Source organism: Danio rerio, chromosome 15 (assembly GCF_052040795.2).
Source record: "Danio rerio strain M-AB ecotype USA chromosome 15, GRCz13ab, whole genome shotgun sequence".
In the NCBI taxonomy this organism is placed as follows: Eukaryota; Metazoa; Chordata; class Actinopteri; order Cypriniformes; family Danionidae; genus Danio; species Danio rerio.
In genome coordinates, this window is record NC_141035.1 from 1,535,493 (window position 1) to 1,654,600 (window position 119,108).

At 38.3% G+C, this 119,108-nt stretch overlaps 6 protein-coding genes, 1 long non-coding RNA gene and 1 other non-coding gene across 22 annotated transcripts in view; 3 read left to right on the forward strand and 5 right to left on the reverse strand.

Annotated features, from left to right (window-relative positions):
* trim59 (tripartite motif containing 59) overlaps window positions 1-9,555 on the reverse strand; it is a 10,740-nt gene extending 1,185 nt beyond the window's left edge. Inside the window, exons 1-5 of one of the 4 annotated variants that reach the window (XR_015508927.1) lie at window positions 9,505-9,555; window positions 9,386-9,417; window positions 5,900-6,536; window positions 1,069-3,525; window positions 122-1,014 (exon numbers count right to left, since the gene is read on the reverse strand). Coding sequence is in view for 2 of the 4 variants with exons in the window: in XM_087283618.1 (XP_087139744.1) it covers window positions 2,899-3,525; window positions 5,900-6,536; window positions 9,505-9,539 (1,299 nt within the window). In the remaining 2 variants the exon portion in view is untranslated. Of the gene's footprint in view, window positions 3,526-5,899; window positions 6,537-9,385; window positions 9,418-9,504 lie in introns of all 4 variants that reach the window. The other 3 variants (XR_015508926.1, XM_087283619.1, XM_087283618.1) reach the window with 3 other exon arrangements.
* A 5,719-nt stretch (window positions 9,556-15,274) lies between these two features.
* nnr (nanor) lies at window positions 15,275-16,258 on the reverse strand. Its single transcript, NM_001029947.1, is given in 4 exon segments — window positions 15,275-15,505; window positions 15,665-15,810; window positions 15,908-15,971; window positions 16,088-16,258. Coding segments are annotated over 4 exon segments (528 nt in total). The 5' UTR covers window positions 16,243-16,258; the 3' UTR covers window positions 15,275-15,342.
* A 4,054-nt stretch (window positions 16,259-20,312) lies between these two features.
* Window positions 20,313-20,385, forward strand: trnak-uuu (transfer RNA lysine (anticodon UUU)). Its single transcript has one exon. It is a non-coding gene; the product is annotated as a tRNA-Lys (tRNA).
* Window positions 20,386-21,969: 1,584 nt separating this feature from the next.
* Window positions 21,970-47,923, reverse strand: kpna4 (karyopherin alpha 4 (importin alpha 3)). Of its 6 annotated transcripts, none has more exons than XR_015508367.1 (17): window positions 47,746-47,923; window positions 42,782-42,826; window positions 42,552-42,641; window positions 42,426-42,455; window positions 39,576-39,628; window positions 38,388-38,483; window positions 38,225-38,310; window positions 36,772-36,858; window positions 35,611-35,780; window positions 33,265-33,309; window positions 33,055-33,186; window positions 32,231-32,359; window positions 30,102-30,206; window positions 28,351-28,422; window positions 27,457-27,619; window positions 24,139-25,389; window positions 21,970-23,980 (listed from the first exon to the last, which is right to left on the reverse strand). XR_015508367.1 is itself a non-coding variant. In XM_087282460.1 (17 exons), the coding sequence occupies exons 9-17, from the start codon at window positions 35,665-35,667 to the stop codon at window positions 23,770-23,772; spliced, it is 897 nt and encodes a 298-aa protein (XP_087138586.1). In that variant the 5' UTR covers window positions 35,668-35,780; window positions 36,772-37,098; window positions 37,646-38,310; window positions 38,388-38,483; window positions 39,576-39,628; window positions 42,426-42,455; window positions 42,552-42,641; window positions 42,782-42,826; window positions 47,746-47,923; the 3' UTR covers window positions 21,970-23,769.
* Window positions 47,924-55,123: 7,200 nt separating this feature from the next.
* Window positions 55,124-77,269, reverse strand: ppm1lb (protein phosphatase, Mg2+/Mn2+ dependent, 1Lb). Its single transcript, NM_001320183.1, has 4 exons — window positions 76,648-77,269; window positions 60,556-60,730; window positions 58,785-58,946; window positions 55,124-57,076 (listed from the first exon to the last, which is right to left on the reverse strand). Exons 1-4 carry the CDS (start codon window positions 77,011-77,013, stop codon window positions 56,733-56,735), a joined length of 1,047 nt encoding a protein of 348 aa, NP_001307112.1. The 5' UTR covers window positions 77,014-77,269; the 3' UTR covers window positions 55,124-56,732.
* A 2,018-nt stretch (window positions 77,270-79,287) lies between these two features.
* nmd3 (NMD3 ribosome export adaptor) lies at window positions 79,288-98,334 on the forward strand. Of its 5 annotated transcripts, XR_015508590.1 has the most exons (18): window positions 79,299-79,393; window positions 79,974-80,019; window positions 81,016-81,150; window positions 82,957-83,053; window positions 83,405-83,485; window positions 84,989-85,117; window positions 86,589-86,679; window positions 87,166-87,244; window positions 89,171-89,267; window positions 91,238-91,355; window positions 93,262-93,407; window positions 93,499-93,611; window positions 93,702-93,774; window positions 95,170-95,276; window positions 97,413-97,483; window positions 97,568-97,820; window positions 97,903-98,068; window positions 98,208-98,334. XR_015508590.1 is itself a non-coding variant. In NM_001013569.2 (16 exon segments), coding segments are annotated over 15 exon segments (1,518 nt in total). In that variant the 5' UTR covers window positions 79,288-79,393; window positions 79,974-79,975; the 3' UTR covers window positions 97,705-97,996.
* A 714-nt stretch (window positions 98,335-99,048) lies between these two features.
* LOC147833546 (uncharacterized) lies at window positions 99,049-104,840 on the forward strand. Of its 2 annotated transcripts, none has more exons than XR_015509003.1 (3): window positions 99,049-100,748; window positions 102,561-104,063; window positions 104,164-104,840. It is a non-coding gene; the product is annotated as an uncharacterized LOC147833546 (long non-coding RNA). The 2 variants fall into 2 exon arrangements; XR_015509002.1 differs by having other exon boundaries at window positions 102,577-104,063.
* Window positions 104,841-105,496: 656 nt separating this feature from the next.
* sptssb (serine palmitoyltransferase, small subunit B) lies at window positions 105,497-112,988 on the reverse strand. Of its 2 annotated transcripts, none has more exon segments than NM_001159833.1 (2): window positions 105,497-108,339; window positions 112,884-112,988. In NM_001159833.1, a coding segment is annotated over 1 exon segment (243 nt). In that variant the 5' UTR covers window positions 108,317-108,339; window positions 112,884-112,988; the 3' UTR covers window positions 105,497-108,073.
* Window positions 112,989-119,108: the final 6,120 nt, after the last annotated feature.

The window sequence follows — 119,108 nt, forward strand, 5'->3', positions numbered from 1 at the left end:
AATCTTACATGTACCTTAGGAACGGTGTAAGAGAAAATTTTGGCAGTTTTAAAACCTTAACTTTTCCACACCGTGGTATACCTTGAAAATGGTTATCATCCCATGCCTAATGCAAACTCCACACAGAAATGCCAACTGACCCAGCCGGAACTCAAAGCACCGACCTTCTCGCTGTGAGGTGATTGTGCTACTAACCGCACCACTGTGCAGCTCATACTTATTTATTAATAAACTTCACAAAGTTGTATTCAAGCCTTTAAAGTCTTGCTAATATAATTCTTTGTGTGCTCGCTTTAAATGTATACCTAGAAAATTGTGTAGTGTTTAACTTATTTCTACACTTGGTCTTAAAATCTTAAGTTGACCATTCTAAAACCTGCAGAACCCTATTAAAATCCATCAGTGTGACCATCTGTGCGAGCACCCAATAATGATGGAAATGAAGCAAGATTAGCATATCAGAGAAGATTGGACACAACCTGAGCTACTCCCGAAGACTTTCACCGTCGTCATGCTCTTATATAACTGTTCTGTAGTCTGTGCACCGATGTAATGCAGTCGCACAAAGAAGCTTTTGTTGAACGATGAAGCACTGCCAGCTATACTGGATCTGGCTGCAAATACAAATCAGTGCTTCATTTCGTAATACTTTCTCTGTAACAGTTTTATAATAAATATATTTTCCAAAATTAGTTTCCTATTCATTTCTATGATTTCCTGTGCAAAAGAACATGGTGAGAGAGCTTTAAGACACATTAATTACAATATTATAAAAAGACGTCATGACATCTTTAAAAACGAGCATTCTGCGGGTTAGATCTGTATCAGTACTTATAGCTGTGGCGAAACATCGCTCCAGAAATCAATTCTGAGATTTTCAAAATTCATCATTATTCTCTCTTAAATTATTAGCAAGCTTAGATATTACCAGCAGATGTTTAAAACTCTAATGGCGTCTGCTGTTGAAAACTAGAGTGCGGCACTCTAAAATAATTTTAAACAGCAGACTGTGATCTAGGCTAGTTTTTAAATACTAGCCTAGATTACAGTCTGCTGTTAAACACTAGCCTAGAGCGGCATCTGCTGTTAAACACTAGCCTAGAGCGGCATCTGCTGTTAAACACTAGCCTAGAGCGGCATCTGCTGTTAAACACTAGCCTAGAGCGCCGTCTGCTGTTAAACGCTAGCCTAGAGCGCCATCTGCTGTCAAACGCTAGCCTAGAGCGCCGTCTGCTGTCAAACACTTGCCTAGAGCGGCATCTGCTGTCAAACGCTAGCCTAGAGCGCCGTCTGCTGTTAAACACTAGCCTAGAGCGCTCACTGCTGTTAAACACTAGCCTAGCGCGCCATCTGCTGTTAAACACTAGCCTAGAGCGCCGTCTGCTGTTAAACACTAGCCTAAAGCGCCATCTGCTGTTAAACACTAGCCTAGAGCGCCCACTGCTGTTAAACACTAGCCTAGAGCGCCGTCTGCTGTTAAACACTAGCCTAGCGCGCCATCTGCTGTTAAACACTAGCCTAGAGCGCCGTCTGCTGTTAAACACTAGCCTAAAGTGCCATCTGCTGTTAAACACTAGCCTAGAGCGCCCACTGCTGTTAAACACTAGCCTAGAGCGCCCACTGCTGTTAAACACTAGCCTAGAGCGCCCACTGCTGTTAAACACTAGCCTAGAGCGCCCACTGCTGTTAAACACTAGCCTAGAGCGCCATCTGCTGTTAAACACAGCCTAGAGCGCCATCTGCTGTTAAATACTAGCCTAGAGCGCCCACTGCTGTTAAACACTAGCCCAGAGCGCCATCTGCTGTTAAACACTAGCCTAGAGCGCCATCTGCTGTTAAACACTAGCCTAGAGCGCCATCTGCTGTTAAACACAGCCTAGAGCGCCATCTGCTGTTAAACACTAGCCTAGAGCGCCCACTGCTGTTAAACACTAGCCTAGAGCGCCATCTGCTGTTAAACACTAGCCTAGAGCGCCATCTGCTGTTAAACACAGCCTAGAGCGCCATCTGCTGTTAAACACTAGCCTAGAGCGCCCACTGCTGTTAAACACTAGCCTAGAGCGCCATCTGCTGTTAAACACTAGCCTAGAGCGCCATCTGCTGTTAAACACTAGCCTAAAGCGCCATCTGCTGTTAAACACTAGCCTAGAGCGCCATCTGCTGTTAAACACTAGCCTAGAGTGCCGACTGTCGCTCAAAACTAAGTTCAGATTTAATTCAAGTGAGATTAAGCTTTGCACTTTAAACATCTCAGAAACAGATTCCTCCACAGCTCTAAATTGTACGACAGCATTAGTAGAAAACTGGTCTTGTTCATATGGCTTGGAAAAAAAGAAAAAAGAAATTTAATGTGGTCACGATGGTCGTCAGGTACCACAGGAGTCTAAACTCAGTACTGGAGGGCCAGGGTCCTCCAACTTTTTCCAATTTAGGGTGGGGCTATCAGTAATTTAGGGTGTGTCTTGTTTGTGCCCTACTTTTGTCTATTCGTCTTCCTTCATTTTGTTAGCAACGCTTCCAACGATCCAACTGATTTTCAAAATGATGAAATCATCCACTGCGCTACATTTTTTTCTCATTTCAAAGCAGTTTCAAGTGCATGTACGTCACAATTAAAGAAGAAAAAAAAACAATCTTAACTTCGGTTTCATGGGCTGCATCTGAAATCGCCTGCTAGAGTATGCACTGCATTTGAATTTACTACACGACCTTTAGAATAGTGCGATTCATTTAGTATGACTTGAAGTAGTATAAATGAAATTGGGACGACCTATCGCATTAGTTGTAGGTCAATCTGTTATTAGTGTACTATATAGTATGCGATTTCAAACACAGCCATTGTGCTTTTGACATCTGCGCAATGACATCTGCATGTGATTCAGACGCAGTCATGGTGCTTTAACACCAGTGTAATTCTTTTAAGAAGCGGAGCAGCCGCTGATGTGTGTGTTCTCCTACAGTAGAGATGAATGCCTGTAATTTACTGCCAGTGTTCTGCAGCACACAACAGAAGAGCGCGCCTAGATCACGCAGTGGCTGACTCAGTCCACTCAGAGCGTTTTCTCCAGCCTGACGGAGAGCAGAAAGCCAGTGTGTTCCTCTATTGAGACAGAACAGCAGCAGCAGCATGATCACACATAAACACACACAGATCCTCCAGCAGCGAGTCTGATCTGAGACCTGTGCTCTGCTGGTTGAGCAGCTCTCTGAGTGCCAGGAGATCTCTGGAAGTGGCCCGTCTCTCAGATCTCTGAGGGTCACATCGGTCCAGTGTTTTTCAATGAATCTCTCGGCTCGTGGGCTCATCTGAAGGCTGGGTACAGTAGGCATCGGTGTGCAGTTCAGAGTGTTTATTCGCTCCCTCAGCTGATGCACCTTCTCCAGGTACTCCAGCGGACTCTCCTGGTCCTCCTCCATGCTGGAGATCAGGATCTGCAGCTGGCTGTGCTCCTCCTGCAGACCTTTCAGCTGCTCCATCAGCGGCTCGTAGGCCTGATTGAGAAGCACATTCGCCCGCTCCAGCGCCTGCATAAACGCGGTCAATAATTGTTATAATGTACTCGTTCTAGTTACTGTAGCTTAGTTTTGTAGTAAGTGCAACTTTTTTTCAGGTTAACGCTACTTAATTTTTTTAGTTCCTACAACTTAATTCTTAAAGCAAACCAATTAAAACATGCAAAACTACAACAATGGAAGTGGAAAACAGATGCCACCTCAGTCTTCGTAAATGAAGTTCTTATAACCTAATTTGAGTTTTTGAATCTGAATTTTCCTCGTTGCCGCCACTTAACTATAAGCTAGTGAAACTCTAATTGTCAAATCTAATTTTTACTAGTTATTTCAAGTTAATCTGACGAGTTGGTGCAACTTAATTTTTTGAATTGTTATAACTTATTTTTTTTTAATTATCATAACTATTTTTTTCTAGTTACTGGCACTACATTTTTAAAGTTAGTGCAACTTATTTTTTAAATTGTCATTTAATTTTCTTCTTACTCAAACTTAATTTTCCTGGATAATGCAACTTTTTTATGTTAGTGCATTTCATTTTCAAACTTTCTAGTTCTCATACCTTTATTTTTCCCAGTTACTGAAACTTCATTTTATTGTCATAATTGTTCTAGTTGCTGCAACTTAATTTTTCTAGTTCTCATAACTTAATTTCTCCTAGTTTCTCCAACTTAATTTTTTCTAGTTTGCGCTAATTTTTCTAGTTCCTACAACTTAATTCTAAAAGCAAACCAATTAAAACATGCAAAACTACAATAATAAAAGGAGGAAAACAGATGCCACCTCACAGTCTTAGTAAATTGTTCTATAACCTAATTTTTTAAGTTCTCCAATTTTTTGGAGTTCTCATAACAATTTTCCTCATTACTGACACTTAATTATTTAAGCTAGGGAAACTCTAATTGTCTAATCAAAATTTTTACTAGTTTTTGCAAGTTAATATGACGAATTAATTTTTTAATTGTTATAACTTTTTCTAATTCTCATAACTTTTTTCTAGTTACTGGCACTAAATTTTTAGATGTTAGTGCAACTTATTTTTTTAATTGTCATTTAATTTTCGTCTTACTCAAACTTAATTTTCCTAGATAATGCAACTTTTTTATGTTAGTGCATTTCATTTTCAAACTTTCTAGTTCTCAACTTTATTTTTCCTAGTTATTGAAACTTAATTATATTGTCATAATTGTTCTTAATTGTAATAATTGTAACTTAAATTTTTTTAGTTAGCGCCGTCTAATTTTACTAGGTCCTACAAATTCATTCTAAAAGCAAACCAATAAAAAAATGCAAAACTACAATAATGGAAGATGAGGAAAACAGATGCCACCTCTCAGTCTTGGATAATAAAGTTCTCATAACCTAATTTTTTGAGTTCTCCAAATTTGAGTTCTCATAACAATTTTCCTTTTTACTGCTAGTGAAACTCTAGCTTAATGTTATACTAGTTATTGCAAGTGAATCTGACGAGTTGGTACAACTTAATTTTTCAAATTGCTATAACTGATTTTTTTCTAATTCTCATAACTTTTTTCTAGTTACTGGCACTAAATTTTTTTAAGTTAGTGCAACTTATTTTTTGTCAATTTTTCTTCTAAAACTAAAATTTTCTAGATAATGCAAGTTTTTCATGTTAGTGCATTTCATTTTCAAACTTTCTAGTTTGCACTTTTTTCTCCTAGTTTCTCCAACTTAATTTTTTCTAGTTTGCGCCGCCTAAATTTTCTAGTTCCTACAACTCAATTCTAAAATCAAACCAATTAAAAAATGCAAAACTACAATAATGAAAGATGAGGAAAACAGATGCCACCTCACAGTATCAGTAAAGAGTTCTATAACCTAATTTTTTTGAGTTCTCATAATTTTTGTTGCTGCCACTTAATTTTTTAAACTAGTGAAACTCTATATGTCTAACTTAATTTTTACTAGTTATTGCAAGTTAATATGACGAGTTGGTGCAACTTCATTTTTCTAATTGTTGTTATTCTTTTCTAATTCTCTTTTTCTAATTATTGTTCCTAGTTAATAGCACTTAATTCTTAAAGTTAGTGCAACTTATTTTTTTTTAATTGTCATTCATTTTTCTTCTTATGCTGTGTTCACACCAGACGCGGAACGTGTGGATAAATCACGCTATTCGCGAGTAAATTGCCGCGTGAACATTTGAGGTTACTCGCTTCATTCGCGCGTCAAATCCACTTCATTCGCAATAATGCAACTTTTTCGTGTTAGTGCATTTCATTTTCAAATTTCTAGTTCTCTTAACTTAATTTCTCCTAGTTTCTGCAAATGAATTTCTCCTTGGTAGCGCTGCCTAATTTTCCTAGTTCCTACAACTGAAATCTTCTAAAATTAAACAAATTTATAAATGCTCAAGCACAATAATAACCTGCATGAACTGCTCCTTCTTCTGGGCCAAGGTGAGCTCGAGCCCCTGGAAGAAAACCAGCGCCACCTCTCGATCTTTCTGCACCAGCGCTTCACTGCGGGTTTTCTCCATCTGAAGCTGTTCGGCCAGACGGTTCATCTCCTCCCAGCGCTCGCCTCTTAGGCTCTGGATGAATGTGGGCTGGTCGGTGCGCTCCTTTACATACGCCGTCTGCAGATCATCGATTTTATGTCCCTGGTGCTGCCCGATGGTCAGACAGAAGCCGCAGATCAGCTTGCGGTCCTGCACGCAGTACACATTGAGAGGCTGGCCAGGATGCTCAGGGCAGGATGGAGAACGGGGGCGACTCTCACGTTGGTATTTTTCTACGATTGCACGCAGACACACGTTAACCGGAAGCGCGTCCAGGCCGTTTGTGGGCAGCTCTACTACGCTGCGGCAGTTGGGGCATTTGAGGGGCAGCCGGAGGGGTCGCCAGATTGAGAAATTAACCGAGACCTGCAGCACGCTTTCCAGACAGCTCTTGCAGAAGGTGTGTGAGCAGGGCAACACTCGCGGATCCGTGAAGAGCGCGTAGCAAACAGAACACGTCAGATCCTCCTCCAGACTGTCCATCACCAACTTCAAGCAGTTCTTCCTGTAAACATAATAAATTAATAGATTTATTTAAGTTTAACAATATTCATTCATTCATTTTCTTGTCAGTTTAGTCCCTTTTTTAATTTAAGGTCTCCACAGCGCAATGAACCACCAACTTATCCAGCATGTTTTTACGCAGCGGATGCCCTTCCAGCCACAACCCATCTCTGGGAAACATCCACACACTCATACACTACGGACAGTTTAGCCTACCCAATTCACCTGTACCACATGTCTTTGGACTGTGGAGGAAACCCACGCGAACACAGGGAGAACATGCAAACTCCACACAGAAACTAAACCGAGGTTCAAACCAGCGACTTTCTTGCTGTGAGGCGACAGCACTACCTACTGCGCCACTGCCTCGCCAAATTTAACAATAATAAATGTATACTGGAGTGCATGTTATGTCTGCGGACAGCTTTCCCTGTCAATGCCTATGAATGGTACTTAAATTAGGGATGCAACGATTAACAGATTTCACCATGGTAAATTAATCGTAAGGCTTCTCAACATCACATTTCTGCACGTAACAAAACTGCTGCAACAACTTTTACGCCAACTGTGCATTTGTATAAAGTTTCAAACTTGTACACCATACGCACACTGGATTAAAGGCTGACTTAATCTATGGCGAAGGCTATTAATTTAGGGCCGTTCACAATATCATGAATTTTGCGTTCTGAGAGTCACATGACAAGAACTGCACTGATAAGCTGTATACTTTGTATGAAAAATAAATGAAAATACCAAACATGTTTGTAAAATAGTTGATCAAAAGTGCCGTTCAGACAGGATCAGCAGCCTTTGACTAGATTTTTTTTGTCTTTAAAAGGGAAATACTTGGATGATATGATGCTTAGATTTACGTTAGACAAAAACTTTTGTTTAAAATGACTCTTTTTATGTATTTATGCATTGTTCTGTCATTTGTTTTCAGTGTAAAATTATTTGTTTAAATGTTTAAATAAACACTTTTCACTTATTTTTACTTCAAAATAAAAACAAACAGTTTATTTCTTTCTTTGGGTTTCTGAGCAGCAATAAACAACACTTTTTAACAACATTCCCATCCGTATGCAAAACTTAAAGGAAACCAAGTCTTAGCAGCTTTTTTAATTACAAGTGTCTAGTAAATGTCATTAAATTACAATTTAATTAAACTGCATTCACCTAAAACGGTGCTTTTAAAAAATAATTCAAATCTTTTTGGCAATTTTTTGAAGAAAACCAATAGATTTCAGAATTATTTGGAGAAGTGATGAAAAATGCATAATGCTAATAAAACTAAGGCTATAGTGATTGTGGAGACAGAACTGAAGACTCATTTGCATGACATTTATATATAAACAATAAATTGTTCAACTGTGGGAGAATTAAAATGTCTTCATATAAAATCGACTACCTAAAATAAACCCGCCATGATAATGTACTTAAGGAAAGTGTTCACGATCCCCACTCTCTACTCACACAGGGCTTATTTTTCCATTATAATGCATATGAATATTAATAAAGACAATCTTGATGCATAAATGAAGTAAAGCATGTTGACAGTTTTTACAGACGCTAGGACACATTTCTCAATACTTGGGTCACTTCTGCAAAACTCTTCACACAATTCTCCAGACCGACTTTCAGCTTGGCAAAGCAGTTCATTTCACATTCAAAACGCTCCACGACTACCAAAACACTGTATTCAGCTCTCAAATAAACTCATTCCTCCAGAACACCAGCAAAGGAGGACAGCCCACAAACACACTCTGTCACCCACAAAACAATAAGCTAAACACACTAACAACAATGTGTAGCATTACACTGAGTGTTCTGGTGTAAAACAAGGACACATCTCAGTTCATAACTGCAATATATGTTGCTGGAATGAATCAGACATGATGCAGAATATTTTAAGTTGTTTATTTATTTGTATTTTATTTTAAGCAATTCCCCTGCTAAAAAATCCAGCTTAAACCAGCATAGGATGGTTGGCTGGTTTTAGAGGGGCTTTGGCCACATCCAGGCTGGTTTCTAGCCTGGTCTTAGCTGGTCAGGTTGGAAAATGACCAGCTAAAACCAACTTGACCATCCTGGTTTAAGCTGGACATAGCTGGTTTTGGCTAAGCTGGTCAAGCTGGTTTTATCTGGTCATTTCCCAGCCTGACCAGCTAAAACTAGACTGGAAATGGCTGGAAACCAGCCTGGAAATGATCAAAACCCCTCTAAAACCAGGCTCAACTAGCTAAAACCAGCCAACCATCCTAGGCTGGTTTAAGCTGGATTTTTCAGCAGGGTCCAAAATACAAGTATTTGTGTACACACCATCCACTGATATAGAGACAATAGTATAATATAATATGATAATATATATATATATATATATATATATATATATATATATATATATATATATATATATATATATATATATATATATATATATATAATATACAATAGTTATGCTAATCTGGCTGGTTAAACTGCATTTCTAGATGTGAAATGTGTCTCGATAAAATGTTTCTGTTGAATTTTGTTGTCTTATTCAGTTTTGCATGATGTTATTGTTTTGAACATCAGTTCTGAAAACAGTATAAGCATGTGCAAAATGTCCTGTAAGTACACAGAGTTTTGTCAGTTGTGTCTGTGTGAGATATGGGCATTGAATGCAGTTTGTGCCAAAACTATGAGGATAGATCCTCAGTTTAGCCCACTGAGACTTCTGTTGTGCTTCACTCTGTCAAGAGTTTAGCAAAAGTGTCCCAACTATTGAGAAATGTGTCCTAGCGCCTGTAAAAGTGCATTTACACACGTAATAACAAGTATGAAAAGTTCAGACGACATCACTAAAACTACCTCCAGCAACAGTTGTTGAGCCGCTTCACTGCCTGTAAAATATGATAATCAGAGGACATGAAACAGATGTTAACTCTAGCGTGTTAATGTTTATTAAACACAAACAAGCGCAAACTTACCGAGTCAAACCGAAATACAAACACTTCCCACGCATGCGCACAAACTCAACTTCCCACCAATCACATCTCTTGATTTTACGTCTTGAATGCAACACGCTGCGTCTTGAGACGGAAAATGTGATTGGTGGGAAGTTGTGGTTGAAATTCGCCCTGAAAACTCAGATGAACAGTGATCAGTCCGCTGTATTTGAGTTTATAATCTCGAAAAAGTTTCCGAGGTAAGTGACTCAACCGAAATGGTAGGAAAGGGAAGAGTTTAAAGCTTCATAAAATGATTAATTGACTGGAATCGGTTGAATCACGGCACACGGGCGACACCTGCAGTTCACAACAGTTAAAACAGGGCTGCCAGAACACGCGCCAAACAGGTGTCGAGAAACGCACCCCTGCCGTGAAAATGCACCGCTTTCATTAGGTTTCTCAACAGTAAATAAAATCAAAGGCCACGATTGATTAAATTGCAGATATCCAACACTGGCCACACCCGTTCATGACACCCGTTGACGCCAGAATTGAACATTTTGCCGGGCTCTGCAACGTGCACTCGTCTCACCTATATATATATATATAATTTTAATTAATTATTAACAGTTGATTTGTTTGTAATTGTAAATTTGTTGCAACTATAAGTACAACAAATGACCAGTAATTAATGGTTTAAAAATAATATGTTGCTTACAATGAATTACTATAGTATTTAATGTGGGAAATCATTAATAAAAACGATATTAGACAAAATAAAATACTATTAAATGGCTTGAGTGAAATATTAATAGTGTTATGCATTTGTTACACGTAGAAAGATTTTTATTACATATAAAATGTTTCATGTATTATTTTTATTACATATTTAATGTATTATTTTTATTACATATTGAATTTATTATTAACAATAGCATATTAACTTGCTATTATTTCCCTTATTATAAATGAATCCATTATATAAATCAAACCTGTCCAATTTAAATCAAGACATACAGCAATCGAGTATCTGCTATAGACTCCGACAGTTCATAATTAATGACGGATCATCTATGATGACTGATAGAAAGCTGATCAGTCTGTTATATTGAATGGCAATAAACAACACTCCCCATTCGCCCTTCTCGATTGCAGTATTTGTGAAATTGTAAACACTTTTGCTTATTGTTAATAGTATTTATTAACACTATATACAAATATAAATTGATGAGGAGGTCTGAGAAGACGTTAATAACATTAACATCTGTCGTAACCATATATGGTTTGACTAGATAGAGTGTGTGCTGGATAGTGTGTGCCTGGTTCTGCAGGCCTGCAGCTGGATATCCAGGGGTGTCCAAACTCAGTCCTGGAGTGCCGGTGTCTGCTGAGTTTAACTAGCTTCAGCACACCTTTTATTTTGATTAAATGTGCAACAATTTCAAAAACTCTTTTTCCACTTTGTCATTATGGGGGATTGTGTGTAGAATGTTCAGGAAATCAATGACTTTAATCCATTGTGGAATAAGGCTGTAACATAAACAAATGTGGGAAAAGAGAAGCACTATCAGTACTCTCCAAATGCACTGTACATCAACACATACAGTTGAAGTCAGAATTATTCGCCCCCCTTTGATTTTAATTTTCTTTTTTAAATGTTTCCCAAATTATGTTTAACAGCGCAAAGAAATGTTCACAGTATGTCTGATAATATTTTTTCTTCTGGAGAAAGTCTTATTTGTTTTATTTCGGCTAGAATAAAAGCAGTTATTAATTCTTTAAAAGCCATTTTAAGGACAAAATTATTAGCCCCTTTAAGCTAATTTTTTCCTGATAGTCTGCAGAACAAAAACATCTTTATACAATAACTTGCCTAATTACCCTAACCTGTATAGTAACCCTAATTAATGTAGTGAAGCCTTTAAATGTCATTTTAATCTGTATAGAAGTGTCCTGAAAATTGTCTAGTAAAATATTATTTACAGTCATCATGACAAAGATAAAATAAATCAGTTATTAGAGATGAGTTAATAAAACTATTATGTTTAGAAATGTGTTGAAATAATCTGCTCTCCGTTAAACAGAAATTGGGGAAAAAATAAACAGGGGTGCTAATAATTCAGGGGGGTGAATAATTCAGGGGGGCGAATAATTCTGACTTCAACACAGATATACTTCCTGACCATTAAAATCTAATTTTGATTCTCGTCAAATCTTTTAACCGCAGACTGTTGCTGTTATTGTTTGTACATTCAGCAGATTCCTCCTCCTCTTGATGGTCACCTGTGACTCGAACAGTCCTGTAAAGTGTCCTGTGACACTCTCAATAGTTACACCACTGAATTGAATGCTAACATGTCGATGGTTTTGTGTCACCCAAGGTACCATTTTAATGTGTGAAGAGTCTGATAGTTTGCTAATCACCACATTTACTCTTGAATTGCCTCATTTAAATGTGCATGCTATACAGATAATACACCCCAAACAATAAGTTTACTCTAAATATAGTGAAGCTTCATTATAATGTCATTGTTGTTGGTTTGGAGTATATTATTTTGACTGCAAAGTCTTATGACAAACTGGCACATCGTGTTTTAATGGTACCACATTATACACACACATATATATATATGGGTCAATGACGTGACGCTCATTTGTGTCCATGTCTTTTAAATAAATTCAAGTAGGTTACAGTTTCAAAATAAATAAGCAAATTACTTGCATACATTCTCTATTATGAGGACCAAGTCAAATTTTTTTGGTTTTAATCCATTTTAAGATAATTTTAAAGGGATTATTGCAAGAATGTCAATGTGGTGTAACCAAAAAAAAATTGGTACCAAATAGTTTACCTTGTTTAAAAAATGTGAAAGCCTCAATGAAACATTGTATCGGCTAGTCTGGCATAATTTTACATTAGACATATTTAATAGTAAATAAGGTTAATATAGCACAATTGTTTTAAATATTATTATTCATTTGGGTAATTTTGTCGGTCACCTCAAATTTCTGAAATGTCAAGATGGTGTAACCACCATTCATTGAGCCATTTTGTTAATATTGTGCACAAGAGAGTTAGACAGGAAATTGTCCATCACAGAATAACAGACGCACTACTATTATAACTGGTAATCTGGCAAACATGTATTCATTCTGTGTTTAAACGGTGCTGCAGCCTAAGAACTGTCCTCCACAGAATAAAAGATGCACTACTTTCATCACTCACTGGTAATCTGGTCAGCTTATTTTCAAAACTGTTTTAATGAAACTGCACAAGTGTTATTAATGGGGCGAAGCAGTGGCCCAGTAGGTTGTGCTGTCGCCTTACAGCAAGAAGGCCTCTGGGTGGCTGGTTCAAGCCTCGGCTCAGTTGGTGTTTCTGTGTGGAGTTTGCATGTTCTCCCTGCGTTCGAGTGGGTTTCCTCCGGGTGCTCTGGTTTCCCCCCACAGTCCAAAGACATGCGGGACAGGTGAATTGGGTAGGCTAAATTGTACATAGTGTATGAGTGTGTGTGGATGTATCCCAGAGATGGCTTGCGCTGTAAAAAAAGTAAAAAAAAAAGTAAAAACTTGCTGGATAAGTTGGCGGTTCATTCCGCTGTGGCGACCCTGGATTAATAAAGGGACTAAGCCGACAAGAAAATGAATGAATGAATGAATGATCTATTACATTGATTGATATAATTATAGTAACCTATGTTAAGGATGTTTAATCAAACAGTATTTTGATGTTAATAAAACCAGTAAACATAGTTTGCAGATTTTCTAAATTGACCCTAGTAGCAAAGACTTCTGGCCCAGATTTGGCATGAATCTGGCACAGCAGGCGTTCATCCGGCACTGGCATACAGCATGTGGGCCAAACATGGCCCGGGTTTGGCAGAGGTGGCACCGTCTTTAAGGCGGCACACAAGATTTGGGCCAGATGTAAAATGTAGTATTTGGCCCAGATTTAAAAATTTGATAAGTGGGCCATGTGAGTTTGGCCAGTCTTGACCCACATTTAAAATACACTAAAATCATTTTTGAGTAAAGAAAAAAAATTCTACCAATCAGGTCACTTTGAGAAAAAGCGTGCCCATAGTGTGCCTAAAGCGCATCACTCCATGGGTTTATCAATGTCATTGCAATCGTGACACACCAACCTATCTGGCCCAGTTCAGGCCCAGTTATGAGTTATTAACTTGGCTGAGACTTGGCCCAGATATGGTCTGTGTTTGACCCTTGTCTGGAAGCCAGATTTGGTCCAGTCATGTACCGTAATTCACTGCGGCATGTGGGCCAAGCAAAACCTGATTGTGTGGGCCAGAGCTGGGCCAGAGAAATTTTGCTATGTGGGGAGTTTTATCTCACTGTTTTTACACTTTCTTTGTGTAGTTTTTATCCGCACCAGAAAGACATGTCCTTTTAGTTATTACTGAGTTTTTTCTTTATTTTTTATTTAAATGTTCTGTGTTTTAGTAGAGATATTATCTCTCTCAAGGTAGGCGTTGCAGATTTGCAACAGTTAAAAATGAACTACCTTAATACTCCAGATACATATTTTATGAGTTTTTATACTCAGAAGTACCACTGCAGGACTCGGTTGTCCATTTGCAATAAGTTTCCCCACTTGCTCACCAGATGACACACACAAAAAAGTTTCTTGGAGTACCACATGACAAAGTGATTTGGAAACATGACCTACTCAATGAGGATTTGAGATTTTGGATTTGGATCTCATGTTGCTTTAGTTGTTTTGCCACTGAAAAGCAATTTGTTACATTGTTTGAAAGGTTGTAAACAGAAAGTTATTGTTCATGTCATATTCAGTCGTCAGTGTCTAATTACCACACTGAGCCAATGTTGTAAATCTGAAACATCCCAGAACGCCTTGCATGTGAAGGTCTCTCTAAAAAAAGTCAGGATTACGCCATATGATAATTTTCCCCAAATATCAGAGTTTTCCTGTTTCCAAAAATTCAATTGAGCCTGAGAGGGTTATCTGAGAGACTTTGTTTGTTCACCAAATAAGTGGTTCTAATTGGATTTGCACTGTAAACACTACATAAAACTAAAACATTTGTTTGTTAGTTTGACAAATTAAGCTTTTAGTTATGATACTCCCAAAATTCTGCATAAATTCTTAGATTTTCTACACAATTCTTCAGAAAAAATTGCAAAAAAATATCGGCAGATTCCCACATAGCAAAATTTCTCTGGCCCAGCTCTGGCCCACACAATCAGGTTTTGCTTGGCCCACATGCCGCAGTGAATTACGGTACATGACTGGACCAAATCTGGCTTCCAGACAAGGGCCAAACACAGACCATATCTGTGCCAAGTCTCAGCCAAGTTAATAACTCATAACTGGGCCTGAACTGGGCCAGATAGGTTGGTGTGTCACGATTGGAATGACATTGATAAACCCATGGAGTGATGCGCTTTAGGCACACTATGGGCACGCTTTTTCTCAAAGTGACCTGATTGGTAGAATTTTTTTTCTTTACTCAAAAATGATTTTAGTGTATTTTAAATGTGGGTCAAGACTGGCCAAACTCACATGGCCCACTTATCAAATTTTTAAATCTGGGTCAAATACTACGTTTTACATCTGGCCCAAATCTTGTGTGCCGCCTTAAAGACGGTGCCACCTCTGCCAAACCCGGGCCATGTTTGGCCCACATGCTGTATGCCAGTGCCGGATGAATGCCTGCTGTGCCAGCTTTATGCCAAATCTGGGCCAGAATTCGTTGCTACTAGGGTTCTGTCTGGCCTTAATACCTATTAGTAGTAGAAACACTCAGACTAACACATGGACAAATGGTAATTTGTTGTGTACGCAAGTTTATTTTGAAGCATTTTACAGCACACGTGATTCAGTACAGAAGTCTTCTCCTAAAGTGGACGGGGAAATAAACCATTGTAGTTTTCGTTTCCTTCTGGGAGTTTCTGTCTCATTCTTCCAGCAACACATGAGGGAATCACCGCTCTGGTCTGTTGCCCCACATCGCTCCAGCACAAGAAGATGAAATTTAAACATGCCAGGTGTCTGTTACGGCTGAATGAAACACAGGTCAGGTCAGATGTTGCTCAATTTACATGAGGTTTGATAGGAGAAATGGAGATAATAAACATAAGATGCATTAACGTTCGGTAGCAGACTTCATTATAATGTTACTGAAGCGACAGAGCACAGTGATGGATCTTTAAAACCAACCTGTTGAGATCTGGGAGTGTCTTCCCATAAACATCCTGATATCTGCAATAAGACACCTGCAGGACGTCTGGGTTCAGAGTGACAAGCTCAAACCCCGGGTGGTTTGTTATGCAACATACGTTAACCTGGCCACATTTGTGCTTCACCTATTGGACGAAAAGCAAAGCATATTACTCGGTGTAGACTCTGACATGATGCTGTATGAACTGTTTGCTGTATGAACAGTTTGCTGAAGGTTTTTACCTGTGGTATGTCTCTACAACAAACGTTTTCCTCTGGAGTGAGTCTGCAGTTTCCACAAGAGCACCTGATTTAGGATGACAACAGTCCAGTTTCAGTGCAGTGTTTGTGTCAGGCACAGTGGTGTGTTTATTAGTCGTTTGTTTACTCAAATACAGTTAGTCATGTAGAACAGAATAATACCTTTGTGAGACTTTAATATTGGCCTCGTCTGGAGCATCTTCACCTTCATCCACAGGCATGAAAGCTTTAAACTGATAAAATGGAGGAGAGAGATCCTTCACCTCCACAGAGCTCTGAGATCCGCTGTAAACGCTGCTTGCTGAATCGCTGTCCATCTCTGCGTCTGTGTTCGGGTCGCTGCTGTGCAGATCAGCCTTTTATGCATGTGATGAAGCTCCCCTTTCCATGCAAACCCCTCCCTCATTTGCTGTTGTCACTCCCACCTAAACAATGCTGGACACGCCCACCTTCCTGACTTATTTTCAATCTAGAGGTGTGAAAACTCCCTGCTGAGACTGGGTGTTCGAGGCCCTTTACAGTTTTTTACGATTGTTTACACTCTAAAATAAACATTTCCACACAATTTGCAAGATTCTACTCCAAGGAGCAAAACACCACCACAGATTTGCACAACATTACACACAATGTCTGCTTCACTCTTTTTGCAAAACATGACACGCAGTGATTTGTAAAACTCTACACACATTTAGACACAGATTAGGATTGTGAGGTTACTACCTTGTCATCACCAAGCCCCAGATTGCCAATGACCATGCTAAAGAATGAATTGGATAAACATCTACAAGGTGTCGAAGCATTTAAAAACGCAGCACTCAGGTGTGCTATAAACGGCAGGCGGTGAGTTCACCTGTATTCTTCAAAAATGGAAGGAGCTAGAAAAGATTGAGAATGAGAGGAGGAGCTCAAAGAGAAGAAGGAGGAAGATGGCTAGGTAGAGGAAGAGGTAGAGAAGGACTCGATAGAACCTGAACAAAGAAGACGAGGACCTAATTTGACTGAGGAAATCCGTGCAACACTTATCGACCATGTTATCAACCATGGACTGACACTGATGGAAGCTGGACAAAGAGTTCAACCAAATCTCAGCAGAAATACTGTATTCCTTTAATTTTCAGTGTGCAGCATCAGAGCTTGATCATTTTATAGTGGACCTGTTTGTGTACATTCCCCCTATATCTCAAACTAATCATGAAGAATGTTGTGGGTTTGTCACTATTTTGTTCTGTCATTGAAATGATCCCTTACATAACAACGTCTGGCCAAAAATCTAGCACATGCGTTTTCCTAAAATTAGTTTATTTTACAAATGTGTTTTTTATATTTATCTCAGCAACGTGAAACTGTCTGCAATAGTGTCTGATCATTGAGGACCGTGATGGTAAAATGAAAACTAACAGCATTTTCACGAATATCTGTGTGAATGTTTTGACTGAAGAGTGTCATTTTGCTAACAATCTAGGAATTCTGCAAATTGAGTGTGCTGTTTAAATAATTGAGACTATATTTTGAAAAAAAAAAAAAGAAACTGGTTTTTAAAATTGTGGGTAAACAATTGAAAAAACTATTCTGTGTGCATATATGCCATTGCATGCCCGTAGTCAGGGGTGGTTCGAGTTTGTCCTTTTAATTATTTTATGTGATATAATATTATATAATACATTTATTATATAATTAATACAATATATTTATATTCAATATTGAAATAAAGTGTTATTTTAAATATCTCTGGCCAGTAATTTGAATCCCATAGAGCCTCAAAGCCACAATAATGTGACGCGAGTCACGACATAACACACTGACAGTGGTACAGTTCAATCTTTGATGCGACATCCATACTGAGTAACGCTGTGGGTCGAAAAAAGGCAGAAAAGGCAACCACTATCGCAAAATATTAAACATATGTTCAAAAAGACTGGCAAACATATGTTCTTATAGATGAAAATCTGCCCCTCTCCATGAGGTTCTAGACTAACTGGCTGCATTAGCCGGGACATCATGTATATTTATTGACTTGTCCAGTTCATGACCTCCCTTTCCCTATTTTTGACATTATTTATTTTTAATTACTGTAAATAATTCCTTAAATAATTCTGACAAAGGTTCAGAATTTGTCCCATACATGAGCTCATTTGTCCTATTTTGACTGCCGTGCCATCATAAATAATGAAAATAATCTATTGAAAAAGACCAAACATATTCTCTGTCGGCTGTGGCTTTACTATAATCTGAAGTAAGAGTCTACTGTCACTGCTGTGTTGTTTTTAAACAGAAAACATTTTACAGGGAACTTTATTCTAAATCTTGGACCTTATTTCTGAAATAAAAATGAGCAATAAACGGTGTGAAGCACCAGAAGCGGACCACATTAAATTATTTGAATATATTTTGGCTATTGTTGGCTTTCTTGAATTTTCTAATTTACTTTTTTTTACCAAAGAGGCTATAAAATAATCTTAAGACATCATTATTATTATTATTTATTTATTTATTTATTTATTTATTTATTTTTATTTATTTATTTTTTTAAATGGCCAAATTGTGACTGAGGATAGTTGAATGTGCTGGCCAGTTTGTTTTTTGTCTAATAAATGACAGTAGGTTACAGTTTTTTTTTACTTAAAATCTTTAACAGATTCCTATTTTTCCTAATCATATATTTTTTAATTTAAATTAAATTAAATTACATTTTTTAAATTTTCATAATTTGTATTTTAAAAAATTAGTCGTTTTAATTTTTTTATGGCAAATATTTAGAAAGTATTTTAGCACATCAAAAGTGTGGTTATGATAACATCTGACTAGCTAATCCAGCAAAAGAATCTGACTAAAATGCAGTCATTAAATCTAGTTACAGAGAAACTGAGGTGTAAACTGCAGAAAGAGCCACTTTTTGAGGAAAAAAGAACCAGCCCTTTCACCAGGCTGGCTATGGGCCTGCATTGCTAACCCTGTATGCTTTTATGGCCGTTTCCACTGTCAAAAGGTACTTTTCCACTGACTGGTACAGCACAGTACAGTCACCTTCATCAGCCTTGTGTTTCCACTGCCTAAAGGGTACCAGTGGCAGATCAATGATCAATTAGCCTACTGTAACGTCTGCAATAATATAAAATAAATAAATGAACACATGCAGACCCTTACAGTCTCCGATATGGTGCCAATTACTGAAAAACTACACACAGCAGACATTAAGTCCTTATATGGGCTCAAAAACAACAAGCAACATATAGCCAACAGTCAGAACAAACCTCTCCTCTGTGTCTGTAATCTTCAGCAGCTCATGTAGCCTCTGTTAGAGGGAAATTCTGTCATTCCCAGTTCATGATAGTCCAAAAGACGATGATAAACATGGCAGTTTGTTCACGCTTCACCCTCATGTTTGTCTGAAAAGATGTCAGAAGCACTTTAGAGTTTGGGGGTGAGGTGTCTGAATAACACTGTTGAGAACCGGGTTCTGTGTACTGTGATGTTAGTAACTGTGCTATGGAGCGTGTTTCGGGAGGCTGCTGCTATCCTACATTATCTGAAACATTAAAATATGACAAACATACAAAAAAAAAAGCATATTGGGTAGCCAAACAGAGTAAACACCTTTAAAGCACTACCTTGATTTTGCTAATTGAGTATGAGGAGAGCTGAAAATCACCCCGTTTACTCATTCACTTTAGTCAATGTACTGATTTACAATTGAAACACAGAAACTAAGGCCTTTGTCATGAATATTGATGGCCGTCCTCGCTCTTGACAAAGACCTGCCTCTAATGGGCCGTCAATGTGTAAATGAAGAGACCCAGAACATGAGCTGTCTTTGTTTTTATTTGCATTTTCATTTCAGTCCAGAATATAATTATTAGTCAATATAGCGCACGTGTTTGGACTGTGGGGGAAACCGGCACACAGAGGAAACCCACACCAACACAGGGAGAACATGCAAACTCCACACAGAAACAACAAGTGGCCTTATTGCTGTGAGGCAACAGTGCTAACCACTGAGCCAAGTGGGTATAAGATTGTTCAGTGCCCGTCTCTCCGTCTGACTGTTTCTACTCTAATAGCCACCAAACTAGATCAGGTCATGGAGACCTCGAGTGGAACTGAAGGGCTGGAGGATTGAACACATTACGTGTTGTAATGTGTTAATCCTGTCTAAAGTGATTTTGATAAATTGTTGTTGTGTGTATGTTCAGTTTAAAGGGATTTTCCTTTTTTATTGAAGGTAGACTTTGTGTAGTAAAAATAGAGCAGTCTGAATGCTGTTTATACCAGTTTTGAACTAGTTTGATAAGACGGCTGGGAGTACAAAGAAACAACCTTGGGTTTTTACAACAGGTGGCGTATAATGTGTATATGCATCCAGTGGGTCATGATCCAGCTAAGCCATGGAGCCTGGATAGCTCAGTCGGTAGAGCATCAGACTTTTAATCTGAGGGTCCAGGGTTCAAGTCCCTGTTCGGGCGCATATAACTCTTTTTGTGAATATAAAAAAAGAGTCATATGCGAGTCATATTTTGCTGCTGAGCTATCGCTTGCTCTTGCTAGCACATGTCATTGGGCAGTACGACCAATGCGCAACGCAAGAGCACAACCAAAAGGATGATCGTTGTAGTTTTGGCCGAGTGGTTAAGGCGATGGACTTGAAATCCATTGGGGTCTCCCCGCGCAGGTTCAAATCTACGTGCAATCCATCTGCGTGCAAGATTTCCGTTGTGACCTTCCTTGTTTGTTTGCTACTCCAGTGTTTCTTGGGAAAACGGATGTGCTGGTAGAGAAAAGCAACAAAAATAAAACGGCACAAGTGCTAGCTAACCGTCCAGGGGGGTTAGCTGGCACAAGTGCTAGCTAACCGTCCAGGGGGGTTTCTATTTTTAAAGACATATGACAGGCCGTGGGGGATCAGCAGCTGTCCTGTAGCTCGCCGTGATCGTATAGTGGTTAGTACTCTGCGTTGTGGCCGCAGCAACCCCGGTTCGAATCCGGGGCACGGCAGGTTTTACAAGGTGCTTCTTTGTTAACAAGAGTAACAAGAATTATTTATATTAATTAATAAATCATTCACGTTCCTTCAGTTCAGTCCCTTTATTCATCAGGGGTTGCCACAGCGGAATGAACTGCCAACTTATCTAGCATATGTTTCATAGAAAAGATGCCCTTTCAGCTGCAACCCAGTAAGCTACTGGGAAATATCCATATACTCGTGTGCAAGATTTACTTTACAACCTTCCTTGTTTGTTTGCAACTGCAGTGTTTCTTGGGAAACAGATGTGCTGGTAGGGAAAAGCAACAAAAATAAAACGGCAGAAGTGCTGGCTTACTCACCTGGGGGCCTCGTAGCTCGCCGTGATCGTATAGTGGTTAGTACTCTGCGTTGTGGCCGGTTCGAATCCGGGTCACGGCAGGTTTTTCAAGTTGGCATTGCCATTGATCCCTGTGTTGCTGTCCATAATATCCAGCTTCCTCTAAGGGCAGGCTGTGTTTGCCGTTGAGCTATCGCTTGCTTGACATGTAATTGGGCAGCATGACCAATGCGCCAGGCAAGAGCACAATAGAAAAGCAATCTCTGTAATTGTGGCCGAGTGGTGAAGGCAATAGACTTGAAATTTGCCAATCTGTCATCTAAATTCTTTATTTTCCTCTGTGTTTTTGTTTATTGTACATTTGTTCATCATGTTAGACTAGTCATTAACCCACCTTATAACCTTATTGGCTTGTCTTTGTGTGCCTCACAGAAATGGTCACTGTAACAGTAAAAGATTTTGCTACCAGCTTATTAAGTTTAATAAAACTCCTAAACCAAAAGTAAAATTCCCTTTCTCAATAAATAATCCATGAAAGAGTCTGCTCAGACGAGCGGATGCAGTCATTGTTTTATTTATTTAGTTAAATTAACTATAAGTTGATTCTGAATATTCATAATTAATTATAACTTCTTATTTTTAATCATTAATATTCATAAATTGAGCTAATTTTGCTACATGCTTAACCATGTGCTTAATTGCCATCAACACACACACACACACACACACACACAGCAGAAGCCCCAATGTGACACATTTGAATATTTATTTGAATAGGTACAGAGCCTGTAGTCTATGTCCAACAGGATAGGTATACCATCTATTTTTTTCTTCTTCTGAAACTACATATTTGCAAACAAGGAATGCTGTTGGGGAGGGCGGGATGAGAATAAAACATAATATAGCCATCAAGAGGTTATGCGAAACAAAGACAGCTCTACAGTCAACTAAAATTAAGAAACAAAAGGATGGTAAACCTACAGCGCTTTCAGACCAGTATCTGTACGTGCTTGAGGATGAAGGCACGGCACAGTCTGCCACACACACACACACATACGTACATGTGATGCATGTTGCTCAACACCCAACATGAATATCTACAGGTCAAGACGGACTCAGTATTTGCACTACAAGTAGTTTGAGTAGCGTCCGTCTTTCCAACACATTTTAAATTCTGCAATGTGCCAAACGGTGTTGAATTGCTCGTCTGTTTGGGGCCAAAAAAAGGGTCACAGAAACATTACAGTAGGTTTTTTTTTTTGCTTTAAAAGAAAAGGAGAAAAGCTTACAAAACTAAAACCCACTAAAAGAAATGAACTATACTGCAGTTTAGCACATGCAAAGGATATGTCCGAAACCTCTCATACATAAAACACCTCCCCACATGATCACCGCCGCAGAGTTGGGAGTTTCCCAATAACAGAAATGGGGGCCGGGGGGATGAATCGTCATGAAAGCAAAGCTTTAAGGGTCTCCAAATGTACAATAGCCCAAGTGTGTGCAAAGATACAGTGCACAATGTGTATTAAATGTATTTACACCAGCACTGAGAAATAAAAGCCGAAATGAGGGAAGACGAAAATAAAAAGTGATTGAGCGAACAACAACGACAACAACAACACCGGGACCAAGCACAGAACCCAGCGGCACGCCTCCTCGACGCTCAGTCCAGTGTCATCAACACTAAATAAGGTTAAAACGAAATTAAAGTCATGACATTGTCTTCTTGAGATCACTGATGTCCAGTCTTTCAACTGAAGTGTGTTTACATTTGTTTCCAAATTCGTTTAGCCTCCTCTTTCGGGCTAATCCTCAATTTGCTGCTGAATTTCCCCAGATTAGTCGTCATCTTCCGGTTGATTTCCCCCCCCGTGTCGACTCGCTGCGTTCGTTACATTCAGTCCTGCATTTCAACAGCCAGTCACGTCAGTCAGTCAAGCGCGCATACACACACACCCATCACGTCCACTCGTGCCGTTGGACAGCGGGAGAGGGCTCTGGTCGGCTGGGTCTGTTTTCCAGCACAGCATCATTCACACAGACTTACACACACACACACACACACACACAGGCGACCGCAGGAGTGTGTTCGTGTCTCTTTGTTGGTGAGGATCTCCTTTAGCGTTCTTACCTCAGATTCCTAAATGTTGTCTTCATTATTCCCATTGGTTTGTGTTGAAAAGACACGCTGGGTAGTATTTCGTGAAGTTTTCTTCTCCGAGCGTGTTTGATTCGTATTTATTTATTTCTTTTGAGATGGTCGTGTTTTTAGTTTGTTTTTGAAAAGTAGTAGTAGTCAGCCACTCACTCGCATTCGCTCGCATCCACTCAAAGCCGTCTCAAACGCCGCCGGGACGCTCCCTTCAGAAGGCCAAAGGAACTCCACTCAATTTCTTCTTGGATTAGATGCAGCTGGATCCCATCAGCCAAGCACAACGGATCTAATTTCTCTCACACTCTCTCGCGCTCTCTCTCTCTCTCTCTAATTATTTTTAATGTTGAACAGAGTGCTGCATCACAAACAAAACTCCGGATTTCCCTTCGCGTCTAGAACTGGAACCCTTCTGCTGGCACGTTGGTGGATGAATTGAAGCTGTACGTTCCCCCTTGGATGGCTTCAGGGACCAGGTTGGAGTCCTCATCAATCTGAAACAAAATATTGAATGATTGAATCATAAGACCTTGTTAAAAGTTGCCTTCAATGACTAATCTCCCTAAAGCAGGGGTCACCAATCCTGGTCCTGGAGGGCCGGTGTCCCTGCAGGGTTTAGCTCCAACTTGCCTCAACACACCTGCCTGGATGTTTCAAGTATACCTAGTAAGACCTTGATTAGCTTGTTCAGGTGTGTTTGATTAGGGTTGGAGCTAAAATCTGCAGGACACCGGCCCTCCAGGAACAAGTTTGGTGACCGCTGCCCTAAAGGATCTAAATCACTGAAGAGTAGTACTGGGCGACTACTCAAAATGAATGACTAAACTGTTTATATCCACCTATTTTATGCATATTTTGGAATAAGCAAATAATAAGAACACCAAGATGCAGATAAATGTAGAGAATGCACATAGTAAATCTAATGCGCACAACCGAGTAGGAGAAACGAATCTATAATGAAGAAATTAAGTGCAGATAAACAGTGGAAACACATTTGTCAAACAAACTTTGGCATGAACATTATTAAAAGTGATGTGATTGTTTTAACAGGCGAACATAGGCAGTTTATACAATACAACAGAGAAAACTGTTATTCTGACAGAACTGGTGCACAATGGGAGAGCATTAAATGGACAAACCAGCATTTCGAGCACATTGCAAAACATCTGAAATGTTGTTTTGGTGATTTTAAAATCCCTCAGCCAAAGCTCATCATCAAAGTGGTTCAGTATTATTAAATGCATTATTATTATGCCATGTCTTGAGCATCTGTGCTCCCAAAGAGTACCTCCGAAAGACACTGTGTGTTCATTGTGCTACTCATAGAAAAAAAAAGAAAAAAGGCCCACAGTGGCTTCTCCTATTGCCGAAAGCTACTCCTTGATAATCTTTTGATATTTGGCATCAGTTTAATCAGAAAGTTATGATTATGAGTTATGAATGCAAACACTACAATATTGCATAAAATATTTGCAAATAAATCTGTTTTGCGCACAAATCTACTTTGAATCTTTGAATGGAAACATAGCTATAGACATGCACATCTTGTCAGAAAATCAGTTGTGCGATCAAAAGTAAAATCTCTAAAAGCCAGAGGGCGCTATTGTGCAGAAACTATAAATTCCCATAAAGGCATAGTGCACTGATAAGCCAGAAACAGCCATTAAATGGCAGAACAATAATCTGGGTTTTATTATTGTCTAAATAAATCAACCTCAATTGTGGATGTGACATCGTGCTGCTTGTCAGTGAACGGCTGGATGTTTACTGGAGCCAGCTTGACTGACAAAATGCACATGAAAAATCAGTCAATTTACATCAAACCCTACTGAAGAGGTAGCAAAAAATAAAATGGACATATGCCCAGTCCTGAGAACTTGCGTGTGCTGCAGCATACAAATGGCAAGAAAAAAAACTTACATCGTCAGATGAGAAGAACTGATCGATTATTTCGTAAGCCAGTTTGTAGATGTCCTCGTTCTCATGGTTCTGCAGTTGCTCGATTTTCTCCAAACCTGAAAAGCGAGCAATGGTTAGTCTTCAAAAACAAAGCAAAGGCTTGAGACCTTCAAAATTAAAGCGTTAGTTCACACAAAAATTTCAATTGCGTTTTTAAATGCTCTCCATGTTGTTCCAATCCCCCGAGACAATTTAATATATTTTAGATCAATCCAGAGAGCTCCCTCATCCTCCATAGGGCTGATTTATACTTCTGCGTGGAGTGATCGATGTGACCCACGGCACCTGCCTTGCGCAAATTCATACATTTATTCTTCTGCGCTCGATGTTGATCTGCAATAATACTTCCGAAACGCAATAGGCAGTAGGTTATGTTCCTCTGTCAAGCTTCTTCATGGGTGTTTTGTTTTTTCTGAAAGTTACCTTAAAATGTACAAGTAGCTAAACCTCGGGAACCGGCGGACGTACAACAACTTTAATCATCAAGTCAACACAAAACATCAGGAGCTCCTTGGTTCAATCCTGGAATTTGGTTCATATTCTAGACCAGGGGTCAGCAACCCGCGGCTCTTTAGCGCTGCCCTTGTGGCTCCCTGGAGCTTTTTCGAAAATGTTTGAAAATGGAAATAGATGGGGGAGGCTAATATATTTGTTTTGTTTTAATATGATTTCTCTAAGAGGGAAAACATTGTTAACGTTTTTATATGCTGTAAAAGTGTGTAGAATTAATATTTAATTTCAACATTTCTGTCAACGAAGATTGTCAGCCTGCGACACGTGTTTCTATCAGCATGGCGGGATGCCAGGCAGGTGGCTGTTGTAAACAAACCGGGAGATAATAAAGCATGGAAAACCGTTCACAGATGGTGACTACATAAAGGAGTCATTCATCAACATATTAGAACACCTATTTGCAGATTTCAAAAATAAAACCAAGATAACACAAAAAAATTAAAGATATACCGCTCTCTCCGCTAAGACAGTGAAGGAAAGGGCTATTAAAAAGGCAGGTAACATCACCGATCAGCAAACCAAGGACATTAATTCAGTGCCAGCATACTCAATTGCCTGTGATGTGACCGATATTCAATGTGCTTTTATGCAGGTATGTGAACTCTGATTGGCTGCAAGAAGAAATGATCAAATTAATACCACTGAAAGACCAGAGGCTGTGCTGAAGTGTTTAAATGACAACGGAATAAACACCAACCACCTGATTTCAGTGGCTATTTAATCATGAAGGCTCATTATGTATTTGTAGCCAATTTAGTCATTTTTATAGTAGACTAATATAGTTAATATAGATCCATACAGCATGTGTTTCCTTCATTATAAGGCTTTTATAAGGCTCCAGACGTTTTTTTTTTTGTTTGTTTTTTTGGTCCAATATGGCTCTTTCAACATTTTGGGTTGCCGACCCCTGTTCTAGAGCAGTGGTTCTCAAATGTTTTTCATCAAGTACCACCTCAGAAAAAAATTGTCTCTCCAAGTACCACCAAAATGAGCAGTATTGAAATACAGTAGCATAGTAGGCCTAGTAAAGCAGCTACAACTCTGCACAGTTAAAAAACGTGGCAGATTACCTCAGAAATATAGGCTATATGTCATATATGGCATATTATATACATCATTTTTGATAAATTTTGAAATGTGTATAGCATGTACATTACATATTTCATTCCTCTGCGTACCACTAGAAGGAAGCCTGCGTACCACTAGTGGTACACGTACCACAGTTTGAGAACCACTGTTCTAGACCATTGCTGTCTATGGAGGATATCAGAGCTCCAGGATTTCGTCTAACACATCTTCATTTGCGTTCAGAAAATGAACAAATGTCTTAGGGTTTTCTAATGAACATTATTGATGGCATGTTTGCCCCAAGCCTAAAGTTGAATAGGTTTTCATTTACTCTATTTAAATATTTAATTGTTGTCACACAGATTTTGGTCCAGATTTGTAGGGGTTGGAGTGACTTTAAAGTGAGAAATTAAATAAATGGTTAAAAGTACTCAAACAACACGTGCTATCATCTCCCGAAACATACACACTAGGATTTAGCGTACAAGTAGATACTCGAACACTGATTGCTACTCCACACACAAACACGAGCGTCTGCTCACCTCCACACTCCTCGATGAGGTTGGCCACAGTCTCCGCTTCATCGTCGGCCATCTTGAGAATGTTACTGAGGCCGTCCAGAACCACCTGCACTACCTGAGCATCCTTCACAGTCAGCAGGTTACAGAACGGAGGAATCACCTGCTGCTGGATCAGGTACGCCACCTACAGGATAAGATCACACCGTGTTTAACACTTCAGCTTGTTGGAAATCCTTGAAAATGCCCAAATTGGAACGGAACAAGTTTGAAAAGTGCTTTGATTTTGGATAAAGTGCTTGGAAATGTAATAAAATATGCACACACATATTATTCATCCATTCATTTTCCTTTGACTTGAGTTCCTTTGTTCATCAAGGGTCACCACAGCAGAATGAACCGCCAACTATTCTGACAAATGTTTTACACAGCGAATGCCCTTCGAGCTGCAACCCAGTACTGGGAAACACCCATACCCTACAGCCAATTTAGATCATTCAATTCCCCTATACCACATGTGTTTATGGGGGAAACCGGAGCACCCGGAGGAAACCTACGCCAACACGGGGAGAACATGCAAACTCCACACAGAAATGCACACCGGCTCAGCCAGGACTTGAACCAGCGACCTTGCTTTGAGGCGACAGTACTAACCACTGACCCACCGTGCCACCCACACATATTATGTGAAGAAAAACTTATTTTGGATTCAATTAATTTTTGCCAAGCACTAATTCTAACATAGTAGAATTGAAATAAAACAATAGTAACTAAAATAATGTGATGAAGTATGGATGAATTATAAATATGCAAGTTGACATGTAGGAAGAGTTTGAAAATGCACCCAGAAAGTGCTTATATTCAACATTGGGAAAGGTGCAAGAACCCTGACGCATGCTTGTGCACCTGAACACACACCTGATCCTTTCTGCCACTGATGGTCAGGTTGCTGATGGCCCACGCTGCTTCCTTCTGAGTGCCAAAATCTCCCTGCGAGAGACAACAACATTACATGGAGAGACTCAACAACAGCAGTGCCATGTTCACGGTAACATTAAAATGTGCCAAAAATTCAGCTCAGTTAAAATTCTCATAGTTTAGTGCAGGGGTTCCCAAACGTTTCAGCCCGCGACCCCCAAAAGGACAATGCCAGTGACTCGTGACCCCCAATATTCTCTGAGGTGGTGGTTATAAATACAGAAACCTTGTATGCAATGATGCACACACACACTAATAGACCCAAGTCTATTCTTTGTTTTTTTAATGTATGTCAGTGCTGTAAATGGGCTAGAAAGTTTAACCTGGTGTTATAAAATCAATCTGCTGCATCTGACAGTATTGCTGTGTCTTTAGTATAATGTAATTACCCAAGAAGTCACAATCCAATAGAACTATTAAATATAAGCTACTATAGTAACTATATAGTTTATAGTAACTATAAACGACTATTTTTTTCTCTTCAGTAAGTTATTGATGAAATACAGTAAGTCTTAAGGTTTAATAAAAATTAATTGATTTTTGGAAATCACCAGGCGACCCCCCTTCATTGTCCCGCGACCCCTCGGGGGTTCCCGACCCCCACTTTGAGAACCTCTGGTTTAGTGAAGCAGAAACACCTCAAAGTCTTAACTTTTGCTTCTCTGGGTCCTAAAAATATTAAAGTTTTTATTTTAGGAGTAACAATTACATTCTCTACCCACGTTAAACAGACCGCTCTCCCAAAAATTACATTTCCTCACTAATAACTGATTGATTCCAAATATTTTTCTGTTAAACGCTAAAAAATAGGCTTAAGCTGGAAACCTGCAACCATCGACCTCAGTGATATTTGATTTTTCTACTTTGTGTTCAACTGAGGAAAACCTTGGACGTTTGAATCAAGTAAAGGTAGGGCTGGGCGATTTTTCCCTTTTTTTTTTTTATTCATTCGAATTTACGTTTTAAGACGATTTAATTTTGAATCAAATCGAGAAATCACGATTCTTAAAAAAAATATATATTTAATACATTATAATGGCACCAATGCGCTTTGGTTCACTCTATGAAGCAGGAAGCACACCAGAAGCACTTCTCGGCGATGCACAGCACCACGCAGCGCCATGGATTTTAGAATTCTAAACCGATTTCTATACACACACCGGCGCCACCCAGTCACGATTTACGAAGCAGTTCATATTTCATCCAGCCCACAGAGCGCCATCTGATTAGTTTCATGTTAAATATCATGTCAATGTGCGCGTTTGGTGTGTGATAGTTTAAACTGTCATGTGCGCACCGTGTCGCGGCGCTTCTGGTGTGCGACCTGCTTGACTGCCTGTTAAAGCATGAAGTCATGTAGGATTTTACTTGTTGCATTAGTCTGAGTCACGTCTGTGTGTATTGTCAATATTGTGAACGCTAAAAAAAAATAGGCTTAAGCTGGAAACCTGCAACCATCGACCTCAGTGATATTTGATTTTTCTACTTTGTAATCAAGGGTCACTAAATGATGAGCGAACTTTACACGTATACAAAAGGATCGTTCACCCAAAATGTAAAGCGCTTAGAGTGTCCAGAAAAGCGCTATATATTTAAATATAAGAAATTATTATTAATATTATTAGTTTAGTACTACTAAAGCTGAAGTGTGGGTGGTAAACTTGTTAAAGAGAGCTCGGGTCATCACTCACCTTATCCAGCAGCAGAATGATCATGGGCACCAGATTGGCATCAATGACGGCCTGAACCTGCTGCTGGTTTCCTGCTGTGATGTTGGACAGGAACCACACAGCCTCCTGCAAGAGCACAACATCCAGATTCATTACACATCAGCCTCACATGTCCTAACAACAAGACTGCAGCAACAAGCAAATATTCTGACCTCAGCAAAAGCAGCGCAACACGACAGAAACATTTAAACACCAGCCACTGCACTCCCAATGAAATGCTGAAGGCTTTTGGTCATTTATTAAGGTCTACTTAATAAATATTTAACATTATTAATAGGCTGCTGAGTGACTGATGTTATTGGTTTGAAAATCAAAGCCCGAACCGTGACCCATTGCAAATCGTCTGCAAGTCATTTTAATTTTCAAGACATGAAGTTAACTATCAGCATGGCAATAAATGCCCATAATCAGTAGCTGAGGTGATCTAAGTCATTGAAGTTTATGCTGTTGTTTTAGTGCGACGTTGCAGAATTAAATAATATATATATATATTATTAAATTCTGCAACGTCGCACTAACAACAGCATATTAACATAAATTTTGCACGCTGCTGTTTTAAAAAAAAAAAAATCCGTAATATGGAAAATATACATTTTTGCACGCATCGTATCGTGTGTTGTTACAACACAGTGTCAGAGCTGGTAAAAGCGTGACACTGCACGCAATAGAGCAACTTACACAGGGTTTCGTTTACAACACTTTAATGTAAATTTAGGTTTATTCAATACTTACAGGATTTAGCTTGTAGGGTGGTTTATAAGATATTTATGATCATGCATTTTCACAGCAAAACACAAGAATTAAAGCAAACTAAGCTTTGAAAAAAACAACAACATTACTTACAAAATATACATAAATGTTGTTTAAAAAAGCCCCTGTAAAATCCTGGAGGGACCGGCACAATGTATTAGCATTTAATAATATATTTTTTGGTTTCATATATTGTATAAATATATATGTTTTATTCTGTATAAATTTATTGAAATATATATCTTACACTTACATTAATTCCTGTGCTTTTACCACAAACCGTAATATTAATTATTAGGTAGAGGCTGATATTTTAGAAATTATGGGATGTGTTGAAAAACAATACATTGAGTGTGTTTACTAGCAATTTCTTAGTGGGATGGTTAAAGGGTTAAGAAACTTCTATTATGGCTTTAAATGGACCTTTTCGTGCATCTCAGCAGAACATTTAGTTTTTGGTTAAACATTGAGCACAGTGAACGGGAAAAGTCCCACAAATTACAAACGAAAAACTTTTAGATAGTATTTTCAAGACTTTCAAAAAAGAGAAAGTTAACAGGAGTTTAAAAAAAAAAGTTAAAAAGAGTTAACAAATTTTCAAATGCATGTTCAATTGGGCTGAGGACCAGGACAATGAATGAGTTTGTAAATTAGTGAAGTGTTTTAATAAAGAAAAACTATCTGAACCAAATGAATGACAGTCCTCTGACAGAAACCAACCAACAGTCCATTTTAGAATTTCTTTGGGTTTAAATATAATTTATTCACTGTATTTGTTTTATTTCAGAGACAGATAATGTACGCTTCTGGTGTAATGTCACATAATGCAAAGTCTAGCTTTATAAAATGTTCATGCATTGTTGTTTTAAATCAAAATACTAACAACTTAAGGATTTAAGACATCCTCTAACACGTCATCATCTCGTGAAAAAGGGTTCATTGTTCTTAGTTTGCCAAATGTTATACGGCCCATTCACACGGGGCTTCAGCGTCAACCCTTGCCTGAAGGCGTGTCTGAAGTTGGGGTTAACGCGATCGTCACAGCAGCGTCAGCAGTCAGCAATAGGCCACTGTCTGAGCTGGGGTATTTGCATACAGTGATCTGATTGGCTGACGCTTCCGTCGGTGCTTGAAAAGTTGAGCTAGTCCCAACTTCTGCAGTAAGCAACGCCTCTGAAGTGGCGCTGTCGGATCCACAATGCAGTTCGGCAATGCCTGACGTCACCCATTTAAAGTGAATGGGAAGCGTTGATGCTGACGCCCCGTGTGAATGGGGCGTTACAGATTTGGGAGTGAGATGTGACCTTTGTGTGTGTGTTGTAGTGAGATTCACTTGTTACCTTGTTGATCTTCTCTTTAGGGTGTGTGAGCAGGGCTGGGAAGTGACCCAAAGCATCACAGTTGAGCACCACCTGAGTCTGCTCATCTGTTCCCGTCACAATATTCCCCACCGCTCGCAGCGCTGCCGTCTAAAGCCACAAAACAAAGACTGTGAAGAGACTGGTAACGCATATTCTTGTAGCATTATAATTTATTTTAAAATGGCAGAGAAGTTTTTTTTTTTTTAAAGAGAACGGGACCTTTAATTTTAAAGCCAGTTCACAACAATTATAACTATGAATAGAAAGGTAATGATAAACTTGCATCAACAGTGCAAGAAAAAAATAATAATAATAATAGCCCAAGACACAAAAATAAACATTGATTGTTTCTTTTTTGTTATTAAGTTTTTGCATTCGGCATGAATCCTTCAGATGACCAGCAGATGTCCTCAGTGTGCTGCTGCTAGCCATCTAGAATTAATTTAGCGATCATGTACTCGCAGTAGTGGAATGAAAACTAACTATTTACTCAAGCATTTTCAAAGGAGTAAGCAAAAACTAGCACTGGATACCTGAGGTACTTTTTTATACAGCATGCACGGCTTCTTCCACAATGTCATCTGCAGCTTTAAACTGCATGAGCCCTTTTATATTTCAATGGATTCAGATAGGCTGTCAGAGTGAGATTGATTGAATAAAAAAAATAAAGCAATCCCAAATAATAAGGCTTCTCATCGTCTTTATCATTGAAGTAGCTTGCACTCAAGGATTTTTTTTGAATGATATCTTTAGCTGTAAGGCCTTTGGAGCATGCCCTGCGCAAACTAAAGGCTCATCCATACCTGAACTTTGACCTCCTGGTGGCTCAGTAATGGTACGAGGTATGGCACAATCCCAGAATCGATGACCATCTGGATCTGCTCATTGCCAGCGTCGGTGAGATAGGAGAGCGCCCAGACTGTGTCCACAAGGATCTGCACAGAGCAAAGAGTTAGCATTCACCATCCGCCTCCAGAGAAGAGCATTCGCCATCACAGCAAACTCCAACTTACATTGACATCAGTGTGGTGAATCAGCACACACAGCGCTGGGAGAATCTGCACGGACACAGAGAGACATCATCAGAACACAGAGCAGACATGACGTAAATGAGAGAACGAGTGCATGGTGGGGGATTAAGGCGATGGAAATACTCTAAAATGCTCTTTTGTTTCAGTTTTGGCATTAAAGTCTGCATGAACCGGAAGCAGTGATTGTTTTTTGGTTCATATTTTGATGCAGCTTATAAAGAAATGAAATATCAAATGAGAAAACGGTGGGCGTGGCTTGTTTTTTTTCTACTGCAAGTTGATTGGATGATTTAATTCAGAAAACAGTTTGAGGAAAGTTTACAACCTAACAGACTCCTCCTCCTCACCAATTCAGGTTGTTATAACTGACAGCTGGAGGGGCGTGGTTAAGTAAGCCACGCCCAATGCCTCAGTCTATGCGACTTATCTACACATTAACAGAGGTGGGCAAACTACGGCCCGCTGAACACTTTCATACGCCCGCGAGGGAGTTTTTAAAATGCTTCTTCTGAGAAGGTTTGGTTCAGAATTAGTAAATTAATGATGCAATTACAAGTGAACGCCATGTGATGGCAGTATTGCACGCGGTAGCCAGTAGAATTAGAACACTCTCGGATTTAAAAATGCACTCGACCGTTAATGACCGGACGCGCTTTATGCTTCAGGAGCCTCTTTTGAATGGTTTACTAACAGCCGCGAGGGTTTTGTTTAGCGCGCTGCTGCATCCTGCACGCCTCGAGTTTTAACCGCCTGCTGCGCTTCGCGTTTTTGCTGTAGCAGACTCCAGACTGACACCCTTGCGAAGAGAGGGGACCAGGCTTATTGTTCACATTAACACACTCATAATATCATGACTTGTAATAATGAAGACGAAGACTCTTCCTCCGTTTTGTCTCATAGTTTTATAATGATTGATGTGAGCATATTAACACAAGCTCAAATGATGTGAATTTGGACTCAAGTTATCTAATAATTGCTGGTTAAAAGTGTTAATTTTAGTGAGAATATATTTTCCATGCATACAACCACTTCAAAAAAGGTATTTTATCAAAGATTTGTGGTTTTATCAAGTTTTATGATAATTAATCTGTATATTGTAAAAGCAGTGCAAATTAGATAGTAAATTTGACTGAATAGTAAACTTTAAGAATTATTTTTAATGTGTTAATGTGAGATTTTTTCTATCAGACAATTTCTTTTTTATTCTCCACTGTAAAAAAAAAAAAATTACATTATTATCTTTATTATTATTATTATATAAGAGATTATTTCATTGTTTTACGATGATTATTTTTACTTAATAATATAAAAAAAATCTTTTGTGTTATTGTGACATGTTTCTGTGGCCCTTCACTTGGTTTGCAATACTTGATGTGGCTCTCGGGTCTAAAAAGTTTGCCCACCACTGCATTAACATCTTTAAAACACTTTCTGACTCTGCATCAGTGTTTGCACTCAGTGAACAGTGGTAAACCAATAACCTTCACAGCCAATCACAGTCATTTCTACTAAGCATGCGAGCACAATAACCAATCAGTGCAGTTTAAGTATGAGCTCAAATGTTAGCAGGAAATAAACGTTTTTGCGATTGGTACTTAAGTTGATACTTGACAACACTAAATTATGCCCAAGTTAAATCAACTTGTTAATATTATAAAAGCTCAGCCCGCCACATTTGTTAGACAAGCTGCCCAAACTATAAGTGCTTCAATTTAGGGCTGAACGATATATCAACATAAAAATTGCATCTGCGATTTAGCAAAAGCTGCTAATGTCTTGCACATCATGTGAGGGAATTACAATGATGTGATCAGTGGAAAATTCTCCCCAAAAGACTTAACTTTATAGTTTTAGTGGAGAGTTTGAATTGAGCAAAAACGCCATTATGTGTGGTATTTGCATGTGCTTTCAGCTTTAACTTGAGCAATGTTTACTTTAAAGGGCCGTAGTTCATTGAGAAGTTCTGCAAATATCGATCTAATCGCAGAATTATTTCCGATTTGACGATCGCATGATGATGTTGCATGTGATATTTTGTGTAGTTTGGCAGACAACCATGGCTGTGTGCAGTAAACACAGGCGCCGGAGATTCACAGCTGACTACAGAGCCAGCTTTACTGACAAATGCACAACAAATGTAAGCGCTTTCAACCCTACTTCCATTCCTGTGGCATTTAAAAACAAACATTAAATGCAAAAAATGAAATGAAAGGACATAAGGATTTCCAGCACCATTATGAGCCCTCTAATTAAAACAAACTTGGAGGCTTTGATTTCATTTAAAATGCTGCCATTTCCACCTCTTAAAAATAAGCATCATATTTGTACCTCCTGGATGGTCTCCATGGGCGGGGGAGGGTCCTTGTGGCGGCACAGGTTGACCATGACCCAGGTGACGTTACGGAGGAAGGTGATGGGTATGGAGGGGCTGATGAAGGATAGGAGTGGTTTGACCACACCCAGACTGATGACGTAATCTCTGCACTGAGGACCATCACCTGCAGAACAGCACAGTACTCTCATTCATCAACATCAGTGTTATAACTGTACATGACAAGCTTCCAGCAACAGGCAATTTGTCAGTCCTAACTAAACATGACAGAAGATTTAAACACCAGTCACTGCACTGCCAACCAAATGGTAAGGTTTATAATCGAACAAGTATTTAACATTAGAATAGTACAGGGGCTGATTAACTAATCTTGTTGGTTTGCACTCAGTTCTGACTTTCATTTTCAAACAGTCTGCTAGTTATTTAATCTTCAAGATCTGAGGTGAACTAGAAGCTGCTGTTTTCAGTAGTTTGGCAATAAACGTTACGTTAAATGTATTTAAACTCAGATTGGGGCATTTAACACTGAATAAGACATATAATCAGTACCTGAGCTGATCAGTATCATGGCAGTTTATGCTGTTGTTTTGCGAAAATAGAAATTTTACACGTCGCTGTTGCAGCGGGTTAGGACAAAATTTAGTTTAATATGAAAAAGATACCCTATAAAATCGCATGTAGTGAGGACACATTATGCCTCAACCCACCAGCCTCTGATCCAGCAGGGTTTATGCAGGTTTCATAAAGTTAAAGACTTAAATTCACTTTAAGACTATATTTAGGACTAAATGCGAAGAATATTTTACTAATGACCAGGTTGGCCGAGTGCAAAAGATCTTAACTTGCTCCATCGCAAAAAAAAAAAAAAAAAAAAACTAAACTCTAATTTAGTTATTTCTTAGATTTCTCTCTCATAAACTCTAATTGTATACATGCACTTAAGGAAGATAACTAAACTATACTGGTAAAGTTAATCAAAATAACTCTTGCGTTAAAATATGTATTTCAAGCGATTGTTGACCAGATTGGGTAGCTTTGCATGGACAGAGGAAAATTAAGACCCGTTTGAAATGATTTAAGACCCACAACACAAAATCTCCTTTAATTTTAAAATTACGTTATTGAATGGAGATTTTAGGATTCAAGTGTTCACTTACCGATGATGTTTCCTAACGCCCAAACCGCCTGCTCACAGACGTTCTGATGTGGAGAATGCAGCAGCCGCAGGAACAGGGGAACCGCATCTGCGATAATAAAACACTTTCATTACCTAACGTGCAAATCTTTTTACAAACAATCATCGTTCGAAACGCTGTTTTTAACCTCAGGTAAAGATACTTTTCACACCTGTAACACCCAGGGTTTAGGAATGTATGGTGTGAAATGTCTGTTAATGAATAACTATCCTTAGACGAGAATAGGTGTCATTCAATAGTTTTAGGACAACTTAAAGGTTTTGATCTGCTTAAATTGTTGACTTAAGCCTGGTTTATACTTCTGCGTCAAGTGACCGGCGCAACTCACGGCGCAGGCAACGCGCGTGGCTGTGCATTTATACTTCTGCGCGCTGTCTCCGTTGGTCTGCATTAACACTTCCGAAACGCTAGTGGGCAGTGAGGTGTAAATGTTCCTCTGTGTCGAGTTTCTTCGCTTCTGTTTTGCTATTCTGAACACTTCCTGGATGTACAAGTGACTCAAACTCGCTCATTTTGAGGCAGGAACCGGCGGACGTGCAACAACTTTAACCATGAGGTAAACACAGAACAAAACTTTCCATCCGGAGCTCCTTCACGGGACTCCACACTTGTAAACAATCGCTCGCGCCATTCGCGCGGCTCTCGGTCCCGCCCAGACTCGTCGGCGCTAGCAAGCCGACCAATCACAGAGCTTGCGCTACGAGTTGTTGCGACGTGTAGTTAGAATTTTTGAGAGGTGCACGTCAGTGTTGGCGACGGCCACGGCGATGGGCTATGCGTCAGCGCCGTAGCATACGCCGGTGTTTGACGCAGAAGTATAAATCAGCCTTTAAACTATTAACTGTGTGAGAGAGAGAGAGAGAGAGAGAGAGAACTGAGTTTATTGCCATTTCAGTTCCTTTAGTAGTATCTGAATGCAGCCTTGATGATGCAAGCTGAGATTGCATCACTCAGCGATGCAATGTCAGACTCAATGCACTCAATGGAGCGAGTGACGTCACTGTGATAGGTGGGGTTAGGTGAGCGTATTAAAAAGCATTGGATGCAGCTCAGATTGCACTGCACCGAGTCTGCAGCCAGACCCCTCTCGCTTCTTTGGCTGTCATGGCAAAAAAAAAACAGATCAAATTTACCACATTTATAAATACCACTTTTCTATATTTATAAAAAAATATTCTAACAATTAAAAAAGTCAAACTATTAACTGTAAAAATTGATTATAACTATTCAACTATTTGAACTGTTCACCCCTGGTATAGTATGAGCAGTGTCAGGAATGTGATGAGAACATTCCACCACAGATAACCCAGGACTCAGTTTATACAGAGTTTAGATGACTCAGAGTTAAAAATTTCACATGTAAAAGTCCTAACAAACGAAAGTCTTGAACAAACAGTGGCTGAGATGAACTTACTAGATTGTACCACGGCCTGCGTCTGCTCAGACGTCCCGGACGCGATGTTGGTCAGAGCCCAGGCTGCCTCAAACTGCAGAGACGGGCTGCAGAACAGAAACACCAGATCAATACAGATGCAAACCAAACAGAGTCTCATATGATCACATGACACAGGTCTTACTTGTCATCTCTGTCCAGGCAGTGGACCAGGATGGGCAGAATGCCAGACTTGATCAGGTCATCTATGGGAGGGTTGCGGTCACTCGACAGTAGCTTCCTGCAAGTGGCAACAGACAAGATTTACACATGCAAAAAAATCTCTTTCGTTATCACCTGAACCCCTGTGAACAAAGCCAGGACTCCCTTTTATCTCCTTTACACAACAACCTCAAAAAATTATGCAAATCACAGTCCGCCTCTTACAGGTAAGTGGCCTTGACAAACCACCTGCAGAAAACACTCATCTCTGACACTTGCACCAGACACTGTTACAAATTTCCCAATACACCTAAAAAAAATCTCTATATCTGTGCATTTATGAAGTGTGCCTCACACATGCGAGTGGCCTTGACAAACCACCTGTAAAAACCCATTTAAAAAATAAATAAAAAAAACTTCCCTTCTAACTCTAGCACTTTAATCTCGGAGCACTAGGGTGGCACAGTTCTGGAATTCGCTACTAATCGATACTGCAGTTTTAAAAACATCTCCCACTAACATTTGAGCGCTGTTGAGCGTGTTCTTGAACACTGTTGATTTACCACGGTGTTCATGTGCTCAATAGAAATGACTGTGATTGGCCGTGAATGTCATCAGTTTACCGAACTCACCGCTGTTTACCAAGTGTAACCACAGATACAGGGACACTGGAGTGTTTCAAAGTCCCATCAATCCGCTGGTTCTTTTATAAGCTGTCATATGAATGATCTGCTGATGAATCGTGGCTTTAAACTGCTCCAGTGTCCGTTATGGTGTTTACACTCTGTAAACAGCAGTGAGTTTGGTATCCCGATTACATTCACGGACAATTACAGTCATTTCTGTTGAGCACGTTAACCCAATAGCAAATCGGCTGTGTTTTCTAACGTGCTCAAATGTTCTTGGGAAATGGACCTTTTTAAAAAATCAGCATCGATTGGTACCAAATTCCAGTATCGTGACAACACAGAGCACTTACAGTATAGCTGTATAATCAGCCTTTCTTGTGTGTATTGCAATTGTTAGTCGCTTACAAATGTAAATGTTTAGTGCAATAAAGGCTACATGTCCCACTAAACGGCCCATTGCACAATCTCCAGCAAACAAACTAAGCCAAATGAAAGGTAGCTCTTACAAAACACTAGAGAGATGAATAGGAGCAGTTTCTCACCTGGCGGCCTGCACCGCGCTGAGCTGAATGCCCTGGTTATCACTGGTCGCATTCTGCAAACATTCACAATGGTCAATCATTTTGTTATGTAATGCAAGTTTCGATAATGACCTGAATCAGATGTATTCTTCAACAGTCTGTTTTCAGCTAAGAGCTCAAAGGAGTGATAAACAAACAGTGCAAGTCTACAGAAAACAAAAACTCAAAAACTTCATTAAACACTACAGCTTAATATAATAGAGCTAAAATTCTTTGTTTTTCATCATACAACTAAAAGTATTGCCATTTAATTTAAGTATCAATTCACACCATTTACTACTGGCTTATTAGCTGACTACTATCAAGATATGAACTGTTTATTAGCACCTATAAAGTACGATCGTATTCTACATTCCTAATCCTACCCAATACCTACTACCTTACTAGGGGTGTGAACCTACACTGGTCTCGCGGTTCGGTTACGATTATCATGCCATCGATTCGGTTCAATTTGATATCTTGGTGCATCACGGTGCATTGACAATGCTTTCCATACATAAATAGATTTTTTTCTTTACAACACAATTTCTTTTTATTAAAATCTATAAATATATTAATATTTATATATTATTAATAATACAATTTCGTCCTTTAATACAAGCAGTAAGATATGAACTGCACCTTTAAATAGATCTGCTCAAAGAAAACACTTTCTCCAACTCCAACACATGCACAGAAGACAGCATGAGCATTTATATCAAATAAACTAATGTGAATATTATCCCGCTTGGTTTTTTCCCGCCGTCTTACATCCCTATGATCCATCTTCACTTGTTCAACAGAAAGGGCTGTGCTTGGCTTTTAAAAATGAAAGCGTTCTGTGACATCGCGCATAGGAGATAAATGAGGTCAGTACGTAATAACCAGTTATGATCTATTACTGAACCGATATCGAATTGTCCCCACCTGCATCGTGGTGCACCAAAGAAATAATTCATTTGACACCCCTATACCTTACTAACTATAACAAGCAGCTATTTAGTAGTTGAGCTAAAAGTCAGATTTAATAGAATGAATTGTGCATAAGTGACTTAAGAACAATGTACCCCATATTTAATTGCAGGGGGGGGGGTGTTTTTATGTGACCCAGGATTAGTTTTTTCCTATCATCAAAAACCTTAAGGTTAAACAGTTTATTAATAGTACAGCAACATATACTAATCTTGAACATTAAAATGTGGCTTCTTCCAGAATCTAAAACATTGGTATGGCTTTTTAATTCTCGTTTCTTCATCTATGCTAAGCTGCTTTGGCACAATCTACACTGTAAAAGCGCTATAAAATTAAAGACGACTTGTCCACAATTGTGTCCTGTGGAAATAAATGGGTCATGTCTTTTTTAGTAGTGCTGGAAAGCTTTGAGCAGGAAATTCAACGTTTAAATAAGCAGATTGTTTTGATTTAATTGTGACCAGATTAGTTAAGATAGGAAGTTTAACTATTAAGGCTGCACGATATCATTTCAGCATGTTGATCATTCGCAGAAGGCTCATCGTGAGTACACGTCTGGATCATAATTGATCATTTCATAAATGTTTTTTGAGGTCTGTGACTGTGTGAGGGTTTTAAAAGCATTCAGGCATAAGAAATTGAACCATTTGTAACTTTGACAAATTAACAACAACTAATTTTATTATATCGTTTATAAAAGGAAGAATATGCAGTATTATTTTACACTTGATTATTCAAGTACTTTATACCTAAATACAGTTCGACTGCTCTGGAAAACAATACAATTCTGTTTATTTAAATTGCATATTCTTCTTTTGCTGTATTTCTCTATGCTTGTAGATTGTTTGTTATATTTGATGCACTCCCCTGCAAAATTATTCCAATCAATCTAAAATAAACTATTTGGAAGGAATTGGTCAAATTTAACTCATCTAGTGAAACTGTATTTATATCACAATATCTAAAATTCGAAGAACAAAAAATATTGCAATGTTAAATCTCCCACTATCGTGCAGACCTTATAAACATTTTTACATTACTGAAAAAAATAACTCATTGAGACCAAGCATAAAACCCCAATTTAGCCAAAACTGTTTCAAAAGAAGACATCAGGTTAAAGTCATTAAATTAAACTGAAGATAATTATTGGACAATCTGAACTGAAGTAATCAATTGCACAGCTTTAAAGACATTATGAAGAGAAAAAAAAAATAATTAAAAAAAAGCAAGCCACTTTTGCATTTCACGTGATATTATGAACACTAATTCATCAGATAATAAAAACAGAGCTCTGCAGACCTAAAGCAACAAACAAGACTTGTATTGTAAACTTGAGCCAGGCCACACAAGGCTATTCTCTCTCCAAAAATTACACTCAAGCTCCATATGCATGCTTGGATAAATCCCAAATTGCAAATCAAACCATCTAAAACCTCAGGTTTATGTTCGTGTAACTAAAGGAATATCTATTGCATTAATACAAGCTAGCAAACTCATAAGAACTTGTGCCAGGATTCACTGGCAAGCATAATTAAGTGCCATCTGCATTAATATGACAGGGAACATGATTTTGGATTTAAAAATAAAAGACAAGTAGATTTAAAGCAAATAAGTCCGGTCCCAAAATGGAGCCCTGAGGCACCTCACACATAACAGAAGGTTCTCTCGAGAAATATAATGAAGATTAATTTAATATTAATGGTCTAAATTGCCATAATTTTCATTAGGCAACAAAATAAAAACTATTTTTTTGATTTATATGGGAAATAAAAGCCAGACATGTTTTCATGAGAATCACCATTCTCCTTTTTTATTGTATTTTTATGCATTCTATGCCATAAATAAAAACACAAGACTCACCTGCACGATCGCCTCAAGAGAAGTGTTTTGCTATAATTACAAACAATAAGCAATAATTAGTATAAACCCAATTCACTTAAGTGCTTTAGAAACCTCAATTAATCGAGTAACGCAACACTTGCTTACGCTTCTGAAATCTCCAACTGCGTCAGAATCGTCACAGATATCCTCATGTGGGACGTTCCTCCGCTTCAGCAGGTGCTCGTCTCGCTTGTTCTACAGAAAATAAAAATGCAATATTAGGTTCTGGCAACATAAGCCCCAAAAGGAAAAGCCTTTCCTTTTTGGTCAGATTTTGTTCTTCATCTTTGGTGCTTTCACAAACAGCTGATTTTACAAGCATGAACCAGTCTTACCTTTCTGAGTTCCACCACCACTTCTGTCCGCTGTCTTCTCATGGTCTGTACAGGAGAAACCAGAACAATCATTAATGATAATCACAGCATGACACACACACACTCACACTCTTAAAGAGACAGTTCACCCAAAAAACAATTGAAAATATTCTGAAGAATGCTGGTCATTCACTGGAGTATTTTTAGTTCCTATTATTATTGCACAAGATTAATAAGATTGTATAATCAATGTCATATTAAATAAAGAAAACATATAATAGCATTGAGACAGTCGATATGGACTAGGTGTCTGCTCATTGCTAATGCAGCATCAATATAATTTTATTATTACTAGGCCCACATGGAATCTGTGCTTGCAGAAATCCACTGATTATTAGCCCATCGTGGAGTTTATTTACATTTATTCAGTTTTTATTTTCAGTAATATTATTGACTAATATGAAAATGCTCTTCAGATTTATTTACAATACAGTGTGTAAAGTAACATTTTCTGTCTTTTAATAAAAATATTATATGGAAGGCTTGCTTTGTTTACCAAATAAGTGTCTCTAGATGGATTTGCATTGTAAACATTACATAAAAAGTTAGTGTTTATCTAATATATTAAGTTTTTAGTCATTATACTTCAAAAATCACTCAGCATAAATCTGCACACTTGTTACAAAATTCTCAGAAAACAGCAAAAAAGTCAGCAGATTCTGTCTGGTCGTACTTTTTACTTATGCAATTTATTGTAAAGTACGGTGAGCTCTGCGGTGACGTGAATTTCCCTTTGGGATTAATAAAATCTAAAACAAACAATCATAATACAGATTTAAATGGCTTCTTTTTCCAACATTTCGTCAGAATATTTAGTCCTGTTTAACAGAGAATCCTCAAAGTGAGTAGATCAAGAGGAAATCTTTTTTTTGTGAACTTAAGTGCCACCAGCATAAATGACAAGGAGTATGATTTTCAGACTCAAAAATAAAAGACGAGCACAATTAAAGCAAATAATATCGCTCCCAAAACAAAGCCCTGAGGCATACATCTCACACATTAAAAGACGTTTCTCTCTAGAAACACCTTCATTTGCTTCATCTTCAGCTCTGGATATACTATGGATAACAATAAATGCGATTTCCAACATTTATCAGAACATTTAGTTGTGTACAACAGAAGAATTCCAAGTTTAGATCCACTCGTGAGTAAATCTTCATTTTTGTGCGAACTCTTTTTTTAAATAAGCATGTCTACTGTATGTGGATTGCACTTACACAGATATGAGCATTGCAATCATCATCATCATATTTAATCTGTCAAAGTGAAAGATGTTTGAGGAATTCTTCTGAACATATTCTCTTGTCATTCAGACTCAACTCATAAGCTGCACTATAATGGAGGGGATTTGGGTAATACTGTCATGCAGGTCACAGGTGTTAAATTTTGCACGGTAGAGATGAAAATGATCAGGATGAAAATGTCCACCGAATTAAACTGCTGTTAAAATGCATCATAAATATTGTTCACATTTTTTTTGCAAAAATCTAGTAAATCAGCCTCAGTCCTGATCAAAACTACTAAAAGTTTTACAAATTACAGGATTTTAACTCTTTAATTGCCAAATTCACAAATGATGTCAGTGATTTGGTGAAAAAAACAACACAAAATGACGCATTGTCAACATTGGTAGTAGTGAACTGGACTTTTTTTCGTTCACCACAGTCTTGGACATGTGAATGATTAGTAACTACATTGGCCTTGATGCATTGTTAAATTTTTATTTTTCCTCCCTCATTTACTGTTGGCGCTGTTTCTGCCTCAGTCTTTGATTTGTTTACTCCATGTAGTTCTAAGAGCGGAGATGCATATTTAGATTTTTATCAGACAAATCAAGGTAAATGCGTAAACGTCACCCTCACATTCAGACACACACTTTATTTTGCCGTTATACTTTATTAAAATTTAGAAACTAAAGCTTTATTGCCTCCAACAGATGATCAACAATAAAAAGTACAAATAGTTCCTCTTCCCAACAGGGAAAACCACCAACAATCAAGAATGCACGATTATATGCCGTCATGGTTTAATAATCAAAAAATGTGATTATAATGGAAGTCCATGGGGCAAAAACATCCACCAATAGTAGATTTAGGTGATCAAAAACAATGCATCAAAGGTAATGTTGATTTACATGTCACAAGACTGTGATAAAATATAAAATAAAAAGTACACAATTACCTTTTTATGTTGAAAATACCTCATTGTGTGTGTGTGTTTATACCAAATCAGTGATATAACTTATGAATTTGGCCATTAAAGAGTAAAAATTATCTAATTTTCTAAATGTATTAGCCGATTAGCAATTTATGCAAAAAAATAAAAATAAAAAATTTATATATATATATATATATATATATATATATATATATATATATATATATATATATATATATCTGATGCATTTTTACAGCAGTTTAATTTAGTGGACGTTTTCATTCCTAACATAACAAAAGGGTAGTCAATTTGAACAGTGCACAAGGGTTAACACCTGCATGACAGCACTTCCTCATCCTGTAATTGTCTAAGCAATTTAGTATTTTGATCAGGACTGAGGTTAATTAACAGATTTATGCAAAAATAAAAAGTGAAATATTAATCTGATGCATTTTTACAGCAGTTTGAATCAGTGAATGTTTTCATCCCCAACAAATCAAATAGGTAGTCAATTTGCCCAGTGTATCGTTGAGGTTTTTTTTTGTTTTTTTTTTCAAAGCATTTTCTCAAAATAAGAAACTCATTCCATTTGCTGAAACAGAGAAAGTTTAGACCAAATTAAGACTTAAAAAAATAATAAATAAATAAAATCACCAGAGTGGATGAAAACATTCCCAGCAGCACACAAAAGTGTTAATCAGAGTCACAATTATATTTATTTTTTTAAATATGCGTCGGAATCAAAGCAATGACCGTACTACTTTACTTTAAAGACAATTTGACCCTGAATAACAAAAAGCCGTCATAAAAGCAAGTTTTCAGAATTTAAAATGTTTATCAGGGCTCAACAATAAAGACCGTCCGGTGGCCCGGAGCCAGCTTGAAAGACGCTCGGGACAGTAGACAGGATTGTTACTGGTCCTTATCGGCTAAAAACGATGAGCACGTTATTTTTTTTTCGGTACCTGGTAATAAGTGCAGTGAAAAGATGGCGACATGGCAGCAACATCAAAATGTGAGGCTAAAAGAAAGCGCCTGTTTCTAAAGTTTTGGAAGCAATTACATGGGTAAAATATAAGGAATCTGGGGAAAAAAAACAAGTTGTCGTCAGTTTGGCAATCCATTTTTATAAAAATAATTTAGAGTTATACTAAAATACCAGCACATTTTCCACACTGCTCTTTCATTTGCTTAAAATCTTGAATTTTGCTCATACATTTAGTAACATTTTCAAAATGCTTAAATTCTAGATTTACAGATATTATTTTGCCACATTATTTATTTACGTGGCCAAGACATAGCTATTAACTATTTATTTTTTGGTGGGGCCAGTGAAAACTTCGGCAGGGCAAGTAAAAATCTCAACCACTGGCCCGATCAGCCCAGTAGAAAAAATCTTAGCGTTGAACTTTGTATATAGTACCTGAAAGCATAAAATTTGTTAGGATAGGCTAGGGCTCAGCCAATAAACTATATTATATCGAATCGTGATAAAATTTATGTCAATAACAATGATAAGATCTTGACGTTTTTACTCTATAATGATCTAAGAGTTAATCACACAGCAGACATGTCCAACTAATGGAAATGAAAAAGTGTGTTGACATTAGAAATGCAGCTAATTTTCAGCCACAGAAAATGTATCAGCCAAAAATATGTTAAGACATTTAATAATTTTCTAACTTTTGAGGCTTCAGTCATTGTTGGGGTACTTTTTTTTTTAATCTAGAAGCATTAAACAACTTATATCGAAATATATATCATTATTGATCAATGTGGAAAATTATCGAGATTACATATTTTGTCATATTGCCCAGCCCTGGGATAGGCCAATATTTGATCCTCAAATATAGACTACTATGAAAATATGAAAACAAATATGCAATCTGTGTCCAAAATATTAAACAAGACGATAAAAACATATTTAAAATAAATAAAGTATACTACAAATCAAAAATTAAGCTATAATATTAGCAGTAAGACCTGTATTTAACTAGAACATGATATTTACTCAATATTTGAGAGATTATTGGCATAAATTAAATATATATAATCTTGACTCATACAATGTGTTGTTGTTGAGTCGCACAAATACACACATGCAACATAAATCATATTTAACGTTATATTATGGTCCAGCATGCAGGGTCACCTATTTAGCCGAGGGAGAGCTGCGGTGAGAGTAGGGCGAGGGTTTGAGTAAATGTGATGCAGACATATCCTCTAGCTCTCAGCTAACACTCTAACATCACAAAATAATGCTCATTCTGAGCATCGAAAACACAGACTATTAATAACATGAGGAAATAATACCACGAACGCACGAGTTTGTCGCAAACACGATGCAGAAACGCGTCTGGAGGATGTTATTGAAGAGCAGGCCAGCTCATGCTAACGCTCACACTAAGAGTAAAGCGAGCTCTCACACCCAATCAGCACACAAACTGAAGCCAAATCCACACACTACCACCCATTCAACCGTTTCCCTGCGTTTATTCCAACATACAGGGATGAAAACACACTTTAATGAGGAGCTGCGACGTGTGTTCGTTAGCTCGCGGGCTAACTCGGCCAACTAGCATCGCGGCTAACACCTCCACAGCGCAAGTTTCCTCCATGTAAACTATCAATTTAATAAGTGAATGCTTCGAACTGAACACATCACGGAGATATGATGATATGCGATATGAGGATTGTACGATTAACCCATAAGTGTGTGTGTGTGTGAGTGAGTGTGTAAATCTGCTCGACGTCACAGCGCGCTTTACCTCCAGATCGCGCCCTTTATTCTTGAAGTTCTTCAGCCGCTGCTTGTCCAGTTTCTCGCTGTCGCTCATGTTTGCTGTTTTGCGTTGCTATAATGTTGAATTTGGAGCTGTTTGTGCTTCTCCGGAGCTGAATGTGTTCGCTCGGCTCTTGTAGATAGATACCGGAATGCTTTATGCTAATGAGGCGCGGTGTATGCTGGGATTGCCGGTGGAGCGGCACCGCCTCGCGGGGGAAAAGAGGGAGCACACACTTAATTTAATATCACTAAATCCTATGATGGTAAAAAAATGATAATAATATTGAGCAATTCCATTGTTAAGGATGTGACATTTTTGCAGTAAAAACTCACATAAACACATAGAGAAAGTCAGTGTTGACATTATATTATAACATCTGTGAATTCTATGAATTAAACTGCACAACTCAACAGAAACTGTGCTAATCAAGAGGACACGAGTTGCTCACTATAAAACAAACATCATTGATTTGATTAAATTTTGCATTTATGAGTGAAACGCTTGGCTATGGATGTGACAGATGTAAAATTGGCACCTATTGTGTGACTTTGGTAAATCAAATATTATAGTTTGAAAACACTGACAGAGACATTTTGGAGTATTTTTACAGTAGTGTCAAAAACAAGCCTAAGCAAACATCGTTGAAAGGGTTTTTTGTTAAAACTCATGTGAAGTTTGACATTTGCATGGAATTCCTCATCATTATTATTATTATAAATATTATAATTAATAATAATAATAATAATAAAGCTTTTGTGCCCTAAAATAAAATCATTTTTGCCCTAAAAATAAATAATTATTGTACTTTATATTCGGTCTCATTAGGCGGCAGCTAGTGTAACCCCTCCAGCCCTGCACCACCCATTTTGTTCCGAGTTGGGATCGAACCGGCGACTCTCCGTATGGGAGTTGGTTGCTCTAACAAGAAGGCTAAAAACAATAGCCTCTAGTATCTAGTGCTAGAGCACCTTTTCAGGTTCAGATGAGTGAGGTTTAACTGCACAGCACCTCACTAGCTGGCCTGTTTGTGTGCTGTGCAGGTAAACCTCACTCCTCTGATCTGTAATGGTGCTCTAGCGACAGTCGATAGAGGCCATGGTCTTTAGCCTCCTTGTTAGCGCAACCGACTTCCATGCGGAAGGTTGCTGGATCGATACCAGCTCGGAGCGGGTTGGGTGGCGTAGAACTGGCGGGGTTACATTAGTGCCGTGACCCGGATGGGTGTGAGGTTTAGGGAATGAGTGTAACGGAGGCCAGCTAGTGAGTGATGTGCAGGTAAACCTCACTTCTCTGACCTCCAAAAGCACTCTAGCGACAGATGCTAGAGACCATGGTCTTTTGCCTCCTTGTTAGAGCAACCGACTCCCATGCGGAAGGTTGCCGGTTCGATACCAGCTCGGAGCAGGATGGGGAGCGTGGGACCGGTGGGGTTACAATAGCACCAATGATACCCCGCTGGTCCTACACACCACCCGACCCACTTCTAGCTGGGATAGAACTAGTGATACTCCGCATGGGAGTCGGCTGTTTTAACGGCCATTCACACAGGGCATCTGCGTCAACCATTTCCATTCACTTTGAATGGGTGACGTCAGACGTTGCTGAACTGCATTGTGGAACCGTCAGCGCCGCTTCAGTGGCGTTGCTCGCTGCAGAAGTTGGGGCTGCGTCTGAAACTGCCAACTGCTCAGTAGGTACTGCTTTTGAATTTAAACGTACTACTCGGCCATTATAAAAGTACACTCTATACAGTATGAATGTGAAAAGTATGAATGGAATTGGGACGTACTACATCTGTCCATTTTTTCATGGTCACGTGACCTACCTGCGTCAGTTGCGTCGCTTTACTGTCATTCATGAATTCGCTCGCGAGGCATCATGGGATAGCGCAGCATGCATGGGATGAGCACTCCGGAATCTCGCCGGAAGTAGTAAGACATCCGGGAACTTCTCGCATAATGATTTTCGAATTCTTTGAATTCAGACATACTACTCAGCTCACAAACCGTGCCAAACCATGATGACCAGCTAAAACCAGCTTGACCAGCCTCGCCAAGCTGGAAGCCCAGCCAAAACCAGCTATGTCCAGGCTGGAAATGGCTGGAAACAAACCTGGAAATGGCCAAAACCTCTCTAAAACCAGCCTGGTCAACCAGCTAAAACTACCCAACCAGCCTAGGCTGGTTTAAGCTGGATTTTTCAGCAGGGATGAAGACAGTAGCTCATTTCAGATGTAAATTACACAATGGACTCTACATTCAGAAAACAAAACATGTTTAGGGGAACAACAAGGGGTAGTGCTCTTAAAAGAGTATGTTTGTAAGCTTATATCAGTATATTTGACAGCTATCCTAATACTATTTTCGCATTATTTGACAGTTGCACTTAATTACCTTAAAAAAATGCGTCTATTATGCCCCCTTGTGGGAAAAAATAAACACCGCAGCTGACTTCTCTCGATGTGGAGGAGGAGCGGCTCTACTCCGAGCTCCTCCCGGGTGACGGAGCTCCTCGAGTCCTCACCCTGTGTGTCCCCCTGCCACCCTGAGAAGGAAACTCATTTCAGCCGCTTGTATCTGAAATCGTGTCCTCTCACGAAGCTTACGAGTCATGATCATAAGAATAAGTATTATGCAAAAGTAATGTGACTAATGGAATGTATAACATGAGAATTTTCCTCTGAAACATTAGAAGGTCTGTTTGCTCTTTATTTTCCCAATTTTTCCGTACACTAAAAAATAATACCCTATATCTACACAATAACATTAAGGCAACAGATAACAAGCAATATTTTTAATTAAAATCAACAAATATGAATTGAGTAACTATTCATTAAATTGCCTAATTTAAAATTAGTCATTTAAAATAAGTAACTGCGATAAGTACTTTAAAAATTAGCACATTTAAATTATAAAAACAAAGTTATTGATTTCATTATTGATCGGCGTAACAGAAAATGATTGTGAATTTGAAAATGCTCATTTTAATCAAGTTGGATTTATTTAATATTTTCTCTATTTTAAATAATTTTAAAAAATAGCTAAATTCTTATAATAAAATTGATTCGATTTGATTACAGACATTTTTAAACAATTTCAAAGCAAAAAAAATGGCGTAAAAACAGGAAATTAATTTATATTTAATGAAGTGCACTATTTAGTTTATCAATGCTGTAAAATGACATTGAAGTCACGTAAACCTTTCACCAGTGGCTAAAACACTTCCGTCTGTCCAATGAAAAAGTGCAAGGAACAAATTAATACATCATAATAATGAATAATCAAAAGTCGCCAAACACTTTAGTTTCCCCTAATTTCTCATGAAAAAATATACAACAAAGTAGGCTAGTCGATATGTTTTCAAGCGCACAGAATGAATTAAATATTTTTTTACAAGGACTCTCATCAATATATATACTTTATTTTTTTGTGCAGGTTCTGATTTTCATTAATTACATTATATTTGTACATTTGTAATGCAATAAAACAATACAAACTGTTCTCAATCATTCTTCATCACACAGTATTTTAATGAACTCGAAAACACTTTAAAATAATGCTCCGTTAGTTAATGTGTTAACTAGCAACAGCAATAAACTATACAATACAGTATTTGTTCAGCTTTGTAAACGTTAACTAAAGTTAACTCATCTGCGGATTTTAATAAAGTATTCATAAATCCTGAACTATGATCAATAAATGCTGTACAACATTGTTCATAGTAAGAAAATATGAATTGGCATGTTGTTAGCATGTTTCCAGTATGAATTAGCTCGATGTTAGCATGTTTCCTGTATGAATGTGCATGTTTCAAGCATGTTTCCAGCGTGAATTAGCATGTCTAACACGTTCCCAGTATGAATTAGCATGTCTAACATGTTTCCAGTAAGAATTAAACATGTCTAACATATTTCCTGTATGAATTTGCATGTTTCAAACATGTTTCTAGTATGAATTAGCATGTTTCTAGCATGTTTTCAGTATGAATTAGCATGTCTAACATATTTCTAGTATGAATTAGCATGCCTAGCATGTTTCCAGTATGAATTAGCATGTCTAACATGTTTCTAGTATGAATTAGCATGTTTCTAGCATGTTTTCAGTATGAATTAGCATGTCTAACATATTTCCTGTATGAATTTGCATGTTTCAAACATGTTTCTAGTAAGAATTAGCATGTTTCCAGCATGTTTTCCAGCATGAATTAGCATGTCTAACATATTTCTAGTATGAATTAGCATGCCTAGCATGTTTCCAGTATGAATTAGCATGTCTAACATGTTCCTAGTATGAATTACCTTGTTTCCAACATGTTTTCCAGCATGAATTAGCATGTCTAACGTATTTCTAGTATGAATTAGCATGTCTAGCATGTTTCCAGTATGAATTAGCATGTCTAACATGTTTATTCATTCATTCATTTTCTTGTCGGCTTATTCCCTTTATTAATCCGGGGTCGCCACAGCGGAATGAACCACCAACTCATCCAGCATGTTTTTACGTAGCGGATGCTCTTACAGCCGCAACCCATCCCTGGGAAACATCCACACACTCACTCATTCACACTCATACACTACGGACAATTTAGCCTACCTAATTCACCTGTACCGCATGTCTTTGGACTGTGGGGGAACCGGAGGAAACCCATGCGAACGCAGGGAGATGTCTAACATGTTTCCAGTATGAATTAGCATGGTGCTAGCATGTTTACAGCATGTTTAAATACTGATGGATCATTATTTCAAAGTGTCGCCCACCCAAAATAGTCTCTCAATCATGTATAAACAGGTTAGACACATCATTTACATTGTTGACCTTGTGTTAATATTTAATATAAACATTCATTCTGTTACTCTTATAGTCTCAGAGAGACAGCAATACGTAAAATAATACACCGACGTCAGATGTGCAGAAGACATCTCTGGACACTGTAAACAAACAACGCAACACTTCTGGCAAATAAATCAGTGATAGAAACATTTTAAAGGGATAGTTCACCCAAAATGGAGAGTTTAGTCATAGTTTTCTCATCCTTGACTAAACCAGTTTCTGCTGTTGAACACAGATACTGAAGAATACTGGTGGAAGACAGACATTGACTTTCATAGTAGGATCTAAAAATACGATGAACGTCAATGGCTGAGTTTCCAACATTTTTCAGAATATATTGTTTATATAACGTTTCCAAACACTTGTGTGTGAGTAAATGATGAGGAAATCTTCATTTTAGTGTGATCTTAAGCGTCATCTGCATAAATATGACAGGGAATATGATTTTAGATTAAAAAATAAAGGACAAGGAGCAGATTTAAAGCAAATAACATCGGTCCCAAAAGCGAGCCCTGAGGCATACCTCCCACATAATGGAGGATTTTCTCTCCAGAAACTCATTCGTTTGCTTCATCTTCAGCTCCTGCTATGGATATCAATGGCTGCCTTTTCCAAAGTTTGTCAGAATATTTAGTTTTGTGTTCAACAGAAGAAAGAAACTCATTGAAGGTTGTGAGTAAATGGCGAGGACATATTATTTTTCAAGTGAACTATCCCTTTATTCAAAATAAGGCAACATACTGTGATTTTACACCTCCACTGATCATACGAGCTGTACATCAGACATATAAATGTGTTTCAGTAATTCAGTCGCACCGTATAGTCCACAGTTTCCTGTATTACAAGCCTCCATAAAAACAGAAAAGCTCTTTAAACACAATGAAACAGATACACTTCACATGGCTGAACACATCAGCGTTGCGTTCAATGAAGAACTGATCAGACACTGGACATGTGATGCACTGTAAAGTGATTAGCTACTTTAAAGATCCTGTGAAGTGCTTTGAAATGTGCAGTTTTTATCTATGTTTGACGTAATCTTAACTGATACATGTTGGGACATAGAGCAGCTCGTCCCCTTTTACAAAAACAGCCAATAGTGTTTTGTTTTCATCACAGCACTGCCACTGCGAGTGGTTGAGCTAAAGCACGTCAAATGAACAGCAAATGAGAAGGGGGCGGGGCATATCAGACACTAGAGAGCATCTGATTGGTCAGAAGATTTGATGAGAAACTGAAGCATAAAAGAAAACTTTTGATCTATGAACAACTCAGGCTCATTCTGATTGTCTTCCTCCATATACATTTCTGGAGAGCACCAAATGCGTCTAAGGGGCTGTTTTTTTTTTTTTTTTTTTTTTTATGTTGTTTTTGTGAATCCACCAGAGGGCGCTGTGTACGCCTTTTCAGATCTCACATTTATCTCACGAGTGCCATTCATGCCTGCTGTTCTCACGTAATTCCACCAGAGGCTGCTGTTGACTGACTGACTGACCCACCCTCTTCCTTCCCTAAACCCAACCAATAGTGTTTTCAAAAGGAATCCAGAAAAAGAAAGCCTTCGCCTGATTTTAACCACGTTTTCAGATTTTACCATGTTCTTACTCTGTTATGTACTTGTTTATCTTATTTTTTGGCTTTTGTTTTTGCTAGGGATGCGCCAATATGGAGTTTTTTGCTGATATCGATAATCGATAACTCTTCAGACTTTGTCGGCCGATAGCTAATATATATATACACGAAATCGTGAATATAGGTCTGTATAATCACCTTGCAATTTTGAAATTATAGCTTTTTTTGCTTTGAGTATAGACTGCTCAGTTAATAAGAGCAGTTCAAACTTTTAAGTTTTTAAAATAAAATAAGTTTTTCACTGTATAACAATATAACATTTTGAAATATTTATGTTCACACATACACAAATATACATACACACACACACATATATATATATATATATATATATATATATATATATATATATATATATATATATATATATATATATATATATATACATATATATACATACATATATATATATATACATATATATACATACATATATATATACATATATATGTATATATACACACACACATACACTGAAAAAATGTCTGTAGAACAATTTATTTGTGTTGAATTTAAGCAAACAAATTAAATTTAGTAATGTTCAACTTAATTTGTTTGTTTAAATCTAGCCCAAACAAATTGTTTACAACCCCTTAACTTAAAATATTTTAGTAAATTCAAGGAATCATCTTTGAATATTTTTTTCAGTGTGTATATATATATATATATATATATATATATATATATATATATATATATATATATATACTTGAATCGCCGATAGCTCCAGATATTCAGCATGCCAAATATCTCACAGGCATCGGCGACTCATCGGCGATTCTCTCAGATCTCGTCTTTGATAGTTCACACTGTGTGGTTGTCACTCACGAGCACAGATTTGCCTGTGATTTCAGGCATTTGTCGGCGATTTCTCAAACCCTGTCGGCGAGTCAAAATCACGCAGTCTGAACTAGGCATAACTTGTCTCCTCAAACAAATCTTCACTGGACTCAAACCCGGTCGTCACGTTCAACTCCTTGCATCTCAAATCTGCTGCCGTATGAGGCCCCGTTTACACTAATGCGTTTTAGTTTTAAAACGCATAAGTTTTGCTACGGTTACATTATCCGTCCACACTACGCCAAAGTTCTCGAGCGCCGAAAACGGAGCGTTTCGAAAACGCTGGAGAGGCTGTTTTCATTCTGAAACGCAGCTGCTCCGTCTCAGTGTGGATGGGGGAAAACGGAGACATCTGAAAACGGAGGCGGAGCTGCAGACGTTCACCTATCTGATTGGGGCTTTTCCTCAATTTTAAGTAGCCTACACACACAGTCTCGCATCCTCTTCTTGTAAGTTCAGACTTCGCAAGTTTGATCAAGGCTGCAGTCTCCCCCTTCTCAGTTTGATATGGAAAACAGACTATATACCGAGGACACGCGTAAATAAAACGTAAAAATAAAATGTAAACATGATTTAAGGAACTGACTATTTTCATTTTAATATTAGCAACTTAACAGGCAGCAGAAATGTTGAGGCGTCGTGCTGCATATATGAGCGTCATCTTCACTGTGTGCATATTTATAACAAAACGGAGCCGATAACAACTGCCTCCTTTCAATTTCAGTGAAAATACGAAACACAGCCTCTCTTTTGCTGAATATCAGTTTTAATAATCGATAATGGCCATTATAAAAGTATAACATACAATAACTTTATACATTATAGGAAATAAAGGCAAGCGATCAGTCAATGTACATGGATTAATCATCAACTTATCTTTGCGCTCAGCCAAAACACGTTACCTGAGAACAAGTAATAGATTCCAATGACCAAAGTCAGGGAATATGTCGTTAGATAAAGACAACAAGATGAATGAAACATCCCGTTTAGCAAATATAGTGAGATTAGATCCAGCGGGAGATGCTTGATGAGCAGTCCGACCAGCACAGCTCTCATCTGGGTAGAAATGCTGCAGCCTGAGAGTGTGTGTGTGTGGTCACGTCATGTGCGTTTTCAGCGTTTAGGTGTGGATGGAAAGCAGTTCAGAAACGCTGGGTAAAACGCAAGTGTGGACGCGGATCGTTTTCATTCTAAAACGCTGTTTTAAAACTAAAACGCACTAGTGTAAACGGGGCCTGAGACAACCCATGGGCAAACAGTGGGACAGCCGTCCACATGGAGGTAAGCGGTCACCTGGTAGAGCGAAAAGCAACGCCTCATAGCGTTCATTTTGAAGATGAAATGCAGCCATACGTTCCTCTGACAACATCATTCGTGATCTCCATGAATGTTTACAGGGCTCTGTTTTCAGACTGAGCCTATGTTGTTCATTTACACTGTAAAACAAAAACTTTCAATTTTTTTCTCCTTAATTTTAGCGGGAACTCATTTTTACTCAAGTTTATTTGGAAGCATATCTTATCTCATATCTAGTAAAACACTTCACATGTTCTATTGTGTTCATCTGATAATAGAAACTCATAATGGTTTAAAACATTAAGAATATTTGGGTGAACTCTCCCCTTTTTTCATTCATCCAGTCACTCGTTTGCTTGCATGACATCATTATTAGTCTTTATTACCGGCTCTCTTCTTAAACTTGACCACCATGACGGTGATGTTGTCTGGGCATCCGCGGTAGAACGACTGCAGGACGATGCTTTTAGCGCCGAAGTGAGGCTCGTCCAGGCGCTCTTTAATGAAGTGCACGGCCTCCTCGTTGCTGAAGGTGTCCCAGAGGCCGTCTGACGCCAGAATCATGAACTGCGGCTGAAGTGTGTCCAGGTCAAAGGTCATGAGGTCGGGGTCGGGGATCAGCACCTTCAGCTTCTTGAGCGGAAAATCTCCCAGAGAGCGGGACATGGAGAGGACGCCCTGAACCCGCCACGAGCCACTGAAGCTGATGAAGCCTCCTGCGGGTTTATTAACACACAATTACACACAAACACACAAATACATAAACACAAAGCAAATACAAAATTACACACAACAAACAAACACATACAAATACAACACACACACATTACAAACACACACACACAGAGTTATATACGCATACAAATACACATAAAAACACAGACGCACACAACAATACACAAACAGACACAAACAAACTATACACACAAACACAAAATAAACACTTACACACACACACACACACACACACACACATTCAAACAAACACTTACAGACACACACATACAAACAAACAAACAAACACACACACACATATATACATACACACAGACACACAAATACACACAGATGCATACACAAACAGACACACACATATAAATACACATACAAAATATTCAAACAAACAAAACATGGAACTCACTAAATAAACAGATACAAAACACAAATAAATACACAAACACAAAACACACACACACACACGCACATAGAATGTCCTGATCTCGCCACTGATGCTGATGGAGATCTTCACACACATACAAACATTAACACAAACGCAGACACACACAAATATACACACCCACACACACAAATACAAACAGACAAGACACACATATACATACAAAGATGAACATGCACGCACATACATACAAATCACACAAATGCAGACGGACACACATGAATACACACAAACAGACACAAATACATACAAACACACACATACAAACAAATATATATACACAAACAAAAAAAACACACACAAAACATAAATACACAACAAACAAACACACACATACAAATACAAAATACACAAAGAAACATCTCATACGCATACAAATGCACACAAAAACACGCAGACGCACACACAAATTTTTTATCGATTTATTGTTCTGGCAGGGTCGCTTTTAGCTTAGCTTAGCATAATGAATTGAATCGGATTAGACCATTAGCATTTTGTTCGACGAATGTAAAAACAGAGTTTCTATTTAAAGTCTTCTGTCATTACATTGTGTAATAAAACCAATGAAAAATGAAAAATTACTCATTTCTAGGCCAATATTACTAGGAACTATACTCTCATTCTGGTGTAATAGTCAAGAAACTCTGCTGCTGTACCATGACTGCACCAGGCAGAGTTATATTACGCAGCGCGTTAGAACGGGCTACTTTCAGACGGCGCCTTATTAAAATAATCCAGGATTTTCCGGCGATTTCATTACACAATGTAATCACAAAAGACTCTAACTTTAAACAGGAAAATTCTCAAAACTCTTTTTTAAAATGCTAATGGTCTAATCCGATTCAATTCATTATGCTAAGCTAAGCTAAAAGTGATGCTGACAGAACAAGAAATCGGCTGTATGGATTAAAAAATGGTTCAAGTCTACAGTTTAACTTTAGGAGGCTCATAAAATTTGCATTCTTTTAAAAAGGTGGAGTGTTCCTTTATTATGATTATTATTATTATTATTGTTAATAATAATAATAATAACAATAATAAAAGTTATAGTAGTAGTAGTAGTAATAATAATAATAATAACAATAATAATAACAATAATAATAATAATAGTAATAACGATAATAAAAATAATAATAGCAACAGCAAACAACAATAATAATAACAACTACAATTATAATAATAATTATAATAATTAAAATCTCAAAAATACAGACAAAAATAAATAACTTCAGTGGTCTTCAACTGACCTGCCTTCTTGATCCTCTTGCGCTCTTTGAGCTGGTAGGGTTTGTGGTCATGTGACAGCGGGATGGCGTTTCCATCTTTATCACACAGAACTGCTCGTGAATCTCCGACATTTGCTACGGTGAGCTCTTTCTCCGACAGCAGAGCCACCAGACACGTGGTTCCTGATGGAGGAGCAAAACACACGAGCAGATGGAGAAACGCTTCAATACACACCACAAGCAGACAGCAGAGAGCACTGTAGGCTAGTGTTTATCAGCAGATGGCGCTCTAGGCTAGTTTTATAACAGCAGGTGTATATCTAGGCTAGTGTTTAACAGTAGACGGCGCTTTAGGCTAGTATTTAACAGCAGACGCCGCTGTAGGTTAGTTTTTTAATAGTCAATGGCACTGTAGGCTAGTTTATAACAGCAGACAACGGTCTAGGCTAGTGTTTAACGATAGACGGTGCTCTAGGCTAGTTTTGTAAAAGCAGACGGCGCTCTGCACTAATTTTGTAACAACAGATGATGCTTTATGCTTGTTTTTAACAGCAGACGGCGCTCTAGGCTAGTTTTTAACAGCCGACGGCGCTCTAGACTAGTTTTTATAAGCAGACGGCGCTCTAGACTAGTTTTTAACAGCCGACGGCGCTCTAGAATAGTTTTTATAAGCAGACGGCGCTCTAGACTAGTTTTTAACAGCCGACGGCGCTCTAGAATAGTTTTTATAAGCAGACGGCGCTCTATGCTAGTGTTTAACAGCAGAAAATGCTCTAGGCTAGTTTTTATAAGCAGACAACGCTCTAGGCTAGTGTTGAAAACTAGATGGCGCTCTATGCTAGTGTTTATAAGCAGACGACGCTCTAGGCTAGTTTTTAACAGGAGACGGCGCTCTATGCTAGTGTTTAACAGCAGACAACGCTCTATGCTAGTGTTTAACAGCAGACGGCGCTCTAGGCTAGTTTTTAACAACAGACAATGCTCTAGGCTAGTTTTTAACAGCAGACAACGCTCTAGATTAGCTTTTATAAATAGTTGGCGCTCTATGCTAGTGTTTATAAGCAGACAGCACTCTAGGCTAGTTTTTAAACAGGAGACGGCGCTCTATGCTAGTGTTTAACAGCAGACAACGCTCTATGCTAGTGTTTAACAGCAGACAGCGCTCTAAGCTAGTTTTTAAAAGCAGACAATGCTCTAGGTTAGCTTTTATAAGCAGTTGGCGCTCTTGGCTAGTTTTTATAAATAGTTGGCACTCTATGCTAGTGTTTATAAGCAGACGGCGCTCTAGGCTAGTTTTTAACAGGAGACGGTGCTCTATGCTAGTGTTTAACAGCAGACAACACTCTAGGCTAGTGTTTAACAGCAGACGACGCTCTATGCTAGTTTTTAACAACAGACAACACTCTAGGCTAGTGTTTAACAGCAGACAACGCTCTAGGTTAGTTTTCATAAGCAGTTGGCGCTCTAGGCTATTTGTTATTATCAACTGGCGCTTTATGCTAATAATTTTTAGCAAACGACACTCTAGGCTAGTTTTTTATAACAGCTATAGGCTAGTTTTTGACAACAGATGGCACTTTAAGCTAATTTTCAACACAGATGCACAGACTTCACCAGATGATCATGCTTGTAACAGACAAGCGAATCTGTACAGAGCCCTGACGATTGGCTATTTTCCCAGGAAAGTGGGTCTTCCTTTACTATGGCGGCCACAATGAGCATTGCAGTTGTAAAGTCTGTAAATAGTCTCCACATATCAAATCTTTGCTCTGCCCCTGCGCTGAGCTCTCACCTGCTTCATCATAGGATGCCGTCAGTTTCTCCAGAATCTCTCGGTCCATGTTGAGGATCTGCTGTCGGAGGATGGCCTGCCGGCTGACCGCGCTGTTCTCCTTCTGCCGCTCGTAGCGCTGGAGCTGCTGACGCAACATGATGGGCAGATGAGCCTTAGCGTACTCCGCTGCTGCCTGAGAAACACACCACAATTAAACATCTCAATGCAGTGAAACTACACTATATGCCTACCATAAACTGACTAAATGCAAAGATCTGTTTTATAAGAGGTTTAAACAGTTGTGGTGAATATAATCAAACTCTATAAAAAATAATCAATACATTTTTACCATTAATCACTCTTGATAAAATCAGTCTGCAGAAGCACTTTGATTGACATTCTCCCTATGTACGTATCATCAGAGGGGGAAAGCCCCGCCCACTAGTGACCATCTCTCCCTCATTAGCATAAACAGCCCTGAGTGAGCAGCAGACGTCCACCATTAGTTTTCAATCTGCCACTATGCTGACACACAGGCATCTGTAGCTCCGCCCTCTCCTGAAAAGAGCACAATCTCATTTGCATTTAAAGCGACAGTCACCAAAACACCACAATTAGGATCAAAGGCTGAAAGGGTCAGTTTCAGAGAGCTAGAGAACATGATCTGTGTGCTTTTTTGAGCTGAATCTTCACACACACACACACTCTCTAGAGACATCAGATTTGTAAAAACAAGCATGGTAGGTCACATTTAAGCATGTGCTATTATAAGGCAAATTTAAACTTCAGGCTACATTAGAACATTAAAATTCTAATACATTAAAAGTAGGCAGCATATCCGAATAACAACAGCAAACACTTTATCAGCGACCTAAAAGCACAAACATTTCTGTTTTCCCCCCAAATTCCCAAAGTTTATAAATGATCAGCTTAATTGTCTTAATTAATTTATGAAGCTTTTAAACAATTTATATCATCACGATACAGAAACTGCTTTAATAGGTATAATTACAAAAAATAAATAAATAAATAAATACTCAGTGTATTGCTTTATTGCATACACGTTCAGAGAAAATAACAGTGTTAAACAAATTAAATTGCAAAAGTATTAAAAAGTATACTATATAATGCATTAAAGGTGCTGTCTGTCAGTTTTTGACTCTTATAAAGCATAAAAATACTATGTTTGCAGATAATTCAGAAACATGCCAAGTGAACATTCTTGTTTGTCTGAAAAACAATGCTGTATCCCGATATTCTGCTTTGAAAATGTGCAGTTCATGCCAGAACGTCTGTCTTTGTTTTGGTCATTCAACCTGCCCAATGCCAGTTTAGCCAATTATATTCCAGCACCACTGGTTGCCTTGGCAGAAAGCAGCGTATTTCATTCATCTAGTCATGAAGGCTCTTAAAGTATGCATCCACAACCGAAATGGGCCTCCAGTGGCAGACTCCAAAATGAGATGCAGATTCAGAGTTCCACATGAGGTTATTAATTAGCAAAAATTATATAAATATTACGAGCGTGTCCTAACAACATGCCACGTGATGAGATTTGCAGTGATGAGCAGTGTGGCTGTTTGCACCAGACGAAACACGACAGAAATGTAAACACAGCCATTCAGAAACACAGAATTGTGCACTCACTGCACTCCAGCCAAATGGTAAGGTTTATAACCTAATGAATACACATTACACCTCTTTAACATTATTAAATGTAGATGCTGATTCACTGATATGTGTGGGTATCACTAAGCTCTGAAACACAAGACAGTTTATTTTATTTTCCAGATCTGAGGGGAACTATCTGCTGCTGCTTTTAGTGGTATGGCAATAAATGTGATGTAAAATGGCCTTAAAACTCACATTATTAGCATTTAACACTGAATAAAGCTCATGAGCTGTACCTGAGCTGATCATCGTCAGATTTCTGTGGTCATTTTTGAGAAATAGAATCCGTTTTTAAAATAGAGATTTCAGGTGTTGGTTGGGACAAAAACTCTTTTTAGTATGGAAAATATTCCTTCTATCACGAGCCGTTGCTTTAATATAAAACGCGACTTACATCCGCCTTAAATCTGCCTTAAGGCTCACTACACACAGCTGTTGATGTCATCAATCTGGCAACCTGTGCTTGCATGTGTTTTGAACCAGGTGTGCAATACCTATTTCAACCACTGGGGGTCAAACTTACATACTGCACCTTCAAAATCAGCAATGCTGAAGAAGGAAGATTCATTATGCTGTGTTCACACCAGACGCGGAACGCGCGGATAAATCGCACTATTCGCGCGTAAATAGCCGCGTGAACATTTGAGTTTACTCGCTTCATTCACGCGTCAAACCCCGCTTCATTCGCGTGTCAAATTCACTTCAGAACAGACGCGGATTCGCGTGATGGGCACGGCTTCTGTCGGCCCGGTGACTCTAGCTTCATAGCTAAATGGCTAACATGGATTTTATGAAGAAAATAACAGTGTTTATGTGCTTTATGAAGACTGAAAAACAGCGTCGATACGTTTAGGGTCGTGTCTGAGTCCACTACATCCTTTCAGAGGTGCATCCAGCTCTGTGAGCTCATAAACTCCTCCAGAAACTGAACCTGGATGACGGAGGCTTTCAGCGGAGCTTCTGACTGAGCCCAGCCCAGTTTGATGAACTGTTGTCGGTGAAGGCTGGAGGATTTCCCTCGGAACACCGATAACAGGTTCTATGTCACAATCACGCCCCACAAGAGCAAGCTTCTGATTGGTTAACGCAGCGCGAATGTACGCTGAAGTTCAGATTTTCGAATTCGAGAGATTCGCGCGAAACGCTCGTTAAGCCCGTCAAACGCGCAAAATGCTCAATTCGCCCCGCGCCATTCGCGCAATTTGCGTCATTCGCGCCAAGTCATTCGCGCGTATCGCGCAGCAGGATGTCTATTTGTGCTTTTGCATTAACCTAACATGAAAATCACTCGCGATTGACGCGCGTGCCGCATCTGGTGTGAACGCAGCATTACACTTACCAGGGTCATATTAGTCAAAATTAGTCAACTCTTAACTCTGTTACTAAAATAATTATGAATTGTAATCAGATTACGACTACCATTTTTACAATTTTAGATTAATAAAAGCTTTTGTAGTTTTCATTAAATGCACTAATGTTAATAGTTGATGGCACAGTAGGCCAGTTTTGTAACAGCAGACGGATATCTAAGCTAGTGTTAAACAGTAGATGGCGCTCTAGGCTAGTTTTGTAACAGCATACGTATATCTAGGCTAACAGAGTAGTGTTTAATAATCCCTACTGAACAGTTTTACCTTACAACAGACCAATAAATTTATAATCAATATTTCAGCATGCAGTAGGCCAGATTAACATATATTATATATATTATACATATATATTAACATACATTAACATATAAAATATGCACGCTTGAACTACTAAACAATTAAATCAACAAGCATTTCCCTGTTATGAACACATCTGCAAATACAATGTTAATACCCTTAAAAAGCACTCTAAATGTTTAAATTATAATCAAAAACACAGTATTTTGAAGTGCCCATGATATCAATATTGTGCATGTGCATTATTATGATATATTGAATTATTGAATATAGGTTTATGTCTAGAGCGAAGAAGTCTTTAAGAACGCACGCAGTTTAAAGCCAAGCATTGTGCTGTCCAAATAAACCCTGGTAAATATCGCTGTAGTGGCCTGACATGAGATCCTCGCTTAGTGCAGAGGACTGACGAACCTCACAGGAATATTAATTACACACACACACACACACACACACAAACACAAACACACACACACACACACACACACAGACATCAGTGCAGGAAGAGTGAGAGACTGAATCCAGCCGACAGACAGAGAGATGCTGAGCACTTTGTCAGATTTCTGCTCTTCTGTGTCCACAATGACAGAGAGACATTACACTGATCCAGGGTCAGCACTGCAGCTATTCTCTTAAAGGGCACCTATTATGCAAAAATTAATTTTAAAGCGTGTTTAAACCCAGTTGTGTGTCAGCAGTGTGTGAATATAAGCAGCCTCTAATGGTAAACATGTATTAACTGTATTGTTTATAATCAGACTTGATCAAAACAGTCTGCAGAAACACTTTGATTGACATTCTCCCGCTGTACGTATCATCAGAGGGGGAAAGCCCCGCCCACTAGTGCCCATCTCTCCCTCATTAGCATAAACAGCAGCCCTGAGTGAGAAGCAGCCGTCTGTCCATTGTAAAAAATAAGATAATTAAACCATATTAATGCAAAAGAAAGCAGGTAAAAAAACATACAGTGTGATAATATAAGGATGATCGAACACACATGGTTACTGATAGACCCATGAATAATCTGTTAAAGAATGGTTAAAGTGAAAGCAACTGGCGCTGCTTACAATAAGTCAACTCTGGAACTCTTGAAAGCAGCAAGACTGTGGGTGCATGTTCCTCCCTTTTTGTCCATTTGAAAGAGAATCGATCGCATCAGTTGTGTTTCTAGACACAGTTGCTTCACAAAAGGAAACGGGAGCGCGTATGCGTTAAAAAAGTCGCGCGTATCACCTCAGCTGTTAGCGCAAGTGATTGTCCTCTCTTTGCTCGCGAGTGTCTGTCTTACCCGCCACCGCCGAAATCTACCCGCATCTGGTGGGTGTTAACGTAAAGCCCTAACCATACATGATAAATGCGCTATATAAATACACATTACTTACTTGCGTAACCTCATAATTACGGTGTTTATTCATAGTGCCATTATTGAACACACAAACATTGTGAATAACCAGTCGTATGACTTCTGCCCCAGTGTCCACATTTGCCACCTGTTGCTGTTTATGTCTGTTTCTGAAGAATTATTGGTTTTAATGAACATACAAACGTAAACAAAAAAGGGCAAAGGCAAATGTATCAGTAGACAAGTATAGCAGCAAAAGGCAAAGAGAAAAAAAAATCAATAATTAAATAAATGAAAAATAATAATATAATTAAATAAATAAAAATAATAATAATATAATTAATTAAATAAAATAATAATATAATTAAATAAATAAATAATAATAATATAATTACATAAGTAAATAAATAATAATAATATAATTAGATAAATAAAAAAATAATAATAATATAGTTAAATAAATAAAAATAATAATAATAATCTGAAGAACGTTTCTGTATTTTCAGCCATCGCACCTGATGACCTTCAGTCTGAATGAGGTGTAAGGGATGTTTTGACCCTTCCTGCAAAACACTGATAACTGAGGGATGTTTTTGTAGACGTTGTGTCTTTTGGGATTGAGTTGACCCAGAGGGTGTAAAATTTGACTCATTACGTTCACAATCACAGAAACTCTTTATCCGCTATATATAGTCAGGTAAAAATGTTTTGACATGCAAAGAAATTTGATTCTTTCATATCAGAAGGGACAATAAATTATATATACAGTAAATATGAGTAATATTACACTAGTAGCAGTGTGATATTGCTGTATATCGGCACTGGGCACTAATGGCCCTTTTCAACTGACTGGTACAGTACAGTACGGGTCGGTACGGGTCACAGTCTTGCGTTTCCACTGCCTAAAGGGTACTAAGGGTCCTTTTCTGAAAGGATCGGGTGTCGAAAAGACACTTCTATAATCATGTGCACGTTATTAACATTACCTCAAGAAGTTCCTTATTTCAAATATAGACGCAATCGCGAGCTCCCTGGAGAAAGTGAAACCGCTCACTTTTAGAAGTTTTTTAAACTTTTAGACGGGCTCGTCAAACAAAAACAGGACACTGCAGATTATGTTCTTCTTGGCTTTGTGGCTGTTCATCAAGACGATGACAAGGTTTGATTGAGCTCAGGTCAACCATGGCTTGTTATCATGTATATTTTATAATGGTGTCTCGGCTGTGTTTTTAAAAATAGCGGTTCTTTTGTTTTCATTCTCCTGCTTCTGTGAGTGACGTATCTCTGTAAACCAATAGCATTCAGCTGTGCGTCTAGCTCCGCCTTATGGTAGACTTTAGGCCTGTTGGTACCCTTTGCAAAGGGTGACCTAAAGTGGTATGGTACGGTTTTGGGTATCCATAAACGTGTAGCGAACCAAACCGTACCACTCAGCCTGTGCTCTCGAGCCAATGCATGCCTCCCAGCAGTGCCAATGTACATCCATATCGCACAGCTACAAGTGTGATATTGCTCATATATTGTATATAGGATTTATTTCTTTATTTTTATTAGGATTTGTGTGTATTATCACAGCAAAACGCAAAAATTGAAGCACAAAATACCCAAAATTAGCAGATTTTCAGATATCTATTTTGTAAATGTCCCAGTAAAACACTGGAGAGGCTGATCACGATCACAGTGTGTTTTTCTGTGACATTACAATTAATGGCTTCATAAGGACATGAGGGCGAGTAAATGATGCCAGAAACTATGTTAGGATGAACTATTTCTTGCAGTTCTCCAATCCGCTGGAAGACTTTCAGCTCACTTCACGTGTTATTGATTGAGATCAGAAGAAGTCCATCCCTCTGACAGATGTAAATATTGAGTGCATATGAGTGTATTTATCAGGACACGAGCGTCCGTCTGAATGTGCTGGAGTCAATCCTGCTGTGGCCTTCCTTTCATCCTCTGACAAACTGATCCAAAACTGATTTTCACAACTTTAACCAGAAACAGACAGCTAACACACACACACACACACACACACGTTTGTTTTTGTGAATTGTGGGACATTCTATTGGTTTTCATTGTTTTTCTACTGTACAAACTGTATTATCTGGGCTTAATTTGTACTGGAACACCTCTGAAATCTGATCCGGCACCTCATTTTACCAATCCCCCTCCTTAACCACCCTCCTCCTTCGTCGCTGTTCACTTTCACTTTCATCCGCAACAATCAACACTCCTGGCTTCTAACTTATGTCCATGACACCTGTCCGCCATCCAACGCCCCGCTACCCCCACCGCATGCGCGACACCTCTAAATCCTCGATTAACATGCCTGATCCGTTATGAAAATGTTCTCATAATTCACCACCGTCTTGTAATACATGTGTTATACCGGTGTCATTATACAGATTTGTGGCCTGATATGTCACAAAAACACATACACAAACACACACACACACACATCTGTTTACTGGTTTTGTTAGTTTACAAAGACAAAAAATTGTATGATGAACTCTATCAAGTTGGGTTTTAGGACCATGTAAATCACCAAAACAAGTACGCGCACACACACACACACACACACACACACAAAAACCACCCAAGATGCCAGCACATATACACATACATACATGCATAAACACACACAACCACACACACAAGCACAACTACACAGAAAAACAACCAGAAATATACATACACACAGAAACAAACACAAATGTGCACAACTACACACAAATAAGCAAATATACACAAACACACAAACCACGCAAATGCAATCACACACAAATCAAAAACTACACACACATACACACACGCAAATATACATATACGCACAAACACATATATTCACAACTACACACAAATACACACACAAACATACGTATACACGCAGAAATAAACACAAATTTGCACAACCACACCCAAATAAGCAAATATACACAACCACACAAACCACGCTTACACACAAATCAACACAAATACACACACATACAAATGCACACACTGTACGTACACACATTCAAACCGATTGCTTTTAATTACTGTTATTACTATTGCTATTATTATTATTATTATTTCTCCATTCTGTTGGCTGGAGCTGTTGAAGATGGATCTAAAGCATCCGCAGCAGCTGCGTTTCACCTTCTCCAAACTCTGAAGAATTCACTCGGAGAGCCAAACATGTGCTGGGCAGAAACCATAAGCCTCTTCATCTTCAGAGAAACACTCAAGTTTTGTGTGGAAAACGAAATATAACAACTGAGGATCCATGATCCCACCAACTATGAGATGAATGAGACACACGAGGGTCTTTCCAGCTCAAATGAACCACATTTCTGAAGCTTTGCGGCTCAAATTTAAGATTTCAATATGTTTAAATGAGGGAGGACAGAATTAATAAATACTATATGTCTTTATTTATGTCAAATATATTTATATATGTCAGATATTTATATTATTTCATTTATTATATTATTTTATTAAATATTATTAAAGAGTTCACAATTAGCTGATGATTGATTATAAAGCTTGTTTGGCATGAGAGCCCTGAGCTTATAAGATCCTCGAGCCCGGGGCTCCCTCCCGTTTGCAAGAAGAGAGGGGAGTTTAAGCTCAGGTAGATCTGGAGAACTCCCCTGCTGTAGTAGCTAATGAACAGATAGTGATCGCTCTTAAGAGATTACTATTTACTAGGAGCATTTCTATGGTGCTGATTTTGATTAGTCACTTCAGTTGCATGTTTTTGGATGGTGGGAGGAACCCGGGGGAAACCCACATGAGCACCGGGAGAACGTGTAAACTCCACACAGAAACGTCGGCTGGCTTGGTAAAGACTAGAACCAGTGACGTTCTTGCTGTGAGGCAACAGTGCTAACCACTGGGCCACCGTGCCACCCATCTAGGAAAGGAGGAGGAGTAGGGGTGGAAGGGGGGATTCTTCAAAATGAAGATGGCTGTTATATGGAACTCAGGGTTTTTATAGTGGCTGAAGAATCGTCTGATTGGTCAATTATAAATTGGACAATGCGGGACCGGCTGCAAGCAATCATAAGCACGTGATCCTCTCCAAATTAGTTAAACTTCACTTATTTATTATATTATACAACTATCTGAATAAGCGAGTTTGAGCTACTTGTGGAGTAAGTTAGCATTAAGAAACTCGACACAGAGGTACACAGAAACATAGCAACCCCACTGCCAGCTAGTGCTTCAGAAGTGTTATTGTTAGATTAACACAAGCGGCACGCAAAAATATAAGTGCAAATAGGCATGCAACGGTTATAAATTTTGGTTGTACGATTATAGTCTGGGGCCACGTTTACACTAGTGCGTTTTAGTTTTAAAAAACTGCGTTTTAGATTAAAAACTATCCGCGTCCACACTAGCGTTTCCCTCAAGCGTTTCTGAACATACACTACGCCACCAAAAACGTATATCACGTGACCATTCGCGCACTCTGGGCATGTGCGTTCTAGTATTAACAGAAAGCATGAGTCTCGCTCTGCATTTGGTTATTGTTAGTCAACAAACGCCGGTTGAACAATGAACGCGATGGCAAAGAAAGCAAGAGAGGTGTTATTGTGGACAGACGACGAGGTCGAGTTGTTACTAAACGTAACAAATGAATAACTGCAAAATGGCGCCTAAAACAGACAATAGTGCAAACAACGCTCCCATTTCTGTGTCCTTGTTGTTGTTTACAGTGAAGGCTGGTCTGCTGTCTTCCGGTAGCGTTAAAGCTATGTGTTATAGTCATGTGATAGGGGCTTGACGAATAAGGGGAGAATACGCAACGACACAAAAGCCCCAATCAGGTAGTGAATCTCAGCAGCCCCGCCTCCGTTTCCAGACGTCTCCGTTTTCCCTCATCCACACTGAGACGGAGCAGCAGCGCTTCAGAATGAAAACAGCCTCTCCAACGTTTCCAAAATGCTCCGTTTTCGGCGCTCGAAAACTCCGTAGTGTGGACGGAAGGTGTAACCGTAGCAAAACCTATGCAATTTAAAACGAAAACGCATTAGTGTAAACGGGGCCTGAGAAATAATCACGGTTATCACGATTATTATGCATTCATTAATTTTCAAACCCCACTAATTTATAATAAGATTATATGATATCCTTATATTTTACAGTGTTATTTTTTGCTACTCAGTAACTAATTAAAACAGCACAAAATAATATAAAAAACGAACAATAGTAAACTATTCTCTGTGCTTAAAATAAGTGAATGTTTTTGACATTTAAACAGACATAATTTTACACCGTAAATAAATGACAGAACAATAAATAAATAAAAATAAGAAAAAATAAATAAAAACAAGAAAAAATAAATAAATAAAAATAAAAGCAGTATTTTTCTAATGCAGGGCTTGAAATTGCCGGTGGTCCCAACAATAAAAATTTAGGAGCATCCACCAAAAATTAAATGTGCGCTTAAAAGGTGTCCTTAAGGAAAATTAGTATCGAAAATGTCATCAGTTTTCTCCGAAAACATACCTCTAGAGATGCCGTTGACGTAAAATTTTCACTGGATCCATAAATCCATAAATGCAAAGACAACAAGACTGATTAGTTTACAAATGAAGTTCTGTGTGAGAAAATGAAATGACGCAGGGGAAAAGTATTGAACACATGAAGAAAGGGAGGTTTAATTCGGCAGTGAACGCCCAGACAGCAGCTGAAATCTCTCAGTAGTTCTTCAGCAATTCTCTGCCCTTCCTCAGTGTAAATGAATATCAGCTGCTTCAGTCCAACTTCTACATTAGCAGGAGGATGAAGATGAAACCATTTCAGCAAGACAATGACCCAAAACACGGCCAAGGAGACTCTCAGATGCTTTCAGAGAAAGAAAACCAAGCTGTAGAATGGCCCAGCCAATCACCTGACCCGAATGCAATAGAGAATACTGTCAGGGTTCTGCCACTCTGGTCGTGTAAATTCTTGTTTTGGTGGCAGAATCCGGACACTAGTCATGTCTAGTCCTGTTGTGCTCGGCTCGAGTTTTCTTGGGTCGAGCACTTGTTTCTGTCTCTGTGTGCGCGCGCGCTGTCGTTTGTGTACAGAGTGTGCGCGCTCCCGCTTGATGCGGCCGTGCGGGCTCTGCGTGCCTCGGTCGCGCGCGCTCTTGTACTCGTGTTTGTGTTTTCGTCTGTCTGCAGCGTGGTGTTTCATTCCCAGCGTCTCAGTCTAGTTGGTTTCGGTTTTGTTCGGCGCTGGGATGAAGCATGCACGCTGTGTGTGAGCGAACAGTGAGTGTTTTCATTCATCGTGTGCTCGTGTCTTGCATCTGTTGTCAAAGCAAGTGGCTATGTGTTCACATTGTGGTCACGTGCTTTTGTCGTGTGCTTCAGTGTTGCGCGTGTGTTGTCATGAACATGAGGTTAATGAGTTCTCTCATTGGCTGCGTGTTCTAGTCTCGTTTTATGTGAGCGCATGGCTTGTGTTGTCTCTCTGTGTCATGCGCTCTCCCGTCTATTGTCTAGTCCCACCCTCCTTGTTAACCCATAATTAGTTAATTATGTTCAACTGTTTGTGTGTTAATTTCCTACAGTTTATAAACCCCTCATGTCTGCTGTCCTGTGTGAGTTCGTCATCACATATTGTCGTGCCTGCCCAGTCAAGTTTGTTTGTTTGTTTGTTTATTTGTTTTATTAGTGTTTTCCCACTCTGGGTAGTTTATTTAGCATTTTATTTTATTTTTATTATTTAATAAAATCCTATTTACTCTGCGCTTGGGTCCTCGCTCCTTTTCCCCTCACCGAACGTGACAAATACAAAATGAAGCTCAGATTTGTTAGACGAGAGCCACAGAAGCCTCAAGATTTAGACACTCTGTTGAAGTCTGTGATTCACTCACACCTGAGCAGCGCATGTGACTTCATTAAACACATTTCAGTAGTTCAGCACTTTCTCCTTCACATTACACTGTTATTACACACAACTCATTTGTCAGATTTGTTTGTTTTGTTATATTTTTATGTTTGTATTGTTTGGGTTTATACCTAAATCTGGTTCAATGTCACGTCAACAGCTCCTTTAGAATACTTATTTCCCCCACTGTAGGCTTTTATGTCTGCCGTTGGTGCACGCTTGCAGCTTTTTGATTAGCCAGGAGGCTTTAAAAATTGGCAATAATCACATGCAATGATCGTCATCCTGGTGTGCAGGAGCTTTAACACCCACACTCATTATCCACACACTCCCACACAGCGCTTACTAAGACTCGCGCCCACACGTCATCAACAGCTCACACGTGCTCATCTACATGCACACACTCACCCACACACTCACCAGGCCTGAAATCACACAGAGGGCTGCACAGTCTGCGATCATCACATCACACACTGCAGCAACCCTGCAAGTGCAATTAAAACCACTACACACATCAGCGAACAGTAAAGCTCTGATATCTTAAAACCTATTATGCCCCTTTTTATAAGATTTAAAATGAATCTTTGATGAGTGTGTGTGTGTGTGTGTGTATGTGAAGTTTTAGCTCAAAATAGCACACAAATAATGTTCTCTGCTTCTCTGAAACTGACCCTTTTAGGTTTTAATCCTAATTGTGGCGTTTTGGTGACTGTTGCTTTTGCCTTGTTGATGAGGCCAGAGGTCAGAGGAGAATGGCCAGACTGGCTCCAGCTGATAGAAAGGCAACAGTAACTCAAATAAGCACTCGTTACAACCGAGCTCTGCAGAAGAGCATCTCTGAACACACAACACGTCCAACCTTGAGGCGGATGGGCTACAGCAGCAGAAGAGCACACCGGGTGCCGCTCCTGTCAGCTAAGAACAGGAAACTGAGGCTACAATTCACACAGACTCACCAAAACTGCACAATAGAAGATTGGAGAAACGTTGCCTGCTCTGATGAGTCTCTATTTCTGCTGACACATTCAGATGCTCGGCTCACAATTTGACCTTAACAACATGAAAGCATGGATCTTGTATCAGCGGTTCAGGCTGGTGGTGGTGGTGTAATGGTGTGGGGGAGATTTTCTTTGGGTCCATTAGTACCAACTGAGCATCAACGCCACAGCCTACCTGAGTATTGCTGCTGACCATGTCCATCCCTTTATGAGCACAGTGTCTCCATCTTCTGATGGCTACTTCCAGCAGGATAACGCAGCATGTCATAACGCTCAATCATGTCAGACTGGTGAACATGACGATGAGTTCACTGTACTCAAATGGCCTCCACAGTCACCAGAGCTCAATCCAATAGAGCAGCTTTGGGATGTGGTGGAACGGGATATTGGCATCATGGACGTGCAGCCGACAAATCTGCAGCAACTGTGTGATGCTATCATGTCAATATGGAGCAAAATCTCCGAGGAATATTTCCAGTAGCTTGTTGAATCTATAACATGAAGGATTAAGGCAGATCTGAAGGAAAAATGGGGGTCTAACCCGGTAATAGTAAGGTGTACCTAATAAAGTGGCCAGTGAGTGTATGTAACTTGACATACAAATTATGAAAGTGTATCAGCGAGCATTGTTATTTATTCCTTTGCGCCAGTCTTGCTTTGAGCACTTGTGAATGAAACGAACACAATTCTGCATGGCTCAAATAATAGCTTTGTTTATAAAGCAAAGGACACTAAACTGTGCAACATGCTGCCTATTTTACATGGCACCAATTTGATTTCTCACATCATGAATCCTTAGTAGTGCTGCCAAGTGCTTCTGTTCGGGTCAAATTACATAAACTTGACCAGCCGGTTTTTCCTTCGACACAATGAAACTGAAGTCTGCCTACTTAAGAATACAAACAGTGCTCGTGTGAAGCCAAAACAAACACTAGTTACTCTCATTAAGAGCTGTGCTTTATGAAAACTAAATCTTCAATTGTTGTTTTTCTAACATTTGTGCATGGGTGACACGGTGGCTCAGTGATTAGCACTGTCTGGTTCAAGTCCCGGCTGGGTCAGAGTGCATTTCTGTGTGGAGTTTGCATGTTCTTCTCATGTTTGTCGTAAGGGTGCTCCAGTTTCCCCACAGTCCAAACACATGCACTATAAGGGAATTGAATGTGAATGAGTGTGTATGGGTGTTTCCTAGTATTGAGTTGCACCTGGAAAAGGATCCGCTGTGTAAAACATATGTTGGAATAGTCGGCGGTTCATTCCGCTGTGATAAATAAGGGACAATGCACAACATTTGTGCATTTAGCAAATAACCTAATCGATATTTGTTAATTATACAGCCTTCAAAACTGTCATATTATTCATACTACAGGGCTGCTGAATGCTTGATTCTGATTGGCTGAGGAACATTCTAAGGTGTGCGGTTATTTTTAAATAAACATTACCGCATTACAGTGCTATTATATATATTATATCACTATTATTTCACTGTATGTGATTACAAAACATGTAAATATTCATTCATTCATTTTCTTTTCGGCTTAGTCCTTTTATTAATCAGGGGTCGCCACAGTGGAATGAACCGCCAACTTATCAAGCATATGTTTTACACAGCATATGCACTTCCAGCTGCAACCCATCACTGGGAAACATGTAAATATAGGTAAATAAAATGTTTTATAAGGCTAAAAGGTTTAGAAAGACAGTATTGATAAAAGTTAAAGCTGGAGATTCTTAATTATTTGTGTGTGTGTGTGTGTGTGTGTGTGTGTGTGTGTGTGTGTGTGTGTGTGTGTGTGTGTGTGTGTGTGTGTGTGTGTGATTATTTTAAAGTGGTGTATAAAGTTTTATAGCTGGTAAAATTTGACCATGCAAGCATTGTGCCCTAAATGTGTACAGACCTCATGAAAGCGAGAATAAATGGTTACTTTTTTTCTCATATCTGGGTAAAATGGCTAAAATTGATAGCCTGTCATTTTGACCTTTAAATCAGTAAAAGTGTTAAAGGTACAATTAACCCAAAAATGAAGAGTTACTCATTGTTCACTCACCCGCCCTACCCTCAAGTGTTTTAAACCCTGATGAGATTCTTCTGTTGAACATAAAAGACGATATCTTGAATACTAAAGCCACTGACTTCTTCAGTAGGAGAAACAAACACTAAAAAAGAAGTCACTGGTTTCTGACATTCTTCAAAATATCTTCTTTTGTGTTCAACATAAATGCTTGAAGCAAGTTAATGGTGAAATATCCCTTGTTAAACTATGACCCGTGTTGAAGAAGTCAAACTACACACAGGTGTTTACCTCTGCTCTGTGTACAGTACGTCAAAGATGCTGAGGATGTGTGCGTGTCAGTGGTTTTTGTGGTGTAAAAATGCTTTTATAGCTCGCGGATAAAGATTCCTTCTCACTATTTACTGTCTCTCCAGCACATTCATGAGTTTATTTCTTCTGTTGAATGTAAAAGCAGGTACTTTTTTAGAAATCTGAAAACCTTGATGACTTCCATAGCACGAAAAACAAATAATAGAAAAGAAGAAAATTTCCGACATTCTTCAAAATATCTTCTTTTATGTTCAACAGAAAAAAATAAAACTCTTAAGGGGTGAGTAAACTGAGTAATTGTTCATTTTTGTGTTGACTATCCCTTATAGCACCGGGTCATTTAAAAAAAAGAGGTCATAAACTCAGGGGCGCTCCCAAGGGGTGGCCAGGGGTGGCCACGGCCACCCTTGTGTAAACTCTGGCCACCCCTGTGGCCACCCCAATATGATAGTTGCTGATATTAATAAATAAATGAATAAATAAAATGCAGCCACTGAATTATTGTGGATTGATCAGCGCCACTGACGAAGCTGATTCACTGAGATTGCACACTTTTTATTAAGAAATTATTATTTTTGAAATGAGAAAGTTGTGTTTCATCTGATTGAAAACCACAAATCCAAAATAAATCACTAGATGCATTTTGAAATCTGCTTTTCAAAATTTTGTTGGGTTTTGTTTGGTTTATTAATTCATTCATTAATCATATTCATTATTCATAATTCATTAATGTTGGACATGGCATATATTGTATGTTGTACAAGAAATAACTTACCTGAAAGAGGTTTTAGACTAAATATTGATTTTTATTTGGTTTGCACTTGTACTTGCGGAATAAATTACAATATTTCAAGAGTAATTATTGGAATTCATTAAAACTTCATTATTTATTTTACCAAAAACAAAAATATAACATTACTCCTTATTCACAATATATACACAATTCATAATTTTTTTGTGTGCCAGCCCAAGATTTGTTGTGGCCTTACTTGGCCACCCCTAAGAAAATTTTCTGGGGGCGCCACTGCATAAACTACTACAGCAGGGCTGCTCAACCATGTTTCTGGAGATCTACCTACCTGCAGAGTTCAGCTCCAACCCTCTTCAAATACACCTGAACAGCGCTTGATGATTCTATTCCAGGCAGGTGTGTTTGAACAGGGTTGGAGCTGAACTCTGCAGGTGAGTTGATCTCCAGGAGCAGTTGGTCACCCCTACACTGCACACAGACAGAGAGAGATGCGTACCTCTCCTCCGTGTCCGTCGTAGATGCTGAATATGGCGGGGTGGCTGCGGTTGCGAGTGTCGGTGAGGATGTCGAAGCGGTCCTCCATGTGATCTCTGCGGCCCTGGATGGAGTAGACGGCCGCGGCGCCGCTCCGGAGCTGCCAGGTGTTGGAAAGCTGCTCCTCCGGCGGCCCGTCCCGCGGCAGCAGCGGCACCGGCAGCCCCGGCCCCGCCGCCCGGCCCCTCAGCATCTGCAGCAGTCCCTGCAGCTCGCCGGTGTGGAAGATGAAGCTCCAGAGCGCCAGACTGAAACCCAGCAGCAGCAGACCCCCGGGCCGCAGCAGCACACAGCGCAGGGTCCTGGCCAGCAGAGCCAGCGGACTCATCCTGTCCACACACACGCGCGCACACGGAGAAGCTGGACTAATGAGGGCTGCACATCAGAGGCTCCTGCACTCCTCACACCGCATCAATACTCGCTTATTCAGCTTCCGAAATCATCAGCATATCCTATTAATAACACGCGTATACGACGGCTTTCCCGTCAAAGGTGCTGAATTGCTTTCGTTTGGTCCTCCGACACGGCAGCACTGCGTGCAGGTGTTCTGTGTGTGCGCGCATGGCGCGTGCACTCAGCTCGGTGCCGCGCTCTCGTGCTGAAGTTTGTGATGCAGGGTTGCCAAGTCCGCGGTTTTCCCCCGCTACTTTTAAAGGGGGAGTTCACCCAAAAATGAAAATTCTGTCATCGTTAACAACAAACTTCTATTGTTACCAAACCTGTTTGAGTTTCTTTCTTCAGTTGAGTCTTCCATATTGTTTTTCCTACTATTGGAGTCAATGGGCCTACTATTTACCCTGGATCATTATTTTAATTTGTTTTAAAGCCTTGCTACAAGCCTGCCAAAACAGCACAAAACTATAAAATTAGGCTATCTTTAAAGTCTGATTGCCTCAAAACTCTTAATACTATTGACATATGAACACATACATATTGTTCGCTGTGTCTAAACTGAAAGGAAACAGAGACACTGGTTGTGTGATATGCAGGTATTAAAAAGCCAGCATACTAATAGACTCATTAAGGGATCCTTCACCCCAAAATTTAAATTCTGTCAATATTTGCTCTCTCTGGTGCCCATAATCTCTATTAATTTATTACTATTCATCTATTTGATCTTAATAAAACAGCAAATTATTTGTAAGGTAATGTGTATTTCTATAGCGCATTTAATGTGTATGGTCATACACCCAAAGCACTTTCACAATCATGAGGGGGGTCTCTCCACACCACCACCAGTGTGCAGATCCTCTTGGATAGCATAGGCATAGCCAGCAACATTACAGAAATGTCCAGAAAAACACCAAACAACATCCTCAAAATGGACCATTCACCTTCAGAAGTGTCACAATAGCGGAAAAGAAGACATTCCTCCATTTCATGCTGACTTTAATTAATTTTCTCAAAACACTATGCATGTCGGCTGTGCTGTCAAATTAAGGAAACATAGATAATAGAATGTTTATAATTATTAATATGCAGTTATTTATATATGATTTTATATATATATAAATTCATTTTCTTTTCAGCTTAGTCCCTTTATTAATCAGGGGTGGCCACAGCAGAATGAACCACCAACTTATCCAGCATATGTTTTACACAGCAGATGCCCTTCCAGCCGCAACCAAACACTGGGAAACACCCATATACTCTTGCATTCACACATACACTACGTACAATTTAGTTAATCAATTCCTCTATAGCCCATGTGTTTGGACTGTGGGGGACACCCGGGCAGAGAAACCCACGCAAACACAGGGAGAACATGCAAACTCCACACAGAAATGCCAACTGACCCAGCGACCTTCTTGCTGTGAGGCGAACATGCTACCCACTGCACCACCGTGACGCCTCAAACCAACGCATGCCTCCCACCAGTGCTGATTCACAGCCACATTACACTACTACTTGTGTGATATTGTGTGTGTGTGTGTGTGTGTATATATATATATATATATATATATATATATATATATATATATATATATATATATATATATATATATATATATATATATGTTTTTTTTAACCATGTCTATGTATATAAAAGTGCTAGGTATATTAGTACTAGGTATAACTAGGTATATTTCTGCAATAGGCCTACTAGGCTAACTCTTTTTAGATTTATAATGTATTTCAGTTTGAATAATAAAAAACTGCTGCTGTCATGTTTTATTTCTCAAAGTATCACCACTTATAAATCTCAAAGATTATGCAACATTATGTTTTTGGGTTTTGTCTGCAGCTTTAAATCACCCATTTGAACCTAATTACCCTGTATTTACCGAGCCATCTTGTCAAAACCAGACTATTATCCTTGCTCATGCTTTACTGGGGTTTAAAATTAGAAAGATTTTCACTCAGTTCCCTCGGAGAATAACCATTTGTTTGTTTGTTTTTTCTCATTTACATTCAGGCGCAGTTCGGACAGCTATCGGGTGTTGTTATTTGTTTATTTATATTGTTTTAAAGAATTCACAAATAACAAATACAGAAAAAACAGACAAAACAAAAACTGCAAAGATGATATAAAAAACAAAAGAAAAATATAAGAAAAACGAAACGGAAGACGGTCAGCTGCAAGGGTCTTTTTTGACAACGTGTCGTGACGTCATCAACAGGCGCACACACACACGTGCGGAGTTCGTGTGATTTTCGCGAGGAGATGTTCATTTAGTTGAGTCGATCAACGCTGATTTAACAACACAGTGAGTATCGATCCAGTGTTTGTGTGTATAATAGTATAGTAATAACAATACTGGCGAAGATATCGAGAGCGTTATAGTCTTCTCACAACCATACTTCACACGTAATTACACCCATACATACATACAAAGAGTGATCTGTAAGTTAGCAATGGTGTATGTGTTTATCTGTCAGTGGATACATTATTTTAAGTTTATGACAGTGGTGACCAGTTCTGTTAGACTGATTATGCTTTATATTGTTAATGTCATGAATATGGAGTGAAGTTGGTTTTATATTCGCACTCTTAGACGTTCTTTCTAATAATATAGCGTTAATTTCAGAAAAGCATACTTGCAAATTCTAATAAATAGGAAAATCAGCAGCGAATGACTATTAAAGGACAACACTGTTGACAGTCAGTAAATAATGCTAATGTTGTTTTGAAGCGCTTACATGCGATTTCAGACCCAATATTATAAGTTTATCCTGATAAACAATGTAGGGAGCGTTAAAAGGAAACAAATGTGCGAATATAAAACAAACTCAATATATTATGAGTGTGATTAATGATGTTTGGGGTCTGTGTTGTTGCTGTTGTAGTCATGGAGTACATGCAGGCTCCGCCATCCAGCAGCCACGGCAATATGTGAGTATTCAACTTTTATAAGTACTGTGTTGTTATATTAATATTAGTATTTACTCTCCCTCAAGTGGTCGCAGATGTTTATGAGTTTCTTTTATTTCTGCCGAACCAAAAATAAACTTGAATTATTAATCAACAGCATCAGTTGAGATTTGGCTCCTACATATTGCTTTTTTTTTAATGTAAGGCATTTTTCAGTCATTCATTTTCCTTCGGTGTAGTCTCTGATTTATCAGGGGCCGCCACAGCAGAATGAACCGTTAACTATTCTAGCATATGTTTTAAACAGCGCATGCCCTTCCAGCTGCAACCCAGTACTGGGAAACACTCATACACACTCACACTTTGCTATCTGGACTGTGCCCAGGCCCGTTTCCCGGATCATTTGAGAAGTGCGTGTGCGCTGAATTGGGCTCAGGCACATTTCAGTTGGCCGGCCCTAGCGGTTCACTTGGGCAGTTCACTTGGGCTAAGCGCGCCTGAGCCCGTAACTGAAGACGAGACGTGACTTTTAAGGGACTGTTTCATATTGATTTATTAATCATTATTAATGTTCAATAAACACAAACCATCGTAGATTATTAAAGACACAAACCCCTCACTGCACGACAGCTGCACCTTCAGCAAACCTCCTAAATCCTGCAGCACGAGGCAATAATCTCAGCTACACAGAAATTGGGAAAAAAATAAACGGGGGCGAATAATTCAGGGGGCTAATAATTCTGAATTCAACTGTACATATTGTCATTATTATTATTTATATATTTTAGCTTGTGTATTATTTATTGCTGAATTTAAATTGTTATGATATTGTTATAACTATAGAAATTGTGTTTATTTTATTGTTATAAATATAGTGGTATTTATAAAATGTGGTAAACTTGATCTGTTTTTGTTTTTGCCATGACATAGCTAAAGAAGCTGAAACCGCATTAATCTCGAAATTCTCTCTCCCTCATTGTCTTACTGTATTTCTGTTTATCTGTATGCTTTTTTCAGTCTTTGCTGTACGTGTGGCGTTCCCATTCCTCCAAACCCAGCCAACATGTGTGTCTCCTGCTTGAGGACTCAGGTGGACATCTCTGAGGGCATCCCCAAACAAGTGACCATCCATTTCTGCAGGCAGTGTGAACGGTACGCTCTGTTTCTGTTAGCCATGGGCCGGTGTACGATTCTGACGATACAATAACCTTGGATAAAATGATCACGGTTTCACGGTATTGTGATTACTGCTCTAAAATCTGTTCTTTTCACATGTCTGGATAAGAAAAAAACGTTTGCCTGTTAAACAGATTCTATTTGTTTTTAAGTATTTCTAATATTTTGGAGCAGTGAACATGTCAGGCTAAATAATTAGAATAAATCATTGCCTTTTGCTGTCTTCATTAGTATCAAAAACACAGATTTCTTTGCAACCTTAAAAGGCAACTTGGCATATCTTTTATTTTTGGATATACAGTAAAGTCACTGTACTGCTCAGCTCTACAGCATGCTGGATGTTGGTTTATAAGTGACTTGTTTTTTAAATGATAGCTTTTTCTGCTGCTGGAGATAATGTTGCCCTAAAAAAACAAATTAAATAGTCATGAAAAACACACACACACACACACACACACACACACAAAATTACATATACCGTAAGAACAGTACAACAGAAAATATGAGCTGTTTAAAACACCCGGTTCCTTCCGGTACACGTAGGGCCCTATCATACACCCGGCGCAATGTGGTGCAATGCAATTGTTATTTGCTACTTTCAGCTTGGCGCAAGAGTCGTTTTGAGGTGTTGCACCACGCTGTTTAAATAGCAAATGCATTTGCACTTATATGTGCGCCCATAGGCGTTCTGGTCTAAAAAAAGCAGGCGTGTTTTGGCGCGTTGCTATTTTGAGAAACTATAAGTCTGTTTTTTAGACCAGAACAAAGCCGGTCTATTGTCTGGCGCAGAGCGCGCCTAGCTTACACACTGCTTAATACACACACGATGTAGAGCAATACGCAAATATCTTTACATAAAAAAAGAATTTAAATATTACGATATATATATATAGGATATAATAAGAATATATATATATATATATATATATATATATATATATATATATATATATATATATATATAGGATATAAATATAAAGAAATTAAACATTACAAAACATTATTTTCTAGCCTACATGAGTTTAAAAACCACTGCCTTCATACTTTATTCATCTCGGGAGGCCTTTTCAGTTCATTCAATTTGCTTTTGTATAATGTTATTATTATTAGCAGTATTATTTATAATATCCATATTTATATTTGTTTTATTAAAAACAAGCTTAGATTTGTCCACCTGTCAGGTTTTAGACCATATGGGGCACAGCATGTGTTTTAGGATGTAACTCAGGTTTTTGAGCACACTTCATTATTATTGTTCATTTATTCGTTTGCTGGAAATTAGAACTGAATTTAGAAATAGTTTTGAAATGAATATTTGCGCTTAACAAACTAAATTATTTATTTATAGGCTAATTGATGTCTGTGCGTAAAGGTTTCCCTATCCAAGAGTGAAAGTGAAAGTAGATCATTTATCGCTTATTCTCACGCGGTAGATGCTCTGTTTAACTGTTTTCTTGCTCATTTTTTCCACTTACACTTACTTTACGTCATGTAAATAGCAAATGCACCATGGCGCAACGCAGCAGACTCTTAAAGGGAATGGGAGATGAGACTCTGATTGGTTTATTCTCAAAACACACCTATAACTCATTAAAAAAATAAACTCAACCCTTTTAGACCATGCGCCGAAGCGCAAAGCGGATTTTCCCGTCCTTAAATGAGCAAAAATACGTTCTGACACGCCCTGAAAGCGTTTTGCGCTCTGCGCATGGACCGTCAAAATAGAGCCCATAGTCTTTTTTTGGGGTGGATTTTCACTTTTTCCTCTGGGTGTTTTGTCAGGTACCTGCAGCCTCCGGGGTCGTGGGTTCAGTGCGCTCTGGAGTCCAGAGAGCTTCTGGCTCTGTGCCTTAAGAAACTCAAGGCCTCCATGTCAAAGGTCAGTTACATACAGAAACATCACCACATTTTATAACGATATACAGTATTATCAGAATTTTGATCTAAGCTGCAAAAAAAGGATGCTTTATCAGATATATTAATACAGATATAATAATAATAATAAAGTTAGTGTATTGCTGTATTGTCTTTACATCTAGGGTGATGGGTAATGTGCTGTGAGTTCACAATGAACGACTTTTGCAAACATTTTAGTTTAAGTATTTCACACTTAACTTTATTTCCATTAACAAAGATGAACAAATACGGTAATTAATGTGTTGTTTATTGTTTGCACATGTTAGAAAATACATGAACTGCTAAATGCTGGTCTTCATTTATTACCATCCAGGTGCGGCTTATTGATGCTGGCTTCTTATGGACCGAGCCCCACTCTAAGAGGATCAAGATCAAGCTGACCATCCAGAAGGAGGTGTGTGGATATACAGATCAAGTCTGAATTATTCACCCTCCTGTATATTTTTCTCCTTAAATTCTGCTTAGCAGAGAGCCGATCTCGTCAACACATTTCTAATCATAATAGTTTAATAACTCATTTCTAATCACTGATTTATTTTCTCTTCGCCATGATGACAGCACATAACATTAGACTATAGATATTCTTCAAGACACTAGTGTTCAGCTTAAAGTGACATTTAAAGGCTTCACTAGGGTAATTAGGGTAAAGTTAGGGTAATTAGGCAAGTCATTGTATACAGGGGCGCAACTGCACATGTACTGATGGTTATGCGGCTTCAACTTTTGCCCCCCCCCCCCCCCCCTCGATCAAACTATATTTTATAACAGGCAAGTGATAAAATGTGGACAATATTTCTGTCAATAAATTAAAGATATTTTTTCATAAAGATATCAATATGCTTCAAAAATACAGTTTCACATTTCTGAACACAACTGAAATAGTATGAAGTAGTAAAAGGTATAATTACATTAAGCATGTTAAGTCGCAAAGAAATGCATCTCATACCAGCCCAAATTTCTTTTCAATTTAATTTTCCCTCACTAAAAGATTATAGCACCTTGACTAGCCTTGCTTTTGCTTTTTGTACTACATTTGTCAAAACAAAATGATAGACATGGTAGTCCTAAAGGGCAAAAGAACATTGCAATTACTTCTCACATGCATACTGTGAGGAGTGTAAGGTCTGTCTTTGCAAGAACAATTGACTGAAACTGCTAAAAGTGAAATAAAAAAGACTGTCAAATGTTTAGTGTAAAAAAACAGAAACAAACTGTGAAATGTTCTATTTAATTGAAATGTTATGACTTTGTTTGTAGCTAAAATTAAAATAGTTTTGAGCTAAGAAGTTACCAAAAGGCCTGATGAATTAATATGATACATAATAAATTCATAAAAACATGTATGTGGTATGAAAAATGGGGGGAGGGGTGGAATGATTTTTTAATTTAATAAAATACAATATTATACGCGTATAAAATGCTAAATAAACATTTTAACAAAAAAAATATATATATTATTTGAAACTTTTAATATGGATAATTTCAAAAATAGTTTTGGCACAATGGCGCCCCCAGTGTTTGGCGCCCCTATGCGCCGCATATACTGCATACCCCCTTTTTGCGCCACTGATTGTATAACAGTGGTTTGTTCTGAAGACAATCCAACACTAATATTGCCAATTTACAGGAGAGCGAATAATTCTGCCCTCAACTTCAGCTGTGATTCCCTTTAATACACTTTTTACTGCTGTGTTGCATTGCAGTCGCAAGATCTTAAAAGAAAATGCGATTACAGTAGTTGATTAATTGATTATTACAGTAATCCATAGCTGCAGGCCTAGTGCCAAGCTTTACAAACTCGACTGATAAGAGATCTAAATGTAGAAAGTGTTTGGTTCTAATCTAAATGCAGATGTAGCGCCGCTTCAGTGTTTGAGTCGCTCTGCTGTGCCCGCAGGTCATGAACGGAGCCATTCTGCAGCAGGTTTTCACCGTGGAGTTCGTGGTTCAGGGTCAGATGTGTGAGGACTGCCATCGTGTGGAGGCCAAAGACTTCTGGAAAGCTGTTGTGCAAGTCAGGCAGAAGGTGTGTGTGTGTGTGTGTGTGTGTGTGTGTGTGTGTGTGTGTGTGTGTGTGTGTGTGTGTGTGTGTGTGTGTGTGTGTGTGTGTGTGTGTGTGTGTGTGTGTGTGTGTGTGTGTGTGTGTGTGTGTGTGTGTGTGTGTGTGTGTGTGTGTGTGTGGCTGGGGGTCTAAAAAGGAGGGATAAATCACTTTTATAAGGGATTTAAAGGCATAGCTCACCCATATATGAACAGTTCCTGTTGGTTTACTCACCCTCAGGTCAGCTAAGATGGATGTGGCTTTTGTTCGTCAGTAGAATATTGAAGATTTTGAGTGATTCGTGTAATATAGTGAATAGTGGAACAATCGTGAGATGGTATATTGTTGTATTTAATTGTTGGATGGTTCTTATTTTATTTCAGATTTTTTATTTGTTTTCAATTGTTGATTTTAATTGCTTTATGGCTAGAAATAGTTGTAGCTGTGCTATTGATATTAGTTTTAAGAACTCTTTGTTTTGCGCTGTATTGTTGTTTTACAAATTATTAGTGTGACTGCACTACCTGACATAAGTCTTGACGTCTATCCAAGTTTTAGGAACACAAATAATAACTTCTAGTTGATCATTTGGTGTCAGAAGTGTCTCTATGAAAGGTGAAGGCCTCTAGATTTTGCTGATTTGAGCTCAATAAAATCTGATCATGCCTTGATTATTAATGATTTGATTAGGACAGTGCGGTCTGACTCTGCTCAGGCTAAAGTCTCATCACTGAACAGGAATAATGTCCAGTATAGAATATAAAGTCCTGCTGCAGTGGAGACAGAATGAATATTGTGTCTGACTCCATCATGAGCTTGGAGGACTGCATCCATACATCTCTGACATGACTCACATCACTGATTAATAAAGTCATCTGGAATGGTGAAGAAAGCGTTCAGCAGGACTCCCAGAGCTCATCAAGACTCTTTGTGTTCATCTTCAACGCCTCCTCCATCTTATGCTCAATAATGTGCATGTCTGGTGACTGGGCTGGCCAATCCTGGAGCACTCTCTGCTTTCAGGAGTTTTGATGTGGAGGCTGAAGTATGAGAAGGAGCGCTATCCTGCTGGAGAATTGTCCCTCTCCTGTGGTTTGTAATGTAATGGGCAGCACAAATGTCTTGACACCTCAGGCTGTTGATGTTGATCATCCACTCTGCAGATCTCTCGCATGATGAACCCCAAACCATGATTTCTCCTTCACCAAACTTGACTGATTTCTGTGAGAATCTTGCTCCATGCTGGTTCCAGTAGGTCTTCAGCAGTATTGGTGATGATTGGGATGCAGATCAGCAGATGATTCAGCAGAGAAATCCACCTTCTGACACTTTAACACATGATCAACTAGACGTCAAGTTATTATTTGCTGCTCTTACAACTGTGATCCACAACAAGACTTTTGTCAGGCAGTGTATACAGCCTCAGCATTGCACTAATATTATTTTTGCCTTTCAGACTGTCCACAAAAAGACATTTTACTACTTGGAGCAGCTGATTTTGAAGCACAAGCTGCATCAGAACACAGTGCGCATCAAAGAGATTCATGGTATATCACCACCACCACCACCATCATCATCATCATCATCACCATAGTTTTTCACAATGTAAAATCAAGCAGTGCACTTAATTAAATTGAATGAGTTCTTTTTTTTAAATGATTTATACCAACTGTGCAGATTTGTAGTTCCCAGCATGCTTTGTTTCAGCCGAACATAAATGTAAAAGAATTGTGTTATTTGCACATAATTAAAAAAGGAGACATCATTTAATGAGGGTTCTGTAAAAATCTAATTGTAAAACTCCTATCTTAGTTTACAGATCAGGTTAAGTCAACAAAACTTTAAAGGTTCAAGTAAATATTTTTAATGTATTAGTAAGAAATAAAAGCTTAATATAATTAAGTTAAAATTACTCAGTTAAATTAAGGCAATGTGTTTGCGCAGTTCAGTTGAGTAAACTTCATTGAAACAAATTCATTTTTACAGTGCCGTCTGTTCTTGATTTAATATTGATCTCTGTTGTGTGTTTTCAGAGGGAATCGATTTTTACTATGCCACTAAGCAGCACGCTCAGAAGATGGTGGATTTCCTGCAGTGCACTGTTCCCTGCAGGTCTATTTTATTATTATTATTATTATTATATTATTATTATTTTTATTATCATTATACTATATTATTATTTTTTATCATTATATTATTATTATTATTATTATTATTATTATTATATTATTGTTTTTATTATTATTGTTATATTATTATTATTATATTATTATTATGAATATACTAATTATATTATTGTTTATTATTATTATTTTATTATTAGTAATATTATTATTGTAATTATTATTATTATTATTATATGTTATTATTATATTATTGTATTATTATTATTATATTATTTCTATTATTATAGTTTAATAGAAAGTTAAACTATAGTTAAATAGTTTAATAAAAGTTGTTTCTATTATTATTTTATTATTAGTAATATTATCATTTTTATTATATTATTATTTTTATTATTATTATTATATGTTATTATTTTATTATTATTTTATTATATTATTATTGTTATGTTATTATAATTTTATTTCTATTATTATTATATATTTTTTATTTATTATTATTATTAATATATTATTATTGTTATATTATTATTATTATTATTTAGTTTTCGTTTTCTACTCCTGTGCTGTTGGAAATCAAAATGGGTGTTTTCTGTTCTGAAGCTTCTATCTAATTTATAAACACAAGCTGATCTACATTTCCTTATAGGTTTTAGGTTTGATGACTATATATATTTATATATTCATATATAATATATTAAATTTAACTATATATTATCTATATTTAACAGATTAATTTAGATGAATCTGTTTAGAATAATGTGTATTTGGTTGCAGTATACTTTATGGTGACCTATTATGTTCCTTTTTACAAGATGTAAAGTGCATCTCTGATGTCTCTAGAGTGTGTGTGTGTGTGTGAAGTTTCAGCTTAAAACACCACACAGATAATGTTTAAAACTCTCTGAAGCTGACCCTTTTAGGCTTTGATCCTAATTGTGGTGTTTTGGTGTCTGTCGCTTTAAATCCGAATGAGATTGTGCTTTTTTCAAAAGAGGGCGGAGCTACAGATACCCGTGTGTCAGCATAGTGGCAGATTTAAAAACAAGACTAACGTCCTATGCTAGTCTGGTTTCAGTCCTGTCAATGACGAATGTTTTGTTCAAATGTTCAGATTAATTTATGGGTGAACTTTTAACTTTTGATTTAAATTTATAGACATTTTAGATTGATTGATTAATTCAAAGGCTAGTTATGTGTAGATAGTTTAAAGGGAGGTTTTTTAGTACAAAGTTTGGGTAAACAGGATATTAACTTGTGCAGTTTTCATATTCAAGACATGTTAAAATATAAACACAGTGTAAATGCTGTATAAGCTGACATATAAGAGCTTTCTTTAAAGTACAAATGAAATTAAAACTAGCCATGTTGATGTTGTTAGCTTGTATTGCTAGTTTGGTGCTGAACAGTTCATCTGTGCATGTCATTAAGAACAAAAAAAAACATGCTTTGCCTTTGTAATCTTTAATTAAAATCTGAGAATGCACTTCCTGTTTGTGTTCAGCTAAATTGTTAGATTCGTTCTGTCTGAGGTAGTGGGTGTGGCTATCACACTTAACCACGCCCCTCCTGCTGTCAGTTTTGACATCAAACATTAGTGGTGAGCAGGAGGAGTCTGTCAGGTTGTAATAACTCTCCCCAAACCCTTTTCCCCATCTTTCTGAAAGAAACGCCTACTTTCACTACATCCAATCATCTCGCAGTAGAAAAACAAGCCACGCCCACTGCTTTCTCATTTAATATTCTGTTTCTTTAGAAACTGCATCACAAAATGAAAAGAAGAACGACCGCAGCGTCCAGTTCATGCAGACTGTAAATTACAGAAGCACTGATACGATTACACGTCTGTGGTCATGATCTGTTTGAAAGAGTTGTTGTTGATCTATTAAACTAACTGTGAATGTCGTCTCTAAAGGTCAAAGGCGTCCCAGCGGCTGATCTCTCACGATGTTCATTCAAACACCTACAACTACAAAAGCACCTTTTCTGTGGAGATAGTTCCTGTGTGCAAGGTAAACGCTTTTAATGCTGTTTTTAATTATTAAATCCTCGATGCTAAGAGAGCTGATATCTGTGTTATGTTAACCATGGTGTCAACAGAGATGCAAACTGAAATTTGCCATTTTAATTTAATACATTCAGAGTGTGCGCAGGGTCTTAAATAGTAGCAGCAGTTGATGAATCCATTTAGAGAAATCGAAGGCTCTTAGAAAAACTTAAATGCTGTTTTACAAGGTGTTGAATTGAGTATTATTTTTGATTATATTATGTACACCACAGTCTTGTTGTCGATTCCGGTTTTAAAAGCAACAAATAATAACTGGTCTTCTAGTTGATCATTTGTAAAAGTGGCAGAAGGGGAATTTCTCAGAATCATCTGCTGATCTGCATCCCAATCATCACCAATACTGCAGAAGACCAACTGGAACCAGCATGGAGCCAAGATTCTCACAGAAATCAGTCAAGTTTGGTGGAGGTGACATCATGGTTTGGGGTTCATCATGCGAGAGATCTGCAGAGTGGATGATCAACATCAACAGCCTGAGGTATCAAGACATCTGTGCTGCCCATTACATTACAAACCACAGGAGAGGGACAATTCTCCAGCAGGATAGCGCTCCTGCTCATACTTCAGCCTCCACATCAAAGCTCCTGAAAGCAGAGAAGGTCAAGCTGCTCCAGGATTGGCCAGCCCAGTCACCAAATAGGAACATTATTGAGCATGAAGGAGGAGGCATTGAAGGTGAATCTAAAGACTCTTGATGAACTCTGGGAGTCCTGCTGAACGCTTTCTTCTTCATTCCAGATGACTTTATTAATCAGTGATGTGAGTCATGTCAGAGATGTATGGATGCAGTCCTCCAAGCTCATGATGGAGTCAGACACAATATTCATTCTGTCTCCACTGCAGCAGGACTTTATATTCTATACTGTTTATATTACTGTTATATATTATTTCTGTTCAGTGATGACACTTTAGTCTAAGCAGAGTCAGACCGCACTGTCCTTATTAAATCATTAATAATCAAGGCATGATCAGATTTTATTGAGCTCAAATAAGCAAAATCTAGAGGCCTTCACCTTTCATATACGCCACTTCTGATAACAAATGATCAAATAGAGGTCAAGTTATTATTTGTTGTTCCTAAAATTTGGATAGACAACAGAACTTGTCAGGTAGTTTATAGCTGCATCCTAATGTTTGCCTGAATTTAGTCTGTGAATATTGAGCTGCTGTTATATAAGCGCCCCCTGCTGGAACAGAGTGGATTAGCGTTTGTATTCAGTACATGAATGAATGTTTTATGTTGGGTGGAGGTTTTATGTAGCATAATTTCACAAAAACAGTTAAAATTATTCAATCTATTTAAAGCACAGTCTGCCCACACTAATATGTGTTGAGTCTTTGTGTGGATCATCATGAAAGAGCAGTTTTTGCCTCAGCATGTAATAAGAGCAGATACATTTTTAAAAAGCCACATACTCATTTCTATATTTTTTTTCTGGTTTCTAAAATATGGAATAGTCCAATTTGCTAGTAATAAAAATTTGCAGTCGGCCTTGCAGTCAATCAATATCAATCAATGCATCAGTCTCTTTATAGATGAATGTGTTAAATTGTATTAAATGGAAGTCTAAAGCTCCACAAAGTTTTTTTGTTACTGGTCTAGTTATTTCTTTGTATTTCTCTCTCTATTAGGAAATTTCATAGAGGTAAATATTTCTCATTTTTTGTTTCCGCCCTACAGAGTTATAATGCATTGATAAGGAGTCATCACAAGCTATGACTCTAGTTGCGCTTTCTTACGATCAGTATTACTTCCTTCTTAAGGTGTGAAACGAGTAAAGGAAGAGTATGTGATGACAGAATAAACATTTTAGGTGAACTGTACCTTTAACACAGGGCATATGGAATAATCTTGCCACACAGACAGTGCAGTATCACCATAAATTGATTTCACACATTTATTATGAATTTCAGGATAATGTGGTGTGTCTGTCTCCACGGCTCGCTCAGAGTTTGGGAAACATGGGTCAGGTGTGCGTATGTGTCCGAGTCACCAGCTCCATACACCTGATCGACCCAAACACCTTGCAGAGTGAGTCCTCTTTTATTTCTATAGTGCTTTTTTACATTGTAGATAAAATAGATTTACATCCATCCCAAAACAGAAAAAGTTGGGGGCCGTATGGAAAATGCAAATAAAAAAGAAAGTAGTGATTTCTAAATTTACTTTGACTTGTGTCTCAGTGCAGACAACATGACAAACATTAGTTAATGTGCTCCTCATGATTTTCTTTTTTAATTAACACATTCCAATTTTGGTTCTTGCAACACATTTCAAAACGTTTAGGGACTGAAGACACCAAGTGGTGAAGTGTTTCAGGTGTAATTCTGTCCCATTATTCCTGCTAACAAGTCTTAAGGTGGACAACAGTACTGGGTCTTTATTGTTGTATATTACGCTTCAAAATGTGCCACACATTCTTTATTGGGGACAGGTCAGGACTGCAGGCAGGCCAGTCAAGTACCTGTATCCTCTTCTTCCACAGCAAGACTCTGTAATGTGTGCAGAATGTGCTTTTGCATTGTCTTGTTAAAATATGCATGAGCGTCCCTGGAAAAGAGGCCAGCATATTGTGCTCCAAAATCTCTCTGTACTTTTCAGCATTAATGTGCACCACAGAAGTGCAAGTTACCTTTGCCAAGGGCACTGACACAAGCCCATACCATGACAGAGCCTGGCTTTTAGACTTGTTGCAGGTATCAGTCTGGATGATCCTTTTCTTCTTTTTTCCAAAGCACACTGTGTCCATTTCTCCCCAAAAATACCTGAAATACTGATTAATCTGACCACAGTACATGTTTCTACTGTGTGATGGTGCATCTCAAACTCCTTCTGCCCAAAGAAGTTGACAGTGGACACTGTTAACATAGGGCTTCCTTTTGGCACAGTAGAGTTTTCACTGTCATTTGTGGATGTAACTCTGTATTGTGGTACTTGATACAGGTTTGCAGCAGTATTCCTGAGCTCATGTGCTGATCTGGCTTATAGATGAATGAGGATTCTTGATGCAGCGCCCCCTGAGGGATCGGAGATCACAGTTGTTCAGCTTGGGCTCGCGCTCTTGTCCTTTACACACTGAAATTCCTCCTGATTCCTTGAATCTTGTAATGATGTTTAGCACAAGTTAAAGCTGAAATATCCAAATGTCTTCCTCTCTTTCTCTGAGGAACATTGTTTTTAAACATTTCAATCATTTTCCCATGTATTTGTTGGTAAACCTCGGCCCATCTTTGCTCCTAAAGGACTAGACCTTTCCTGGATGCTGCTTTTGCACCAAATCATAATTTCAATCACCTGTTGACATCACCTGTTTCACATCACATCATTATAATCAAATAAATTTACCTGATTTCTAGCCCTAAACTGTTCCTTTCACAACCTTTTTTGGAGTGTGTTGCAAGAACCAAAATTGGAATATGTGTTTATTAAAAAAAAATAATAATAAGTAACAATAAAAATTCATGAGGAACGCGTTAATGTTTGTAGAAATCATAATTTTTATTTTTATTTGCGTTTTCCATACTGTCCCAACCTTTTCTGGTTTGGCGTAGTATAATATACCCTGTAGTCGTAGAAAATTACAGTATTGAGTGGTTTGTTTATATTACTATAGTTGTTGTGTTAAAATAAGAAACAGTCTGAATGGAGTATACACTAACCTGCGCATTATTCAGATGGTGCCAAACAGTCAAATACTGCAGTGTTATAAACAAATATGTATGTGGACATATTCACTAAAAGTCGAGATGATTCTCAGTTAACAGAGTCTCTGTTATTCGATGGTTGTTATCTGGAAATAACACACCTTGAAATGTCACAACTGACCAATCAGAAGAGAGTATTCCAGACAGCCGTGTAATAATCTGCGATAACAACCTCCTGGATGTCTTTATCCCCAGCATAAAGAATGACTGAGTGAATGTGTGTGTGTTTTCAGTTGCTGAGGTGGATGGCAGCACGTTCTGGCGTCACCCATTCAACAGTCTGTGCAGCCCACGCCAGCTGGAGGAGTTCATCATCATGGACATTGACATCATCAGAGATCAGCGCTTAGGAGCGGGTGCTGGACTCAAGTCCAATAAGGTCAGAGGTCAATGTGTGTGTGTGTGTGTGTGTGTGTGTGTGTGTGTGTTTTTGCAGTACGAAAATGCATTGTGTGTGTTTGTGTTTGCAGCACACTCTGGCGGAGGTCTGGGTTCAGAAGACATCAGAGATGGACTCCAGTCATCAGTATCACTGCAGAACCTTCATGGGTCATTTGCTGAACATTGGAGATCTGGTGCTGGGGTGAGTTTGTACACACATCACCTCATACATATCAAACATCATCCAAACACACTGATCTTCATAACTGACTCACTTTTGATTTGACTCCAGCTTTGATTTTGCCAATGCCAATATCAACGACGAGTTCCTCAATAAGATGAACCCTCAGCATGTTCCTGATGTGGTAAGACACTCTAGTGCTTCTTCATTTTACTGTGCCTATACTTGTGCATGGACCAGTATTAATACAGTGGCTCTAAAATATTTAGTTTTTTTTGTGATCACATTAAATCACAGGAATTATTCAACATGCTTCCACTGTCACAAAAGATATCAACTGACTGAGATTTCCATTAATACTCCTAACCACCCTCTATTGGCGAAAAATGAAGGAAAAGAAAACAGACACATACATACAATAAATAAAAAAAATATATAAATAAATTAATTAAGATAAATAAATAAAATGGAATTAAATGTCTAAATGAAAATAAAGTAAATTTAGTTAACTAAATAAATTACAAATAAATAATTGAATGAAAATAAATAAAAAAATGAAAAATAATTTAAATATAATAAGCTAAATAAAATAAAGTAAAATTAACTAAAATAAAAATTGATAACTAAATGAAAAATAAAAAATATTAATGTCAATTAAATAAATAAAATACAAATAAATAACTAAATGAAAATAAATAAATGAAATTGAAAAATAATTAAAATATAAGAAGCAAAATAATTAAATAAATAAAATAAAGTAAAATAAATAACTAAAATAAAAATTGATAACTTAATGACAAATATAAAATTATTAATATTAGTTAGATAAATAAAATACAAATAAATAGCTAAATGAAAATAAATAAATAAAAATGTTAAATAATTAAAATATAATAAGCTAAATAAATAAATAAAATAAAGTAAAATAAATAACTAAATGAAAAATAAAAAATAAATAATATCAATTAGATTAAATTTAAAAAATAAAATACAAATAAATAACTAAATGAAAAAAGCTAAAAAAAAATTAAAAGATTAAAAAAAAACTAAATAACTGAATGAAAATAAATTAAAAATAAATTAGGCTAAATAAATAAATATAAACTAAATGAAAACAAATGAAATAAATAATTAAAATAAATTAAGTTAAATAAATAAATAAATAAAAATAAACAATTAAATAAAAATATATAATTAAATTAATTAAATAAGAAAACTGAAAATAAATAATTAAATGAAAATAAATAAGAACACAAAAGAAGTAAAAAAATTGTCTGCACATGTCTTATTACAATAAAACTTTAAAAAGAAAATACAACGGTTTTGACAAAAAGGTAACAAATAAAATATTTTGACTCTTAAAGGAGCTTGAACATCATTGGACAAGATGACTGTGATGTTAAAAAATCGACTTTATGTTTTGTGTTATGTAACTGTTTATCTGATGGTATGAGTTGGTCAATTGCTATAGTCGGTTAATTTTAGGCTTGACAAAATTAAGTGAAAGCTAAGCTGCTGTGATTGCTGGCTCCACTGTTTTAGCCACAGGAATGCATTGATCATGATTGCTGGTGTTCAGGTGCTGATCAAGAAGAGTTACGACCGCATGAAGAGAGCCAGAAAAAGAGTCTGGAAGCTGAAAGAGATGGACAGAGAGAAAGACGCTGCCGATACAGATGATGAGAGGTCAGTCAGAGATTATTAGTGATGTTTCATACCAACAATTTCTTTTCCAATCCGATAATGAGTGATACTTTGTGTAAATACCACTAATGTGTCTCTGAAGTATGTTGAGTGAGTGGCCTCATTTACATGTCAATCATTTGATACCAGCGATTTCCTTTCCGATCTAATATGAGTGAAATTTAGGATGATATCGGTAATACAGATATGATACCGATATGGTACTGATGCAATACTGATACTTTGTCCAAATACACCCTAATATGTCTGGTAAATCAAAAAAGTTGTGCATTTCAAATCATACCCTCATAAAAAATACAAAAGAGTAATTAATTAATTTGTTTATTTATTTTGAACACTAAAGTACATAGCGTTAGCGGCCACATTTACATACCAATGATTTGATACTAACGATTTACTTTTCAATCGGATATGATTGAAATTCAGGCTGATATCGGTGATACAGATATGATACCGATTTAGTACCGATACGATACTGATACTTTGTGCAAAATCCATATTGTGCCTGGTAAATCATATATATATATGTTTGTATATATATGTGTGTGTGTGTGTGTGTGTGTGTGTGTGTGTGTGTGTGTGTGTGTGTGTGTGTGTGTGTGTATATTTTATTATCAATACTAATTTTTAGACCAAATCTGCAATTTGGCTACCAATTATTAAGAACTACTATTATAAAGGAAAAGGAAAACTATTTTCGACAAGCTCTAAATAGTTTAGTTTCTTTCCATCGTGTTTCAATTACAAATATTTATTACCCCAAATGACTGCAGTTTTAAATATATTTATGTTTTGAACAGAGAATTGATCTTAGAGCATAAATATGTGATTTATATTATATTATATTATATTATATTATATTATATTATTAGGTGTGTCACAATTTATGCTCAATTTCGATTATCGAATCAAAAAATAGTATCGTCGATGCTGCCACGTCCCCATGTCACGTCAGCTTGGCTTGCCAAGCGGGAAAGAAACAGGCTTGTTGAAGTGCTTGTTAAACTGCAGAAGCAGGAGACCCGTCGACAGAGCTTAAACCCTCTCCTCTTTCAATGAAGTCGCCGGTGTGGAAGCATTTTGGATTTCCAGTGAGTTATGTTGACAACGTTCGTGTTGTCGACAAAAAAAAACAGTTTCACAAGCTCTGCTATGTACGTATTACGTACGGTTCGTCTGATAGACAACACCGGCATCGCGATCCTCCGGCCGCCCCCGTTGCAAATCCACTTGCGAAAAGTTCACACTCAGGCCCTGTTTACACTGTCTTTGTTTTTAAATGGCATTTTAGAACGACAACGATTTGACATCCACAGTGGCGTGTAGCATTTCTGAGCAGCCCTCCTTCCTCTCTACCTCTGAAAATGCACATCACGTGACCACACACACACAGACGCACACGCAGCCATGCGCTGGAGGCAGCAGGTCCAGGCAGTCAGAGGACTGCTTCAATCTTTCACTCACTTGTACTTAGTCATTTTAGCGAACACCTCAGATACTGTTGGCTGGTTCCTGTTGGTTGTGCCTCTTTTTTACCGACGCCATTATAACGACACAGATCACTGCCTATTCACGAGTCCCGCAGAAAAAGTGATTGACAGGTGGTAATTATGTGTGTATCTTGCCTTTATTCATTTACTGTATGATTTGTTTATGGGTAAAACAAAGACCATGCAGGTCAGGTAGTTTAAACGGTAGGCTACAAATAATTAATTGGTCATTAAATAATTAATTATTCATAATCCAATCGTGACTTTAGAATCGAAAATGTAATCGAATCGAGGATTTGGAGGATCGTGACACCCTTATATATTATATTATATTAAATTATATTATATTATATTATATTATATTATATTATATTATATTATATTATATTATATTATATTATATTATATTATATCTCTGTACTAGTTTCTAGACCAAATCTGAAATCTGGCAACCTAAGTGTGGGTCAAGTCTTTTTAGGATCTAGAGGGAAACAATTAAATCCTCTCCAATATTTAGAATTTGGACTGCAATGCCTAATTCGACCACTAGGCAACACAATTCAACACAATCCTGCATGCTGCACCTTTAAACATCATCTTTTAATGATTGTTTTGATTGTTTTTTTAGACAATACACTGAGTTCCTGGAGGACCTGGAGGAGGACGAGATGCTGAGGAAGAACATCAACATCTTCAGAGGTGAGGAGCCGGCAATATTAACCTCTCCTCTATTAATATTCTAACTGTACTCTCATGTATGATCATGACTTACTCGCTGTGCAGATGCTTCAAAGATCCCCGTGGAGGAGAGTGACACTGATGACGATGGAGCACCCAGGATCTCTCTGGCGGAGATGTTAGAGGACCTGAGCCTGAGTGACGCCACGGGTGGAGAAGGAGCAGACATGATGACAGACTAATCAACCTCAATTAAAGAGACAGTACACCCAAAGCTGAACATTCTGTCTCCATTTATGTAAACATCACTTGCTAAAACCTGTTTGAGTTTCTTTCTTTTCTTACTTTTGTTAAGAAGGTAGTTTGAAGAATGCCAGAGACCTGTAACCACTGACATCCATTGTATTTTTTGTTTCTTCTATGGAGGTCAATGGTTACAGGTTTATAGCATTCTTCAAAACGTCTTCTTTTGGGTTCAACAGAAGAAAGAAACTCAGAAATGTTTGGAAACACTTGAGGGAGAGTAAATAATGACTAAATAAATTTTTTGGGGTGAACTGTGTATTTAGCAACTAACACCATTGATCATGAAGATCACCAATCTCGGTCATGGAGGGCCCGTGTCCCTGCGGGGTTTAGCTCAACTCGCCTCAACACACCTGCCTGGATGTTTCAAGTAAACCTAGTAAGAGCTTGATTAGCTTGTTCAGGTGTGTCTGATTAGAGTTGGAGTTAAAATCTGCAGGACACCGGCCCTCCAGGAGCAAGTTTGGTTCTAGATGAATATAATGGATTCTTATTACTCTGCATTTCCTAATAATAATGCTGGTGTGATGATGCAGCTGTACATTTAATAAAATATTTAAACTCCACTACTGTCTCTGAACATTACTGTACCCTGTAATAAATTTATTACAGCTTGACCAGCCTAGCCAGGCTGGAAGCCCAGCCAAAACCAGCTATGTCCAGCTTAAACCAGGCTGGTCAAGCTGGTTTTAGCTGGTCATTTTCCAGCCTAACCAGCTAGGACCAGGCTGGAAATGGCTGGAAACCAGCCTGGAAATGGCCAAAACCCCTCTAAAACCAGCCTGGTCAACCAGCTAAAACCAGCCAACCAGTCTAGGCTGGTTTTTCAGCAGGGTGGTCACTAGTGGGCGGGGCTTTCTCCCTATGATGACACGTACAAAGAGAGAATGTCAATCAAAGTGTTTCTGCAGACTGTCTTTATCAAGTCTGAATATAAACAATACAATTAATACATACTATTAGAAGCTGGATACATTTACTCACTGCTGACACACAACTGGGTTTAAACCCTTTATAAAAGTCATTTTTGCAAAATAGATGCCCTTTTGGTCATTTTTAGCAACTGAAGTATAACAATGAAGCACCTCCAGTGAGTGCCAGTTTTATTCATCAAGCAGAAAACAAGTTCAGTTCATAAATGTCTTCAAAGCTTGTTCTCGCCAGTCAGATTTGCTCCGTACCCTTCAGTGTTTTACTCATTAAACACATTCCTTCAGGAGTTTACCTTGAGTCAACACTGATGGAGGACGGTCAGATGAATAGACAGGACACGGCGTTTTGAGTTCAGCTCTTTGTAATTTCATTTACAACAGGGGAGGACAATACATTGCAACATGCGTGATTGGGTGTGTGTAACTCAGTGGGGTTTACATTTGTTTAGTCATATCTTCTTTTTATTCAGATGAAAGTGGAGCTGCCCTGCCCTTTGGTGGAAAGCAAGGATGAATATTTGATCCAGGCCAACCGAATGTGCATGAATAACTATACACTTTCTGTCAGTATGTTCATTTCATTCATTTTAAGAGTTCCCACTTTGATATGCCTAGCGTTTATAGCATGCTGTCCCGGGAGAGAACCCTGAGCTCGGAGATACTTGAGCCCAAGGGTGTACTCACACTATGTACAGTTGCCTTAAACCGGGCCAAAGCACGCTTGTCGCCCTCCTGTCTCCCCTGACGGCCCGCAATTACATTACTTTCAGGATTGTGCACGCTTGCATCATCGATGCTGCGCTGTTCAGTAAGCGCTCTCACTCAGCCCAGTGGAGATTTCTCTAGTTATATCGGTTTAGTCGATTGATATACAGTGACACACAGTCAAATATTTGGGCGAACAGATAAGACACTTTTGACGCTCATAAAGTCCTCATGCTGCAGGAATTAGGAGGTTTGCTGAAGGTGCAGCTGTCGTGCAGTGAGGGGTTTGCGTCTTTAATAATCTATGACAGTTTGCGTTCATTTAACAGTAAGAATGGTTAATTAATTCATATGAAACAGTCCCTTAAAAGTTACGTCTCGCTTTCAGTTTACTCACCCTAACGCCCCATTCACACGGGACTTTAGCGTCAACGCTTGACTAAAGGCGTGTCTGAAGTTGGGGCTGACGTGATTGTCATAGTAATGAAAATGAAATGAAATTCAGTCAGCAATAGGCCACTGTCTGAGCTGGTGTATTTGCATACAGCGATCTGATTGGCTGACGCTTCCGTCAGCGCTTGAAAAGTTGAGCTAGTCCTAACTTCTGCAGTAAGCAACGCCTCTGAAGCAGCGCCGACATATCCACAATGCAGTTAAGTGAAATGCAGTCAAAGTGAATGGGAAGCGTTGACGCTGACGCCTCATGTGAATGGGGCGTAAGCAAACGGCGCCAAAGCTCAAGGGAACTTCGCTCAGGCACACCTCCTTTAACCGGGCCAGGGCCGGCCAAGTGAACCCTGCTTGATCCTGATTCAGAACACTCACACTTTTCAAATGATCCGGGAAACGGGCCTGGGTACGGTTTGGATAGCATAGTGTGAGTAGGCCCCAAGTCTCCTGGCCGGTCAATAAGCATATAAGGGGATCCGAGATCACGTAGGTCTCAAGAGCTCCTACTTAAAAAAAGGGAGGAAAAAGAGGAGATGGGGTGGAAGAGGGGATTCCTCCAAAACTAAAATAGAGCAGTAGGCAGAAAACGATCCATTTATTATAAGCTTGGATCAGTCTGATTGGATTAATAATGATTACAGAAGCCAGTCATGCTCAATCATATTACGTGCTCCTCTCGAAATTAGTTTGTGAAACTTCACCTGTTTTTCTTCGGCTTAGTCCCTTATTTATAAGGGGTTGCCACAACAAAATGAACCACCTACTATTCCAGCATATGTTTTACACAGTGAATGCTCATCCATCTGCAACCCAGTACTGGGAATCACCCATACACACTCATACACTACGCCCATTCAGTTAACCAATTCCTCTATAGCACAAGTGTTTGGACTGTGGGGGAAACCGGAGCACGAGGAGGAAACCCACGCCAACACGGGGAGAACATGCAAACTCCACAGAGAAACGCCATCTGACCCAACCGAGGCTCGAACCAGCAACCTTCTTGCTGTGAGGCCACAGTGCCAAAGTAGTATTGAAGTAGTAAAGTAATTAATGGAGGGCTTTTTGGACCCTGTACAGAAGTTTTTGGGGCTCTGCATGTTAACACCTAACCCTTCAAGACTCTGGAGCCAAGCACTCAATGCACCCCATTGGCTCATACACAAACTATGCCTTAAACCACACGCTGCTTAAACACAGGACTGCCCCACCCCACTATTAACTTTTCTAAACAATGTTTGAGTTTCTGTTATTAAAACAGGTATAAATGTGTGTATGTGTCCATTACAGAAGGTTACCCAGGACACGAGGCATGAACAAACTGAACTGTCATCAACTGCAGCTGGTTAGTTGGCATTCCTGCTGCAGTGGAGACAGAATGAATATTGTGTCTGACTCCATCATGAGCTTGGAGGACTGCATCCATACATCTCTGACATGACTCACATCACTGATTAATAAAGTCATCTGGAATGGCAAAGAAAGCGTTCAGCAGGACTCCCAGAGTTCATCAAGACTCATCTTCAATGCCTCCTCCTTCATCATGCTCAATAATGTTCATGTCTGGTGACTGGGCTGGCCAATCCTGGAGCAGCTTGACCTTCTCTGCTTTCAGGAGCTTTGATGTGGAGGCTGAAGTATGAGCAGGAGCGCTATCCTGCTGGAGAATTGTCCCTCTCCTGTGGTTTGTAATGTAATGGGCAGCACAGATGTCTTGACACCTCAGGCTGTTGATGTTGATCATCCACTCTGCAGATCTCTCGCATGATGAACCCCAAACCATGATTTCTCCTTCACCAAACTTGATTGATGTCTGTGAGAATCTTGGTCCATGCTGGTTCCAGTAGGTCTTCAGCAGTATTGGTGATGATTGAGATGCAGATCAGCAGATGATTCATCGTTTAGACATGATTAACTAGACGTCAAGTTAATATTTGTTGCTCTTACAACTGAGATCGAAGACAAGACTGTCAGATAGTGTATAACATTTTTTATAACTTTTAAATTTGGCATTGATCGGCAATCATTTTAAATAACTGCAGATAAAAATAAAGCAGATAAACCTAAAACCTATATTACATATCAAATCTTACACCATTAGTAATGTTATTAAAAATCTCCATCATGGTTACAACTGATTTAGCATGTAAACAGAAGCTGATAAGGACCAATTGTCATGCTTGCCCCCAGGCATTCTGTGTTTATAGCCTGTATCTATAGTATAGGGTGGACTAAACTAATTATTGAGTATGTCTCAAACAATGCTTTCTTTGTAAATGTCATTAAGCCGAGCCTGTTGGATTCAAATTCCCTTGGAGGCAGTTATGTTTTATCATAAACTCGAACACAAAGGCAGAACAATGGCGAGCCGAGCACTCCCTGGAGATAAAAGCCCGGCGGGAGTGAAGGTTTCATATTCTCAGTGCATGTAGACGCCCTCCAGCCCTGGCTGCACATGTTGACACTTAGCATTGATCATTTCCTCCATAAATCAAGGATACAGAAACATGCACTTTATAAAAGTCCAATTCACATTCAATTCACTGTCGCCTCACAGCAAGAAGGTTGCTGGTTCAAGTCCCGGCTGAGCCAGTTGGCGTTTCTGTGTGGAGTTTGCATGTTCTCCTTACATTCACGTGGGTTTCCTCCGGGTGCTCCGGTTTCCCCCACAGTCCAAACACATGCGGTACAGGTTAATTGGGTAGGCTAAATTGTCTGTAGTGTTTGAGTGTGAATGAATGTATGTGGATGTTTCCCAGTGATGGGTTGCCCTGGAAGGGCATCCGCTGCATTCATTCAGGATATGCGAGTTTGCATTATTTTCTAACAATTCAACGGCGCGCCATCAGTTATTGCTTACAGATAGTATTCGATGTATTCTAAAATAACAGACTAAGCCGAAGGAAAATGAATGAATGAATCTGAAAGAGTGAAATAAATGTAATGAAAACTATGAAATTAGTCGTTTATTTTCTGCTGCATGTTCCAACATGTCAAACGTTTTGAGTGATTCTTCTTGACTTAAACACAATGGTGTCAGGGGATATATGATATTTGCTGATTCACACAGACAAAACCCATGAGCTGTGAAAAAGAAAGTTGTGGAAGGTTTTCAGATCCGGCTGTCAGGTGTGCTGAAGTCTTTATAAGGTGAGCTGGAAAGACCGGATTGTGGATCGGTATTCGATAAGCCTTCTGGGCACCCATAAGTTGGATATGGAAAACCAGTTTGTCTACTTTCCTACTATATGATATTAAACATACATGACCAAATAGCTTGTTTTTGGCTGAAATCAGCTCACGAGCCTTAATTTTCCAAGTAGCTATTTGCAAAAGATGCAAAGTAGATTTAGGTGCAAAACTGTAATATTGCATAAAATATTTGTCTATAAAGCAGTGTTAACATCCCATGAGTGAAAGAGAACAAAATCATCACTTATAGGAACACAAAATGTTTGGCAATGGAGCAGTTTAGGGCTAGTCATCAGGTAAATTGGTATAATGATGTGATTTGGTATAAAAGCAGCATCCGAGAAAGGTCTAATCCTTTAAGAGCAAAGATAAGCTGAGGATCGCCAGTTTACCAACAAATATGTGAGAAAATGATTGAAATGTTTAAAAACAGAGAAAGAGAGGAGGACATTTGGATATTTCACCGCAGGACATCGTTAAAAGATTCAGGGAATCTGGAGGAATTTCAGTGCCTAAAGGACAAGGGCGCAAGCCTAAGCTGAACAACTGTCGAAACGTGTACTGTGCTCAGAAGAATCAGCATTTCAATACAGGACAATGCAAAACCACATTTTGCACACATTACAAAGTCTTGGCTGTGGAGGAAGAAGATACAGAAACTACACTGGCCTGTCTGCAGTCCCGACCTGTTTCCAATGGAGAATGTGTGGTGCATTTTGAATTGTCAACGAAGACCCTGTACTGTTGCCCACCTTAATGCTGTATTCAATCACAAGCGTGAGTGATTTACATGTTAAGTCAATGCAAAGACGCGAATCGACATACTTCGGCGGGATAAGCGCGAATGAGGCAGATGACGTGATTCACACAAATAAACTGGTGCGAGTTGAGAGGTTTTCACGGTTGACTCGCATATTGCACTTTTTTCATATCACTCAAGTTGGAAAATCTTAACTTCAGCGGACATTCACACTGCGTCAACCAATCACCAATTAGGGGCTTTCTCTAGTAGGGGAGTGATTATAACGTAGCGCCAGTTGTTGGTGTCCCGGGGGGAATTTCTCCTGCTGACAACAGTTCATCTAAGTGGACTCGGCTCAGTCTGAAGCACCGCAGAGAGCTGCCATCATCCAGGTATAGTTTACTACAGTTATACTCGCAGAGCTGCTACACCTCTGAATGGATCTGATAGACTCAGACACGGCTCCAAACAAAACAACGCTGTTTTTCAGCCTTCCTAAAGCACATAAACACAGCTATTCTCTTAATAAAATCCATGTTCGCCATTTCAAACGAAGCTCGAGTCACCGTGCTCAGAAGTCCTGGCCATGATGCGAATCCGCGTCAGCTGTGAAGTGGATTTGACGCACGAATGAAGCGAGTAAACTCAAAATGTTCATGCATCTATGTATAAGCGAATAGCGCAATTTATCCGCGTGCACCGCATTTGGTGTTAAAACAGCTTATGACTCTTGGGGAGTGCATTGTGTCTTGATGAATTTCTGATGAATGTATTACTCTCATTTATATGCTTATTTGAGTGATTTGAGTATTATTATTATTATTATTATTATAATTATCTATTGTATTATTGCCCACACCTTTGGCATTATTATCAGGTATGTATGCTTTGGTTAATAAAAAAGTCATTCTGTGTAAATGCAGTCAGAGATGAGAAGAGAAATTAGAAGAGCAGCATTAATGTCACAATGAGGGTAGATTTATGAATGCAAGGCCATAAGGACACTTGCGTTCTGTTCTGTAACTCATGATAAGGCACACCTGCACATGCACCCACACTCATTTGTAATGACATCTAAAAAATATGAGTACCCATGAACTTCAGCTAAATTTACAGTTGACAGCTCAGTGGACAGTGAACAAGATATATTGTTGAGCATTGTTTTTAGACTAAGTCATCGCTTTTGAAACAGGAAGGAAAGACCTTAACTGGACATGGGTAAGACCCCTGAAGAGATTCTATTGGTGGCGGGCACCTAAGAGATTTAAGATCCCATTAACGGAGAAGCTGATGGAGGTGTGTGTGTAAATTTGGGTGGAGTATTAAGACAGCCTATGTGCTAGCCTATGTTCAGCAGACACTCAAACGACCTGTCTCTGTTGTTACTGATGCTGCAACAATAAACTGCTTTGCCTAAAGACTTCAGAGATCTCAGACTGTCATTTTTTGAAATGTTTGACTTAGAGACTTCGAATATTTTGCAGACCAGAATCTTTTTTCCACAACAAGACCTGTGTGCTGGAAGAATGAGACAAAATGACACCTGAAACACTTCATCACCTGGTGTCTTCAGTTCCTAAACGTCCTTTAAGTGTTGTGAATAGGTACGGCAACATTACCAACCTTTTTATTGCACATGCTGAAATGTATTCAGCATTCTATACTTAAAAATAAGTGGAAGAAATCATTTTAGAAATAGGACAAACATATGGCGAATTCTTTTATTTCTCAAAAATACATTATACCCATGTAAAAGTTGTCATCAAATCAAGAGGAATCTCATGGCGTCACATTGACAGTTAAGAAAAATACAAAAACATCACTTAAAGCTGAAACAAACTTTGATAACCATTCATAACTCAGCAAAACAGTGCTCTAGATCAGGGGTTCCCAAACTTTTCAGCCTGTGACCCCAAAAATAATCATATCAGTGGCTCGCGACCCCCATTTTTCAAGGTGTTTGTACTGTAAATATGTAAACGTTGCAGACAACTATAGGCAAATATAAACATGAGCTTATTGACAACACAAAAATGCAACAGTCTATTAGCCAGATAATGTTTTTTAAAGTCATTTATGGATTTAATTACATTTTGCTTTGAAAATTAAAGGCTGATGGCTGATTGTTATTTTTATGTTGTTGTTTCTTTATATTCGGTCGGTTATGAATAAAATATGGTAATTTTAATAGTTTAATAACATTTATTTGAGTTTTGGATATCCCCAAGTGACCCCTTGTCATTGTCCCGTGACCCCCCAGGGGGTCCCGACCCCCACTTTGAGAACCACTGCTCTAGATTAGCTGGGAAATCTGTGAGCAGGATTTAAAATGTGTTCAGCCTCTCGGCTAACATAACTACATTCTTATTAGTAGTTGAAAACATTACAATGAACATTCAAGTGCCAATAATTTGATGAAAACCTCCAGATGTCATGCAAACAACTGATGCAACTCTATATCAGACGGCAGGAGCGATGGATGACGAGCATTCAAAGAGCTGTGATCGAGTGCAGCGCACGTTAAACCTGCTTTCAAGAGTTCACACTTAGCTTATGATTGATAAGAACGCTTGTTTGGCGTGCTGTCCCGGGAAAGAGCCCTGAGCTTATAAGATCCTCGAGCCCTGGGCTCCCTCCCGTTGCAAGGCGAGAGGGGAGTTTGAGCTCAGGTAGATCTCGATGACTCCCCCTCTTGCTTATTGTAGCTAAGTGTCAGATATGGATGCTGAGAAGGTGTACTCAGAGTTCGGCTAAAATATTTTGGATTAATTGTTTAGGGGGCTTGTTTTTGGACTGTGGGAGGAAACCGGACGACTCCCACGCGATCACGGGGAGAACGAGCAAAACTCCGCACAGAAATGTTGCCTGGTTTGGAAGGGGATTAAACCAGGGGCATTCTTGCTGTGAGGCAACAGCTCTAATCAATGGCCACCGTTTGAAAGGAGGGAAAGTAGGGTTGGGTGGGGGGGGTATCTTCAAGACGAAGATTTCGAGATGAGAGTTAAAGAACATCTAGTAGGATAATTAGCTAAAGTTGGAACAGCTAAGCACGTGATCCTCTCGAAATTCGTTTATAAATGAACTTCACCATATCTTTCAACATTCTCACTGCAGATTCGTCACATGTTGATGCTCAGGCCCTGTCCACATGAACACGGGTGTTTTCAGAGTCGCACTTTTTTATGCGGTTTCACCGTTTGTCCACACAAAAATGCAGTGTCAGGTGACTGAAGCCCAAACTTTCTGTAGAGTGTATAAAACTCTGAGTACAGTGTGGTCATGTGGATGATTCAATCGGTGTTCGCACTATGACCTCAGCGTGTGCGCTGTTTTCAACCAATCACGTCTCACTAAAGGTCCTGGTATACTTCAAACGAGGAACGTTCTTGAGGGTAAAAACAAGTCAAAATGATCGAGTGACGGTATACTGTTTTCACACACCTCCACGCTGCAGTGGGTGGGATTGTAAAAGTGTCAGCATTGAGAATGTGCTGCATCTTCATGTGCACCGGTCACACATTGCATAGATGATTATAAAATAAAGAATTATAAAAATGTATATGTAATAATAAATGCCTTGTGAGGGAAATAAAATCAGCATATCTCAGTCAGATCAAGGACTCCTAATACAGAGTCATAAGGCTTCTTTACACTGCAAAGGCGGCACAGAAACCAAACCTGAAGCGGCTACAATAAAAACAAATGTGTTTACACGAACTGTGTGAAGATGACTATGAATAACGATTTCCTTATTATCAACCAGTGATGACAAGGACATTACAGGGATCGTTCACTCAGAAATGAAACTTCTACCATCATTTACTTCACTCTTTTCTTCAGTTATACACTAAGAGAGACATTGTAAATAATCCTGGAAACCTCTGACCATTGACTTCCATGGTATTTGTTTGTCCTACTATGGAAGTCAATGGTTTTCCAGCATTCTTCACAATATCTTTAGTGTTCAACAGAAGAAAGTAAACTCTTAACGAGAAGAAACTCTTAAAGCTTTGGAACCCCTTGAGGGAAAGTAAATAGAGAGTACATTTTCATTATTTGAGTGAACTTCCCTGTTAATCTCAATATTGCCATTGAGTCAGTCTGCGGCAGACGTCCCATACGAAGCACCACCCATTAAAAATCCATTGAATAGCAAACTCCCAGGATGGAGCAGGAAGCGAGTCAAACGTGGAAGACTTGAAGGGGCTTTTGCAAAAAGACCTTTTCATTTCATCTGGCTTCTGCTTTCTTTCCTGAGTGATGGATCGAAACGCTGCCGCATCTTCAGGTCATGAGGGCCACTGTGCTTTCGGGCTGTCCTCCGACCAGCTCACAGAAGAACTCCAGCGCCAGCCGCACGTGGATGGGCACAAACACATAGGAGGTGTAAATGACCATGGCCACCATAGTGAAGAGCACGGTGTTGAAGATAGACTGCTCCCACGGCTCCAGCACATAGATCCCAGTGATGAGCAGATACTGGTAGTAGAGCCAGCTCATGTACTCTCTCATGTTCTTCATGTCCATGCGGAGGCAGAAACACCGCCGATCTGAGGGAAGACAACACTGTTAACTGAGCAAACTCACACCAGAACTAACCTATTAGAACTATCCTTTAAGAACTAACCTATTAGAACTAACCTATTAGAACTAACTTTTTAGAACTAACCTATTAAAACAAACCTTTTAGAACTAACCTATTAGAACTAGCCTATTAGAACTAACCTTTTAGAACTAACCTATTAGAACTAACCTATTAGAACAAACCGTTTAGAACTAACCTATTAGAACTAGCCTAATAGAACTATCCTTTAAGAACTAACCTATTAGAACTAACCTATTAGAACTAACTTTTTAGAACTAACCTATTAGAACTAACCTTTTAGAACTAACCTATTAGAACTAGCCTATTAGAACAAACCGTTTAGAACTAACCTATTAGAACTAGCCTATTAAAACTAACCTTTCAGAACTAACCTATTAGAACTAGCCTATTAGAACTAACCTTTTAGAACTAACCTATTAGAACAAACCGTTTAGAACTAACCTATTAGAACTAGCCTATTAGAACTAACCTTTTAGAACTAACCTATTAGAACTAGCCTATTAGAACTAACCTTTTAGAACTAACCTATTAGAACTAGCCTATTAGAACTAACCTTTTAGAACTAACCTATTAGAACTAGCCTATTAGAACTAACCTTTTAGAACTAACCTATTAGAACTAGCGTATTAGAACAAACCGTTTAGAACTAACCTATTAGAACTAGCCTATTAGAACTAACCTTTCAGAACTAACCTATTAGAACTAGCCTATTAGAACTAACCTTTTAGAACTAACCTATTAGAACTAGCCTATTAGAACAAACCGTTTAGAACTAACCTATTAGAACTAGCCTATTAGAACTAACCTTTCAGAACTAACCTATTAGAACTAGCCTATTAGAACTAACCTTTTAGAACTAACCTATTAGAACTAACCTATTAGAACAAACCGTTTAGAACTAACCTATTAGAACTAGCCTATTAGAACTAACCTTTTAGAACTAACCTATTAGAACTAGCCTATTAGAACTAACCTTTTAGAACTAACCTATTAGAACTAGCCTATTAGAACTAACCTTTTAGAACTAACCTATTAGAACTAGCCTATTAGAACTAACCTATTAGAACTAGCCTATTAGAACTAACCTATTAGAACTAACCTATTAGAACTAACCTATTAGAACTAATCTATTAGAACTAGCCTATTAGAACTAACCTTTTAGAACTAACCTATTAGAACTAGCCTATTAGAACTAACCTATTAGAACTAACCTATTAGAACTAACCTATTAGAACTAACCTTTTAGAACTAACCTATTAGAACTAACCTATTAGAACTAACCTTTTAGAACTAATTTATTAGAACTAACCTTTTAGAACTAACCTTTTAGAACTAACCTATTAGAACTAGCCTATTAGAACTAACCTTTTAGAACTAACCTATTAGAACTAGCCTATTAGAATTAATCTTTTAGAACTAACCTATTAGAACTAACCTATTAGAACTAACCTTTTAGAACTAATTTATTAGAACTAACCTTTTAGAACTAACCTATTAGAACTAACCTTTTAGAACTAATTTATTAGAACTAACCTTTTAGAACTAACTTATTAGAACTAGCCTATTAGAACTAACCTTTTAGAACTAACCTTTTAGAACTAACTTATTAGAACTAACCTTTTAGAACTAACCTATTAGAACTAACCTTTCAGATGTGACTTTTTACACCTAAAAGCTCTAAAAAGGTAGACTACTGGGATGTAAAACTACACAATAATTCATTATTTAAATATCTTAAAGTAATAGCTTTCATTATAGATCTCTGCATTCTTAAAGTGACACCTCTGTTATTTAATGTTAATCAAACCAAATATCTAAATGAGAGATTAATTTATTCCCTTCACTAAATAACTATAGCTACAATAATATATTTACATTATACAGTGAATTATTGTGTAGTTTTACATCCCAATGTTGGCAGGTACAATTATTGTGCAGCCACAATTTATACTGCCTAGGAGTGGTGTAGGTCTTTAAAGAGCCGCATGTATTTATGACATAAATGAATAACTCTATGGCATTCAAATACCTGGGGTTTAGTGACTCGTATATTGTATTATTTATTTTTAGGGCTGCAGTCTGATAATATTGATAACAATGTCATTATAGGGATGAAAATATCCTCATTTACACAACACTCCAGTGGGTGTAAACTTTTAAGAGTTTCTTTCTACCACAAAACAAGTTATTCTGTACCAATTTCCACTATTAACTACTGGCTTACCTGCCTATTATTTAGATATGAACTGTTTATGAGCACTTATAAAGTATGATCTTATTCTACATCCCTAGTCAATACCCAAACCTAAACCCAACTAATATCTTACAAACTATTAAAAAGCAAAATAATATAATAAATGAATATAATATAATAATATATAATAATAATAATAATAATAAAAAATAATAATTAATAATATTATAATTAATTAATAATTATATAATAATATATTATATATTATTATAATATAATAATGATTATAATTAGCAGCTAATTAGTAGTTTATTGAGCTTAAAGTGTTAGTGGTTTGATCATACCTTAGCAAGAATTGTACATTAAAATAAAATGTGATCAATATTATTAAAGTCAATGCTTTTTTCAGCATCATTCTTCAGAATATCTTTCTTTGTGTTCAACAGAAGAAAAACAACTCAAAACAGGCGAGTGAATTATGACAGAGTTTTCATTTCTGTGTGAACTATCCCTTTAACTGTAAAAACAAAAACAACAGCTAATAGATAGTGTTGTGTAAGTTCAGAAAAAGCTATTTATTAGTAATAACATCATTAAAAATTGGTTTTAAATGAGAGCTATTATGCAAAAGTCACTTTTATAAGGGGTTTAAACACAGTTGTGTGGCAGCAATGTGTGAATATATTATTAATTTAATGGGTTAAGCAAAATAAATTTTTTTTTCGCTTTGAAATAACATTATTTTGACATATTATTTATGGAAACAACACAATATTTGTTGCTTGTCCTGAAATTTTTAGATATTTGGAATAGAAAACAGGTGACATGGTGGCTCAGTGGCTTCGGTTTCCCCCTCAGTCCAAACATATATGCGCTGTAGGGGAATTGATTAACTAAATTGGCCGCAGTGTGTGTGAATGAGTGTGAATGGGTGTTTCCCAGTACAGTACAGTATGTTGCTTGGACCTCACAAATATAGGCTATACTTTGTCATCCCATTCATTAACTCTTGTTAATAAATTTTGAAATATAAGTTACATGTATATATGACCTATTTGTATATCTTTGAAATCTAAACATTTACTTGGATTTTAAAAATTAAATGAGAAATTAGATCTGCTTACTGTGGGTTAGAAAAGCCAGTGATTAAACTATACCTGTCAACATTGGGATAGATAAATACGGCATACTCCCCCAACAACCGTAACAAATATGGGGAGGAAATTATCTTCACATGAGCAAATACATTAGAAAATTTAAAATAAAATAAAAGGTTTAGCCTATTAAAATCAGTTTAATGATCACAGCGGTGTTATCGTACACATTAAAGGGTTAAAATTGTGTTTTTTCTTTAATTATTCAGCGATTCCTCCGTGTACCACTAGAAGGAAGCCTGCGTACCACTGGAGGTACACGAGAACCACTGAGTTAGAGCATTAATAAATGCTGTCTCAACTGTACCATGGTACTGTTTCAACTGTGCTCAATAAAGGACAAAAATCCACCCCTGCTGAAAAATCCAGCTTAAACCAGCCTAGGCTGATTGGCTGGTTTTTGCTGGTCGACCAGGCTGGTTTTAGAGGGGTTTTGGCCATTTCCAGCCTGATCTTAGCTGGTCAGGCTGGGAGACGATCAGCTAAAACCAGCTTGACCAGCCTAGCCAAGCTGGGAGTCCAGCCAAAACCAGCTATGTCGAGGCTGGAAATGGTTGGAAACCAGCCTGGAAATGGCCAAAACCCCTCTAAAACCAGGCTGGTCAACCAGCTTAAACCAGCCAACCAGCCTAGGCTGGTTTAAGCTGGATTTTTCAGCAGGGACCTTATGTTTATGGTTCTGGTAAATATAAACTACTTATGGTTATTATTAATTTGTGATATTTTATGACACAATCAAAAGAAATCTCATGTGGAAATCCACTTAAATTCAGCAGTTTTTGTGTAGTGATTAAAAATAAATCAACAAAGTGTCTCTACTCAATGTACAACATTGCTCACAGTCAATTAAATAGTGCTAATGTTGTTTTAAAGTCATGCTTAATGCGATTTCAGACCCATTATTCAAAATACAGCGTAATAAACAATACACGGACCCTTAAGATGAAGAAATATATACAGATATAAAACCGACTTTACCTTAAAGTCCTCCAGATGTAAACACAAACGTCAAATAGCCTAGATGTCTCCGCGATGCTATCATGGGTCGTTTAGTCTTACAGTTGTGTTGAAGCTGGATGATAAATGAAAACTCCTGCGCTGTCAGGTCCGCAGGGGGTAACAGAGTAAATAGTAACTCACCTCCGCGGCGAAGCTGCAGTGTGGAGTGGACGCGATGACAGTGGAGCCCGCTGCAAAGCTGCTCTACCAGTTATAAACACAGCAATCACCACTCCCACATCTCGGGTTTACTTATGAGTGGCGAAAGAAAGGATCAAACGTGTTTTAAAAGCCTTTTCCTAACATGTGGTGCAGCGTCTCTCTCTCTCTCTCTCTCTCTCTCTCTCTCTCTCTCTCTCTCTCTCTCTCTCTCTCTCTCTGCGGTAATGATGCTGCAGAACGGTACTCCGTGACGTCACCTGCCGCAGGGATGTTTTGGGTCACCCCTACTTAGTAATAACTAGTAATTATCACTCAGACTTTGCTCACAAATCTGAAGAGTCTATTTACATTTTTTAAATTTTTCATTATTAGGAAATTCTGTTATACAGTGCTCAGCATAACTGAGGACACCCCATTATTAAAAATGAATATTTGTATCGATTTCTCAGTGAATATAGGCAATGTATTTTGGTGTATTTAAACAGATTTATTAAACAGATATATTTATTAAAATAATATTTTAGTCACCAAACATATTTAGAAATCATCACCTTAGAACTGTATGGTTCTATCTGACATTTTTGTCAAAATTGAGTTGACATATTCTTATTACATGACAACTTATTTACATTATGGGATATTTTTTTATAAGTTGTTTACATTTTAAAACTTTTTATTTAATAAACAAGTTACACACATACTGTTTGCTATGGAATGCAAAAGCTTTGAAGCTCAATATCTCAACATCAATCAGAACGCAGATAGAACCTTATAATTTCAAGGTGACCAAATAGAAAGATAATACAATTAAATTCAAGCAAAATATTGCAAAAAAATAAAAGAATAAAAAATTACAACCTAGAAAATTTCAACACATTTTTTCTTGATTTTTCCTCTTTTTTTAAATTTGTATTTAATATTTTTTTATAACATAAATTAGGGTGTTCTCGCTTTTGGACTGTTATTGTAAGTTATTTTGTTAAATAAGCTCCAGATTTGGCTTTGGTATTGACTAATCTAATGTATATTAAGATAATATTGTAGAACTTCTTATAGAAAATATGAATTTAAAAGAGAGATTTGCGAGAGGTGAACTCATATATGCTGAGCATTGTACATAAACAAAAATGCACGACTTTGATCCCAAATCTTTCCATATGTGTAACAACAACGACGACAACAAAAACATGTCAGATTTTTGGTACTGTATATAAAGAATCTCTGTTATCTATTGACTTAGATTTAGATAGCTTTCTTGCAATGCTCTTAATTAATTAATTTATTTATTTTCGTAAACTGCTATAGCCTACTATTGTATTTTATCTACCCCTTCCTTTGTTGTGTTTTGTTATTTTCTCTCTCTCTCTGTGAAATGGAGTGAATGTAACTTTTATTTTCATTCTTTAATATTGATCTGCTGATTGTGTTTGTATATTTTCATTCATTTTCCTTCGGCTTAGTTCCTTTATTCATCTAAGGGTTGCCACAGCAGAATGAACCACCAACTATTTCAGCATATGTTTTTTTCCAATTATTATTATTTTTTTTTTTTCAACTTTAAATGATAGGATAGCAGAGGACAGACAGGAAATCATTGGGAGCTGAGAGAGGGGAAGGGTCAGCATAGGACCTCAAGCCAGGAATCAAACACTTAACCACTAGGCTACTGGCACCAACATCCAGCATATGTTTTAAACAGCGCATGCGCTTCCAGCAGCAACCCAGTACTGGGAAACATCCATAAACTCTCATTCACACACTATGGTTAATCATATGTTTGGACAGTGGGGGAAACCGGAGCACCCAAAGGAAACCAACACGAGGAGAACATGCAAACTCCACACAGAAACGCCAACTGACCCAACTGGGACTCAAACCACTGAGCCGCCATGCAGCCCCTATGCACACTTTGCATTTAAAAAAAATTCTTGTTAAAAGTGCAATTGGATTGAGTGTGGCACCAAGAGAAAAACACGCTTCTGTTTGCTACGTGCTCGAAGAAAAGCAGAAAATGTGCTGATACACACAGACAAGATCCTGCAGCATAAAGAAAAGCATGACCCGTGAAAAGCAAACAAAGTCACGGAAAGAATTCAGATCCTGCTGGAGTCTTTGTGGGAAAAACCGGATTGTTAGCATTAGATAATAAAATCCATAACTTGGACTTGGGAAACAGGTTTGTCCGCTTCTCTGCTTTACAAGCATGCTATTCCTCCCCAAATATGATGCTTTTTGGAGACACAATTGCATTATTTGCATGTGTAATCAAGCGTGTGTAAGCATTGTGGGCACACCTTTACATTCATTCATTTTCTTGTCGGCTTATTTCCTTTATTAATCCGGGGTCGCCACAGCGGAATGAACCGCCAACTTATCCAGCAAGCTTTTACGCAGCGGATGCCCTTCCAGCCGCAACCCATCTCTGGGAAACACACACATTCACACACACTCTCATACACTACGGATAATTTAGCCTACCCAATTCACCTGTACTGCATGTCTTTGGACTGTGGGGGAAACCGGAGCAAACCCACGCGAACGCAAGGAGAACATGCAAACTCCACACAGAAACGCCAACTGAGCCGAGGTTCGACGCAGTGACCTTCTTGCTGTGAGGCGACAGCACTACCTACTGCGCCACTGTCTCGCCCACCCACTTTACAATAAGGTTTTATTAGTTAATGTGTTTATTTATTCACATGAACTAATTATGAACAATACTTGCAATAAACTAATAAATCATGTGATATTTCTGTAAGTACCAGAATATGCGAAAAAAGCTAGTTAGTTTTTTTTTTAAAGTGCTCTTTTTACCGTGATGTGTGGATGTTTTTACCTCTAGGTGTCGCTCATTCACCGGCTATAATGCCTGAAAGACTGTTCAAAAAGTGGTGCAAAAGCTTGGATAGGATAAGGGTTGCCAGTTTTCTCAACAAAACTAGCCCATTATTATCAAACATGCCAACAACCATCACTGTATGACAATAAATAGTTTCCTCTTTAAACATAACTGTATATTAGTAACTATAAAGATTTTGTTATCATAAACAAAAATAGCCGCTATAATGAGAGCCCCCATGTCTCACAAAAGTGTGCTTACTCTTTTCCATCAATCATTCTAGCAGTTTTTGATTGGATTATAAATTAGGTAGACTCAAAGACTGCAAGCCAACTGTGTACATAAAACTGATGCAATTTGTCAAACCTTTGTCTAAATTTGTCTAACACACAGAAAAATAATCCAGCAACAAACTAAAAATGTATCTCAACACTTGGCAACCCTGGATATGATGTGGGTGGATACAGACAGGCAGTGAACTGAGATATATCTACCTACAGGTCCACAAACCTACACGTTTCAGACCACCTGACCCAGACCACCAGATCTAGACTACCACATCCAGGCCACCCGATCCAGACTGCCAGTTCCAGACCAATAGATCCAGACCACTAGATCTAGAACTCCAGACCACTATTTTTGCAAACTATTTAGGATAGATAGTAGCGTATGTGAATTGGGACACAGATTGTCTTTAAAGGCTATTGCTTAAAAAAGTTTGAGGAAAGTAGTAAATTGAACCCATGTTGTTGGATGTAACATTAAAACAAGTGTAAAAAGCGAAGCACTGCTTTCTGTTGTATAATGTATGTGGGAAAGCAGAGGGGGACTCAATGATAAGAGGATTTTCATTTTTGGGCTGCGTATCCCTTTAGTGATGTAGGCGTGCTGAGTTACTAGACCGTCTCATTCTAACCTTTAATACTGAGGAGGACTCTAGTCTAGAAGCCTCCGAGGGACTGGTTTTAGGAGGACGCAGCCTCACTTGGGATGTGGTCTTTCATTTGAGAAGCACCCTGTCTTTATGAATGGACCATTATTAAACAGATCTGCTTGCTTTGTTCCGCAATGAATTAACTGTGTTCATTAAATTGATTGAGTTAAGGATTCATCCACTCATCTGCCGACGGATTTAGTTTCACGTTTAATTCCTGCTAAATGGATTAGATTTGTGAATTTTTATATTTGCATGTATTTCTATAATCTCCTGGCATTACACGTACATTTAGAGCTGCAGTGTAAAAACACTGACTCATGATTTAATTTACTTTAATTGTAATTCTGAGTATTTTATTCTACTAGTTTACATTATTTTAAAGAACCTGACATAAAATATGATGCATATACAGTATTTATTAATAGGCTAGTTAAGGTAGAAAAAGGTCTAGAAGTGTACAAACATTGGCCATTAAGGGTAAACTAAATATCCGTCACTTCACTGTAAGCCTCGGACAGGTGGCCTATGATCCCACAGGGAACACTCTTAATCCCAATAGTTGACTTTACTCTAATCTTCTTTGGTCCGGAGCACACAGAGTCCATTTCTCCCTAAAAAATACCTAAAATACTGATTAATCTGACCCCAGTACACGTCTCCACTGTGTTATGGTCCATCCCAGGGGCCTCATGTATCAACGCTGCGTACGCACAAAAACTTTGCGTACGCCAGGTTTCACGCTCAGAATCGCTCACGTTTGGATTTACTAACAATGAACTGAACGTGGGAATGTGCGCAAGTTCACGGCAGCTTTCTGGCAGGCGTACGCACATTTTTTGTGCGTGTCTGTTTTATTTCTATTGGCGACTCCTAGAGGCAGTTGTGTTAAATTCTTCTCTACAAAGTGTCTGAGCCTTGCAATGGCAGCTGTATGAGACGGGTTCATATAGTAGGTATGTAAGATTTCCATACCATACAGTTGACCAGCTAAACATTAAAGCACAATTTGCAGCGGTCGCCTGTTTTCCCAATGTAATCTGAGCAATCTACCGCACGCACATTGCTATAAAGACACTATGTGAAGATGAATTTGCATGCGTGAATCAGAAACATTTCCATTCAATAAATGTGCAAATAAAATATGTTGCACAAACTTATTAATGATTCCTACTTGTCTTTCTCGTGATAAATAGTGGGCAAAATCTGATATGTAGCGGGAAAAAAAGAAGAAAGAATTCATCAGACCCTGGATTCGAGGCGAGTTCACGCTCGAACGTGTCAGTATATGATCACATGCTTCTTATGAGGTGCGCCACTGAGACTGTTAAGGATGATGCAACATTTTACAGATATAAACCACACTATTTCTTTTTTAAATGCACTCAGTGCGATGTTCAGACCCAACTGTGTTAACCGTATCAGCTAAACTCTCCCACTCTATTTTTTCTTTTGTTGTTAATTCCGGAGAACAAACTTGCAAATAACACCGCTTTTCTCCGGTCTACCTCCGAAAGCAGCACCTCCATTTCACATTCTGTTCAAAGTTTCTCTTTTTGCTTAATTTTGCCGTTGCTTTTTCGTTGGGTTTTGCCATTAGCATAGTCATTAGCATATTCATACGGGGGAGGAGGCAGGGAGGGGTTTTGCGCTCGTGCATGTTGCGCTCAGTTTCACGTTCATTCAGATGTACAAAAGAATATGCGTGAGATTCGGCGTACGCAGTGTTTCATACATCTGAATTTTTTTCTGCGTACGCACATTTACAGCTTTGTGCGTACGCAATGTTTTAGTAAGATTTCCACGCAAGTCTTCGTACATGAGGCCCCAGATGTCTCCAAGCCCAGAGAAATCGATGGTGCTTCTGGACACTGTTAACGTAGGGCTTCCTTTTACACTGGCATTTGTGGATGTAACTATGTATTGTGGTACTTCAGACAGTCACATGCCACACTTTGTATTTCTCACTTTAATTTTAGGATGTTAGGATTAATGGACAAGACGCTAAGAATATGAAAGAAACTGGAAATACCGATCTGATGTTAGAATTTAGTACTAGTAACAAAAGCACTCAGCAGCACGACGCTACTGTTTATTTAAACATAAATAAACCCTCTGACTGTACGATAACGATAACTTAGTCAACATTTGACATGTTACTGTAAGGGGCCGGCTTAAGGTTGGGGATCTGGCAGTCTGGATATAGTGGTCTAGATCTGGCGGTCTGGATCTGGCGGTCTAGATCTGGCGGTCTGGATCTGGCGGTCTAGATCTGGTGGACTGAATCTGGCAGTCTGGATCTGGTGGTCTGAATCTGGCGGTCTGGATCTGGTGGTCTGGATCTGGCTGGATCTGGTGGTCTGGATCTGGCTGGATCTGGTGGTCTGGATCTGGCGGTCTGGATCTGGCGTTCTGGATCTGGCGGTCTGGA

Excerpts from the sequence above, each read along its gene's own strand:
- kpna4 (XM_087282460.1), bottom strand. The coding sequence starts at position 35,667 with ATGGTCAACCTGTGCCGCCACAAGGACCCTCCCCCGCCCATGGAGACC. Across the intron at positions 33,310-35,610 it reads CCATGGAGACCATCCAGGAG|ATTCTCCCAGCGCTGTGTGT; the intron begins GTACAAATATGA and ends GTGTCCGTGCAG. Across the intron at positions 30,207-32,230 it reads CTAAAGAGAAGATCAACAAG|GAGGCTGTGTGGTTCCTGTC; the intron begins GTAACAAGTGAA and ends GTGCTCTTGCAG.
- ppm1lb (NM_001320183.1), bottom strand. The coding sequence starts at position 77,013 with ATGAGTCCGCTGGCTCTGCTGGCCAGGACCCTGCGCTGTGTGCTGCTG. Across the intron at positions 58,947-60,555 it reads GGCATCCTATGATGAAGCAG|GAACCACGTGTCTGGTGGCT; the intron begins GTGAGAGCTCAG and ends CTCCTCCATCAG. Across the intron at positions 57,077-58,784 it reads CAAGAGGATCAAGAAGGCAG|GAGGCTTCATCAGCTTCAGT; the intron begins GTCAGTTGAAGA and ends ATAAACCCGCAG.
- sptssb (NM_001302808.1), bottom strand. The coding sequence starts at position 108,316 with ATGGACATGAAGAACATGAGAGAGTACATGAGCTGGCTCTACTACCAG.